We start from the raw sequence: 141,625 nt of genomic DNA on the forward strand, positions 1-141,625 counted from the left end.
GCAGCGGAAACGAGTCCGACTAGGAACCATGAGGTTTCAGGTTCGATGCCTGGCCTCACTCAGTGGGTTAAGGATCCGGCGTTGTTGCTGTGAGCTGTGGTGTAGGTCGCAGACGTGGCTTGGATCTGGCGTGGTTGTGGCTGTGGTGTAGGCCAGCAGCTGCAGGTCTGATTAGACCCCTAGCCTCCGATGGAACCTCCATATGCCTCGGGTGCAGCCTTAAAAAGACAAAAAGACAAAAAGACAAAAAAAAAAAAAAAAAAAAAAAAAAGAACTGATGGAGAAATAACAATGAATTATAAAAAATTCATGTAGTCCTCCTTTCTTGTACAAAATTAAATCTAAATCTCCCCTAAAATGATTTTTTAGCTTTTTGTTCTGAAATAATTTCAGACTTGCAACATGGCACAGAAATAGTACAAAGAATTCCGTTATGTCCTTCAAGGTGTTATGACTGTTTCAGAGCTGGGTGCTGTGTAAACTGTTTATGCTGTGGCCTCCTGGCAGGACCCATGGACCCAAAGAACAAGAGACAGACACTCTGTGGTCAGGTGACCACACAATGCCTGTCGAGGACAGGGGATCTGGGCAGTGGTGATTGCATCTCAGCTTTCATGAAGAGGTGGAATGCCAGAGTAGAAAACAATAACTAAATTTGTAACTTTGGAGCAGAAATCGGATGGGGCCCAGGGCCAGAGAAGGGCCTAGTGTCTAAGAGAGGGCAGTGCACATGCACGGGGGCTGCCCACCTTCACCCGGCTCTGGTGGGAGAGGCCGCGTCCAGAGTGTGGATTGGAAAGCGGGCACAGAGGCGGGGGTGGCTTCTTCCCTCAGGATGTTTGGGAAAACAACCGCTCCTTTCCACTCTCTTCAGGCAGAGTGAAACACCAATAAAAAGTTTTTAATTGAGATTTCAGAAAACAACATGTGGACAAGGCAAATAAATACTAAGTTAAACCAAAAAGCACAAAATACATACAAGAAACGTAAGTGGGCGTGTTTAAGTGACAGAGATTTCCAACGCCAATGCTGACAGATTCACACCCAGAGTATCTCCACATTTGTTTAATAGACTTAAATAGGAAACTAATTTTCTTTCTTTAAGCGTGATCTTCAGTGAAATCTTTCTTCAAACCAGCTTATGGCTTCTGAAGCAATTCAATAAGCCCTAAGTTGACCTACTTCAAAAATTGGATTCCACTTTGATTAGTGCTTTTACTGACATGACATTCAAGGCTTCTTGGCTGATGGCACGTTCTTGTTTCCTTGGTGCTTCTGAACCACAGTGAAAATGAGTTCCACGGTCAGCAGGCCGCCACCCAGCTCCACTGTGGCATTTGGGCTGCAGCTTGGGTCACGGGAGTGAATCGTGGAACCCCTGACTGCCCTCCGACCTTCCCCAGCTTGCCACAGTGACAGCATGCTGCTGCTGCTGCTGTGATTCGACCCACACACGCCACAGCAGAGTCAGTCGGCCTGCTTGCCTCCTCCGTCCCAGTCTAGAAGTACTGAGCCAGCCAACCTGCTTATGCCAGGCCTCAATCCACCTGGCCTAGGCCCCTTTGTGGCATGGCTGGCTGGCACTGACCCAGCTCTGCATACTGGGGAAGGTCAGATTCTCAGAGCTGAAGGCTGATTGATTGAAGTGCAGCCCTCACAGCACCATGCCTCCCTGTGTCCTGCTCCTGCACAGGAGTCTCACTTGTGCCTTGGGGCTTCTTTACGGGCCCAGAGACTGGGGGAGCAGCTCTGGCCAGCTCATGCTTCCAGGGGAGAACACCGCGGACCCCACCCACTGCTCTCCCTGGATCAAGGCTGGGCAGCAGCAAGACCAAAGATGCCAGATTTGAGCTCATCAGCTGAGGCTTTTTAAAATACTGTGATTTCAACATCTGCCTCCTGGCCAAAGCCGCCTTCTCTTTGTTCTGAGCAGAGTTTGTCCATCTTCTCAAAAGCTAAGCGTCCTTTTTCACCTGAAATATTAAGGTCGTCTGTCACTGAATTGTCCCCCCACCTTGCTCTTTTCTACTCTGGTGACCCAAGGTGGCCCTAGTACTTCTAGATGCCTAGGTGGGAAGGCAGGGTGGAGACCATTTGGGTCCAAGACAGAGTCTGCTGACCTTTAATCCTGCCTTGCATCTGGCTTTCATTCCCAAGGATTGGAAACTGAAGTTGAAGAGGTTCATAAAGCACCTCTCGGCACTTCAACCATAAAGGAGACCTCTGGGTCGCTAACAGCGCCCGTCCAGTGTGCTATTATTGCATCTTTTGAGAGCTGGCTGTGGCCTCTCTAGCACAACTTTTCCAAGGGCCCTGGGAACCCCACTACTCAGCGGAATGTTGGATGCTGTACTTTACCAAATGACAGTGTGGTTTCCCGGGCTGCCGCTCGCACAGCCTCCAGGTTGGACTGGCACAGGCTGGCGATCTGGTCAATGCTTTCGATGCCCTATATGAGAGTGAGGGAAAGAGAGTCCATTAGAGAACATTTTAAATAACAAGTCCCCACTACTATAAACCACACAGACCAGCCCTAGCATGGTCTCCGGGGCCTCAGCACCCCGACAGCTTCCAGCTTTCTCACATGGCCTCGGGTTCATCGAAGTGCCTCTGGCAGCATCTCATCTTGGCTGACACGTGCCTGCAAGCTAGGTCATTCGCAGAACTTTATGGACACCTTTGAAAGGCCCCCATCTTGAAAATGAGAAGACCTGCTTTCCTCTGGACCATTCTCCCTCCTGTGCTTCTCCCAACCCTACCCTCCAGGTCAGGCCAGCAGAGGAGTGACAAGGGTTCAGGCACAGTTGACCCCACCTGCTCTGCTCCAGGGCCAAGGACCAGAGTGCACTTTAGCTCCCTCTAGTGGCACCCTTACGCTCTCACTGGTTATTCAATTATAACCAGATGGTCCTGACAGAATTTCATGTCAGTTCATTCCAGAATGAGTAAGTGAATTTAGTTTGTATCAGACCCTTTTTCATCAAGCAAAATGGCCATGATTTTTTTATTGTTTAATGATTGTTATTTTTTTTCCATTTAGCTGGTTTACAGTGTTCTGTCATCAATTTTCTACTGTACAGCAAGGTGACCCAGTCACACATACACATGTGCATTCCTCTTTCTCACATTATCACGCTCCATCATAAGGGTCTAGATATAGTTCCCAGTGCTGTACGGCAGGACATGATTTTTTTTTTAAATGAGAGTTTCACATGCAGGTGAGGTTGCGGTAAAACGGGCATCCCTCACTTCCGCTTTGGGGAGGGTAAGTGGGTATGTTGTGTCAAGAGTCTTAAAATAGGAGTTCCCATCATGGCGCAGTGGTTAAGGAATCCGACTAGGAACCATGAGGTTGCGGGTTCGGTCCCTGCCCTTGCTCAGTGGGTTAAGGATCTGGCGTTGCCGTGAGCTGTGGTGTAGGTTGCAGACGCGGCTCGGATCCTGCGTTGCTGTGGCTCTGGCGCAGGCCGGGAGCTACAGCTCCGATTCAACCCCTAGCCTGGGAACCTCCATATGCCGCAGGAAGAGGCTCAAAGAAATAGCAAAAAAAAAAAAAAAAGAGAGAGTCTTAAAATATTATGAATATTCAGAGTTCCCATCGTGGCTCAGCGGAAGCGAATCCAACTAGTATCCATGAGGATGCCGGTTGGATCCCTGACCTCACTCAGTGGGTCCGGGATCTGGCATTGCCGTGACCTGTGGTGTAGGTGGCAGATGCTGCTCAGATCCCTCGTTGCTGTGGCTATGGCACAGGCCAACAGCTGTAGCTGATTCGACCCCTTGCCTGGGAATTTCCGTGTGCCACACGTGCGGCCCTAAAAAGCAAACAAACAAAAAAATACTCTGAATATTTAATATATTCTCTGGCCTTGAGATAACGCTAAGTCTAACCTAAGGAAGTAACTCAGAACCCCCCCCATATAATTTTTAAAAGCTTTATGCTCAAGTATTAGGATGATGGGTAACTTTTACGTTTCTATATTTTATCCTTTTTTTCCTGCAATGGACTTATTGTGCAGCATAAAAGTGAGTCCCTGGGGCCACCTGCTTGTTCACATGGAGCCAGGGCAAATGTTCACTACTGCTGAGGGGTCTCTGCCTTTGGAGCTTTTGCTGGTGGAGCTGATGGCCATTCCTCTACAGCCAGCTCTTTACAGTGCTTTTGCACTGGCAATAATTTTCTTTTTTGTTCCCAGTGGAAACATTTTGAAAAGAACTAACTTCAACCACAAGCAGGTTTCTCTCCATCTCCCCCGAGGACAAGTTAAACTCACCCTGAGATGTTTCAGCGCCATGCATGCCGCTTGCTGGAGTTTTGCGTCATTCTCGGTCAGGGCATTGGTGTAGAAGAGCAAAGCCTAGGAAATAAGGCTGCTGTGAGTTGGGGGTCGGGGGAGCTGATGAGAGCAGAGCCCACGGTGCCCACAGCACCCCCTCCGAATGCGAGTGTATACGGTGTTGAGTTGTAGGCTGCAGTGTTGTTTACCTAAAAATGCCCCCCCTGGGCTGAGGGTAATCAAATAAGAAAGTGCTTTTTCTCTCATAAGGTTTACAAAATGCATTTTGAAACTGCCATCTAGATAAAATGCAAAATCAGGGAAACCTCCTGTGCAGCGGGGACAGAAGAAGGACTGAACACAGAGGGAGCCTCGGTGAGGCTGCTGCCTTGGCCAGCAGGAAAAGCATCTCTTCCCTTCATCCTGCTTTTCCAGTCACAGCTCTGACTGGCGCCATCAGTCACACGACCCTGGCTTTGCCCACTTGTTGTAAGGGCTAATAGGAAGAATGGGAGGGTGGCTAGTGGGGTTGTGCCTGGCACTTGAGTGAGCCCTAGACTATATGGTAAGGCCCTGGGGTTGCCCTTCTCCCACTCTGGGCACTGGTACCCTAAATCTAGGATAGTCGCAGGTCCAGGAACCTGAAAGGCCAAGAAGTCCAATCTCTTGGTTTTCAAGGGAACCAGCCACACACGTTAATTGAAAGTAAACATGGATGACGGTCCGAATTCTAAGACATTCTCCATGCAGGTGACATCTCAGAGACTGAAAAGAGAAGTTGCTCTAGAAACACTGAGATGGATGAGGTGGTAAGCGTGTGCCATGTGGTTCTGTGGGTTCCTCAGGAGATGGCCTGACCAGCCCCAGCTCCCTCCATCCTCAGAGCTGGTACTGCTGGAGGGCCGCATCCCTGTCTGGAGCGTCTCTAAATCAAACTGCCTGGCAGGGAATGCAGCTGCCGGTCACTATTTTTCCAAGAGAAAGCTTCCCTCCCTCCCTCCCCCCCCCCACCTCACACGCCATACCTTCTCCCGAAAGCTCTTGTTCCTGGCTGCGCTGGCCAGGCGAGTGCTGGCCGCCCTGGACACCCGTGGGGTGCCATCCAGCTGGAGCAGCGCCCAGGCTCTCAACGTCTGAGGCAGGGGCTGGAGCTGGCCCAGCCGCTTGCCCTGCAGCTTCCTGACCGTCTTGGCCTGGCCCACGCCCTGCAGCTCCTCAGCAAGTGTTACTGGAAGAGACAGAAGAAGGTGGCTCGGGGTCCCCTCTGATTGTGGCTGGGCTGGACAGCTCCGGGCCCTGCGTTAGCCATGGAGAAGCAAAAACCAGGACAGGCCCCAGTGGGGGCTGGTGTCAGAGTGGCTTCCTGGAATCTCCAGGAAGGCTTTCTAGCAAGGGGTCAAATACGCTCTGAAAATGAGCAAAACCCCAGTTCATAGTCAGGGACTCTGGCCAGCCCGGCAGCACCCTCGTGTCCTGTTGTGGTCTCTGCTCTGTGCTTTGTAAAGCCTCCTGCTCTTGGAGCTCATTTCTATGTGGGCTGAATGTGGAGTCTAATGAAATTGGTCATCAAAAGAACAGCTGGAGGGGAATCTCTGTGATTCGGAAAAGCTGGCTTCCCAGAGCCGAGACAGGCTCCAGGACGGACCCTTCCTTTGTTGGTACATGCTGCTTTGAGGCCACCTGCGCCCCCATGCCAGCTCCTACCTTCCTTGGTGAGCTGGGCGAAGTGCTTCTCCAGGTCAGAGACACTCTGCCTCCGCAGGTAGCTGTGAAACTGGAACCAGGTGACAGTCTGTTCTTCGGGGATCCCGGCTCCAGGCAGCAGCCCGCCGCAGCTGACCACCTGCTCCAGGAGCCTGCGGCACACTGGGAAACACGGGGAAGGCATGAGGGGAGACCGAGCCCTCACCCTGTGATGCCGCTCAGCCGGCCAGCCCAGTTGATTTAAAGGCTCTCTGATGGCACGTGGGTGGGTGACCCTCCCCATCCCCAAGGAGGAGCCCGGCCCGCGGTGGGCGTCCTCAGTGTATCCACTGCCCCACTGGCCTTGGAATCTGAATTCCGGAGCTAGGGTCTGGGAATATGCAGGTGGTTAGACCCTCCTGAGGTCCAGAGCCCCGCCTGGAGTGTGACTTATCACTTCAGTTGTCAACAGAGAAAAAGGCTCTAGGTCTGCATTGTGGGGAAGAGCCCAGCGAGATTCAGGACACCTCCGTCAGGCAGCGTCCTGCCCACCTTCTCATAAAGCTTCCTTCCCAGCCCCTCTGAGGTTCTGGGGAAGCTGTGGACTCTGTCCCCTGAAAGATGCACCAGCGCACTAATGTCTGCAGCTTCCGGGTTTCACAGAGCCTCCCTCCTCCCCCCAGGAAGGGGAGACGCCTTGCTGTCAAGCTGAGAAACTCCTCCACTTGATGCTGTGAGGGTATTCGCAGAGGTGGAGATGGGGCTAAAACGAGGCTGCTGCGACAGTGCTGAAGGGCCCAGAGGCTCCACGCAGCGTTTGCTACCTATTTCCAGTTGTCCCGGGTATTTCCCTCGGACTCTGTGCAGGAACATCTTCTTGAGCTGGTCCAGCAGCGCTGCACCAGGGCAGGACAGGACCGCACCGGGCTCCGTGCAGCCCCTCCACAGCCTCAGGCAGCCCTTCCTCCGCGTGGCCTGCGGGATGACTGAAAGCCCAGGCTCAGACACCTGTCCAGCAGTGAAGAAGAGCAGGCACCGAGGAGGCCCAGAAAGTTCCTTCCACTAGGTAGAGGCCGGGAAGGCAAGGGACGGCCTGGCCTAACGCAGAGTCCCTTTTCCACATGCCGATGTGACACGCAGAGAACAAGCAGCTTTGGCTGTGAGCACCTTGTCTGGGTTACAACCTGCAGGCCTTGAGACAACCCTGGGGCTGCTGCTGTCACCAGCCTGTCCTCATGGACAAGGGGACGTCTTACGGGGAGCAGAGGCAGAACTGAGGTCACAGCCACTGTTCGAGTGCAAGCTGTGTGCCTTAAATGTGTCCTGGGAATTCCTTCATTGATACCCAGTGGCCTCCCCGTTATACAGGTGGGGAAGCTGAGGCTCAGAGAGGCGAATCATTTGCCCAGAGTCACACAGCTGACTAAGGCTAGCTGGTCTCCCGTCCCACCCACCCCCAGAGTGTGTCCGGTCCCAGCCCAGTCATTGCCCCCACTCTCACCCCGTGGCCATTTAACCCGGCATGGCGGGAAGGCCGAGGAGGCCCCATGGGCTTTCATCCTCATCACTTCAAGCCATTCACGTGGGCAGCCCGTGGGTGGAGGGCAGGGACTTACTCTCTTCAATGGATGTCGCCTTGCTGACCTTCTCAGCATCAAGCACAGAAAGCGTCTCCAGAACCTGCTTTTGCTGTGCAGCTTCTTCCAGAAGGCACTCCTGGACCATCCTCGACAAGTTAGGAGAGTCCAGTTTCTGGGAAGCAGCCCACGATGCTCCAGGTTAGCACAGAACATGCCCTCTGAGGTCAGCCACTGTGCCCGTGGCTGACCCTGCCCCATGCCCATCTTTTCCATTCCAATGGTAGCTCCCCGATGGTCATCTGGGGATTCCTCCTTTGCCAAGGTGGCTGAGATGATAGAGTGCAGGCTAGCGCTACAGGAGTGCCTTTGCCACTGAAGGAGCCAGCCTGCCAGAAAATGAAGCTAACCAACACAGGAAAGCAGAGCTGAGAGAGGGAGAGACCCAATCATGGTGAGCTCTGAAACCCTGGATCCATCTGGGCCTGAAGCCCACTTTTGGGCCTTTCACTTCTGTGAGCCAAAAAATTTCCTTTTGGTTGAGCCAGTTTAGATTGAAGTTCTGGCACCTGCGATTGAAAGAGCTGCACCCACCACCCTCAGTTTAAGGCTTGGGCTGTATAAGGACTACATGATTATTCACCTGACCTTGAACCTTCCACCCCACCCTCCCCAATTCCTCACCCACCTGCAGCAGTGCTTTGCAGATTTGGAGGTGAACCGTGAGCAATATGTCTAGCTCTGGGGCGCCGGCTGTGAGTTCCCTGGTGGACACTTTCAGTGACGGTGGTGGAGGTGGGGTCCCGTCCTTTCTGAATTGAATTGAAAAGAACTGAGTGACCGTTCAGTTAGCGGTTCGGCTCCCTCCAAGGGTAGAGGAGTCCCTTCTCACTGGAGAGCTCTGCAGGGAGGCCAGCTCTAGGTCTCAGGGAGTTAAACGTAGGAGAAACAACTGGCAACAGGTCAAAACAGGTGCTGAGATGGCATTCTGCCCACCTCACCCTGCCCGCTTCCAGGGTGTGTGATTTGCAGAGGAAGCCTGAGGTTCACACTAATTCCTGGCTCTGTGACTCTGCCAAGTCTGCTTCCCCTGGCCTCAGTTTACCCATCTGTAAAGTGGGGACAGGAATCTCAAGCTCAGGGCAGTGAGGGGTGAGTGAGACACAGGGTACCCAGCACGGTGCCCGCCTGAGCCCTCAGTGGAAAGGCCACACCCTCCCCATGGACTTTTGAGAGGAAGAGGGAAGTGTAGCCTGTTTATGTGCTTCCGTGCAGCTGAGATCTGGATGCTGGTGGGCAGGTGGGGGCTGCTTCACCCAGAAGGAAGGTGATCATGCAGGTTGGGGGCGGGGGTTGTGCAGAGGGAACAGGCGCTCCACACGGGTCAGAGGTTCTATTGCTTGTGCCAGTGGTATTATTATTGGGAAAAAAAAAAAAAAAGCCCATTGCTCAGAGCAGAAGGCTCAGGTTCAGGTCACAGTATCCTCTTCCGCTCAGTGGTCCCTGAGGACCTGTTCTGTGCCAGGCAGGGTCTGGGCCATGGGAGACACTGGCTCTGGGGCTGGTCAGCAGATCGGTGCTAGGCAGGGTGCACTCACCGGGGGCCCTGGGAGCCCCCAAACAGGGCCAGCTCATGCGGGGCCATGTGAGCGTTGAGGAAGGAGAAGCTCTGCAGGATGCACTCCATCAGGCTCTCTGCAGAGGCATGCTCTAGGCGGGCTCCGTGGGGCTGTGGATGGAAGGACGGACAAGCAGCCAGACCTCAGGGCAGCCTGGCCACCCACCCAGCACAGCAACGCTGGCGGTGTCCCAGTCACTGTCCCTAGTGGGTCTGCCCTCCCCCAAGTCAGGAATGGGCCGGGGGGTGTGTCCCCAGGGTCCTTCCCAAATGGCCTGTGACAAGGTCTGACGCTACAGCTGGAAGGAGATGGATCTGAAAAACCTCAGGGCTCACAAATGCCCACAGGGACAGGGCAAATGACAGGAGGAGGCTCGCGCCCGGGGTTGCCAGATCATTCAGCATTATACACAAAACTGGAAATCTAGATTTTTTTTGTCGGGCGCTGCCCAGTTTTTAACTATCAACAACTAATTCCAAATTATTTTTAAAATATGTCCTCGGTTGAGCCAAGTAACTCCTCAGGAGGCTCCAAGGCTGCAGGGCGAGCCTCTGGATTCCAGGTGCTCTTCTCCCAGGGAGACGTGGAAGGAGAGGAGTCTGGAGGCAGCCCCCATGGAGGGCGCGGTGGGGGTTCAAATCATCGGAGCCTCCTGGGGGCAGGTCCCACGGTGGTGGGACCCCGAGGCTGATGCCCATCCCCAGGGGCCTTGTCTCACACAAAGTGCACCCAAGGCACAGCCTGAGCAGATGCTGCCCTCTGAGCCAGAACTGGGCTCCTGAAAGTTGACCCAAAGAGAAAACCTTGAGCAGCAAGAGAACAAGGCTAGTTGCAGAATTTCCTTGCCTGATAGGAAAAAAAAAGTGCGTGCACACACACACACACACACACACATGTATACACACAGAGTGGGTTCTTGTTATTCACAGGAGTTGTGATGTTCAAAGTCACCATGACCACTGGATTTGAGTCCCATGGGAAATGATAAGGCCGTGAGCCTCTGGTCACACATTTTCATCAACCCGTCAATATGTGGCCTTGTTTTACGTGTGTCTATTTAAAGCCATCTTATTTAATATAGACACTGCATTGTTGATGTGTCAACACCGAACTCAAGGTCAACGGCATTTTAACTCACGTCTAAACAAGGCTTATCTAACACACGTGTTTTCTCTACAAGGCTCATCAGGAACACTGGCCAGCACCTGAGCCCAGCACTTGGGGGCTGTTTCAAACAGCCTCATCATCAAAATAAGTACCAAAATGTGGAAAACATAGCACTAAATAGATGAAGAAAAGGACACCTGGTAAAATATGAGCTGAGACAAGAAAGAAGAAAGAAGAGGCCTTCATTCAGCTTCAACTGGGAACGTGCACATCAGGTGACACCAGTTTTTTGCCCCCCTACAGAAGCCCCCGAATGACCATGCAAGCATCAGCAGCAGGTTTCAGCGAGTAGGTGAATTCACAAAAGCAGGATCCGTGGCTAGTGAGAATCAACTGTGTATATATATTTATATGCACCTGTATATAATTAAATCCTCATATATACACATACATAGATATATTTATGCACATATACATGTGTATAATTTCTCTTGAAAAAGTCGAACTATTAAGACCATAGCCTATAATCATTTTTATTGTTTTAATTTGGTTTGTCCCCTAAAATTTCCTCAAAGCTGTGTTAAATTACTGTCTTATTGTGGTTATTTTATGATGTTGATGTAAAGTGTGTATAATTTTTCAAAGTACAGGTTTGTTGCAGAAGCTGCATGCGTGCCAACTCAGACAGTTCTACATAAAAAGGCTGCTAGGAATTACAGAAAAGGTGACGTTACTTCATAAATTTTTTTCCTGAAATTTTCTGGCAGGTCTTTTTTAAGACCATAGCAGCGGTAAACAGCAAACATGTTTTTAAAGTTACTGGAGGAGTTCCCGTCGCGGCGCAGTGGTTAACAAATCCAACTAGGAACCATGAGGTTGCAAGTTCGGTCCCTGGCCTTGCTCAATGGGTTAAGGATCCGGAGTTGCCGTGAGCTGTGGTGTAGGTTGCAGATGCGGCTCGGATCCCACGTTGCTGTGGCTGTAGTGTAGGCGGGCAGCTTGAGCTCAACCCCAAGCCAGAAAACTTCCATATGCCACACCTGCGGCCCTAAAAAGCCAAAAACAAAACAAAACAAAAACTCTATGCTGAACTGTAATGTTGTGGGGGGAAGGGGGAAGTTAGTGATTAAACAGCCAAATCTAATTTTTGAAGCCAACAGTTAGACTATTTCGGTGCCAGTGTGTATCCTACACAATAGATAGTGGTTTCATAAGCTTATTACTGTACAAGAGGGTGCTGGTATCTTATTTTATGTACATCTAAATTTATGTAAACCAGGCATGTCCGCTGTAGCTCAGCGGAATTGGCGGCATCTTGGAAGCTCCGGGATGCTGGTTAAATCCCTGGCCTGGCACCGTGGGGTTAAGGAGCTAACGTTGCCACAGCTGTGGCTTAGGTCGAAACTGCAGCTCGGATCTGATCCCTGGCCCGGGAACTCCATATGCTGTGGGGAGGGCAAAAAAAAAAAAAAAAAAAAAAAAAAGTAAATTTATGTAAACTAAAAAAATAGAATAATCTGCCTAGGCCAGCTCCTCTGAATATCCAAGAACAGCCCCTGGCGTGGGCCCTGTCAAAGTTTCAGTGTCAGGTGTGTGGCCGTGAGGGGCCTTCACAGTACCAGCTCTGACCCTGAGACTGCCCCAAATTGAGGATTCTAATGCTGAGCCACAGCCCCACCGGCCAGGGTCAGAAGAGGGGAGATGTGGCTGGGTTGTGGCCCAGCATGGTGCAAGTTATGCCCTCTGAGCCCGGACTTCCTCTTTATAATCCTCCTCCCAGCCTGGTGACGGGCACTGTTATACCCATTTGGCAGATAAGCAAACTGAGGCCACAGGGGTGAGGCCAGGATGCTGGCCTAGGCTGGCTGCCCCTCAGGGCCCACTCCCAGTTGTTACATTATCGCAAAGCAGGGCTTCTGCCCAGCAAAGAGTGCCCATACCTTCAGCCGGTCCCTGAAGCTGAGGACCTGGTACTCCAGCTCCCGGAGCTGGGGTGGGGCAGGGTCCGTGGACCTCAGTAAATCCAGGACCTCCTGCAGGGGCCTCTCAAGGGGCACCCTGAGCCCGTCCACTCCATCCTGGGTGTCTCCTTCAACATGGCCTTCCTGACTCCCCGGAACCCTGTGGTTGTCGAAGGGGGAGCCCCGTGGCAGGTCGGGACTTTCTACTCCCAAATTTCTCCAGCCAGGCTGCTCCACAAATGAGCCTCCCACCAGGTGGAACATCTCTGGCAGGAGACCCAAGGGTGGGGGGTCCTCCTGGGCCTCTTCCTCAATGGAGGTGTTCGGGCCGACGGCCAAGGGCAGAAAGCCCACGTCTGAGGTGGACGCCGATGTGCTGGTCTCAGTGTCTCGGGGGTCCTCGGAGCTGAAGGAGTCCATCTCAGGCAGCTCCTGACTCCGACTCCGCACGCCAGGGCCCTGAAGGTCACTGTCGGTTAGGCAGCTGAGGATGGAGGTGGCCCTCGGCCTGTCCAGCAGCAAGGCCTGCTGTGCTGGCTGCTGCAGGACAGACTGGAGAGGGGGATACAGGACTGGCCTCACCGGCTGCACCAGGAACCACAGCCAGGCCCCAGGGGCTTCCCCCCACAGACCCTGGCTCCACACACCCACGTTCTCAGATGACTGAGGTCCACCACGGTGACTGCCACCCGGAAGTGCTGATAAGCACCTGGAACCTCTCTGCCCTTCTCCCTCATCACCTCTCCTTCCCAGCCCCACCCTATTCCAGGGGCCTCCAAGTCAGACCTCATAGACCCCTCACCACACCTCCCTGAGGGTGGCACTGTTCTAACCTCAGAGAAACCGGGCACTGGCGCATCCTTAGGCCACACAGGCAGGGATCAAAGTTAGAGACTCTTAATCCAGGCTTTTAATCCACAAACCCTGGGCCCCTCTGCTCTACCCTTCCCTTCCCCCATCAACCAGGCCAGTGATAATGGGGGCTGCTCCTACGGCACCGTCTGTTTTTGCCAGGTATTCTTGTAAGCGCTCCTCATTTTCTGCCTCATTTAACCCTCACCATCAGGGCGCTACTGTTATCTTCACTTCTCTGAAATTGAAGTCAAGAGAGACTGAGTGACGTGCCCAAGGTCACACAGCAGGTGAAAGGCATAGACAGAATTTGAACCCTGGGCCGTCTGGCTCTAGAATCCATGCTCTTCACCATAGATGATTTTTTTTAACCAAAGTACACTGGGATCACCATGGCCAGACAAGTTTCCTCCGACAGCACAAGCTGCCAAGCTTATACAAAGCCGCCCACCTCTGGGCCAGCTCATTGAGCCTCATGGGGACACCTGCTTTGAGAAGATACTTGAACACGTGTAGGATGCCATGTGTACCAGGTTATTCACTGCCCGGTTGTTGGTAACAGCAAAAAAACTGAAACAACTTCAGTATCTTGTTAAATAAAGGACCATTTTTGGCCAAACGTGGAATGCTGCATGGTGCAAACGAAGAAGCGCTCTGGGAACGACAGAGAACAGACTCCAGAGCATTCGGTTAAAGGCCGGAGGAGTTGCATCTGCTCCCAGAAGCACAGAGCATCTCTGGAGGAATATGGAGGGAGGTGACAACTGTAGTTGGTGCTAAGGAGGGGCTCCAGGTCCCTGGAGGTCACAGGAAAGAGGTATTTTACTATACATGATGTCAAGGTATTACCTACTGGAAACATACTTTAAAGTGTAAGACAAATTGGAGGCCAAGGCCATGGCTGGGATGGTAGAACCATCCAGAAAACCCCATCCCAGGCATCAAGGAGAACTTGCTGAGTCCAGAACCAAGTCCAGAGGCCCTGGGATGGAGGGGCTGGTATTGAGAAAGAAAAAGTACAGAAAAACACCCAGGGTAACCCCAAAACGAGGGAGGCTGAGCCCAAAGCTTGCTACATCTGAAGGTGCCAGGCTGCTCAGCCCCCATCCCAGCGTGACACGGCATCCCTGCCCTGTGAGGCTCACTCACCAGGTAGTATCTCTCCCGGAAGCTGGGGGTGCTCGGGGGTGTCCAGCTGTACAAAGAGCCCTTCCTGCTGCCCATGGAGAACTTGCCTGTGGGGCTGGGCGACACCAGGAAGCTCTCGGTATCAAACGGGCTGGAGGAGAGCAGAGGCCAGGTGTCATCTATGGCTGGAGGACATTGGAGCACAGACAGGATCCAGGGAACTTAAGAGGAGATGGAGCTCGGGGAGAGGCAGGTGCTGCCTAGGGACTCCAGGGCCCCATCCTCAGCCCTCATGGAAACATCTCAGATGCACACCGCCCTTAGTGGACCAGTGGTGGACACCCAGTTCTGCCATCTTCTGGGTAAACCACATCACCACCCTCCTCAGAGTCGTCGTCGGTCAGGGGTGCCGGTCATATCACAGGGGAGGCTGCAGACGCATGGTGAAGTAACAGCAAGTGGGGCTTCCTCCTGGCCCTCACCAAGCCTGACCTCGGAGCAGGCAGGTCTGGGTCCACCCTCCTTGCCTCGTGGAAACCTGCTGGCTTGTTTGCACATAGGCCTGGCTGACAGCATCTGGGGCCTAGCCAGTCAGGAGGGCCTGAGGCTCAGAGGCACTGCCTGGAAACACTCCTGCCTGCCCAGGATGCCTAGGTCCTTGGACTTGCCCAGCCTAGGACTGCATGGTGCTGCGCCACCCCGCCCGCTACACTCGAGAGGTGTGCTCAGACCCAGTAGATGGAGGAGGACCCTGAAACTGGGTGTCGGAATTCACCCTGCTCACTGGGGAGAGAGCAGCACCCTAGTGACCCGGGCTCAGACTCCACCCCAGGGAGAAAGGAGACACTGGCCCCAACTGGTCAGGACAAGCACCAGAGCAGAGAAGTGCATCTCAGCCCCTTTGCTCCTGCAACACCTGCCCTGGGGAATAAGGAGAAGGGAATTCCCTCGAAACACTTGGGGAAAAGAAGAAAGTTCTGCTACCAAAAAGCAAAACCTGTGGAACCCACCAGCAATCACTGAAATGTGAAGCTCAGTGGAGAGCCCAAAGTGTCACACCCCCATCCATGGGGCTTAAGTGGCCCCAGGGGGACTTAAGGTGACCACTCAGCTCTATATCTGATGGGTGGCAGGGGTCAGCAGGGAAGGAGGTAGTGGGAGCAGTCAGACAAGTCCTCCTGGGCAGAGGCCAACCTCTCCTGGGAACCCAGCCCAGGAAGCTGCTGTCAAGGGTCCTGGCCAGCCCAGGGCTCTTATAGCCACTCCTTCAAAACTGAGAAGAGAATTAAAACTCAGCACTGCAGAGAAGGGTCTGGGCCCCAGCAGGTCTGGGGACAGGACAAGGTCAGGGCTGCCCAAGGGTGGAGGCCAGGGAGCGGCTAGGCCACCAGGGGGAGCCAGTGAGGCCCCACCGCTCATCCTTGGGTGGGAGTTTGGGGTTGGCTCCCCTGCCCCCGACAGAAAGGAAGCAGCTACCCCGGCTGACTCACTTCCACAGCACCTCCAGCTGTAACTTGATGGTGCCCAGCTCTGTGATGTCCACCACGATGACCTGCGGCCGGGTGGTGAAGAAGTCGGTGATGTCACAAGTCACTGCGCCAACCGCCAGCGAGCTCAGGCCCCGAAGCTCTGTCACCTGAGAAGGTGAGGACTTGTGGGTGGTATCAGGATGGAGCCCCTGGCGCCCAGGCCCCGCCGCCCGTAGGCACCACCCACCTTGATCTCAAAGTTCTCATGCAAGGTGGGGATGAAGGCCTTCTCCTCCTCGTCCCAGGTCTGGCTGTCGTCAGACTCGATCCGCCCCCTCAGCTTCCAGCGCTGGCGGCCCAGGCGCAGGAGCACCTGTGAGCCAGGCCCAAGAAGGGAGGAGTGAGCCGCTCCAATGGAGATCTCACCTGCCTAGGGGCCTCCCCGCCAGCCGGCTGGGGGTGGGGACAGAGACCCAGCTGGGACGCTGGTTCCCAGCAGCTCTCAGCCCCCAAAGGCCCAGGGGGAGTCGTCGGGGGAATGATCCCAGAGGGTGGCCATACCTCATACTGGTCTCCGGGACAGAGGCGAGCGTAGCCCACCAAGCCTGAAACACAGAGACAGGCTAATGTCTTCTCCACCCTCCTCTGTCTTGCCCCGTGGGTCACAGAGCCTCACATGGGAGCCCCCCACCACGTGTGGGTATCAGCTTCAGGGAGGGCTAAGGCATCGTGATGACAGTGACCAGGCCTGGGCCCTCACTTTCAACTCAGGGAACAGGACTTGCCCAAGGTCACAAGTCACAGGAGTGGAAACCAAGGCTGGACCTGGAGCCCAGGGATGCTGACCAACCCCTCACCCTCAGCACAGACCCAAGGCCCACAAGAGGACCTGATGCGCCACCCGAACTGGCCTCGGCCCGCCCACTTTCAGCCCTGTTCCGTACCTTTCATCCTGACGTGGAACTCGCCCAGGTGAACCTCCAGGGCCCCCTCAATGAGCCACATGTCCTGCAAAGCCCCACACAAGGTGGCTCACGGCCGGCCCGCGGGCTTGGCCACCAGGGCCGCACTGACTCTGCCAGAGGCCCCAGGGCAGAGAGAGACGCTCCCCTGGGGCCCAGGGAGCCCCCAAGAGAGGGCCCGACCCTCGAAGCGCCCGCCCACCGCCGCCCACCTCGGTGCACTCCTGCAGGCTGCGGCCCAGCTCTTGCAGGCTCTCTCGGGAGGCGCGGCTCGGCGGGCACCTGGAGAAGGCCCGCTGCATGTTGGACGCGCCATCGCGCAGGCGGCACTGGATGCAGTAGCCTTCGTAGAGCTCGTCCACCTGCGGGGCACAAGGCCGGGGGGCGGGGCCCCGACCTGCCTGTCACTCCGCCCTGAGCCGCTGACCCCACCCCAGCCCCTGCACTACTGTAGGGGCAGCGCCGGGCGCTTGCTGGGGAGAATGGGAGCCCGCGGGGGCAGCGGCCGCGTCGGTCTCATCCGCTCTGCCTCCTCAGCACCTGGCGGCGGCTGGCACGCAGCTTGTGCACAAGAAAAACTAACTGGACGGGTGAGTGCAACGCTTCCCCTCTCCCTGCCGTTGTGAAACTGGGGTGGTGGGTTTGTGATATTCTCTCCACCCACTGGGCTCCTGGGGTTGTAGAATGAGGTCACGGAAAAGTCTGCGGGATATTAAACGTAAGGGACTTGCTGTGTGACCTTGGACCAATCCTTGGCCCTCTCTGAGCCTCTGTTCTCCCATCTGTACAATCAGGTGATTGGACTCAGCGTTCCCAGCCTCCTTATCCCCACCTCAGGGCACAGCCCCTGCAGTCTCGGCTCTTCCTGGGCTTTCTCCAGCCACCTGGCACCCGTTAACCCAGCACAGGCTCAACAAGCTGAGCGACTGAGCCAGCCCCACCCTGGGACACCCCCGGGGGCCAGGCTGACCTTGCTGATGTGAAACTCCATCTTCCGAATATGCCTTTCCACAGAGCGTGTTTGCTTCTCCCAGAAAAAGTGAAGATGTTTTAAAAGTAGCCTGGACCACCCCCCGAGCACCCCTGCCCCTCTCATCCCCCAGCCCCTGCCATCCTCCGCCAGGTCCTGACACAGAGCTGGGCTCGAAGCCCATCACCATCCCCGAGGAAGGCTCATCACTGAGCCTCAGTTTCCCCATTTGTAAAGCAGGAAGGAAACCCAAGGAGTCCTCCCGGAGGATGGCTGGGAGGATGGAAAGCGGGCAAAGACGCGGTTCTCATCCAGCCAGGCCCAGCCACGGCCCACCTTGCTTACCACATGCAGAAGTTTCCCTCACCTTGTCCAGGTCGTAGTAGAAAGCCTGGGGGGTAGGGGGAGAGCAGGCGTCAGGGCTCCAGCTCCTCCAAGACCCAGGAGGCTACATCCCAGGGGCACCTGAGCTCAGAGGACAAAAAGCCAGTTGCCACTCCATCCTCTGAGGCCCACAGTCAGCAAGCTGTGGTCCAGGCCGAGGAGAAAAGGCGACTGGACACATGGGCTTTGGCTGAGGCAGCTCTAGGCCTGACTCTGCTTCCCAGCTGTGTGTCCCAGGCAAGTTACTCAACCTCTCTGAGCCTCCATTTCCTTACGTACCCCATAGCGTTGTTGTGAAGAGTTAAGGACAGTATAGACACTCGACAAGAGGAGGACCATGGTGGTTTGATTAAAGGGTGACTTCAGCCAAGACCAGAGGAACCGAGAGTAGGGAGAGGCGGTGGCGACACCCAGGAGTTCAGCCTAAGGAAACTGCAAAGCCAGACTGCTCCACAGTGAGGCCGATGAAAAGAATATATTGTCGGGCTGGGAGACTCTCTATAAAGGGCTAGACAGTAAGTTTTTCAGGCTTTGCAGGCCAGGTGGTTTCTGCCATTGGAGCATGAAAGCAGCCACAGACAATATGTGATTGATGGGTGTGGCTATGTTCAGAATAACTTTTATTTCCAACAGGCCCTGCTTTGCCCGTGTGGGTTAGAGTCAGTCTATCTGAGCAAGGGCAAGGGGGTGAAGGAGGGTCGGACTTTGAACCGGGGCCAAGGTTGCTCAGCTGGGAAGGGCCGGGGAGGGGTCTCACCAGCCTGGAATTCCTGCGGGTGTCCTTGTGGCGTCCTGACAGGTAGTCTAGCTCAGCCTGCTGGATGCACAGATACTCCCTGTGAGCAGGACAAGGAAAAGGGGTTTGAAAGGGAACAGAGAGGAAAAGAAATGATGAGCAGTGTTCCGGGGCAGAGGCAGCCACAGCCCTGGCAGCGGAGCGGTAGTGCTTCTCAGCAGGCTTGGGGGCCAGAGGGCAGAGCAGCCCACCACCCGGGGGCCTGGGCCCGGCTCGCTCAGCCTCCAGATCCCACACACCGAGGTCTGTGTGCCCAACGTGGGGCAAAACGGGGACTCTTAGGTAATTCCCCAAAGAGCCCTGCAAAGAGCATCTACTGTTAGTACAGCTTTTTTGGGTTGGGCAAACTGACCGTCAAGCACGGGGTCACACGGCACAGGGTCACATGGCAGGGAAGAGGCCAAACCCAGGTCTGAAACAGGCAGCGGCCTCCAGAGGCCAAGATCGTCATCCCCGGCCACAGGGAGGTCAGTACGAGCACGCCTCCCCCGCGGACAAAGACAGGCTGTCCTGCTATCTGGAGGCCTGGGACCAGATGGAGGCCCAGAGAGCACAGGAAAAGCCGTGGGCCCAAGGGGACTTTTCATGTTGTGATTTCCAACCCAAGGGACTCAGACACAAAACTCCAGGTCTAAACTTGAGAGGGAGGCTGGGGGCCACATCCTGCACCATCATAGATTTGCTGATTCACCCCAGGAAGGCGACTTGCCCTCTCTGGGCCCACTTCTACCACCTTCTGGCAGTCACAGCGCCCTCAGGGGTTGGGCTCCGCAGGACGAAGGGGATGCCATTGACTCCAGACAAGTCCCAAGCGTTCAGTCCTCACAGAATCACCAGAAGCTGTCTGGATGAGGAGCACGTGGAGACAGGCCTCCAGCCCCTGGGCACCTCCCACCCCGGCCCCTCTCAGCACCAGTGCTGGGGGCACTGTGAGAGGAGGGCAAGGGATATCCCCTGTGTGGGAGCCAGGCCCCAGCATGGTGGGGAGGTGATGTTTACCCAGAGCCTAGGGCACAGCGAGGCAGACGGCCATGGCCCTGCAGCCCCACACCCTACTCCCTGGCTGTGGGATCCTGGACAAGCCGCTTCTCATCTTTGGGACTCAGTTTCCTTGCCTGGAGAGGGTGGCTGAGAGTCTCCCATGGCCTTCCTTAGGGCCATGATGCCGGTGGAGCACCAAACAGCTTGGAACTGCTGCTCTTGTTATTATGATGATTAATTAGTGAGGCGGAGGGCAGGGCAGGGATCCCAGGAAGAGAGACAGCATTCGGTTCAGCACAGGCACACGACAGACTGGAGTTGGGCATGGGGGCCGCAGCCTCCGACTCTCCACTGCCCAGGAGCTATCTAGTAGGAGCCAGGGCACAGGCACGTGAAGAAGATGGTCTAGGGAGTGAACAGTGAAGTTCTAGAAAGATCAAAGGTCCATAGGGAGCCACAGGAGGACTTCAGCAGAGGAGGGAGTAGCAGGATGGAGAAGGGGGTGGGGGCAGTGCTGTGACAGTGGCAGGAGGCTGCCGCAAACAGACCAGGAAAGAGAGGAAGGGGCCTGAGTTAGTGGTCAGGGGAGCAGGAGAGAGGGTGGAGTGAGAAACGCTGAAGGGGAACTACTGATAGGTTTGGGGGGGTTCCACCCAAGCTCCCACCTCAGGGCCTTTGCCTGTGCTGTTCCCTCTGCCTGAGGTGCTTGTCCCCCAGCATGATGGCTCCTCCTCTGACCATTCAGGCCTCCAAAACCATCAGGACCTCCTCAGTGGGCCGCCCTGTGTGACAGGCTCTCTACATGCTGTCCCCAGGGCTTGCAGAAGCTACAGTATTGATCATGTTACTTCTTTATCTCCCCCCTGCTCCCCCTGCTGCCCCGCACAGTGAGCCCCATAAGACCAGGCTCCTCCTGCCACATTCACTGCATCCCTAGTGCCCAAGGACAGGGCTGAGCATGTGGCTGCATCCAGGACATGCTGGTTGACTAAACAAATTACCAGGAGCTCCCTCTGTGGCCTCCTATAGGCAAGAGCCACCCGCATTCCCCAGGAAGAGGCAAGAGGAACAAGCAGGCAAGGCCAAAGGATGCACTTGTTAAAGGCAACAAATAGCCGTCCTTACTTGAGGCCTCTCTTCAGTGCTTCGAAGATCTTCTTCACTTGCTGTGGCTTGGGGTCCAAGCAGACAGACCCCTTTCCCAGCGTGCCATACATCTTGGAGGATTTCGCAGGCATTCGAGGCCTCACTGAGTTCCTGTGGGTGGACTTTCTGTGAGAAAGGATGACAGGGTCAGAGTAGGGGTCTGGACAAAGCACTTCTCAGGGACAGGCACTTTGGGAACAGTGGCCACAGTTCCAAGCACTCAGGAGACCTGGCTGAGTCCCACCCCACTGCCACCAAGCTGCGTGGTCTTGGGAAAGTTGCCAAGTCTCCCTGGGCCACAGTTTCCTCATCGGTAAAATGAGGGCTTAGATTTGAGGATTAAAAGAATAATAACACTAACCTGATGTAAGACCTTAATTTACAGGGAAAAATACAATCAAGCGGCCCGAATGCCAAGGCTGTCTGTGCTCTTCAACAAGCTCTGTCTGTGCAGGCAAAGCAACATGGGATGCCAAATCATAGTCCTGTGGGTACTCGTGGGTCGGGTACCTGTTGCCTTTGCCTGTCCAGCATCCATTTCCCTCCTTCTGTTAATAGCACCTCAGTGTTCCTCTGGGTCATCTCCCCAACCCTGTTCCTTATACATTTGGTTTGGAGGAAGGTGGCCTGACAAATCACACACACACACGGAGAAACACATGCACATGCAGATGCATACACACATGCATTCATGGGCCTTCTGAGGCAAACCTATGTCCCAGACCTGGATTAGTCAACATATTCCTCTCCCTCCTCCACCTTCTCCCCCGCGCACCTCCTCTTCCCCAGACGTGCTGAGGAGCCAGCTTCAGCCATGTGCACGGGGGTTCCCCATGGGGATGGCTGAGCAGCAAGAGAGAAGGAAGAAGCCCTGCACAGTCTAAGGAGCAGAGCACCCATGAGCGCTACACTGTAATGAGAAAGAGGGAGGAATAACCGGTCTTATTTAAGCCCCTATTTTTTTCTTTTCTTTTCTTTTTTTTTTTGTCAAAGCAACTTCACTTCGGAGTTCCCATCATGGTGTAGCGGAAACGAATCTGACTAGGAACCATGGGGTTGCAGGTTCGATCCCTGGCCTCAATCAGTGGGTTAAGGATCCAGCATTGCCGTGAGCTGTGGTTTAGGTCTCAGACGCAGCTTGGATCCCGCGTTGCTATGGCTGTGGTGTAGGCTGGCAGCTGTAGCCCCGATTTGACCCCTAGCCTGGGAACTTCCATATGCTGCAAATGAGGCTCTGAAAAGCAAAAGCAAAAAAAAAAAAAAAAAAAAAGCAGCTTCAATCCTATACTCATACACTACCAAGCATCAGCTTTCTCATCTGTAAAATGGGGAAACAAAAGAACCTAAGTCAGAGGGTGGCGCTAAGAATTCTATTAGATACCAGGTCAAGCATTTGGCACAATGGGGGCACTTTGTAGGTGCTTAATAAATACCTGTTATTGTTAAAATAATCATATCCTGTTGGTATCTTTCCCTGTACCATAGCCTGGAAAAGAGTAAGTGCTGGGTAAATACCGAGCTAAACTGAAAGAAGGAAATACAGCGCGTCAAGGGAGATCATGGGATCCGAGATGCTAGACTGGACCTTGAAGGAAGAGCAGGACAAAAGGTATCTCAAAGAAGGGTTCCAGGCCAGGGGATGCAGAGTGAGCAAGGATGGGGAGGACAAGCTGGGAGAGTCCTGTGCCATGGGGGTGGGTGGATGGCATGGGCAAGGCTTGACCAAAGCAGAGTGGGAAGACAATGGAGAGGCTGTTTGGGGACCCTGGGGTGGGTAGGGGGAGGAGAGGGCAGGTCCCAGTGGAATTCCAGCTTCAAAGACCTTGACAATGACCAAGATCGCCACAGAGCAGAGAAATGAAACTGCAGCCACAGCTATTGGGCTCCTGGATTCACCAACACCATCCAGCCGGAGGGCCCTGGGGAGCTTAACGATAATAAGCAGCAGTAGAAGCCATGTGCAGCCTCTACTGCTGCCTGGCGCATGCTAAGAGCTTTATATAAACAGCGACTTTCACAGCCATCCTAAGAGGCAGTAGTATTTTTAGCCACGTTGCAAGATAGGGAAACTGAGGCTCAGATAAGTCACTTGCCCCAGATCATGTAGGCAGCAGAGCTGGGACCCCAACTCTTATCTCAGCAGGTCCTCGGCCTGGAGTCTCAACCACTGGCTGGGAGCAGGGCACAGGATCCCCTCACAGTCCCCAGAACCATCTGGAGGACTTGTTAGACTCAGACTGCTGACCCCGTCTCTGGACCTCCTCCCGACCAAAGTTTCAGGTTCAACAGGTCTGTGTGGGGCCTGAGAACCTGCATTTTTTCTCTTTCTTTCTCTCTCTCTTTTTTTTTTTAGGGCCGCACCTGCGGCATATGGAAGTTTACAGGCTAGGGGTTGAATTGGAGAGGAGCTGCAGCTGCCAGCCTACACCATAGCCACAGCAACATGGGATCCTTAACCCAGTGAGTGAGGCCAGGGATCGAACCTGCATCCTCATAGATACTGGCTGAGTTTGTTACCACTGAGCCATGACAGGAACTCCCTGCATTTTTAACGTGTTCCCAGGCACTGCCGATGCTGGTCCCTCAGCCACAGGAGGGGGACCACTTTCTCAGGGGAATCACCATTTCTCCTTCCCTCCGGAGACGTCCTCCTGCTAGAAACCCAGCTCTGAGTCTCCCTGGGTGCCCTGTGGGGTTTAAAATCAAGGACACAGGCTCATTATTCAGTCAAGCACTCAGAGTGGGGCTTCCTCCGAGTGAGGTGCTGTGATGGGGGCCAAGTGGCCAGAGTTCTACCCTCAAGGGCTCACAGGCCATGGGGATGGCAGAGGGGATTGTGATCTGGGAGCCAGGCAGCAGGCAAGCGGGACACAGTTCTAGCTCCTTTGCCAGGCCTGGGAGAAGGGCCACTGGGCCACCGCCAAGCACTGGTCCCCAAGAGGCCTGGCAGGCAGCTGGGCTGTATCTCCAGCCCAGCCAGACACCGCCCATTCCACACATGGTTACAGAGACCTGCGATTGACTCAGCAGTGCTATCCTGTCCACCCCTGCTGGCGGGGACCAAGCCCCAAGCCCCATGGTTCCCCAGCATGGATACAGCTCCACACTACACACCAACATGCCAGAAATACAGATCCTGGGCCTTGCCCAGGCACAGTGAGAACTGGTGCTCAGGATGCTGCAGCAAGGAAGGATCTGGAACCCTGTCCTGGACCCTCAGGGGCCTCTCCACGCTGGAAACTCCTATCATCTCATGAGACACAAGTCCTTGTCAGTGGCCCATGTTCAAGTTCTAGCCCCAGAGGTCAAGGTGCTTAATCTACAGGAGCCTCAATGTTCTCATCTGTAAAAGGGGGATAATAAGAGTGTCTGCCCCATGGAGCTGTCGTAAGATAGTCATTCACACAGCAAATATTGACTGAGCTCTTTTTTTTTTTTTTTTTTTTTGTCTTTTTGCTATTTCTTGGGCCGATCGCGCGGCGTATGGAGATTCCAAGGCTAGGGGTCTAATCGGAGCCGAAGCCACCAGCCTACACCAGAGCCACAGCAACGCGGGATCCAAGCCGTGTCTGCAACCTGCACCACAGCTCATGGCAACGCCGGATCGTCAACCCACTGAGCAAGGGCAGGGACCGAACCTGCAACCTCATGGTTCCTAGTCAGATTCGTTAACCACTGCGCCACGACGGGAACTCCTTGACTGAGCTCTTATTATGCACCAGCCACCATTCCAGGAGCCGGGTTAGAACAGTGACTAAAACATACAAACCCCCTGGCCCCATGACCTGCCCTGCCAGCCAGCGGAGACCATGGGAAGTGGCAGCAAGTGCAGACTCTGGAGCCGGACGCTGAGGACTCTATCCAGCTCCCCTACTGACAAGCTGTGTGACCTGGGTGAGTTATTGAACCTCTCTGTGCCTCAGTTTTCTCATCTGAAAAATGGGGATCAGAAAATGTAACACAAGTTAATTAATGTAAAGAGATTTGAGCAGTGTCCAGCAAAGAGTAAGTGCTATATATGTGTTGAAGTTAGTAAGGTTATTTTATTTTATCTATTTTTTGTCTTTTTAGAGCTGCACCCACGGCATATGGAGTTTTCCAGGCTGGGGGTCAAATCGGAGCTTCGCCACAGCCACAGCAACAGCAACGCAGGATCCAAGCCACATCTGTGACCTACACCACAGCTCACAGCAATGCTGGGTCCTTAACCCACTGAGCAAGGCCAGGGATCGAACCTGCATCCTCATGGATACTATTCAGGTTGTTAACCCCTGAGCCACAACGGGAACTCCAATAGGTAATTTTTAAAAGTATGTATCACTTATAAAATATTGTATCGAAACTATACCTCAATTTTAAAAATTATATATCAGAAAGTGCCTAGTGCCAAGGAAGAAAACCAAAGCAGGATAAGGAATTTAAATAGAGTGAACAGGGAAGGCTCCCCACACAGGGGATGTTGGAGAACAGGTAACACGCAGAGCACTGGACACAAACCCGCCACCTCAGTGGTGCTCACCCCTTCACCTGCTGGCGCTGTTATTCATCTATTACATGTCAAGTGACAATTTGCAAAGCCCAAGAAGGGGCTGTGCTCCCTCCTCCCCCACCCTCCCCGAGGCCACATCACCCACCTGTTGGAACACACCCTCCACAAAGTTGCCATCTCCAGGCCAGCAGGGACAGGCAAGGCTGCAGCCTCGAGAGAAGCGGGTTTCAGACAGGCCAGGGTCCCCAGCAGGTGGGCAAGCAGCTTGGAGGTGGGGCTGCAGGGGCCCCGCTCACCTGCCAGCTCCCAGGGGCCTTTAGTCCCTGGCAGGTGCGCACCCTCGGCTGGGCCCCCCCTCCGTCTACATGGAGAGTTCCTTGCTTGCTGCTGGAGCCAGCCCTGAAAACACAGACTCCTGGGGAAGCTCTGAGCCCAGGGCTCTTGTCTGAGGTTCAACAAGGCAGGTGTGGCAGCCACTTGGAGGGCTGGCCCTGCCAGGGATGGTGTTGCCTGTGCAGCCTCCAGATGGCGAAATCAGGTTGCATGCCTGGCCCCTTGTCACCACTGCCAGGGCAGGGAGCAGCCTGCGGGGGCGGATGTTACGCCAGCCATGAGAGGACTCGGTGAATATTAAATATCCCCTGGCATGCCAGACGAGCTTCCAGATGGGCACGTGCAGCCCAGTGGCCCCAGCCCCAGAAGGCCAGGCCTTCTACCTGGTGTCATTGGGAAATGCTGTCAGAGGTGCCGGTGCGTGGCTGCTGCAGGTGCAGAATCTGGAGGCAGGCAGGGCTGGGGCTGGTGCTGGGCATGGGGCACTAAACAATAGGATGACCTGGACACGTTTCAGGTGAGGACTCAAAGCTCAGGTAAGCTCACCTTTCCTCCTGTGTCTGGTGGTACTAGATGCACAGGAATGTGGACAGACATGCACACGGCACTTGCAAAGGTCAGGCTCTGCCCAGGGTGCTTCCCACACACTAGCCTGTTTACACACACACCTCTGAGGGCCACCCCACCCCCGCCCCACACCCCTCTTTCTCTAGCTTCCTCTCCTTGAAAATCAAGGGCTGCTGCCTAGTTTTCACACCTGCCCCCTCGCAGCGGTCCCAGTGGAGGAATTCCCAAGGTAGTGAGGACATCAAAGCTCCTGGCTCAGGAGGGTCCCCGCCTGACAGCCTGGGGGAAGGGAGACCTGGCTGAGGAAGGGCCCAAAGGAGCTAAGAGCAGTCCTGGGGGAAGGGAGACCTGGCTGAGGAATGGCTCGAAGGAGCTAAGAGCAGTCGTGCCTGTCAGTCAGGGCAGAATGGGACAGTGTCAGGGCCTGGCCCTCTTCTTTCTCCTCCCATCATATTATATATGGCCTTATGTTATAACATATTATTATAAAGGGCCTTATCATAGCAGTCATTCACACCTTAGTATAAAATTTACTCACCAGGTTGCTTCCCCAAGTGAATTCTTTGATTATGCAATAAAAAAACCCTGTCCAGAGTCAAAGGGGTTTCCGGTGCCTGGGCAGACATGAGGGTTGGGGACATCTAAGCAGAGCCCCGCTCTCCCCCCAACTCTCCTATCTAAGGTTATTTTGCCTGACCTGCCCCACCCGCCAACCCCGAGTGCCTTGGCAATGTGGCCGTGTGTTGGCCTGGTTAGATTACCCAGGAAAGAAGGCCAAAAAATGAGGCCTGAAACCCAATCTAGACTGTCCAGCTCCAGATCCCAGGGTCTAGCCCTCTGGGAGTTGGACGGAGACGGAAGTTAAAAATAGATGTGCATCTCTGCTGTCATGGGCAGTTTCTTCCTCGCCGCTGGGCAGGGGGACAGCAGAGAGCAAGGCCAGGTGGTCCCACCCAGGAACCTCAGAGCCTGCTCAGGGGGTTGGGCCCAGGAGGAGGGGCTCCAGCAGGGGTTCAGGGCATTTAGGGCCCTTGGGGGCCTCTTTCTCAGACTGGGATACAGGCTCTATGGGACCTGGCTCTTACCCTTGCTGATGACCAGTGAGCCCTAGAGTCACAGGTCAGAGCCCTCTGCTTTCTCTCCAGAGTGCCCACCCCAGGCAGCCAGGAGTGGGCAGCAAGAGGTGGGCCCACCTCAGCGCACTCTTTGGACGGAACTCCTGACGGGGGCCTGAAGGTGCATTTCCTACAGAGGAGGGCAGTCCAGAGACCCCAGAAGCCTGGCAGAGGGAGAGCTGCAGGCAGGACAGTCTACAGAATTCCTGAGGCCCAGGGCAAAAGAAAACGCCAGACCCTTTGGTCACAAGGTATTAAGAATTTTGGGGGAGTTCCCAACATGACTCAGGGGTAATGAACCTGACTAGTCTCCATGAGGATGCGGGTTCCATCCCTGGCCTCACTTAGTGGGTTAAGGATCTGGCGTTGCCATGAGCTGCGGTGTAGGTCACAGACTCAGCTTGGATCTCTCATTGCTGTGGCTGTGGTGTAGGCTGGCAGCTGTAGCTCCTATTCAACACCTAGCCTGGGAACCCCCATTCGGCACAGGTGAGGCCCTAAAAAGCAAACAAAAAAAAGGATTTCTGGATGGCGTCTGCAGAGTGATGAACCTGAGAGCAGGGCCCTGTGTGAGGTGTGCTCACACAGCCAGTCATGGCTGCCAGACCACAGGCACAGAGTGCCCCCAGGGCCTTGGTGTGAGTGAGAGAAAGGTGCCCTTCCCATCCTGGAGGCCCAGCCTGGGAGGGTCACAGGGACCGGATGTCCCCTTGGCAGGGGGACCCGCACAGCCGTCCTTAGTGGCCCTGATTAGAGACCCCATGGGGTGGGGACCCCGATGAAGCCCCAGAAGAGGCAGCTCAGAGGTGGCTCAGTTGAGAAACATCGTCGTTTCCCTGGCCAGTTTATACTTAGCCCTCTCAGCAGCGCTTATGAGGCACCTCCTGTGTGCCTGCCTCACAGCGGCACCCACGCTTTCTCTTTTTGGAGGCTTCGAGTCAGGGGCGCTGGGTACCAGCTCCTTCTGGGGCTTTGGCCAGATTTCTCCCCTCCCTTCCTCAGTTTCCTCTGCTCCAGCCCCTCAGCAGCTCCTCGCACTGTGAATGTCCCCACCGTGGCCGAAGAGTCCCCATAGAGTCCCTCTTCCTCTCTCACCACTGTCCCACAAGCTGGCCGCACACCCACTTTCTGTTCCTCAAAGCTCATGCCCATCTCAGGGCCTTGGCACTGCTGTCCCCTCCACCTGAACGGCTTCTCCACCCCCCGCCCCCGGCTTCTCATGATTCGCCTTTGCTTCATTGTGCTCCTGCCTCACTGCCCTCCTCCAAGGCCCTGCTCTCCTCCCACCCCCACCCCCAGCTTTAGTTCCCTCACAGCACCTGCCACCTGTGCATCCATCTTACCAGTGGCTTATTGTTTTCCTGCCCAGGAAGGAGGAACAGGGCCTGACCAGAGTCGGTACTCCATAAATAGTCCTGGAATGAATTCAGGATTCCTCGGGGTGCTTCCGGAAACCAGGACACCACCCCTCCCAGCACACTTCGGAGCTGAGGAGCTGAGCCACCGGGAGACCAGGTGAGTGAGCTGGGAGCGCCTGACCTCAGGGGCCCAGCCTCATGGGTGAGGGTGGGAGGAGGGGAGGGCCTATCTGGGGCTCAGCTGGTGCCTGGTCCTCCCCAGGACGGAGCACTGAAGCCAAGGCCTGAAGAAGGTTAAGCAGGAACGGCCAGCGTGCAGGAGTGGGAAGAGCGCCAAGCGGAGGGCACAGCCTGTGCAAAGGCCTGGAGGGCACAGAGGCCAACACAGCCAAAACACAGGGTTGAAAGTGAGGCCGGCCGGCGGACCATGGCCGCGAGGGGCTGGGATGGGAACCTCTGCAGGGTTTCAGGCAGGGAGTGCCATGCTGTTTGGTCACTGACTGGCTCACCGATCACCCAGGTTGTGCCCTGCTCTGGCTGGGGTCCTGCTGTCCACACAGCTGCTCAGAGTGGCAGACGTTTGGGGCCCTCAGGATGCTTGGAGCCAGGGAGCCAGCAGGCCTGGGCCCACAGGGCTGTGGCCCAGGAGCAAGAAGCGCACCTTCCGCCTGGGGGCTGCCTGCCGCTGGAAGAGGCCCACGCCTGAAGGGGCGTGTTGACCAGGCCTGTCTGCAGAGGCTGCTCCTGCTCCTTTGAAAACGTCCTGCAGGCAGCTGCTGTGCCTCTGGGTGCTGGCAGCCGGCCGTGGGTCACCCCCCTGTACCCTCAGGACAAGCCCCTGAGGGACGGCCGTTTGCGATCCCCTTTTCGCAGATGAGGAAACAAGACTCCGAGGTGAACTCACTTGCCCCAGGTCACAGGTGGTGCTATTTCCCAATCTCTCAAACAGGAAGAACATTCCATCCCAACCCCGCCTCTAGGAGACTAAGTTCTAATGCCGAACCAGTCTTGCTGTGCGACCTTGGGTGAGCAGCTCTACCTCTCCGAGCCTCAGTGTTCTGATCTGCCAAGTGGGCCTAATAAGCTCAGGCAGATCAACTTCCAGGATCAGCTGCCAGGAACGTGTCAATGATACCTGTTTGGATCTCAAGCAAATGACAGGTTTCTCCCAACACCACAGTGTTACTCACACATACACAAAGGCGCACACACACACACACACACGTGCACTCTGCAGGCCTGGCATGGGAGTGAGCCTAAGGGTCCCTGGCAGTGGAAGAGGATGTCCCCATCCCCCACCCCTCATCCCTGGCCCCTGAACCTCACAGTCGGGGCAGAACTTACGTGATCCTCCGGCTCTGGGCACTGCTGAAGCCCGCGAAGGAGGCGCTCCGGCCCATGACCCCCACGGCCCCCGCATCCCCGGAGGACAGGAACCGCACCCTCACCGACATGGCTGTCACCTGCAGGGAGAGGACAGGACAGTCAGCCTCTCATTGGCACCCAGTGAGTGCTGACCTCAAGCCGGCCACCCTCCACTGTGGCCCCCAAAGTCCTGACAACCACCCCAGTGGCAGGGCGGCTGGCACTGTGTCCAGCTCACAGATGAGAAAACTGACACTCAAGGAGGTTAGAGAGCCTAACCCAGTAGTGATAACCAAGCCCAGGTGTGTATACTCTGCACCTGGGTCCTTAATGCCTGAGCACGTGCCAGGGAGGGGGGGACCAGCAACTCCTGAACTGGCTCTTCTCACCTCCCCTCAGCTACTCCTCAATAACCCTGGCCCCCCTCCACAAACCCTGACTGAGTACCTACTATGCGCCAGGGACTGAGCAAAGCAAGGCAAAGCCCCTGGCCTCCAGGGCTCCCGGCCAGCAAAGTCCATGATGAAATAATGGGAGTACCTGACACAGGCATGGGGAAAGCAACCAAGAGCTGAGAAGGAAAGTGTAAGGAAGGAAGGAAGAAGGGGAAGGGGGAAGGAGGGAAAGGTATCTGAAGCAGGGGGAACAGCATGAGCAAAGGCCTGGAGGTGCAGAGGACAGAGTATAACCCAGAAATGGAAACAAGTTCAGTAGGTTGGGGTGTGACTCTAGGTGAGGTTGGGAAAGCCAACAGAGTGCAAGCTGGGGGGGCCTGGGTCGCCCCAGGGAGGACCTTGGCTTGCACTTGGGTGAGGGGAACGGGGAGCCCTGGGAGGTTTTGAGCAGGAGGTGATGAAGTCCACTTCACAGGAGGCCAGGCTGCTGGCATCACAGGCTTCCAGAAGCTCCCGATCTATTACCCCATCTCTGACCCAGGCTGCAAGGAGGCCGGCCTAGATCCCTGGTGGTCCTTTCTTTTTTCCAAACCATCTCAAGATTGGAAAAATGCCACCACATCCCTTGGGAATATTGCCCAGTGTCTTCCAACACAATCGGAAAGTTCTCCCCCATATCTAACCTAAATCTCCACTGCTACAGTTTCCTACCTCGCTCCCCAGACATGATGGTGTCAGTGCCAGGATTCCAGGGACCCCATTGCCCTGGGAAAGCTTTGCTCCTCCAGCTCTCCCACGTTCCTGCTCGGTGAGGCCCCTGCCTCCCACATCCCCTGCACCTGGCGGCAGAGTCCAGGCTCCATCCTTTTGCCCACACTGGGGCCTCTGCCTGGAATAACATTCTCTTTGAGACCACATCTGTCCAGCGTCCAGTCCTGCATTTTGCTTGTGGCTGGCACCTGCCATGGGCTCCAGAGCCCTCGTACGGACGGACCCCCCCCCGCCCCCGCCGAGCAGGTCTGTGCAGCCCCCACAGCTTTCTTTTCTGACACATCCTGCCCCCATGGGTCCCATGGGTGCTGTGCGTAGGTGAGCATCAAAAACAGAAAAGCCAGACCTGGGCTCAAACCCCAGCTATAGCTATGCCACCCACTGGCTCTGGGCCTCCGTGAGGACATCTGTAAAATGGAAATTCACAAAAGAACCAAGGAGACAATGCGCTGCCAGCACGTCATGTCAGATGGACACTGGAAAGCACTGTTGTCCCTGTGCCATGGCCGACCAAGACCCCAGCCTGGAGACCCGGCTGCTGGGGCAGGTGAGCGGAGGAGCAGCTCCTAGCCTGCCTGGGGTGGGTGGGGGTGGCTAGCGAGAGTTTACTGAGCACCCGCTGTGTGCTGAGCCCCCGTGCCAGGGACTGTCCCATGTTAGAGTCGGTGAACAGCGGCCAGTGTGTGACTTGGCACCATTTATGAGAGCTCGTGATTAGGCCAGCCGAGAGCCCAATGCCTCATGTAAGTTCCCTTCTTAGATCTACACAACCCCTCAGGCCTAGGAGCTACTGCGAACCTAATTCCATAGATGAGGAAACTGAGGCTCAGAGAGGGAACAAGACAAGCCCAGGGACCCAGCTCGGAAGCGGCAGAGCCAGGCTGAGAGCTCCGTGCCAGCCCTTCTCAGGCGCGTGGTCAGGCAGCCGGCGCTCCAGGGGTTTGCGGCAGCCCCACGGAGAGCACCCCCTCTGCCCTCACAGTCCCTACCTGGGCTCTGCTGCTGCCAGCCTGGACCAGCTCGCCAGAGTCGATGGTTAAATTTTCAGGAATGTTGGTAGCTTGAAATCGACCACGATAGGATTATGAACGTCGTGGAAATTGGCAAGTGCTACAAATTAGATTTGTTATTTTTTTTTTTCCTGCTGGTTGTTGAACTTTTATCAGCACGCCACTGCCCCCACCACTATCAGCACATGCTCTGGGTGGCACTGGAACCTTCTCAAACTGCCTAACACGCCCCTCCCGCCACCAGGCTGGGCAAGGGGAGGAGGAGGGAGCAGGCAGGGAGATGCCCAAGGTCAGCGGTTGGGACGAGGGCTCTGGAGCCAGCCCCGGGTGTCGGGGACCGGAAGCCCTCCCTCCACCTCGCCACCGCCCTCCCTCCCACGCCTTCTGGGTCATTCCTCCGGCCTCCCCCAGGTCCTCCACTTCAGGATTAGAGAGAAAGACAATTGCTAACTAGTTCCGCCCCATGCAGTTCGCTACAACAAACCCACCGTCCTCCCGTCCAGCATTAGGCAGGAGGGCCGAGGAGAACGAAGGTTGGATACAATAAGCCAGCACCTGGCTGTGGACTGACTGCTCACAACAGGTCTGTGAGGTTCAGTGACCCCGCTTCTCATGAGGAAAGAGGCTTGAAGAGGTGAAGAGCCTGGCTCAGGGACCTGCTTCTTCAATGTAAGGTCTAGCTGCCACATGAGATTGGCCTCCTGGCTAAACCTTCCTTTTCCGGCCCAGGTGTCACCTCCCCCAGGAAGCCTTCCCGGACCTCCCCCAGTCCCAGTTCCCTCTAGTTACAGTGGACTGTGAATGGTGACTTGTCTGCCCCTGCTGCTAGACAGACAGTTCCCTGGAGGCAGGGCCAGGGCTGTCCTCTGGGGCTTGAAAGAGTCACGGCACATCGTTATGGGGCCACAGGATGAGGATTAAAAGACTGGGGCTGCTTCCCCACTTCAGCAGGCTGTATAGGGTAAGAATGAGAACTCCCACTCTGTGCTCGACTCCAAGGCAGCGGTGGACAAAAGTCTTCTGTAAAGGGCCAGATAGTAAATTTTTTTGGCTTTGCAGGCTATATAATCTTTGTCACAACTACTCAACTCTACCATTTTGACCGAAAGCAGCCACAGAAAATATGCAGATGAATGAGCCTGGTGAAGTCCCAATAGAACATTATTGTAAAAAGCAGCAGGTATTGAGGGATGACCCCTGGGGAGTCAGCACTCTGCCTGCTACCTGCTCTAAAGGCTTCAAATCTCATTTAATTCTCCCAACTCTATAAGGAGGCAAACATTATTATTATCCTTCCCATTTTGCAGATAAAGAAACTGAGGTGCAGAGAGGAGGAGAGATGACTCATCCAAGGTCACACAGGTAGGAACCGCGAGAGCTGGGATTTGAACCTGGGCATGATGGGCTCCAAAGCCTGGCTACTTCATGCTAGGCTGCACCTGCTTCCCCAGCAGCCCTCCTCTCCCAGGGGGAAGGAAGGGAGCCCCAGAATGCAAGCCGGTTCCTGAAGGGACCTGCCAAGCTAGAAATGGGGTGGCAGAGAAAAATCGAGCCCATCCCCTGCAAGCTTCAGGGTGTGGGAGCCCAGGTCTCTGTGCGCCCCTTTGGATGAGCATCAATCCCAGCAGCGCCCCCTCCTGGCTGATCCCTGGTGGGACCCATCCTTTGTAGCTGACCCCTGTGATCTCACCCAGCTGGCTGCAAAACAACCCCCCTCCAGTGGACTGGGGATGAGACGGCCAGGCTGAGACCCCTGGAACCCTGGGAGCCTTCAGAAGGCTCTCGACAAGCCCCAGTGAATGTTTGCCTCCTTCGACCAAGAGTGACAGCCTAAATGTTTAATTGTGGATACAACAGAGCACTCGGAACCACTCAGAACAGAGGCTGGGCATCTTGGAGACCCCATTCTTCCCCCAGACCGCCCCACGCCGAGGACATTACCCTTTAGCTGCTGGACTGTGGGCAGGCCGGGTGATCCTGGGCAGCCGGTACTCTGCACGGCATTAGCGACAGGCCGGGGACCTCGCTGGGCCCCTGGGCAGAGGAGAGAGGCACAGAAGTCATGCAGGTACCAAATCTTCGGTGGCAGACAGGACTGTCTCTCCCCTGTGGGTCCCTCGCTGCCTCTCTCTGGCCTGGCACCTGGGCAGCCCCTGAGGCTTGGCTCCAGCGGGTGAGCACAGGGAGGCAGGCCAGCTGAAGGGGCGCCTCACCCGTCAGCTGCTCCCCAGACACTGAAGGGACATCCTGGACCTCGTCCCTCAAGGTGCGGCCGGAGGAGCCCGAGCCGCACCACTAAATCTGTCCTGCTCACTGCTGCCCAAAGCTGCCCGCCAGCCACGGAAAACCTGCAATTTCACCTCATTTGGAGGTGATGTTTCTAAATTTAACGGCGTGCGCTCTCAGGGCTGGGCAGCTTTTATGCCTGAGTCCCTCACTTAGGGCTCTTTTATATCCACTCAAATGCCAGCCAGGGATTAGTTTGCTTATAGGAGTTTCCAAAATAGCCCTTTGGTTTAGCATGAAAGGAAATGGCCAAATAGCCCAGGATGAGGATGTGAGTTTACACGGAAGAGGGCTGGGCGTCCCGAGGAGGCTGCTGCGGGAACCAGACTGTCTGCAGCAGAGTCCAAGTCCCTCATTTTACCGAGGGCCAGACCCGCCCGGAGCGGCCTGCCCAGGTCACCCAGAGCTGAATGGAAGAGCCAGAAGGATCCAACCACCCCAGCTCCCTGCTCCTCAGGTGGAGTCCCCCTCCAGGCCTTTGCCCTGGCTGTGCCCTTGACCTGCATGCCCTACCCCTGGGTCTTCCATGGTAGTCAGGCCTGGACTCCAAGGTCACCTCCTCAGAGAGGCCCTCCCTGCCTGCCCTGGCTACGGTGGCCTCACCACTCACCCTGTTTCAAATCCTTCAGAGAACGTCTCACCGCCCCAGACTGTCTTATCAGTTTGCTTGGTGATCGTGTGTCCCTCACAAGTCTCAGCTCCATGGGGTGGGGACTTCTGTCCTGTTCACAGCTGTGTGCCCACAGCCCCACCAAGCTGGGGGCCCCAGCAAGTGTTGGTTGAAAAAATGAGTGATTGAAGAACTGTGTCTGGAGTTCCCTCACATGATTTGCTCACACAACACACATCTATTGAGTGGCTACTGAATACAAGCACGGGCCATGCAGCCGTGAACTAGTCTGGTGGGGAACAATTAGGACGCGAGGTGACGAGACTGTGCTGCTGTAGGGAACTAGCTGAGGCACAGGGAGCAGGCAAGGACCCCACACCCAGCCCAAGGGAAGAGACCTCTGGAGGAAGAGCTATCATATGTTGAAATCTGGAGGAGGAATTGGCTAGGCAGAGAGCGAGGGTGGGATGGAAGAGTGTGCCAGGTATTAGGAACAGCATATGCAATGGCTCAGAGGCAAGAGAGGATCAATTAGAGGAACAGCAAAAAGTTCAGTCGGTCTAGCTGGAGCATCAGGTTACAAAAGAGGATCCTTGAAAGGTGAGTTGGGGACCAGGCCCTACGGGGGTGTTTAAATCGCATCCAAGGAGTAGACAGGGCAGGCCTCCAGTCCTCTGGATGTTGACAATGGCACCCCTTTGAGTTCATTCTCTCTTTCAATAAACCCCACTGCCCTTTCGCCCAAGAATGCTGTGTCCCAGTAAACAATGAATGAGTGCCTACTGCATGCAGGGCCCCCACCTTTTATGGGGAAAGCCACACAGGCTGTGTGGCCTCTGCCAGCTTGAGCTGGGTTTTGCCCTCTGCACACCGTCCGTGCTCCACCCCTCCCCTGCTTCCCCCCAAAAAAGGCCCAGCTATTTGAAGGCACCCAGAGAGGGAAAATCCTGCAGCTGGTCTGCCCAGGACAAAGGCCACACGGGCTCCCATGCCTGCCAGCTTGGGCCCCTGTCTCTGTTGTCCCCTGGGCTGTGCTGGGTGACTCTCCAGAGCCAAGATGTTTGGGGCCAGGAATGAAAGATCCAGAGAATCAGGAGAAAGTGATTCCACTGCATGTGATCTTGAACAAGATCCCTCCCCTCTGAGCCGCTGTCTTCTGTCTATAAATGGGTGGATCGGGCTAGAGCTCAGGTTCCCGACGTGCAGCCCACCCTGGGCCCAGGGAGGAATGCACAGTGGACCCCATGCCTCACTCGCTTGGCGTGTCCTTCTTACTTTAGTCCCCTTTCCATCTGGCTCTCTGACACTTGTCACCCTTCCTGTTTAGCAGGGTACAGAGCTGGCCCCAGGCACAGAGCCGGAGACAGACAGAGGAGGGAGCCTGAAGGTAGTCGGGGTTTTGTTAGATTTCACTTAAGGTAACCTTCCATTTAGAGTAAACTGTCTTCTGTATAATTTAAAGTGTGTGGTTTTTTAAAAATAATAGTGTGTTTAAATGAGAGTGACGGATTTGAAGGACACTTAGATTCCATAGAGCACATAGGAACCCACCTTCCTGGCAGCCCCCATTCCTGGGTCCTGCCACCAGCTCTCATGGACCACCATTGGAAGTGGCTCTGGCTTCTGCTGTAGGAGAAGAACAAGCAACTCCTTGGGGACCCCCAGCTGTCTCTCCAGAGTTCACTGTCCCACAACTGCAGGTTAAGTGGAAACTTCCTGATGGCCAGATGGTGTAAGACCAGGCACGGGAGTCAGGATCCGGGATCCAGGAGGGTCCTCGGCCACAGTTTATCATGCAGTCCCCAGCCCCCTGTGTCCTTCCTGCCCAGGCAGGCCTGAGGGGAGCTCCTGTCCTTCTCCAACTCAGGCTCTTTAAGGACCAGTCAGAGAAAGGGACAGACAGGCCATCTCACTGGACCTCACAGCATACGTGTGCCCATCTCGCAGATGGGAACGCTGGGGTGCGGCCACAAATGGCCAGTGCAAGGGGCAGGTTAGATAACCCATACAGAGGAAATTATGTGGCCATTAGGAATGTGGTTTTGAGGAATAGCGACGCGGGAAAATGTTTAAAATAAGATGTGAGTAAACCAGAGCGAGATGTAAACTCTATACAGCCTGGTCTGCTTTATTTTTGAAACAATACCTTACAAATGTACTGCAAAGGACATGTGTTCCCTCGTAATTAGGAAAAAATGTTAACTTGAAGAAAATCAGGGATTGACCAGACTGTCCTCAGTTGCACAGTCAGCAAGCCGCCCAGCTGACCTTGTGTTCTCCAGGGGAGAGAACGCTGCTTTTCAGGATGAACCTGGGATCAAAGGAGAAAATTTCCTCTTAAAAGAATTTTTTTTTAAGGACCACAGATATCGTCTGCACTCCCAGCTCACTCCACTGGAGTTTTATGAAGTAGAGATGACTCATGATTTTCTGTGAAACATCCAGAGGGTGTTTTAATTTAAACGGCCCCTGATCACCACCCACGCACTCCCATTGCCGGGTCGGCCAAGGGTCACCTGGAAGAGGCCGCGGTTCCATTCACAGGGGAAGGAGCCTCCTGAGGCCAAGGCCATGGGGATGGGAGTTGGGGGTGTCCAGGGCAGGGGAGGAAGGTGGCTGGGCTGCCCGGAGATGGGCGGTGATGAAGCTGTGCCCCTGGGAAGCACAAGAGGACCAGCTGAATCCCCTCTTAAAAGCCATCCCGGAGTTCCTGTTGTGGCGCAGTGGAAATGAATCCGACCAGGCACCATGAGGTTGCGGGTTTGCTCCCTGGCCTCGCTCAGTGGTACAGGTCTAAATGTGGCTCAGATCCCATGTGGTTGTGGCTGTGGTGTAGGCCTGCAGCTGTAGCTCCTAACCTAGGAATCTCCATGTGCCACGAGTGCGGCCCTGGAAAAAAAAAAAGAAAAAAAAAAAAAAAAGCCATCCCCATCCTGGTCTGCCTAGGACCAGGGATAACAGTGGGGCTGAGCACAGGGACTGGACACCACCCCTCTGAGCCGGTGCTGTTACCACCCCCATTTCACAGACTGGGAAACTGAGGCTGGTAGCACTGAAGAGGCCTGAACTAGCAAGTGGCAGCAAGAGGTCTTCAGTCATTCACCTTGGCATGCCTGCAGATGGGCAGCATGGCACAGGTGTGTGAACTCCTAACCCACATCGGAGGCGTGAGGAGGGTCGTGGGGAGGGTGTTATTTGGAGTCCTCACTCCGGAAGCTGTTAGGGAAGGGTCTCTACCTCAGCACATTCTTTGTGGGGTCGGGGTGGGGGGTCCTATGTATTTAGCAGTACCCCTCCCCGCCATGCCAGGAGCTCTCTGCCCTCCAGTTGTCACAACCAAGACTGTCTGCAGACACTGAACTGTCCCTGGGGCGGGGGAGGGGCCGGGGTGGGGAGAAGAATCGAAACCGCGGGAACCTCTGGGTTAAAGGCAGCCTGGCGGATGGCATTAGAGGGCTACATCAGGCGTGCCAAGGAATGGCTAGGGCCACCTTCTCCCTCAGGATCGGGGGCCCAGTGCACAGGCCCCACGAAAATGTGGGGATTACTTTTAAAATCAGAAGACTAAAAAATGAACTTTTACATCAAAGAATATTTTATTATATAATATAAAATTATATTATCTCTATATTAACAGAATGTCTTTTATTATATATGTCCATCTTTATGCCAACACAGTCGCAATATACTGTACTATCTAATTTTTTTTTTTTTTGAGGGATTGTCCCAGAAGGCCCAGGTGCTTGTGGGGACGGGACCCTGCCCTTGGCCCTTTCCTAAGGCTGCCTCCAGTCTGTCTGCCTCCAGAACCATCCTCCCACTTCCAGCTCCCTCCCAACCCCAAACCTTTATTATGCAAATCAGAATCCTCCTTCCCACCTATCTCAGTTTCATCTCCCCTCTCCACTCTGAATTCCACCAGGCCTGGCCCAGTAAGGTGGAAGAGCTAAGAAAGCCAGGCCAGACTTTGCACTTGGTCCAAATTAATCCATCTGACCCTCAGCGAAATATGGTTCTGTAAGTTCCCCTTCTGACTTTGGGGGGCCTGGGATCTAGGCACAAGTAAGGTCGTTTCCAGTTTGGGCTTTTGACCTATAGGCTTTAATTCCCAGACTTTTAAGGCTCTCTTAAGTGGAGTCTTGTAGGTTGTGCTTCTCTACATAGGTTTATTATCCTAAAAGTCTTCTCTTTGGGGGTTTGCAGGTCTGTATTTCTTTGTTTGGTTATCTGGCTTGGCTGCATCGACTTCAAGGTATGATTTGTAATTCCTGGACAGTGGTCTTTCCTTGGTTTCCTCCCAGTCCCTCACTTACCTTTTACCTTGTATAACTTAATGGGCTGTGTGCGGCGTGCATGTGTAAAAAGCATCTAACAGAACCTTCAAATATTTATGCGGCCGGATCTGTCAACATTCCTTCTATGTTTTCGAGTTTAGAACCTGCTTTCCCCACCTCTGCAATGCAGTTTCCAATCTGTTGACCACTGAAGTCTCGTTCCCTGGGTAGGAGTCTTGTCCTCCCGCCAGGCTGAGGCTGAAGCGCCCTCAATAACATCTCTAGCCTCCATCTCTCTCCTCTGCGGCCTTGGTCAGCAGATCTCACTGTGCGCCCTGCTTCTCAGACACACCCTGAATCTGTTGCCTGTTTCCATCCCCACCCCAGTGCCAGGACCAAGCCCTGATCACCTCTCTTTACTGCCTCCCGGCCCCTGCTCGCCCTCTGCCCCCACCTGAAAACCAGAGTGAGATTTGTGTGTGTGTGTCTTTTTAGGGTCGCCCTTGTGGCATATGGAAGTTCGCAGGCTAGGGGTTGAATCGGAGCTGTAGCCTCCAGGCTACACCACAGACCACAGCCACTGCAACGCGGGATCCGAGCCGCGTCTGCAACCTACACCACAGCTCATGACAACGCCGGATCCTTAACCCAATGAGCGAGGCCAGGGATCCAGCCTGCAATCCTCATGGATCCTAGTCAGATTGGTTTCTGCTGAGCCACGATGGGAACTCCCCAGAGTGAGATTTTTAAAAAGTCCATCTGTTTCCTACAGCCCACCCCAGGCTCAGGGATTCTGGGAAGATTTGGGACTAAAATCTCTCTCTCTCTCTCTCTCTCTCTCTCTCACACACACACACACACACACACACACACACACCACACACCACACACCCGCCCCAGCACACACAGAAGGCCCTGAAGGAGGGGGTGCCTAGGGATGGCCGTGAGCTCCCTGCTCACTGCAGGAAGGCCGGAGCCCCTTCCCACCTCTCTGACGTTAATTACGACCGGGTCTGGTCCTGGTAAAGGCAGGATGGCCAGAGGGATTACAAACCCTTTACACAGTCCACCCTGTTGCAGCCTGAGAGGCAGTCCCTCACCCCACTGGCAGCGCAAGCACCTAGACCCTCAGTGAGGATCCTCAGCCCAGCGGTGCCGAGTCAACCTCTCGGAATGCCAGCCGCCCACCCCCATCAGGCCCTGGGGCTCCCGCACAGGCACATGGGCTGGTGGAGCAGGGCTGTTTGCTAATAGAGGCTGTTAACAGCACGAGAGATGGTCAAGGGTTCAACAAGAGATGAGCCATCTGGTTGGCCCGAGGTAAACAATTTACGAGAGAAAAGTCAAGCCAGCTTGCTGTTCTGGTTTTTCTTTCAACAGTGCAGATGTGCAGCTTCCTTTGCCCCTTGGTGCTGACAATGATCCCAGGCATCCTGGCCTCTGCTACTCCGGTGCCTCCCTGGGGAAGGAAATCAGGTTTTTTTTCACAGTTTTTCTTGCTCCATTTTCAGGACTGAGTGCCTTTATACCAGCTGGTTAACCCACGTTGTAAGCAGAGTATGTTTCCTCCCAAAGGAGCAGACTTTCCAGCACCCAAGGCCTTCAACGCTGAGAATCTTCATCCTTAAGTTTGTTTGCTGTGGAAGAAGACCCCTACTGGTCTCCCCAGGTATTGCAGCCCTCCTCTACCAGCCACTGCAAATGCCCACCAGAAAGTGAGAGAGGGTCTCCATTCGTGTTCATGACGTTCAGGGTGAAGCCAGTGGATTCCCAAGTATGCGGAATATGCATGTGGCTTAACAGCCTGAAATAAACAGATTGTGCTGAAATTCTAATCCTGGAGTTTCCAAAAGTGTTGCAAAACATTCCAGGCAGACACTGGAGTTAGTGTACTACAAGCTGTTTATCAATTAATTCCTTCTTTGCCAAACATCCTTACCCGGGTCTACTGGGAGATGATTTCGGGGGAAATGCATCTCCAGTTGTGTAATGAAATCACCAGGGAAAGAGGGCTCACTTTGCAGAGGCTCATGTTACAGAAAATGTGGCCGGAACAGGTAGTTCCCATACAGACAAGGCTAGTACGAAGTCTTGAGCTCATGTAATAAAGAAAAGTGACATCTGGGGAGTAGGCTTTAGGGACTCTGCAGTAACCACACATTCTCAGGGAGGGTGATGCGTCTAAGGCTTGGGGTCAAAAAACTCAAGTCCAGCCTTTGCCTCCTGCTAACTATGTGACTTGGACAAATCATAAACTCTTGGAGTTCCCGTCGTGGCGCAGTGGTTAACGAATCTGACTAGGAACCATGAGGTTGCGGGTTCGGTCCCTGCCCTTGCTCAGTGGGTTAACGATCCGGCGTTGCCGTGAGCTGTGGTGTAGGTTGCAGACGCGGCTCGGATCCTGCGTTGCTGTGGCTCTGGCGTAGGCCGGTGGCTACAGCTCCGATTCAACCCCTAGCCTGGGAACCTCCATATGCCGCGGGAGCGGCCCAAGAAATAGCAACAACAACAACAACAACAACAAAAGACAAAAAGACAAAAGACAAAAAAATAAATAAATAAATAAACTCTAAGCCTCACTTTCCTTGTCTATAAAATAGGAACCATTGCAATTACCTTCTAGTCGCCTTACATTACAGTTTCAAGGATATCATTAAAAGGAAAAATCCAGTCATCATTTATGGCTTTGCCTACTGCTTTGTGCTGCTAATATTAGAGGCCAAAGGGGGTATCTTCATTTTCTGTGGCCTCTGTCACAAAGTACGGTAAACTGGGTGTTTTAACACAACAGAAGTGTATTGTCCCTCAGTTCTGGAGGCGAGAAGTCCAAAGTCAAGGTCTCAGTAAGGCCATGTTCCCTCTAATGCCTTCAGAGAGAGTCCTTCCTCACCTCTTCCGGCTCCTGGTGGTGGCCTTTAATCCCTGGCGTTCCTTGACTTTTAGCCACACCACTCGGTCTCTGCCTCAAGGATGCCACGGCCGTCGCCCGTGTGTCTCTGTCTTCACAAGGCATTCCCCACTGGTCATGAGGACCCCATCATAGGACCAAGGCCCACCCCAGTGCATTCATCTGAACTTGATTACACCTGCAAAAACTTTATTTCCAAATAAGGTCACGTTCACAAGTTCAAGGGGGCAAGACTCTTGACGTATCTTTTGTTGGGGGGCGGACACCATTCAACCCCTAACAGGTCAAAAACGCTTCGTTTAGCCAGGTAGTTTCATGAGGTTTGGGATGCGCTAAGGTGGGCTCCAAGCATTGGTGGGGCAGGGGAAGAGATCCGGACTGTCTCGGGGAAGAAAGCCCAGAACTGGGCATGTTGATGATTGACAGCCGGAGGGGGAGGGCAGCGCAGAACGCACGGCATTTTTCAGGCAGTGGAATCGTAGGATGGGGATTCCAGACCTGACTTCCCGGAGTGCTACCCCTGGGTTCGCGTTACCCCCACTTCTGTGGACTGTCTCTCTTCCCCTTCTTCTAGCTCACTGCTGTTGGTCTGCGGGCACTGGCCCGGAGCCCACCATCCCCTCACTGGGAGCCACGCCGGGCTAAGCAGACACAGCCTCCCTGGGACAGGAAACCGGAGCAGGAGGACAGGAGGCAGAAGATGCTGGATGGCGTTCATTCTGACTTCAGCGAGGCCCTGACGGCAATGTCTGCCGTGAGTACGTCTCGGGGTCCCGAGCCCCTGGTCCAGGCCACTTCCAGTCCTGCTTTTCTGGATCCATTCAGTGAGCCTCCCCACCTCCAGTGCACATGCACGCACACACACACACACACACAGCCTTCCAGGAGACCCCTCGGCTTAAATCAGCCAGATTCTTTCACACTGGCTCACAACAGATGTCTCCAAAGTCCGCTCTTCTAGCAGCCTTGTGTCAGCAAAACTTTAGGAAAAATGAGAGAATTGGAGCAGCATCCAGCATGGGATAAAAGGAAAAAAGACAACAATTTTAGGAGAAGAATGGAAAATTTTTAAAAAGTTAACATGTCAGCACAAAGGTATTTGAAGAAATGTCAAGACCCTTGAGAATCCCTGGGGACGTGCAGGGGCCAGGACTTCTCACTGGGGTCTCGAGCCCTGTGTAAATATTAGGGGAGGGGTACCCTACAGGAAGCCTGGCAGATGTCGGCACCCAGGGCCTAGGTCCTCCCCGGGTGTCCACGTGAGTCCCATGCCTGACACATGGATACGAGGGGCGGCGGTGGCCACTCCCTGACACATTGCCCTCTGGACAGCGTGGTACCCTCGCTTTCGGCCAGAGCATCACGGCCTTGGCCAGGCGCCCTCCCCTGCTGCGGGCTTCTTCCTGCACACATGCTGTTTTGATTCCACGCCCCCTCAGTCTCCACTCATTTTCCTGCCTAATGAGGTGAGCTTCACCCAGCCCAGTGGCAGTTCCTGTAAATGCTGGCGTTTCGATGACCCAACGTGGTGAGCTTACAGGGAAGTGCTCCCTGAGGGCTGGGCTGGCTGGAAACAGAGGCTTGGCCCCTTGCAAGGACGGTAATGAGGTCTGAAGGTTCTGATGGCACGCAGGGGTGCTGTGGGCGCCAAAAGCCCTGGGCTGGCAGGGGTCAGAAGATCTGGGCTCCAGCCCCAGACATGCTAACTAGGCGTTCGTCTCTCCTGGGTAAAATGGGGATAATGCCTCTACCGCTGTTAGGCTCCAACTGGATGACAGATGTAGAATCAGTCTGAAAACCACAGAGCTCTAAGCAAGTACAAGGACATACCAATAGTACCGTCACTGCAGCAGTCATTATCATTGTTATTTGCACCTAGAATCTTCTGTGGTTGGCAGAATATTAGGAGGCCCCCAGGGACTTTCGATCTTGACAATAATCCTCTGCCCTTTGTGGTGGGTGGGCAGGACCTGTGACTATTCGGAGCTGCAATTCCTGTGATTATGTCGCCTTCCAAGGCAGAAGGGAGATTATGCTGGGCAGGCCTGAGCCAATCAGGTGAGCCCTTAAACAGGACCCGCTCTTCCAGGCCAAATCGGTGTGAAGCATGAGAGGGATGCGGTGCGAGAGAGCCTCCATCGCTGGCTTTGAAGATGGGCGGCCACGTCACAGGGAATATGCCAGGCCTCTGGAAGCGGAGAGTGGCCTTGGCGGACAGCTGCGAAGGAAGTGGGGACTTCAGTCCTGTAATCACATGGAACTGCATGACGCCACCCACAACGGTCTTGGAAGTGGGTTTGTCCCCAGATCCTCCAAACATGAACTCAGTCCAACCAATATCTTGGAAACCAGCCTCTGTCCTCCAGAGCCGGGCGCTGCTAAACGGGACTGTCTTGAGCTGCTGGGTTTCTGGTGGTTTGTTCTGTAGCAATAGGAAACCAATCCAGGGGTTCCCATTGTGGCTCAGTGGGTTAAGAACCCGACATAGTGTCTGTGAGGATGTGGGTTCCATCCTGCCCTTGCACAGAAGGTTAAGGATCTGGCGTGGCTGTGGCTGTGGTCTAGGCCGGCAGCTGCAGCTCCGATTTGAACCCTAGCCCCGGAACCTCCATGTGCCACAGGTGGAGCAGAAAAAAGGAAAAGAAAACGGATCTTCCCCGAGAAGGAAGATTTAAAGCGGAAGAGGCTCCTTCCCCAGCTCCACTCCCAGGGCAGCCCGGCTGGAAGCGAGTCCTGACTCTCCCGCTGGCTGGCGGGGGGAGGGCGGGGATGCTGCGAGGCCTCCTTCGCCACGCAGAAGCCCAGCTGCCTCATCTGTGAGATGGGGATGGAGATGAAACGTGCATAAAGCATCAGAGCATGCTCAACATCGCTGATTATAAGAGAAATGCAAATCAAAACTACCATGAGATACCACCTCACACCAGTCAGAATGGCCATCATTAATAAATCCACAAATAACAAGTGCTGGAGGGGCTGTGGAGAAAAGGGAACCCTCCTGCACTGTTGGTGGGAATGTAAACTGGTACAGCCACTATGGAGAACAGTTTGGAGATACCTTAGAAATCTATACATAGAACTTCCATATGACCCTGCAATCCCACTCTTGGGCAGCTATCCGGACAAAACTCTACTTAAAAGAGACACGTGCACCCGCATGTTCATTGCAGCACTATTCACAATAGCCAGGACATGGAAACAATCCAAATGTCCATCGACAGAGGATTGGATTCGGAAGATGTGGTATATATACACAATGGAATACTACTCAGCCATAAAAAAGGATGACATCATGCCATTTGCAGCAACATGGATGGAACTAGAGAATCTCATACTGAGTGAAATGAGCCAGAAAGACAAAGACAAATACCATATGATATCACTTATAACTGGAATCTAATATCCAGCACAAATGAACATCTCCTCAGAAAAGAAATCATGGACTTGGAGAAGAGACTTGTGGTTGCCTGATGGGAGGGGGAGGGAGTGGGAGGGATCGGGAGCTTGGGATTATCAGACACAACCTAGAATAGATTTACAAGGAGATCCCGCTGAATAGCATTGAGAACTATGTCTAGATACTCATGGTGCAACAGAAGAAATGGTGGGGGAAAAACTGTAATTGTAATGTATACATGTAAGGATAACCTGACCCCCTTGCTGTACAGTGGGAAAATAAAAAAATAAAAAAAAAAAAAAACAGCACAGTTTGCAAACCAAAAAAAATTAAAAAATAAAAAAAAATAAAGCATCAGAGCAGAGGACGTCACACAACACGTAGTAAATGCTCAGGAAACATGAACGTCGCGCGTGTTAACAATTAGAAATCAGCTGACGACTAACACTGGTCAGCCTGGGGTCAGCACAGCCCTGCCCCCACACCAAGGGCATAGGAGCACAGGAATGAGCCCCAACCGTGCCCTGGAGTCAGCACCTGAAAGCCACAATTTTAGAAATAGTGGGTGGTACATGACTAACCCTTTCAGTGGAGCAAAGGCCAGGCCTCGTGCCCTGAGCCCCTCGGAGTCTGGGGCAGGCCTGGGGGTGTTTCCCTTTTCAAGACCCTTTTGCTCTGGCTTCTCTAAAGAGGAATTCTGCTGCCTTACCCTGTCCCCTCGGCGGGGAAGGTGAGGGTTGGTTTTGTTTTTTGTTGATTTGGTTTTGTTTTTTTGGCCATGCCCATGGCATGTGGAAGTTCCTAGGCCCGGGATCAAACCCTTGCCATAGCAGCAACCTGAGCCACTGCAGGGACAACATTGGATCCTTAACCCCCATGCCACAAGGGAACTCCTACCCTGTCCCCTCTGCTCAATGAAGCATGAGGCCAAGGCCTGTCCTTGCAAGGAAGAGGCTGACCTAGGATCCAGGAAGAGAGGTGGGTCCAGTCTCCCAGCTCTGTTTCTGGCGTGTGCCCTTGCCAGCCCCACCACGCCCCCATTAAATTCCTCCAGGCTCCAGACCCCTGGGGCTCCTCTGACTGCTCTTCTCATTCTCTCCCATCCTCGGAGCAGCCAAGGAGCCCTGACCACCCCGGCATCCCCAGCCTTCGTGGGTCCTCCTGCCTCTGTTCCCGCTGACCCCACTTTCAGCCACAGTTGACCCCAGTGGAGGCTGGAGCTTGGGCTGTAGAGACCGTGAGTTTCCAATTAAGCACAACTCAAGGAGTTCCCTGATGGCCTAGTGGTTAAGGCTTTGGCATTGTCACTGCATGGCACAGGTTTGATCCCTGCCCCGGGAACTTCCACATGCCACAAGCATGGCCAAAAAAAAACCCAAAACTGGGGGTTGACTGCTGGGGATGCCAGTCAAATCCATAGTAAGATGCCACCTGACACCCACTAGGATGGTCATAATCAGAGACGAACAGTAACAGGCCTTGGCGAGGATGTGGAGAAACTGGACCCCACAGACCGTGTTAGTGGGCATGCGAGGCAGTGCAGCCGCTTAGGAAGAAAGCTTGGCAGTTCCCCTAAAAGGTTAAACACAGAGTTACCATATGGCTCGGCAGTTCCACTCCCTATTTCACTCCCAAGGGGATGAAAACACATGTCCGCATAAAGCCTGTTCACACATGTTCATGGCAGCATTTTTCATGAGAGCCAAGAAGTGAAAACCACCCAAATGTTCATGAGCTGGTGAAGGATAAATAGAACGTGGTGCATTCACACAGTGGGTGCTTTTCAGCCTCACAAAGGAATGAAGTACTGATACGGTTCAACGTAGATGAGTCTAGAAAACGTTATGCTGAGTGAAAGAGGCGACACACAAAAGGCCACATGTTCTGTGATTCTGTTGATATGAAATGTCCAGAACAGGCAAATCCATAGAGACAGAAACTAGACTGGTGGTTACCAGGGCAGAGGAGACTGGCCATGACTACTCATGGGCACGGGGTTTCTTTGGAGGGCAATGAAAATGTGCCAGAATTAGATGGTGGCAATGTTTGCACAACTTGGTGAAAAGTCTAAAAACCACTGAATGGTATGTGAATTATATCTGAAGTTTTAAAAGTCCTGACGGGGAGTTCCCGTCGTGGCGCAGTGGTTAACGAATCCAACTAGGAACCATGAGGTTGCGGGTTCGGTCCCTGGCCTTGCTCAGTGGGTTAACGATCTGGCGTTGCCGTGAGCTGTGGTGCAGGTTGCAGACGTGGCTCGGATCCCATGTTGCTGTGGCCCTGGCGTAGGCCAGCAGCTACAGCTCCGATTCGCCCCCTAGCCTGGGAACCTCCATGTGCCGAGGGAGTGGCCCAAAGAAATAGCAAAAGACCAAAAAAAAAAGTCCTGACGGCTGCTTACTAGCTGCAGGACCTTGCATAGGTGACCTGGCCTGAGCCTTCCATTCGCCATCTGTAGACCAGGACTAACCACAGTGCTGCTACCTCCTGAGTCTGCTGGGATCACAGTTTAAAGGCAGGAAAGCTCTGCTCAGTGGACGGAGCTCATGTTAGGATGAATCCCGGGACTAGTGTCAAGCTGGGGTGGTCTCCCAAGGGGCTGCCTCTGCAAGCACTTCTGATCCCTCGTACCCATGCTGCCTGGCTCACTTTCCCCGGCTTTCCACCCCCGCTCCCCGGGCCTCTGTGTTCCCTCTGCCTGGAGTGCCCTGCACGTCCTCCCTCGGCAGGTCCAGACCTGCCCCTGCCTTCAAGGGTGCCCCCAGCAGCTCCCCCTCCGACCCGCTTCCCCTGACCCCTCAGGGCCTCAGGGAACACTGTTCCCTTCCAGAGGCCCTTAAAGGGAGGCGCCCATTGCAGGCTGAGTCACACCAAGAGCTTTCACCTCCTGAGCCAGGTTCTGGGCCGTGCGAGGAGAGGGGTCGAGTCTGATTTTAGTGTGTCCCCAATTTCATTCATTTAGTGCCGTTACCATTTTCCCCGTATTTGAGCACCACCTCTAGTATAAATTCTTTAATAGCATTTTAAATTGGCTCAAAAAAATGCATATTTTATTGACCCTTTTTTTTTTTTTTTTTTTTGGCTGTGCCACAGCATGTGGAGTTCCTGGGCCAGGGATCAGATCTGAGTCACAGCTGCGATCTACGCCACAGCCTCGGCAACACTGGATCCTTTAATCCACTGTGCTAGACCAGGGATCGAACCTGCATCCTAGTGCTGAAGAGAAACCACCGATCCCATTATACCACAGCTGAAACTCCAACACATGTATGTTTTAGAAGGGTGTTTCTCATAACTGTAATTGAAGGGCCTAGTGCCATTTGCCACGGATACTAATATAAACAGTAACTATAAAATATTCACATTAAACACAAAGCCAAGTTGAAGGGCCAGTAGGCATACTTGCCTGCTAAGCCTCTGACCTGTCAAGGAGGTGATCCGTGGGTCTTAGTGAGGCATCAAAGACATATTAACAACAAATAGGGAGCTCCTGCTGTGGCACAATGGGCTAAGAATCCAAATGCAGTGGCTCAGGCCCCTCTCTGAGGCCAGGGTTCGACCCGCAGCCTGGTGCAGTGGGTTAAATATCCGGCATTGGTGCAGCTGCAGCATAGGTCCAGCTGTGGCTGGGATTCAGTCCCTGGCCTGGGAACTTCCATATGCCTTGGAAAAAAAAATACATGTTGACGACAAATAGAGTCAATTGGCATAATCAGGACGGAAAGACACTTGAAAGAGACTTCACAGGAGACCTGTGAGTGAGTCACTGTTATTTAAGGTCTGTGCCTCCTGTGTCATCTCCCCCCAGGTCCCACAAGTTGTGACTTCACACCTCCTTTCCTGGCCCCTCATCTAGTGGGACCAGCCTGCCTCCCTCCTCCCAATCCCCTGTCCTATTTTATTTTCTCCCTGGCACTTAATAGCATCTGATCCTATGTGCTACATTTTCCTTGTCCAGCTGTCACCCGGCTAGAATGGCAGCTCTGAGAAGCAGCTTCCCACTGACAGCCCGCACGCCCCAGAAGGACCCCGCGCCTGGAGGCGATCAGCAGAGAGCTGCTGAATGAATGGGTGGACGGAGGGAGGGATGAATCTTGGATCCCCAGCAGCCCTTCGCACTCTTACCCTCGCTTGGTCTCAACTCTCACACTTAGGAAGGAGAGGTCCCAGTAAATAATTGCTGAGTGAGCAAGTATGTGAAAATGAATCACCTGACACATTTTTGCCTGGAGAGTGACGTGCTCGGTTTTTTGAGAGAACTCGGATTTCTTCATGCGTGTGTGCTTTCAAAGTCCTTGATTCTAAATTCTTCCTGCAGATTGTCTCCAGGACGAAAGGAACCGAGCCTCTGCCAAGAAAAGAGGTTGAATGCTCGGGCCTCCAGTTTAGATTAAAAAGTGACGGCTTACCAGGAAAAGAGAGTTGGGGATCCCAAGGAAGTTGTGGGTAGCTGGAGGAGTGGGGAGAGCTTCCCCCAGGGCCAAACTCCTCCCTGCCCTCCTGCCCAGCGCCCCTGGCGCACCGCCAAGGGGAGAAGCCCGCCAGACACACAGGCCCGCTGCAGTTACTAAATGATCTTAAGTACATCAAGATGGGTGCGCTGACGCCAGCCACTCCAAGAGGATCTGGAATGAATTGGGGGATTGTTAAGATCGCCGACTTAAGCCTCTTCTCACAGGAAAAATATTTATTTCACTGAGCTCTGCTTGTTGGAAAGCTGCGCCTATAACAGTCTGCATCGATCTAGCAGAGTTTTGGCTACTGCTGGGTTTTGCCTCCTCTTCTGTAGTGTGTGTGTGTGTGTGTGTGTGTCCACGATTATTAAGCAATCAGCCAGAAGACACAGAGACACAGCCAGGACACTCTGCTCTACTTTAACCAGAAAAAAAAAATGGACACAAACTGAGTTTGTGCCATGAGATACAAGACATGGAGTTTTATCGTCAGAGATGCCTGCTTGCAAAACGCAATTGCCTCCTTGCCTTCCCTCCCCTTTTCAGTATGCTCTCCCCGCTGGTTTGGAGGGGACTTACAGGCGAGCCTGAGCAGAAAAGTAACACTCACTCCTGTCCTTCCAAGGAGCGTGATTATCCTTTAGTGCAGCGTGTTCTTTCTATCCCATTTCTCTCTTTGGAGCCCAGGGGCCTGGGTTGGAATCCCAGCTCTGCCACTTGCTGGCTGTGTGACCTGACAGTCAGGTCACCACTTGGAACCTCTGTTTCCTCATCTGGAAGATAGAATAATGATAGGACCCACCTCTGGGTTGTTGGGAAGAGTAAACAAGAAAGTACATAACGAACTGAGCAGATTTTCCGACACATAGTAAATGCTCAATAAAGGGTACCTGGTTTTAGAGGATACATGCGATACCTATACCTTCTTTTTCGTGACCGAGTATAGCATATACATTTGCTCATTGCACTATTCTCATAAGCACTTGTAATGACCACAAAACTGTCCATTGCCAGGCTACACCAGCTTTATTTTCTTCTGTTCCCTATGGGTAGGAATAGAGGCTGCTTCCATCATGTTACGAAGATTGCAGTGACAAACTTCTCTAGAGTCCGGTCTTGATCTGCATTCAGCGTTCTTTAGGATGAAACCTCAGAAGTGGAATTATTGGGCCAAAAGGTATGAACCCTTTCAAGAACCTCAATCTGTCATATTTAGCCCTGTGAGTTGTTTCCAGAATGATGACCCATGGACGCGTGTGAGAAAATCCATTTCCCCCTGTCCCAGCTGCATTGAGGATTATTCCCTTTTCATAGGGTTAGGGTTAGGGTTAGGGTTAGGGTTGTTGCTAATTTGACAGGCAAAAATATCATTTCGTTCTTTAATTTGCATTTGAAAAGTCTCGCTCACTGTTTTTCTAATACTGATGTATCAGCTATGATATGTTGAATGCTTACTGTATGCCAAGCATTGTTGACCTCCCCCTTTTTAAAAAAGGGATGAAGAGCTCCCCTCGTGGCTGTCCCTAACACAGCTTTATCACCACAAAGAGGCGGAGGTAGGGGCTCGAATGGATATCTGTAGACCAGCGCTCATAGCAGCATTGCTTACAACCGCCCAAATGAGGGAGCAGCCCAGGTATCCGCTGACAGAGGAATGAATGGCGAAACGAAAGGGGGTCTATTTATACAATAGAAAATACTTCGGCTTTAGAAAGGAAAGAAGTTCTGATGCATGCTACTAAATGGCTAAACCGTTTTTTGTTTTTTTTCTTTTAGGGCTGCACCCACCGCACAGGGAAGTTCCCAGGCTAGGGGTCAAACAGCCACAGCAACGCCAGATCCAAGCCACATCTGTGACCTACAACAGAGCTCGCAGCAACGCTGGATGTTTGACGTAGGTGGCCAGGGATCGAACCAGCTTCCTCATGGATACTAGTCAGGTTTGTTTCCACTGAGCCACGATGGGAACTCCAAAATGGGTGAATCTTAAAGACATTATGCCGAGTGGAATAATCTAGTCACAAAAGGACAAGCATTGTATGATTCTACTTATGGGAGGTTCCTAGAGCAATCAGATTCATAGGGACAGATATCAGAATGGGGGTTACCCTGGGCTGGGGGAAAGGGAGGATGAGGAGTTATTATTAAACGGGTGCAGAGTTTCACTTGGGGGAGATGAAACAATTCGGAAGATGAATGAGGGCGAGGCTCTCACACAATAGTATGAGTGTGTGTGATCCCATGGAACCGTACACTTAAAAATGGTCAAAATGGCGTTCCTGTCATGGCGCAGTGGAAACAAATCCGACTAGGAACCATGAGGTTGCAGGTTCGATCCCCGGCCTCATTCAGTGGATTAAGGATCTGATGTTGCCATGAGCTGTGGTGTAGGTCTCAGACACGGCTCAGATCTGGCGTGGCTGTGGCTGTGGCAGAGGCCGGCAACTGTAGCTCCAATTCGACCCCTAGCTCGGGAACCTCCATATGCCTAAAAAGCAGAAAAAAAAAAAAAGTCTAAATGGTAAATTTTGTGTTACGTATATTTTACCACACCAAAAAAACCTCCTTGATCTTCATAATATCTTATGAGGTAGATGCTATTATTGAGCTCCCCCTTTTTAAAAAGATGATGAAGAGTTCCCCTCGTGGCTCAGTGGTTAACAAACCCGGCTAGTATCCATGAGGACCAGGGTTCGATCCCCGGCCTCGCTCAGTGGGCTAAGGATCTGGAGTTGCCGTGAGCTGTGGTGTAGGTCACATTCCAGGCTTGGATCCCGAGTTGCTGTGGTTGTGGCATAGGCCAGCAGCTGTAGCTCCGATTTGACGCCTAGCCTGGGAACCTCCATATGCCATGGGTGCAGCCGTAAAATACGACAAAAGACAAAAGACAAAAAAAAAAAAAAAAAAAAAATAGATGAAACCAAGTCTCAGGGAGGGTAAACACATTCCCAGAGTCACACAACTTACGCAGAGACGGGCTTTAGATTTCAGATCGTGCCCTTAAAGACTATGTCATCCTGCAAGAATTCCGTGGACACATAGTTACAGGAAAAGATTCAACAAAAGTCAAGGTGGCAGGTGGAATTAGCAAGCACCCAGTGCCAGACAGAGCTGCTGGCCCTCAGGGTTCAGAGTTTAGTTCTAAATTTAGCCTCTGACCTTCTTGTGGGTTCTAAATTTGGCCAAACAAGTTCTTCCAGCCTGATCGATGACGTGGGTGCATTGTTTTGAAGATCAAACCTTTTTCCTGGTTATGAAAGTAATAAAGTAATGCAGAATTTGTTTGGAGAAGCAGCCCAGCTGCCTGTCAACAGCCATCTGAGAATAATCCTGGGCTTACTGACGGTGGACACACGTAGTTACTGACTGATTTCTTAGGAACAGGGATTAAAACCATTTCCTGAACCAAGTCTGAGTTTCTCCTCCTGAGTGAACCAGAAACAGAGCCTCAAGAAATAGCTAGGACTAACCAGACTCAACCTTAAAATTGTCCTAAAATTACTAATTAGAGCAAAAAAGGACTCTTAAGATAGTCTTCAGTCCAGGGGGGAATTGCAGAGTTCTGGGGACTCCTGAGACTCAGTCTCTGGGAAGGCATCCGGGTGGCTTGACTGGTCCATGACCACTTATCAGATGTCCTGCCTCCACTGGGTTGGAGCAAGCATGTGACCTTTGTGGTCTGGCCACTAATGACTGAACAAACATTGGACCCTGGACCCAGGGGAGACCATCAACTCTGCTGGCCAGAAACATACAACTGCTGGTGCTTGGCCTGAAAGGATGAGCTTGGACATCCGATTCCCTCTCTCAGGAATACACATGAAGAAACACAGAACATCTCAGCTGGTGCAAATACTTGAGCTGAAGGGTCATGGATATTTGGAGCTTGAATGACCATGCACACAGATGTATATGGAAGAGGGATAGGTGGCAATCTGGATCCCCAGGATAGTGTTGAGCAGCTGGATCAAACTTGACCTGAAATCCACCCTACCACTGGACTTTTCCATTACATGGATCAACAACTCTTCAAATTCGTTTTATTAGGTTTTCTGGGGTTTGGTGTTTGTCTGTTTTGTTTAACCAAAAGGAATGTCTCTAGAACCTTCTAAGACATCCACTTTTTACTTGGAATTGTTAGAGTAGATTTATGATCCATAGAACCCAAGCACACCACACCACAGCAGGCAGAAGCCCTTTGGGATAGTTAGGATTCAAAGCCATGTCCCTGTATGTCCCAAGTGACAAGTTCTTTTCTGGTCTGAAGCACTCGGAAGGAGGGGTGAGGAGGTCAGGTCTTGGCTGCAGAACGCGCTGTCCTCATAACAACCCCCTCTCAGCCTCAGAACTGCTCTTATCAGGATCTCTCTGGAGATCCTGGACAAAGGGTGAAGCCAGGAACTCCTGAGGCTGAAGGGCAGGTCGGGGCCTGGGAGAGAAGGGGTAGAAATATGTCTTCCGTTTCCCTTGGGCCCCGCAGCACAGCTGTTGTCCACAGTGAGTTTAGCCAACACTAGGGACAAATAGCATTCACTCAGCAGGCTCGGGGCACTCCTGGGGGAAAACCAGTTCTCACCCAGGCAGAGAGGCTTAGCAGTGAGTGACAGTTCTGGGATGGGAACCTGCATCTAATGGGCTCCAGGTGCGGTGCCTCTTCCAAAACACCGAGCGAAGCTCCGCCAACTGCAGGCCTTTTGCTCTGGCCACATCTGCCCTCACACTTCCCTTCCAGATGGTTCTGCAGAGGCTCCAAGGAGCTGATGGCTGATGAGGAAAAGGATTAGCCGCAAACTTGACTCTCCCTCCAGCCTCTGCCAGACCCACCAGAGGCGTGGGTGTGTCCAGCCTACCTGGGAACATCTGCTGTTGTCATCGGTCGGGGCCGACTTGATTAGGGCCAGACCCCCTGAGGATGCCGAAAGCCAAAACATATTAAAAGTAAATTTCCAAAGGAAATAAAGAAGCAATAACAATTGGCCACATCTGTGAAACTGGGTGCTCGTTAAGTGCCAGGTCCCAGGACCAGGGTGAGCCCAGGTGGTAGACGTCATAGGTGCTGCCGTCATCACTGCAATCCCACCCCCCTCCCAGGAGGTGGGGAGGGAATCTGTTGTAGGCAGCGAAGCACAGCACCCTTAGGTGTTTCTCTGTCCATGGGTGGGAGGACAGCACCCTCCTGTCAGATGCTCCATCACTGCCCTGCCACCCTTTGGTTCCTACCAGTTCTCGTGGGCCCCCCGGGGAGTCAGTGTACTGGGACCCGGATTACGGATTCAAGTCCTGGGCCCACTGCTCATGGCCGTGGGACTTGGGGTGAGTCAGTTCTCCTTCCTGAGCCTCAGTTGTCTCACCTGCACAATATGGGGGGGAGCTGCACCTCTCTGTGGGCCGTAAGTTTAACTAAGGGGGTCACCAGGGGTATTCTCTTGTTATTGGTGATGTTTTCCCAAGTGCATGCTCTGTGCTTTCTGGGAACAACCGCAGGCTCCTCTGAGCCCACCAGCACCTTGCACACCGCCGCCGGGGGCAACAGACTTAATGGCCTCCCCAGGGCACACGTACTCTGTCCTGTTCCTCTTCACAGCGTCAGCCAGCCCACAGGGCGCAGCCAGGTCAGAACCTGGGCCAGGCAGGCCTGACTTGGAGCCAAGATCGGCCCTCACTGGAGGTGACTGTGGGCAGCCTGGCTCCCTCCCGCCAAGCCCCTGGTTCAGCGTCTATTCGGAAGGAAAAATTCCTCGTGAATGTGAGTTAAAGTAGCGCATGCAAAGCTCTTGGCTTTGTGAGAGGCAGGTGGCGTGCTCGATGTCAACCCCCTGAAATTGCTCAGTTCCGACCCCGCACATCACAGTCGGGCCCCCCACCCCCAGTACCTACAGCCAAAGAAGTGGCTGGTTGTTTGGCACGCTTTCTTCCTCCATTTGGACAAGGCTGAGCTGGGAGAATAAGAGCTGTGTCAGGACTTACTCTGCATTTTTCTCCTTCCCTCTGGGACAGCCCTGACCCCCGGCCCCAGGAGGAAACCACTTCAGCATCACCGCCCATTGAGAATGTGTGTCTAGTGGGACATATCACCGGGCTTTATCGTATTTAAGGTAGGGCACCAAAAAGCCCATGTGGGTGGGCAAATGCTTTCACTGGTGGGCACCCCGGCCATCGTCCTGTCCACCAGCCCCCCAAGTGCACTGAGCTCCAGGCGCTCTTCTCAGCAAGAGCGGGTGAGTGGCCGAGCTTTCTGGCTTTCCTCTGACCTCAAGTCTATTTCTTTTCCATGGGCAGCAGCTGTCTGGAGTGGAAATCTCCATGGAGGGAGAGACTCTCTCCTGTCAATGCTGAAATCAGGCAGAATCCCACAGGAAAAGAGGCTGGTCGGGAGTCGGGGGGGGCGGGGAGTCAAGTCCCCGGGTTTCTGCATGACGCTGAGCACATCCCTCTGATCTCAGGGTTTCCATTTCCTTAGCTTAGAACAGAAATTGCAAATGGTTTAGGCTCTTGTTCTGGCACCAACTGCTGAGTGTGTGTTGCTTCTGATGCAGTATTCAAGTGGAGTCTGCCCCTCACTAGGAAAGGGTGCTGTGATCCATTAGCAATGCCTGCCGTGCATTGAAGGATGGGCATGAATGGTATTTTGGTGTTACACGTATTTACCACCGAAACTCAAATACTCTGTAACGTTCCTCAGAACTTGGAATGGATCAGATTCTTAAGATCTAACTGAATCACGCAGAACTTAAGATCTCTCTGTTGATGACTTTCCTTCACTCAAAGTTTCTCAAAGTGGTGAATGATTCTTTACCCTTTCTCAGTGCACACCCCTGAGGCCCATTCCTACCACCATATCCTTACAGCCACCATGTCGGGTTCAGCCAAGGAAATCTCTTCCAGGCCAGGTCACTGCAAATCAGCCATAAGATCCCCCACCCCTACCCACCCTGCTGGATCCAGCCATACCTGAAGCTACCCCTCATCCTAGACTTTTCATTTTCATTGATGTGCGCCAATATATTCTCTTTCTTGCTTGAGACGGTATGAATTGGGGTTTTGTTGCATGTAACTCCAAGTGTCTTAATATATAGATTCTTTTTCCCAGGCAGGCCCCAGAATGGGGACCAAAAAAGTGTTTGGCAAATGTAATAGGGGGAACATCTGATAATGACAGCTGGGGGTCTATTTTGTTTTTTCTCTTTGATCCAGTCAAGACAAGAGGCCTTGAGTGCAGATAGGACACACCAATTTCTTAAGATGTAGGTGCCTGGAAGCCCCCTCCTGTGAGGTCTATGTGATAAGAGGGCCTCTACTTTGCATGAGGAGAGTCAAAAAGGAGGCACATTATCTGGAATATCCTTATTCCCTCCAAAGTTTTCATGAATGCTGTCTCCTTAGCTTTCTGGGGCGCTGAGTCTAGCTTGGTTGAATTTTGTTTAAAAACATCAGCATCAATCATACATACCCTTGGGAAGGAACGTTAACCATCAACCAAGAAAGTTAACATCCCTCCACCCCCGTCTCCTCCAGTTAAATGGACTGGAACCCACCCTGTCCCCAGAGGAAACTGCCTGCCTTGACCTAGAACATTTAAAAACTGGGTTTCTACTTTAAGTTCTTAACATGTTGTAACCTCAGTTCAGCCCCCTGGCCCAGCTCCTTCACAGCAAAGGGAAGGCATGGACCATGCACAGAATTAATAGCTCTCAGGGTTTCTGGAGTCTGGTTCTTGAAGTTTTTTCTGGGGCAAATCCTCTCCCTGCCTCATCCAGGAACCCAAATGGCACAGCAGTGGTGGGAGGATGGCTAAGGCTTTGGAGTCACCAGACCTGGGGGCCTGCCACGTTCTTGCTGTGTCACTGTGGATGAGTTGCTTAACCTCTCTGAGTCTCAGTCGTCCTTTCTATAAAATGGGGGTATTAATACTACTCACTGCCTAGGGCTATCTCTGAGTAACGCTTGCACAATGGTGGGCGCAGTAAGTGGTAGTCTTAGATCGGCTTAGATGGGGGCAAGGAGGAAGGAGGGTGCAGGAGAGGAAGAGGGAGAGGGGAGGCGTTGGGGATGGAGGGCCTCAGAACCATTTCCCCGCGTGCAGTCCTGCCCTGCTCTCCCCGGCCGCCCTAGTTTGAGACATGCCTTGTTCAGCATCCCGGGTCACCCCCTGGAAAAGTGTCTGCTCCATCCTTTCAGAGATGACAGAATGATCTCTTCCCAGATGGGGAAACGAGGCCAGGCCTCTGCCAGGGTTGCAGAGTGTGTTGACGGAGCTGTGCTCTGACGGTGGCCTGACCTCCTGGATTCTGACTTTGTCGCAGCAGCCTGAATGGGCTCAGACAGTCGTTACACACCCTGTTGCTCCATTTCCCCTTCAGCACGTTGACCACAACCCTGACTAACTGTGTGATCATTTCTGTAACAAGTCGGAGGTGGAAAAATATTACTGCATCTTTCGGCCTTTGTGGGAAAACAGCCGGTCCCCTCCTGGTTCTCAGTCTTCCATCTGCCCTGGGAAGATCTGGATTTGTACAAAGTAACAAAGAGCTGGGCAGTAGCAGCATTCAGTTTCTCATCATCAAAATAGATTGTGCCAGAAGACAGTAGACCTAAAAGCCTCCACTGGCAGAAAACTTTTTTTTTCCTGTTGTCCCTTAGCTCCCAGTGAGCATAGCAAAGGCATGGAAATTTTCCACACTGCTAAGAAAGTAGAGACGCTCCCCTTCACCGTGACCCTGGGCTTGCCAGCTCTGGCTGAAGGAACAAACATGGGGAAGCAAGACCCACCCACCCCCCACCCCCCGCACCCCCCTTCCACTTCAGCCCAGAGGAGGCAGGAGACGGAGGAGGTGGTGGCGAAGAGCACGGATTCAGGGGCACCTGGGTTCACACCCCAGCTCTGCCACTTACTAGCTCTGTGGCCATGAGCAAGTCACGTCACTTCTCTGGGCCTCAGTCTCCTTGTCTGTGAAATAGGACTAGTTCTTCCCCACGGAGTTGCTGTAAGCGTCAAGGGAGCTCACGTGTGAGGTGCCTACAGCAGGCTCCGGTGTGTGACGGGCAGCCTGCGTGTCTGCTGCTTCTACTTACTGATGTTTTCATACAAGTAAGGTGGGCTCCAGAAGCTGGGGCTTGCGCTGATCCTCTGGAGGCTCAAGGAGTCAGCTGCATTGAGATCAGCGCCCATCGGTTAGGGGCAGGAACCCGACGGTGCAACAGCTTGAAGGGAGGGAAGCCCCTCGTTCCACTTTTCCCAGCCTCGGGGGCAGGGGAGTGGCCTGGCCGGAGCTCAACATGTCCCCGCTCAGGTGAGGGCACACCTTGGGCAAGGGACAGAGTGACTGCAGGACAGCCTGGGCAGGGGGCCAGATGCAGTGGTAATGGGAGGGCTGAGCCAAGGTAAAGACCAGCCAGGCAGCCAGGGCTCCGGGCCCAAAGCGTGAGTTCTCCCAGCTGCCAGCTTCAGCCACAGATGCCAGAAAGGCAAGCAGTGATCCAGGCCACAGACGTGGCTGGAGATGCCACCTCCTCCCTGACACATGGACTCGGATGCTTCTTGGAGCGGGAGGGGCTGGGGGCGAGCAGGAGGGAATCTGAGACTGAGCATCCCCTAAAGGCCTGGAGTACTGGGTCAGATGAAAGTGACCGGATTAGACGAAATCCAGCGTTTTTCCTTATTGCCCTAGGACTGGGGTTTGCGAGAAATCTCAGATTGTTTACAGGAGACAAAGGACATTTTTCTCCACACGTGCATGGGATGCTGTAAGGAAACATTCGCACGCTCAACGTGGGTCCCCACTAGACAGGGCGCCCTGTCTAGTGGGTGCTCAGGAAATGTCCAGTGAACACGTGAATGGGGGAGCCCGTCCCAACTTGTAGTGTTGGCCGGGCACCAGGTCTGGGAAGAAAACTCTTCTCAGCCTCCTTGGGGCAGGTGGCACATGGGGAGGGGAAGGCTTTGGAGCCCTATCTAATGGGGTTCAAACCCAGCTGGGCCCTGGTGGTGGGCAGCTTCTGAAGTGGCCCCCAGCGACCCACCCCTCCTGGCATTCACCCTCTCAAGTATACGTTGGCCCAGGGACTCGCTTCTAATGAATGGAAGGTGGCAAAAGTGATGGGTGGGTGTCATCTCCCAGATGAGGTTGTAAAAGGCAGTGACCTAACTCACACACACACACACACACACACACACACACACACACACACACGCACCCCTTCTTGGCTTCTCACTTTTGACAAAGCAAGCCGCGGTGCTGGAGAGGCCCCCGTGGCCAGGAACCAAGGGCCGAAAGCCAACAGCCACAGAGCAACCGCACCCTCTCCCACCACCGAGAGGATCTGGGGACGACTCTGCCCCAGTTGGTCCTTGAGGTGCCTGAGCCCCCGACCCCTTGACTGTAGCCTGTGAGAGACCCAGAAGCAGAGGACACAGTCAAGCCAGACCTGGACCCCCAACCCACGGAAACTGGGAGATCATAAACACGTGTTGTTTTAAGCCGCTGAGTTTTGGAGTCCTGTGTTGTGCAGCAGTCAGTAGACAGCTAATACAGCCCCTTGTGAGCTCTGTGCCTGGGAACCAGTTACTGAAACTATGTCTCCCCTCATCTAAAAATGGGTGTAATAGTAATAATAGCACCTCCCCACCTTACAGGTTCACTGCGAAGACTGAATAAATGAAGGAAGGAAGGAAGGAAGGAAGGAAGGAATGGGACCCCAGCTAGGGCAGTGGAAAGACCACAGCATCGGGGGATGAAGCCATCAAGAGCACTCGCTGAGCAGCTGTTGACAAGGTCTGTGTCGGCTGCCCCCGGGAAGGTCCCTCACCATGGAGAGGCCTCCCCTCCATCCTCACTTGGCCGCCCCAGTGCCTCCCGAGGCTCCAAAGGACCAGTGCTCAGAGCTGCCTGCATGGGGCACATGGCATCCTTGCCTCTCGCGCCGCCACCCCCATGCTGGGTCCTGCTGTCCCTTCTGCGTGGATTATGTTCCTCGCAGGGCTGCTGCTGCCCCAAAGCTGGCTGGCCTTGGAGCCATGAAGATAAGCAAGCCCACAGCCACGGCCACAGCCTCTGATAGCTCCGGAGACTGGCCTCTGCAGGAAAGATGCGGCCAGCTGGCATGAGTGCCACGGCCCTGAGCAGTCAGACCTGGGGGTGACGGGGACAAAGGGGAAGGGCCAGGCCTTCACATGCTAACAGATGCCTGACTCCAGCCAGGAGAGCAGACTTTCAGCCTGGATGCCCCTCACAGGGCCTGGGAGCCTGGAGGACTATGAAGTCCAGTTCGCAGCCATCAAGAGTCCTCCCACCCCTGAACCGGAGCTGGCTCAGACTTGACCTCCTTCCCACCCACCCCAGGCCCACCATCCCCCACCTCATCCAGGGTCGGAGCCACCTGGGCAGAAGGGCCACAGGGCCATTGTCTGTTGTCCTGTGGCCCCTGAGTTGGGAATGCAAATCAGACCCTTGATGTCCACAGGCAGCTGGCTGTCAGCCCGCAGGCAACTCTCCTGTGCAGGCAGTGGTTTGGGGGCTTCCCCACCCCTCCTCCTGGGGCCTCCCCCTCCAGCTGATCCCACCGCTTCCTGGATGCTGGACACAGGGTGGCCCATGCTGGGTGACAACCACCATCAGCACTGATCACCCAGTTACTCTGAGGGGCAGGTCCTAGCGGGGGGCTCCTGCTCAGGGCACAGGGGGCAAGTTAGGGGCCTGGCCCTAGAACCACGGCCAGAAGGTGGGGGCTGCTTCTCTCCAGTCCTGTCCTTGGCTCTTCTCTGTTTGCGGCCAGCCCCCCACCGTTATTGCAGTCTGACAACAACGGTTAGCATTAATGGGAACTCACGCTGTGCCCTTAGTTCAGGGACACCTCTGGAAGCCCACAAGGTGGGTTCTGGTATAATCCCCGCTTCACAGCAGGGCCGTCTAAGGGGCTGGTGGGTGGGGAGGCAGGATGGGAACCAGGCGGTCTGGCTGTGGGCCAGAGCTCTCTGCCATGTGTCTGGCCCCTACACACTCGCCAGCCTTACCGGTTGTCCCCACAAAGTGCTGCAGGCTGGCTTTGTTTTTCAGGGACCCCTGATCTCCCCATAGGTGTCCAACTCACTGACTCTCCCCTGCTGACAGAGCAGCTATTTCCTGGGCCCAGGGCCCCAGTTGCTAGAAATTACAAATTTTCTTTCCTGACTCCTCACTGCACGCGCCTTCCATTAGCCAGAGCAAGTCCTCGCCATGGCCATGGCCCAGGTTTGACAAAAACAGGAACCGCCAAACATCGTCGGACTGCACGCACATGTGTCCCCATCGGGCCCCATCCTGGCCCTGCCAGGCCCCGCTCTCCCTCGCCATCGAGGAAACAGCCTTACACTGCTGCGGGGCCCGTGCTGGCGCCCACCGCTCCCCAGAAGTCAGGGCTTGTCGACCCGGAAGAGTGAATCCCCTTGCGAGCATCTATTAGCCTTGTCTTGATGACGAATAGATCCCACCTTAATGGACCATTTTTCAATTTGTAGCCCCCCGTGAAGACTCCTAAAGTGTTCCCAGATGTCGCGGATGATGTGTGTCTCTGACACGCACGACAGAGGGCCGGGGGCACACCGGCTTCCTCCCCACAGGAGCCCTGGGCCAGAGTCCCGGGCAGAGCAGCTTCACATTTGCCTCAATAAAGACAAGGTAGCTTTCCGCCCCCACTTTTCTGGCCTCTCTCGGGGAGATGTGTCTGCAGGGAGGTGTGCCCGGGGGTGAGCCGCTTAGATGGCCGGGACTCTGGGACACAAAATTCGGAGACCCCAAGCTCTTGGGTGGGATTGGAGGGTCTTGAAACCTTGCCAGCTTTAGAGTCAGAAAGAAAAGCGTCTGAAGCCCACCTTTGCTGTTTACCAGCTGTGTGACCTGGGTCCAGTTGGCTCACCTCTCTGGGTCTCAGAAATAATCAGAGAAACTCTTCACAAGGCTGCGGAGAGGGCCAGATGGGGGAGGGAATAAACGAAGCTCAGAGAAGCGCCTGGCATGTGGCATGCGCTGCTTCGGTAGGTGATGAAAGGAGAATTAATAATGGCACATATTTATTAGGGCTTGTCGTGAATCGAACAGTGTCCCCACCCCAAATTCATGTCTACCTGGAGACTTAGAATGTGACCTTATCTGGATAAAGTCTTTGGAGATGTGATTAGTTAAGAGGAGGCTGTACTGGATGAGGGTGGCATCCAGGGACTGCCAGGCGAGGGCGATGAATATCTGCCCCTTTATTTTTTTCTCTCCTGCAGGGCAGGTCCCACAGCAGACTGGGCAGGGACCAGGGGGCCCTGTGGCCCATCAGACCCCTTCGGACAATTCCGAAGATCATTCCTGGACTCAGCCGACCTGGATTTCCTACAATCGCTGCTGCCGAGCACTTGGGTGCAGAGGCAAGGAGCAAAACCACACTTAGAACACAGCCCAGCAGCAAAGCTCCCTCCCCGGGTCAGGAGTGTTTGACCACCAGGAAATAAGAACAGTTCATCTAAGTTTCTTCACCCTTTGTCCCAAGATGCAAAAATGTCAGAAATGTGCACGGCTCTGGCCGCGGAGGGACACTGTCTTGACCCCTCATCCATTTCCTGCCTGGGGGCTGAGGGTCGGTGAAGACCACTGCCCTGAGGGTCAGGAGCAGTGGGTGGGCCCCTGCTGGGCTGGGCGCTGGCTGCACAGCTCAGGGTGAGGCCCTCCCCTCTCTGGGCCCAGTTTTCTTGTCTATAAAATGGGGGCAGTGGAGTTCCCATTGAGGCTCAGTGGGAATGAGCCCGATTAGTATCCAGGAGGATGTGGGTTCGATCCCTGGCCTCCCTCAGTGGGTTAAGGATCGAGCAGTGCCATGAGCTGTGGTGTAGGTCGCAGACATGGCTTGGATCTGGTGTGGCTGTGGTGGAGGCTGGTAGCTGTAGCTCTAATTCGACCCCTGGCCTAGGAACCTCCACATGCCTCAGGTGTGGCCCTAAAAAGCAAAAATATTAATAATAATAATAAGGGTGGGGGGTGGTAATGCCTCTTCCAGCATCTGGCGGAGTTAAATGCTGGCAGATGGCACAACCGCAACTGAAGTCATCCTGGGTTGTTTTCCTCTATCCTAAGGGGTCAACAACATGAGAATGGGCCCCCCCAGCAATGCCTCCCTCAGCCTGCTTTATAACAAGCCGGCTTGGCCCTGCTTGTCAATCCATTTGACTCTCTAAATACCAACATGACCCTGATTCTTGGAGGATATTTACACGTTTTGGGGTTTGTTTGTTGTTGTTGTTGTTGTTGTTTTGTTTTGTTTTTTTTTGTTTTTTTTTACTGCAGCGCCCATGGCATATAGAAGTTCCCAGGCTAGGGGTCAAATCAGAGCTGAAGCTGCTGGCCTACACCACAGCCACAGCGACGTCAGATCCAAGCTCCATCTGCAACCTACGCCAGAGCTTGCAGCAAAGCCAGATCCTTCACCCACTGAGCGAGGCCAGGGATGGAACCCACATCCTCATGGACACTATGTTGGGTTTTCTTTTGTTTTATTTTCTTTTTGGCTTTTTTGGGCTTCACTTCAGCATAAGGAGGTTCCCAGGCTAGGGGCTGAATCAGAGCTGGAACTGCCAGCCTACACCACAGCCACAGCAACAAGGGATCAGAGCCGTGTCTGCAACCTACACCACAGCTCACAGCAACACCAGATCCTTAACCCACTGAGCAAGGCCAGGGGTTAAACCCACATCCTCATGGATACTAGTCAGGTTTGTAACCCCTGAGTCACAACAGGAATTCCGAGGATATTTATGGTGTTAACACTGAAGATAACCCATATCAGCAATAGCCAGCATTTGCTGAGCATTGGCAAGTCCAAAGCATTGTGTGCTCTGCCTCATTTAATTTCCAAAACAAACCTGCCAGATAGTGTCACCAGAACCCCCACTTTTTAGGAGGTCTTCTGTGGCTCAATGGGTTAAGGTCCTGGCATTGTCAGTATAGTGGCTCGGGTTGCTGCTGAGGCACAGGTTCAATCCCTGGCTCAGGGAACTTCCACATGCCATGGCACAGTCAAAAAAAAAAAAAAAAAAAAAAAGGAAACCTCATTTTTTCAAAAGAAAACTCATCCCAGGATGACTTGCCCAGGTCCACACAGTAGGTTGACCCTTTTTATACCTGATTCCAGATCAGACGCTGCTGCCTGCAAGTACCCACGGCCCAGTGGGAGAGGTGAGCCTGGACCCTCCCACAGATGTGACATTCCTAACCCGAGCTTGTTTCTCGTGCCTGACACAGGGTCAAACATGCCATAAACGTTATGTCACTGAGACCTCCCGGGACCTTCCTGAGTTGTCACCACTATCATCACTGTCCTGCTCACACAGATGAGGACAGAGAGGCCCAGGGGCTTCCATCGTGGGAGGGCCAACAGGACCTTAATCCAGCCTTCCCGACTCATATTAAGGTTTGGACCCCCCAAAAGGGAGCCAGATACCATGGTGCTGAATCCATGCAGAGAGAGTCCAGAGAGTTGGAACAGAGATCCCAGGGGGCTTCCTGGAGGAAGAGGATTGCAGAAGGTGGGCAGAACCTGTGTGGCACAGATTTCTTTTCTCCAGACCACCTCGGGCATTTGCCAGGCCCCGGGGCCAGGTGCCGCCACTCCCCAGAGGGACAAGAAGAAATCTGTCCACCAGCCTCAGGAGGCCCTGCCCTGCAGGCCGGCCCGAGTGCCAGGCCCTGGCTGGCCCTTCGCCCACACACCCCTCCTCATTCTGCGGGGCTGGGGAGGAAAGTCCAGAGCCAAAGTTCACAGACCGTAGGGAGGGGTGGACACACAGAGCTCAGGTTATTCAGTGCAACAGGTTGTGCAGCCACAAAAGACTGGAACTGCTCTCACATCCATCAACAGGGGACTGAGTTAAGATACTTTTCTTCTTTTCTTGTTAGGGCCACACCTGCAGCATCATGGAGGTTCCCAGGCTACGGGTCGAATCAGAGCTACAGCTGCCAGCTTATGCCACAGTCACAGCAACGCAGGATCCAAGCCACGTCTGTGACCTACACCACAACTCACAGCAACACCAGATCCTTAACCCACTGAGCAGGGCCAGGGATTGAGACTATGTCCCCATGGATGATAGTGGGTTCATTACTGAGAGGCCACAACGGGAGCTCCAAGACACTTTTCACAACCAGCTGCGACTCAAGTGTCAGTGGAGGAAGCGTGAGGGGGTCCTGAGTAAATAATAAAAGCTGACGTTTAGGAAGAACTTTGCATGTGGTCAGAGCCTCTTCCCAGTGTGTGTACCCATTTGGTCCTTAGAGCAATCTCGGGAGGAGGGACCATGGCCGTCGCTTTGAAACGAGGAGACTGAGGCACCAGGCTCAAGTCCCTTGTCCACGGCTCGTGGCTACGAACAGCAGAGCTGGGATGTGGCGTGGAACCAGCCTGCCACACGGTCTCCCGGCCTCTCTGCCTTGCCAATAGCCCCACCTCCAGGAGCACCCTGGACCCCAGGAGGGAAGAGCCATGCAGACACCCCTCAGCACTTCCTGCCCTGCACCCCCCAGGCCAGGGGGAGCAGGTGCAATGAGAAGAGGCCTGACTGAGCCCCCTTGTCTGAAGCGGATTGTGATAACTCAGATGCTGTGGGAGCCAGCTTCCCCTAGAGTCAATTACAGCCAGTGGGGCCCGCCGATGTTTTGATAGTCTTTTCTGGAGTCATGACAAGGAAAATGAAAGGACCCACGGGACCTCTTTCGTCACTAACAGCCGGGTATCACGGTTGGGGGTGGAGGAAGGAAAGAAAAATCACCTTTTCCCCCTCTCTGAGCTCTTCAGCAGAACTCAAGCCTGGGCGGCCAACATGTTGGTGTTGAGAAAACATCTGTTCTCAAGCAGAACTAATTGGCAACAGAAATGGAACTCCCCCCCCCGACCCCCCAAAAAAGCATAGACCTGCTTTATCCCTGGGTATTCTGGACGCGTTGTGTGCCACAGCCCAAGCACAGCCATCAGCCTCACACAGCCAAGGTTATCACCCGTTACCACCCATCCCGGCTGACCTTTCTTGCAGTAAGCTAGTTGTCAAGGTCAGTGGCCAAAGCAGCCCAGCCTGGAGGGACACTTGCATGGCTGTTGCCCGGCACCCCCTCCCTGCTCCCAGGAACAGCAGTTGGCTTGGGGCACCTCACTCCGTGATTTGCCGTCGCTGGTTTGGATGGAACTGACGCCTCCTCAGCTCCAAAGAGGAGCCCTGGCAGTTGCTTAAGCCAATGAGCATATCGCAGGGAGGTCTCGGGAATGGGCCTCCAACTCAACTAGAAACAATAAGGCATGAGAAGGAACATTCCACGAGACTTCTGGAAAAGAGGGCTCTTGCCATTTTAGAGGTGCAGAGAGGTAAAGTAATTTGCTCAGTCACACAGCATACTCGTTGGGGGTCCAGGATTTGAACCCAAGTCTGTAGGAATGAAGAGTTTGTGACACCTAACTGCTAGGCTCTGCCAAGAGACGGCATAAACTCTAGAAGAAGCCAGACAAGCTGGATCCTAACCCAGTTCTGGCATTTACTGCATGATTTCAGGCAAATTACTTAACCTCTCTGTTCTTTAGTTTTCAGATCTTCAAAGTAGGGCTTAAAGAGCACCTCTACTTGCAGGCTCTGAAGGGCGAATGAGTTAGTAACAACACATGTAAAGCGTGTGGAATAGTGCCTGTCACGGGGTGCGGCTTTGCCCCATCCCGTCACGCTATTTCTCACACGCGGGGAGAATCAGACTAAATAAAGGCAGGTGGGGGCGGGGAGGAAGGAGAGGTCGATGCTGTCGGGGCAAGGTCTCTATCCCCTACCCCGATTTTCCTTCCTGAGGCGCAGTGGTCAGGCTCGGTTCCCCTCCAGGAGCAGCTGTACCACAAAGAACTCACAGCCAGCTCACGGCTTTGTGTATTCTCAGACCTGGCGAGACAGAGCCAGTGGCAGCCAGGCCTGTCCGTGTCGGGGTGGTCAAGATACGGGGAAGTGCCACTCATTCAAGTGACAAAAGGTAAGACCTCTAACTAATGCCACATGGTGGAGGGCGGATGTGAATTGGTACAGAGGCATCAGAAAATAATCTATGACTTCATATTCCCTACAACCTAGCAATTCCTGTTGCACACCTGAGATGCACACCAGCACGAATGTAGTAGGACAGGTGTAAGAACACTCAGAGGAGAACTGTTTGTAACAGCCAACAGACATGTGGGTAAAAGCCCAAATGCCCGTGGACGCGGCAAACCATGGACTAGTATAGAGCCGGGAAATGCTGCATCTACAGCAAGCTCTCTGCTGCCATATGGATGGGTTATAGTGCTAAAATGCTTTAAGAAAGTTTAAGTCCACAAGACACGTATAGTCAACTTAAAGTCACATTTGGAGCTTAAAGTTCAAAAATAAGCGACAGTAAATAATATATATTAATATATTTGTTGGCATCAATATGTGAGTGGCAGTACTTTTTTTAAAACGAGGGAAATCAGAATGATGAAAAAGTTTTGGAGATGGAGGGTGGTGATGGTTGCAGAACACTGTGAATGTACGAAATGCCACTGAATTGTATACCTAAAAATGGAAAAGATGGGAAATTTTATTTTACGTACCAAGGGAAAGATTAACAAAATTCATGATAGACAGTGGGAAGGAGGATGGTCGCATGGTTATAAACAGCTGTCTAAGTTCTGGGTTATGGATTGGGTGGTGGGTACACAGGTGTTTTTATATTTTATAAAGAGCTACAGTGAGCTGCTTAGATGAAAGGGTAAACCGGGCCATCCAGGTGCCTCTTTCACCTGGGTTGTGATTAATTCACTTCTGCCAGAGGTCCATTTTTGAAGACTTGAGGAAAGCTCTTTGGACCTGGATTTGGGGACCAGGGATCTAATGCCCCCAACCCTCCGGCAAGTGAGAAAAGACCTTGAACCTTCCCGCTGCTGTCACCCAGGCAGTAGCCTCTTTGGCGTCTGGTGGCTGGAGGCCTCCCGTGGTCTGGAGGGACCACTTAAGCCCACCTACTCCCGCCTCCACCTGCAGGGTCCTCCCCTCCCCCACCACTCACTGCCCCGCGCAGAGCGTAGAGAGCCACACTGCGCATGCTCCTCAGGGGAGGGCTGCCTGCAGCGCGACGCGACGCGGGCGGGCGGGTGGTGGGGATTCCATTCAAGGGACACCTCGGTAGCAGCCACCTGGCCACGACAGCGTCCGCGTCCCAGACTCTGCCCGACTCCGGGCTCGTCCGAACTCGGGTAAGGAAGAGCGGGTTGTTTACGGGGTCCTCCAAGCCCACCTGCGACGAACAAGAGGGGTGAGCACGGGGACCACGGCAAGGACCTGGGACCCGGCCTGGGAGGGTGCGACAGGCCCCTCTGAGGGTGAGGACTCCTCAGACTTGCATTGTTAGGCAGAGGCGTGGCTGCTTGGTGAGTTAGCACAGGCTATTAAAATGTGGTATTTGTACATGAAATGTGGCTCAGCTAGAGGTTCCTGGCGACCCTCTCTCAGCCTGACTCCTTCGTCACCCTTGGCAACATAGCCAAGCAAACATTTCCACACGTCTTGAGTGCCTACTGTGAGATACAGCGCGGAACAAAACAGGCCAAAAAAAAAGTCTCGCCCTGAGGAAACTCACCTTTTAGCAGAGGATATTTAAAAAATAATTATAAGAGCTCCCATCGTGGCTCAGCCGTAATGAACCCAACTAGTATCCATGAGGACGTGGGTTCAATCCCTGGCCTCCCTCAGTGTTGCCATGAGCTGCGGGGTAGGTCGCATACGTGGCTGGGATCCTGAGTGGCTGTGGCTGTGGCTGTGATGTAGGCCAGCAGCTACAGCTCCAGTTCAACCTCTAGCCTGGGAACTTCCACATGCCACGGGTGGGGCCCTAAAAAGACAAAATAATAATAATAATGTATTGTATGGTAGGTGATGATGAGTGGTATGGCGTGAGCCACCTGGAGATCTGCAGCATGGTGTCCCGGACAGAGGGGACAGCAAGGGCACAGGTCCTGAGGCGGTACGGCGCCTGGCACACCTGGGAACAGCTCGTGCAGTGATGGGGAGGGCAGGGGAGAGGAGGTCCAGATGCCGCGAGGCTTTCCACCTGCGATGAGGAATCTGCCTTTTAACTGGGGGGAGGGGAGCCAGACTGCAGGGCGGAGGCTGTTCTGAGCAGAGGAGAATCCGATTACCTTTCACAGGACCCCGCCGGCTGCAGGTATAGAACAGACCATCAGAGAGCCAAGAGCCGACGCAGAGATATTAGTGAGGAGGCAACCACGGACATCCAGAGAGACCTGATGGCCATTGGGCCTGGGTGGGGGCCGTGGAGGGGACAGCTTCCAGAAAGTGGTTGAGGGGAGAGCCAACAGAATGTCTTTCTTACTGAGAAGTGGAAGCAGCTGGGCTCTATGCATGTGTTTTTCGGTCAGGAAAGCTGGAGACCTGGTTAGAAAGTAGAGATGTGGTTGTCAAACCCACATCTCCTGGGACTTCTGCTATGCAGCCTTGGAAAGACTGGTTTCGGCCTTCATGTGCTAAGATGGAAAGACACCCCGGGGGTGTTATCAAGTGAAAAAAGATACAGAATAAAATGTAAGAATGACCTCATTGGGAGTTCCTGTCATGGCTCAGTGGTTAACGAACCTGACTAGGATCCATGAGGATGTGGGTTCCATCCCTGGCCTCACTCAGTGGGTTAAGGATCTGGCGTTGCCATGAGCTGTGGTGTAGGTTGCAGATGCTGCTCGGATCTGGCCTTGTTGTAGCTCTAGTGCAGGCTGGCAGCTGTAGCTCTGATTCTACGCCTAGCCTAGGAACTTCCATATGCTGCGGGTGTGGCCCTAAAAAGCAAAAAAAAAAAAAAAAAAAAAAGAAGAATGACCTCACTTTTGAAAATTAAAATTAGGTTTATGACTGAATGAATGCTGTGGAAGAATAGAGAGTGGTTACCTGAAATGGGACTCACTGAGATTTAAACTCAGGTTTGCCCTTCCTACCACACAAAATAAAAAAGAATAATAATAATAATAATAATAATAACCCACCATGTTTTAGTTCTTTTTCAAATTGCTGTGGGCAGCGCTCACTTCCTGCCATCCCAGCCTCCCTTCTCTTAGGCGGCCAGTGTCCCCACCTGGGCCTCCTCCTTGGCCGGGCCTGGAAGAAGGAGCAACTGGGGAATGAGAAATATTTTCCTCTCGTGCTTGCCGGCCTGGGAGACTGGAAAGGGCCCACCTGGCTCCTAGGCTTTCTAAAAATAGAAAGCTGTCTGAACTATCCTATAGGTTTGGCTTAGCTCTTCCTCCCCCATGTTCCAAGACACTGTTTCAATTAGAGAGTCATGAATTGTGCAGGAAAATCAAGCATGGCAGGAACGAGCCCTGAAACAGGGTGTAATTTACAGGGAGCTGCCTGTGAGGGAACCCGGAAAAGGCCTGAGAAGGCGAAGATGGCAAATGCAGGGCCCAGGGCCTCTGTGCTGCCCGAGCTGGGGCCCTGGATGCAGCCGGCCAGATAACGAGTACCTTCTGCCCCACCCAATCTCTGCATCCATTCTGGTGCTAAGGGCCTGAGGGAGGAGCTGAGCTGTTGGTTGGTTTGAGGCCACAGGAGGAAACAGGGATTGTGCCCAAGGGCCCATGCCTGGAGTTTGAGTCCCCTTGGGGGAGAGCTGAGGATGGTCCAGGACGAGATTTCTGAGATGCTGGGTAGAGGCGTATCTGCTGTGTGGCCAGAGGTGTGTTGGGAAAGGGTTTAACAACCAGCTCTCCTGGAGAATGTATGTGTGCGTGCGCACGCATGCACATGTGTGTATATACATATATGTGCACTTACACACATGAGCATATACACATATACACTCAGGTGTGCTATAGATGGTATTGAAGTAAAGGATTGCAGCACACCACTTACAAATAAACATAAAATGCACCATACCTCCCCCTTTTGTAAATTTCTTCTGCTTAATTGATTCACATGGAATGTTTTTGTTGATTTGTGTCCCCGACTCTTGTATCTGTATTCAACCTATGGTGATAATGCTGGGTGACTGTAGCTCTTTCTGGAACATTGGCTTGGCCGATATCTGCCTTTCCCTTAAGGAGGAAGACAGAAGTGATACAACAAAAAGTAGGTCGGACCCTTCCTGGTTTGTCAACGAAGCGAGCAACTTCCTTGACTTTTGGTGCTATTCCCACTGTGACAAGTAGAGAGATAACACTCTTTTATGTTTCATCTGCGTCAACTTTTTCTCCCTCCCTTTCTCTCTCTAGATCACTTTGTTACTCTAGACAATCAACAAAACTATAAATCAAGCCCTGAGTTGTACTTCTGCCAGTTCCCATAGTGTAATTACTCCCACCGTGGCCAACCTCAGGCTACCAACTTGAAGTCGCTAAAAATGGAATTGGGAAGAGTTATGTCGAAGCACACAGTCAGGGGCTGTGTCCACCGGACAGATACAGCAGCAATGAAAAGTCCGAGAGCCCAGATCAGAGTCACACATAGTTTTAAAAAATGGAAAGTGATGACTTCTGAGTACTTACAGCTTTGCTTTAATATAATTTATGTAATTATAAGTTTATGAAGTTTAATTTTTTAGGCTTTATTGAAGTATAGTTATATATAATGTTGTGACAATTTCTGCTGTATGACAAAGTGACTCAGTTATATATATATACACACATCCATTCTCTTTTAGATTATGAAGTTTACTTTTTAATAATGGGTCTGTTGAGCAATGAATTCACCAAATTCCTGAAAAATCTGGCCATCTGCTTTCATGAGCCGGTCCAAAGCTGGCTCTAGCACACGTGGTGTAGGGACTACATGGCAGAGTGTCACGGGCTAGGCAGGAAGCCCTTCCCTCCACCTCTGCCCAGAACCCAGAGCAGCTCAGGCACTACAGGGTGGGGGTTTGGCCCCACCAGGTGGGTGTCAGTGACAGTGAAGCTTCTCCAGGTGGCCTTGGGGGCAGAGGTGAGAGACCAGTTTTCCAGCCCCTGTGACACATCTCCCAGAGAGAACTGGGGGTGCCGAATGTCCAGCAATGAGTAGGTGAGGGCTCTGTAACCAGCAGACATCTGGGTTAAATCACTGTGCAAAAAAATAAGCTGCAGGACCGAGCTGGGCTTGCAGCAATTCATTAGGTTTTTCCAAAGCTCGTGGGGCCAAAGGACTTTCTCACTGACAGTAGTCACTTCTTCAAGCCTCTCTTAATCCCAGGCTCCTCTGCGCCTTCCCTGATGCATCGAGAATTCACGAGATCTTCCTTCTCTTCCTTAAGCTTTCATCTCACCCACACTTAGAACTTAAGTGCTCTCCAACCAGAGTCACAGTGTTTAGAGTTGTTGCAAAGAGATTTTAGAGATTTCCTGAAACAATCCCCTCGTTTTATAGATGAAAGAAGTGGAGTGACTTGCTCAAGGTTACAAAGAGGAAAAAAGCAAGGGCAGAACAGGGTAGGTGCCCACCTGTCCCGGCATGCCCGGGACTGAGGGGTCTCCTGGGACAGGCTGGTCACCCTAGAGTGAGGACCACCACTCAGATCTCGACTCGAGCCCAAGGCAGAGGACCTGGTCCAGCCCCAGAAAGTGAAGGAGGCCTGAGTGAGTACAGAGCTGCTGCCGGACGGAATTTTCCAAGGGAAGAGAAAAGAGGAGGCACATCTGGGTGCTGGGATTTCCCGCGCTCCCCAGATGCCGGGCACCCGAGGGATTTCCCACCTGCCACACCCTGCGTGGACTTCCCAGCCCTTGAAGTTATGTGCATCTTCTTTGTCGGTGCCAGGGAGACACTAGGGGACTTTATCTGCATCTTATCTCTTGGCTGCTGTCACCACAGCTTGCAGGGATGTATATGCAGATAGCCTACGATCTTATTAATATGTGATTCTCCCCAGGGGAGGCATGTGCAAAGCACTGTATGTATTTCACAATTCTGTTTGGTCCAGAGGAGTAGTGGGGGCCCAGAATGATTCGAAACAGATTTTTTGAAAAGGCAAAATAAATTGGAACGAAACCTAGTAGAGGCATGTGCCACTCTCCCCACCCCCAGCTCTCTCCACCCCTGCCGGATATTAACCCTCTTCTCTCACAACCGGGAGCCCGAACAGCAGGGCGGCAAACACAGCAAGTGGCACCAGGCCCTCCAGATTCAAGCCAGGGCCCTGCGCGCCCCCGGGGCTGACACATGCTCCAAACAGCTGAAGGCGGCGCAGGCTGTTGCTTCATCGTCTGACCCCTCTACCCACCTCCTGCTCATAACACTCCCTGCACCCTCTCCTCCTTCACTTCTGCTGCCTGGGACAATCACAGATTCAGGGCACACAGAATAGGAGCCCCGTGTACTCCTGGAGGCGGAGAGTTTAGTGAAAGGAAAATCAGACTGGGATCTGATTCTCATCTCTGCCCCCAACCAGCTGCGTGACCTTGGGAAAGTCTCTGTTTCTCTGAGTCTCCAATTGCTCAGCGTATGAGGAGCATAAATACAATCCGCACCCCTCATGGGGATTCACCCAGCTCAAGCTTCAGCAATGCCTGAGCACACGGCAGACCCACAAAACAGCTGTCCTAGTAAGAGCCTCTTAAAAATCACCTCCCTCAACCACCTATTTTCTGGATGGATGGGAGGCCCAGAGAAGGAAAGAACTTGCCCAAGGCCACACAGCGAGATACTGCGATTTCATGATTTCTCCTCAGCCTCGGCGCCACCAGCTCCAGGCGGATGTGCAGACGTGCTGCCCTCCGCACACCTCCCCTCCCTCTAGAGTCGGGTCCACACGCAGCCGCACACGGGGCAGTGGCTCCGCACTCACCCTCCAGCGAGTCTGGACATTCAGGACCGTGTCACGCCGTCCTCCTTTCTCCGTGGCTGAAGCAAGCGTCGGCCCCCATCCGCTGCAGGGCTCAGGAGCCGAGCCTGTCCGGGCTGTCCGCTCGGAAGGTGGCCTCCGAGGACCCCCTGCCCCCGAGTCTTCCTTGCGGTGCCGAGGGGACGGGGCCGCTGGGCTCCGATAGCGCCGCGGGGCTCTTATCGGCCGGTGTCAGGGTTCCGGGAAGCCCGCCTGGGTACTCTCCCCAAGCCGGCCCGTTCCCCCCGGATGCTGCCTGCTGCTCTGGCCGCGGCCGATTGCCCGTCAGTGTCACTCTGCGCTCTGCCAGGGAGAATTCCATGCCGGCCCCCCGCAGGCGGGGCCCCCACCCCTCCACGTCCCACCCCCCACTCCCATCTTGGCAAGGGGACCGAGGAAAGGCAGCTAATTTCAAGTCCGCACAGCGTTTGTGGTCGTGTCCTGAACTCTCCACGATTAATCACGGAGCATCTGATTTCTGCTTTGCCTCAGAGGGGGGTGTGGGGACGCCTGGAAGTTTCTGTTTACTCCGTTCTGCACCGGGCTTCGTGCTAATCACAAACAGACAGGACGCAGCCTCTCTCTCCCCGCGAGGCCCTCTCCTCGCTCCTCTTACCGTGCCACTTGCGGTCCCCTCCTCACGCTGCCTCCTTTCCCTCCCGCTTCCCTCCGTCCCATCTGACCCCCACCCCCGCCTCTGTCAGGACCTGATCCTCCATACACCCCTTCCTCTGGTCCTGTTCCCCGCAAGCCCCAGCATCCCCTCTGGACCTCCGGCTTCTGCGAGGATGCAAATTAGCTTGGCTTTCTTCCTTTACGTTTTTACAGTTAATGTCAGCCTCTTTTACTGCCCTTTTTTTTTTTTAAACAACCTAATGATTGCAGGGTTTGCCCCCCACCCCATTACCCATGTGTGTAGAAATCCTGTAACTTCATGGTGTCTCTGAGTCAGTCAGGGGCAGGGTCTAGATGCATGGCTCTGTTTGTCACCTCCGCACGTCTGGACTTCTGGATTCTGCTCAGGGATGGACCCAGGAACAAAGCTCCCATTCACACCCACCCTGGAGAGGTCCCCGCGGCGGTGCCTCCCAGCCTGTAACACCTAGAGATGAATTTCTTCCTGCCGCCCCTTGGCTCCCTGCCACCCTGCAGCCACTGCACACAAAAAACCAGGAGTAAACAGCCCCAAAGAAGAGAAACTGACACCCCTGCCCGCAACCCCCCCACACACACTTACACTTAGAAGGGTAATTTGGCAAGATCTTTGAAAACCAGAAATGAGCATAGGCTGCCACCCATAACATCACTGATGCACATCCTAAGGAGGCAGACACCTTTGGAAAAAAATATGATTTGTCATGGGAAATATTGGAAATAGATATTCATCAAATAATGGTTGGTTAAATAGACTGTGAAAGAATCACACTGTCCCAGGCAGGGATTGAAAGGGTGAGCTGCCTCTGTATGTAACAAGGAAGATGGTTTCTGAGTGCAAAAGGGGGGAGAATGATACATTCCGCATAATCCTGATTGTGACACACACACAAAATGAAATGCTATGGAAACACATATCAAGCCAGGAAAATAGTCTGGAAGGATATAAACCACACTGAGTCATTACCTCTGGGAAAGGGGGGGAGGCAAAGTTTTAGGGTGATGCTCTTACCTGTCACAGCTTCATGTTGAAAAGTGAAAATGAATTCATCTCTTACCTATGTCCCAACCAGCATCCCTCCCTAGGGACGCTGCACCACGTACTCAGAGAAAATTTCATCCACACATTTGCCCCCTTGGACTAACTCGAAGAGTTCTACAACCTGTCAGCTGAGAACTGAAGAGCAGCCCTGAGGCGTGAACCCAGAAATTCCACAGACACTCCAGGTTGATCACGTCGAGTCAGGTGTTGGGACCCAGATCCGACAGTGACTTTTCACTAAGAGAAATTTCCTAAGAGCCGGGGAGCTGGCCGAGATCCTCTGTCGTGGGTTTAGATCTCGTGGAACTGAGGCCAGCAGATCTCTATTGGAAAGCAAAGTATTGGACAACGATGACTTGGCTTCAGGAAACAGTGTCACTGACTCTGACTTGTCAAAGGTGGAACCCGTTTTGAAGCATTTAAAGGAATGAACGTCAGACAGTATGTCACCGAGACGGCTGCTGCCAAAGCAGTTTCTGTTTAGCCACCTCCCCCCTCCCCCTCACTGACCATGGCATGACCATGTCTCAGAGACAAGGCAGGCAAGCGGGCCTGGGGCTCCAGACAAGGTGCTTCTCACGTACCATGATGTGATGGAATTCTCCAGAAGAGAACTCTCTGTTCTTCATTGTCAAATGCCTGCGGGCTCTGGCAATTCAGCTGGGAAGTTACTGCAGGGAAGACAAATGACACTGTCCATGGCCCCAAGCCAGTGGGGGCACCAGCCCCTCAGCCCCGACCTCGAGGGCAGAGGAGGCCCCAGGTTTGCACAGTGACAACCTCATACGTGGGATTTCCAGCCATCCGAGGTGTGGCAGGGAGACCAGGCCATTCCCCAAGTGGGGCTCCCAGGGAGGAGACGGCAGCGGCCAAGACGACTTCGGAGGACACACTAAACAGGCCTGACCTTCCCGGGGGAACATCGTCTTATTCCTGTAGCAATTGTCTTGCCATCCTACTTGGCCTGGGAGAGAGTCTCAGCTTTGTGCTAATCCATCTTTAACACCTTTGCCATCTACGAAGCTCCCTTTTTGACAGAAAGCAGGCTGCAGGCTTAGATCAGCCCGCAGCCTACAGCATCCAGCTAGAATCTTGTTTGGCAAGTGAGTCATGGCTTTCCATTGTCTTCCACTTAGCTATTTTTAAATTTTTTTAAGTTTAAAAGGGAGTCCATCAGATAAGGGAAAAACTAACAAAATTCCAATAAAACACAGAATTTAGTTAATAATGATGTATCAATATTTGTTCATTAGTTATGACCAAAGTACTATGCAGTGTAAAATGTCGGCAAGGGGACAATTAGGAATTGGGTGCAGGGTATGGAGGGTTCTCTGCACTGCTTTTGCAACTTTTCTGTAAATGTCATCCTATTCTGGGGAGCTCCTGTCATGGCTTAGCAGAAACAAATCTGACTAGCATCCATGAGGACTTGGGTTCGATCCCTGGCCTTGCTCAGTGGGTTAAGGATCTGGCATTGCTGTGGCTGTGGCGTAGGCTGGCAGCTCCAGCTCTGATTTGACCCCTAGCCTGGGAACTTCCATATACCATGGGTGGGGCCCTAAAAAGACCAAAAAAAAAAAAAATCATACTAGTCTAAGATTGAAAGGTGAGTGGTCATCATTTTGTAATGTGTAGGAATATTGAACCGCTGTGTTGTGCACCAGGAACTCGTATTGCAGGTCAGCGACACTTCACCCAAACAAACGCATAGAAAAGGAGGTCAAATTTGTGGTCCCCGGGCAGGCGTTTGGGGGAGAGGGGAACTGGATGAAGATGGTCAAAAGGTACAAACTTCCAGTTGGAAGATAAATAAATACTAGGGACGCCAGGTACCACACAATTCATATAATCAACGCTATGGCGCGTTATATGCACACGTTGTTAGGAGAGTGAATTCTAAGCGTTCTCATCATAAGGAAAAAAATGTTTTCATTATAAGGAAAAAAATTTTTTTCCTTTTCCTTTATTTTGTATCCCTGTGGAGTGATGGAGGCTCACTGGCGTTATTGCAGTAATTATTTCATGATATGTGTAAGTTAAGTCATCATGCTGCCCACCTCACACAGTGCTGCAGGGTCCGTTCTACCTCAGCGAAACTGAAAGAAAACTAGATAAATAAAATGGAAAGTTTATTTAAATACGTTTAATGGACCCAGAAAAAAAATAAGTCCATGAGGTTTTTTTATTCTTTTGCTTTTTAATTGACATATAGCTGTTTTACAATATTATATCAGTTCCAGGTATACAGCATAATTTTTTTTTTTTGTCTTTTTAGGGCCACATCCATGGCATATGGAAGTTCCCAGGCTGGGGGTCGAGTCAGAGGTACAGCTGCCGGCCACAGCCACAGCCACAGCCACAGCCACATTAGATCTGAACCACATCTGAACCACGTTGGAGGACCTATACCATAGCTCATGCCAACACCATATCCTTAACCCACTGAATGATTAAGCTCAAGTTGGTTTGTTACCGCTGAGCCACAATGGGAACTCCTGATTTAGTATTTTTATGGCTTATCCTCCATTTAAAGTTATTACAAGGAGTTCCCATTGTGGCACAGTGGAAATGAACCCAACTAGTATCCATGAGGATGAGGGCTCGATCCCTGGCCTCGCTCAGTGGGTTAAGGATCTGGCATTGCCTAGAGCTGTGACGTAGGTCACAGGTGTGGCTTGGATCTGGCATGGCTGTGGCTGTGGTGTAGGCCAGCAGCTGCAGCTCTGATTTGACCCGTAACCTGGGAACTTCATCTACCGCAGGTGTGGCCCTAAAAAGGAAAATAAAGATGCTGCTATGGATGCTGTATCTTTTTGAACTAGTGTTTTCGTTTTCTTCAGATACATACCCAGCAGTGGGATTGCTGGATCGTATGGTATTTCTATTTTTAAGTTTTTTTTGTTTTGTTTTGTTTTTTGTCTTTTTGCCACTTCTTAGACTGCTTCTGTGGCATATGGAGGTCCCCAGACTAGGGGTCTAATCAGAGCTGTAGCTGCCAGCCTACGCCAGAACCACAGCAACGCAGGATCCGAGCTGAGTCTGTGACCTACACCACAGCTCACGGCAACGCCGGATCCTTAACCCACTGAGCAAGGCCAGGGATCGAACCCGCAACCTCATGGTTCCTAGTCGGATTCGTTAACCACTGCGCCACGACGGGAACTCCCTATTTTTAGGTTTTTGAGGGACTTCCATTCTGTTTTCCATAGGCTTCACCAGTTTACATTCTGTCCAACAATGTACAGGGGTTCCCTTTTCTCCTCATCCTCACCAACACTTGTTATTTGTGGTTGCATTTTTTTTAATGTATGTATGGAGGGTAACAGAGAGATGGCAAATATGGAAAAATGTTGACAATCGGTGAGTCTGGGTGAGGGGATATGGGGCGCTTGGAGCTACTCTTTCAGCTTTGCTGCAGGTTTGAAATTTGTCGAAACAAAAAATTAGAGATGGAGTTCCCTGGTGGCTCCATGGTTAAAGATCTGGTGTTCTCACTGCTGTGGCACAGGTTTGATCCCCAGCCTGGGAGCTTCCACATGCTGCAGGCATGGCCAAAAAAAAAAAAAAAAAACTAGGCAAGAGAGTAAATTCATGTAAACAAAAATATTTACTGCATCAGAGCCCAGGTGGCAAATGAATGGGGCCAGAGTCATCAGGGTGGTTGAGTTGCTGGCATTTGGGGGTCACAAGGCCAAAAGGAGGCCTGGCAGAGAGAGGTGTGATGGACCCTCTCAAGTCCCTGAGTGATCACGCTTACTCCCCATTGCCCCAGCATCTTCGCTGCAGCCCCCACAGGCACGCAGCTTCCCGGAGCACAGACGTCCTAACACTTTGAAACGATGTCCACATCTCCCCGCCTCGCAGCATCCTCGAGATGTCTGCAAGGCTGATGTTATCATCCCACGTGCCAGGCTGGGGAATTCGGGGACAGAGATGACGAAGGAGGAAATGTCCTAGTGGGACACGGGCGCAGAAACAGAAACCTGCAGTGCCAAGTGCTACTTTCAGCCCAGGTAGGAAGTGCCAGAGGGCGGGGCAGTGAGGACGTGCCTTTGAGGCTGCAGGGGCTGCCCCAGGGACGTGTGTCACCAGGGAAGGATGAGCAGACAGACAGGTTACGTGATCCTCCTAGAGAAGCTCTGCCCTCCAGCCCTGGGGGAGGCCGTGCCTGCGGCCTTCGGGCCCTGCCTCACCTGGGACGCCCCTCCTGCTTTACCCCCCCACCCCATCTCAGTCCTTCTGAAGTGCCTGGCTCCCTCCCGTGGTTCCCCCAGCAGAACTCGCTCCACTTGGCTGTCTCCCACCGCCCTCCTGGATTCCCACTTTCCCCTGCTGAGTGCCTTAACCCTTAACCTGCGGGAACCCACGCAGGAGCCACATTCTCCTGTGCTTTCTCCCAACCCCCCACTCTGAGTGTGGAGCCCTTCCCCCGGGCGTCCTCACTACCCGCTCACCGCAGAACAGCATAAGCACACAGGCCGCTTCCAGTCCTGGCTCCTCTCCTTCCCAGTATGACCTGGGGCAAGTCACTTGACCGCTCTATTTCCTCATCTGTAAAATGGGGTAACTATCGAGTTTCCTGGTGGCTCAGCAGGTTAAGGATCTGGCATGGTCACTGCTGTGGCTCGGGGCACTGCAGTGGCGTGGATTCGATCCCTGGCCCAGGAACTTCCGCATGCCATGGGTGTGGCAAAAATAAATAAATAAATAAAATGGATGGGCTGAGAGTTTGGGGCTAATAGATGCAAACTGTCACATTTACAATGCGTAAGCAATGAGGTCCTGCATACAGCACAGGGAACTCTACCCAATCTCCTGTAATAGAAGATGATAGACGATAACATGGGGAAAAGAGTGTACATATATATGTGTATGTATGACTGGGTCACTTTGCTGTACAGCAGAAATGGACAGAACACTAAGTCAACTATAACAGAAGATTTTTTAACAAATAAATAAAACAGGAATGGCTGTAGTGCCGCACTGGGTTGTTGTGAGGATTAGAAGAAATACTACCTTGTTGCTCAGTCTGTGGACCAGCAGACAGGGCTTTGCCTGGGAGCTTGTTAGGACAGAATCCTGGGCCCCTCCCCCAACCTTCTGAACCAGATTCTGACTTTTGACTGGATCCTGAACTGATCCGTGTACACGTTAAAGGTGAGAAGTATTGACGCATTGTCTGTAAAGTGCACAGACCCCGCCTGGCACACAGCTGGCTCCGACGAAATAGATGTGATTTTCATCATTGTCTTCATCACCAGCCCCCGAGCTTGCCTGTTGTCTCATCCTTCTCCACGGGAGAGGAAAGCCCACAACTGCCCTGTGCACCACTGCCTACTCAGTGCCCAGGGCAGAGCAGGTGCTCGATAAATGATGCTGAATTCAGTCATTGTCTAATTTTCATGGAAAAGCCTGACTGGACCCCAGCAGCCTCACTCCTGGCTGAGCTCTTTCGAACTCGTCACTTCTCCAAACCCCCAGCCTCCTTCAGCCACAAGGGACAAAGTCTGGGATGGCGAAGGGGTCTCCGATTCCGGAGGGCATGGGGGTGAGCTTGACCAGAGACAGCTCATCCCTCTTGGTAAAATCCATCATTTTCCTGCAGAGAGTGGCGACAGGTCTCTCCTCTTTGATCGACCCTTCAGCACTGAAGAGACCCTGCAATGTCCGGGTTCTTCCTGGAGATAAAGATCCCAACCCGGCACTGCCGGGCATCTCCCCCACCCTCAGCTTGCCCCAGAGTCCAGTCCCTGGCACCTCCGCTCGGCTGTGACAGACGACTGATCCATTGGATGGAGGCTGGCTCTGCTGAGCTGGGGAAACCTTTGGAATGACAGGTTCCCCCTCTGACCTCAGCCATAAACCTTGGTTCAGCAGAGGGACAAATCTGTCCTGAAAGCTGGGAACCTAATCCGTCGGGGGGATTAGCAGAGACCGAGCCCTGACCTGAAGGAGAATCCCAGTCGCCCTCTGCACTCCCCGAGGGACCCTCCAGAGTCAACTCTTTCCAGAACCAACCCCAGTTAAGTCAATAGTGCCCCGCACCTGAGTGCCCACAGGGCCTCTCGAGGACCTGACCTTCTCCACTCGGCGACTGTCATTTCCTTACAGGCATAACCTAGAAAGCCATCTTCGCATTCCCAGAATGACTTCCCCAGCTGAGGAATTCGGCGTTCAGGGTTGCGGCTTTCTTCTGTGCTTTTATGAGAGCCCCCGCTCAAGGCATCTTCTACAATTTGGTAAGAAGGCTTCCCCCCCCCACCACCACCACCCACCCCAATGCGTGTCTTTTGTAGCCACAAATTTCTAGTAAACTCTTCAAAAATGCGCAGCCCAAATTGAACCCTGATGCTAGGGGCACTAATGGGGCGCCTTCTTCAAAGCAATTCTTTACAGCCCAGCAGTTTACATGTTGCTGGAAACAATGGACTTAGCGCACAATTTATTTGGATTGGCTGGTTTCATGCTGGTTGGAATCTGCTTTGGGGGGAAAACAAACCCTGCATGTGTTTAGATTTATAATTTATACTGAAAGCACAAATTCCTCATGATAGGGCTACGGTAAGATGCAGTTATGAGCAAAAGTAACCACACGTGGAAGCGTTGCTCTTTCATGGATGTGCTGAGAGAGCTCACAAATTGCTTTTTAGTGAAGCCACCGTCTCCTCTCCCCACCTCCACCTAACCCTCTCCCCCCAAAGAAACATCTACAACATCTACAACAGAAGCTGGCCATCTGCCTGACCTGCGTGCAAATGCCCTGATCCGACGCCTTGCCAGCTGTCGGGGGGTGGTGACGGCTGTGTGCCCCGCTCTGGGTGACTTGAACCGGCTGCCTCCCTCTGTCCTCACAACCACCATCCCCAGCATCATGACCCCTGCGTCAGGAGGAGGAGACTGAGGCGCAGGGAGGGAGGTCACACACACAAAGCCCCCCAGCAAGTAACCGACAGAGCCGGCATTCTGACCCCCGGGAGGCCTGCTCAAGAATCGATGCTCCCGGGAGTTCCCGTTGTGGTGTAGAGGAAATGAATCCGACTAGGAACCATGAGGTTTCGGGTTCAGTCCCTGGTCTCACTCAGTGGGCTTAAGGACGTGGCGTTGCCATGAGCTGTGGCGTAGGTCGCAGATGTGGCTCAGATCCTGTGTTGCTCTGGCCGTGGTGTAGGCTGGCAGCTGTAGCTCTGATTCGACCCTTAGCCTGGAAATCCCCATATGCCACGGGTGCGGCCCTGAAAAAGCATGAAACAAAAAAAAAAAGAAAGAAAGAAAGAAAGAAAAGAATCAACACTTCGAACCCTGAGGTCCTTCTGTAGTAAAAGCCGCAGAACAACTAGCCAGAATGCTCCGTTAATTCGACTTTTTTTTATTGCAGTTGAGTTGGAAGAGAAACAAGGCAAATGGCAGGAAAATCAAATGAGATCATGACTTCACCAGAGCAAAACCGAGATCCCTCGCCCCCAGTGAAAGCAAACAAAAGCTGGAAGAGAACGAGTTCGACCTGATCTCCTCCGCCTTCTCCACCCCCATCTCCAGGCCCAGACCCGGAGACGCCGGGGTTCAGAGGGGAGACTCAGAGTCCCAGAGCGCCCTCCACCCCGAGAAAGACCCAGAGCTGCCCTTGGGATTCCAGGACAAGGAACCAGAGGAGTGTCCTCTAAGGAGGCTGCTGGGCGGGATCACGATAAGCGTCCAGGGACCGTGCCCTCCAGCTCCGCTGCTCCACCCATGGCCATCTGGGACTTGCTGGGACCAACAAATTGAGGCAGACGTGGTGGCCCTCCAGCTTCGGAACCATCGTTCACCCTGCATCTGTCTTTGCTTTCACGTTCTTGGAATCTCAAGACCTCAGAGGGTGAAGAGGGGGCCAGCCTCCTAGAAGATGGACGGGAGCCATGGCACCTGAGCCGGAGCCAGACTGCTGCTGGCCACGCGAGGGCAGCCATCTGGACCCTCCAGCCCTCGTCGAGTGGTCAGGTGACCACGGTCACACGCATGAGCCCAGGAGAGGCCAGCAGAACCACCCAGTGTGCCAGTAAGACACGACCAGCTGGCCCTTTCCTGGAGCCATCAAGGCTTGGGTGGTTTGTTACACAGCAGCTAGAGCTCCAATCATTGTTAACACAGTGAAAGCGGAGGCTCGGCCTTGAAACCACAGCCGTAAAGAGGATTCCAGCATGACACAGGGATGACAGCACTTTCTGGAGGCTTTGCCCGAACACCCCTACTGCGTCCTTAGCACATTCATTAGGATTCCGGGAGCCCAACCCTGCTTTGGCTTTTCGCTTGCACGTTAAATATTTGACCACCATTTCCCACCTGAAAGAAAGAGCTACCTTTAGCACTGGGGACACAGATACATTTGGCACAATAATGTCTTCTAAGAACTCTCAGGACAACAAAGGAGGTAGACAAGAACCTTATTGTATTCGCTCAGCAAATATCTGTGTCCCAGGCACTATGCAGAGGGCTGGGAATACAATGATAGGAAAGCCACAAATCCAGACTCACAGGATCGGAGCCTGGCCCTGAAGGGGACGCTGCTGAAAAGAAAATGCATTAACGGATAATGGCAAACAGTGCTAAATGCTGTGAAGCAGCAGCTCAGATGGCTCTGGAAGAGAATTAGTCTGGTGAGAGGAGGCCAGAAAGGTTTTACTGGAGGAAGAGCATTTCGCACAAAGACTCGAAAGAGCAGATGAAGTGCCTGGCCAAAGCGGAGGGGAAGAAGGTTCCAGGCCCGAGGGAATATGGCGGTGGCCCTCACCAGGAGCAGTTAGGTTAACCTAGAACCCAACTCTATTGTACCTTTAGACACAGAGTGGCTTTTGCCTGGTTTTACCATACATTGAATTTTCCTGGAATGCAAGGACCATGCCAGTTGAGAGAAGGCTGAGGTGGATTTGCTTGGGGATTCACACTGGTCACCCTCCTGGAGGGAGAGCACTGGCAGCAACTCCACTCCACGTGCTGGCGGCACATGAGCGGTCAACACCCCACACCTAGACCTGCCCGCACGTGGAGCGGTCCCTCTCACCTGTTTCTTCCTGTTCTGCTCAAGCACCTGCCTCCTTCATTGGGACTTGCAGCATTATAATATATATGGTTTTATTATACATTCCACTTATTCTTCCTTATTTGAGAGTTTCAGAATGACATGTGTATGTTTTCAATCCAATGAGTAGGTAGGTTATATTATTTATGAGGTTCATTTTGGGGTAGACAAAGCAGCCCTGGATCTGATGAGGTTAAAACCACAGGTTAAGACCTGCCTTTCGCTGTGGGACAGGGAGTTGGGCTGGTGTAAGAACTACCAGGAGGAAGGGGGTTGGAGCCCAGAGACCTGGGAGCAGGGTGGGACCAGATGAGGCTGGCAGAGGACTGGGGACATCACAACCCTCGACTCTGCCGGAGGGGATGCGAAAAGGTACCATCTGGTGGTACCTCCGAGGTGCAACATGGAACATCACCCGAAACAGCCAGTCCGTTCCTAGGCATAGACCCAAGAGAAGTGGAAACATGTCCTGAACACAGATGTTCACAGCAGCACTATTCGTATGAGCCCAAAAGAAGAAACAACTAAAATGCCCATCAACTAGTGAATGCATGAACCAAAGAGTAGGTTCTTCATATAATGGAATATTATTCAGCCACAGAAAGGAATGAACTACTGATACATACTGTGATATGGACGAACCGTGAAAACGCTCTGCTGAGTGAAAGAAGCCAGACGCAAAAGGCCACAGAGTATGCAGTTCAGTTTACATGAAATGTCCAGAAGAGGCAAATCCACAGAAGCAGAAAGAAGATTTGGGGTTGCCAGAGGCTGGGGCTGAGGAGGTGATGGAAAGTGACTGACAGCGGGTCTGGAGTTTCCTTGGCGGGCGATGGAAATATTTTGGACTTAAAGAGTGGTGAGAATGGTGCGACTTTGTTAATATTGTAAGTAAAACAACATCAACAGTGATAAAGACTGGATGGTATGCCTTAAAGGGGTGACTTTTAATGGCATTTGAGTTAGATCTCAAATAAAACCAACAGAGGACGCTGAAGAGATAGACAGGGTCACCGCATTGGAGGCATCACGGCCCTAGTCGAAGAGTTTGATTCTCAACCTCGGACTGGTGGGAGCCACTGACGGTTTTAGGCATCACGGTGACAATATAGTTTTGCAGTTGAGAAAGATCTCTGTGTAGAGTGGACTAGAGATGGGCCGCTTCGAAGGCCACAAAAAGCCAGGTATCTGGAGCCACACCTGGCTTCAGGCTTGAGCAGGTGAGGAGGCGGGCCCACCCTCGGGGACGCTGCGAGACCACCATGTGGACAGCCGTCTTCTAGAACAGCTGTCACGGGGGGACAACCATGCTTGAGGAGACAAGAGCTGGGAGAAATTGCTTTAGACGGGGCGGGGGGGAGCCTGTGGGAAGACATTGTAGGAGAGGCGGCCTTGGAGCAGAACTTTTGGTGCAGGGCAGGCAAAGATTCTAAGGGCCTGCTGGGAAGAAGGGATCACAGAAGCAGAAGCGCGGAGGCCAGGAGGGCCCAGGTTAAATGGGCTTCTGTTTAGCCGGGTCAGAAGGGAAGCAAAGGCGTTCTCTCGTGGCCCAGCAGGGTTAAGGACCCAGCGTTGTGACTGCAGCAGCCTGGGTGGCTGCTGTGGCAGTGGGTTTCATCCCTTTGATCCCTGGCCCGGGAACTTCCATATGCCATGGGTGGGGCCAAGAAGGAGGGGGGCAAACGTTATGGTAATGTATTAGGGTTCTCCAGAGAAACAAAACCAATAGGAACTATATAGATACATGTATATACAAGAGAAGATTTATTATAGGAATTGGTTTATGTGACTCTGGAGACCAGGAGGTCCCAGATCTGTCCTCTGTAAGCCAGAGAACCAGGGAAGCTGGTGGCGTAATGCAGCCTGAGGACAGGGGACCTGATGGCGTGTGTCCCGATCCAAGTCTGAAGGCCAGAGACCTGAGAGCACCAGTCACCAAGGACAAGACGAGGGGGCTGTTCCAGCTCAGACCAGGACAGACGTGCTCCTCCTTGGCCTTATCGCTCTGTTCAGGCCTCTCCGATCAGAGCCGCCCATGAGCATCAGCGAGGGTCTCCTCTGTCCTTCCTCAGACTCCCGATTCACACGCTCATCTCTCCCAGAAACAGCCCTCAGAGACGCACCCTGCAATGCGGTTTCACCAGCCATCCGGGCAACCCGTCGTGCATTAAGCTTACCACCACCCTGACGCCCGCACGCAGCTCCTTCAACCGCATTTCCTCGCCTCGTGGAGACATCAGCCGGGTCTTAACGCCCCCTGACACGGAACCACCGTCCCGCCTCCACCAGAAAACGCCCTGATCTGACCCCTCCCGTTTCTCACAGCCTCCCCGCGAGGCTTTAGCGCTTCTCCACGGGAGACCGAGGTTCACAGGGATCTCACGGACTTGACCCAGAAGTCCCACAGCCACACAAGGGCTGGCTGGCTTCTCATCTCAGGTCTATTTGAACACAACCACTGCACAAGGTGGGTTCAGGCCAACTCGTAGCGTGAGGACTTTATTTCACAGTCAGTAAAGTCGTTCCTTCTCTTCCTGCACCATAAAACTCCTAAAACTCATTCTTGCCTGCATGTCTGTTTTGTATTACACATTCCAATCCCTCGAATCTTTCAATAACAAGTTTCCTTAAGGGAGAGATTGTGCTCATTGTTTGGAAAATGGAAGCCCCTGTAGCGTAGGCCCAAGGACACCTAACACCTGGGCAGAGGGTGGGCGGGCACAGGTATTTCAGTGCCAGAGAAGCCATAATCCGTGAACGCCACATCAGTGGGGCGATGACAGCTGCCTGATACTAAATAGGAGACGTGTGTTCTTTCTGCCACTTAAACTCCCCGGTTTCTCTCTGAGCAACAAGGTACAAAGGCAAATACAGATTTGCTGAATTTTTGTTTCGCTCTGTTTGGATTCCCGTTGTTGAGATAGAATCATTTCTTTTACGTAATACATGTTTTAAGAGTACACTTGAATCTTTACCTCACGGTCTTAACAGCCATGGAAAAAGTCTTGAGATATTTTTAAAGGGGAAAGAGGTGGGGGCAGGAGGGAGGTACAGGGAAATAAGACACACTTACTGGAACTTAAGAACAAATGCAGGAGGTCCTGCTGTGGCTCAGCGTTAATGAACCCAACAAGTATCCGTGAGGACTTGGGTTCAATCCCTGGCTCCACTCAGTGGGCTGAGGATCTGGCGTTGCATGAGCTGTGGTGTAGGTGACAGATGAGGCTCAGATCCTAAGTTGCTCTGGTCGTGGCATAGGTCCGCAGCTTACAGCTCTGACTGGACCCATAACCTGAAAATTTCCATTAGCTGCGGTTGTGGCTTCCACCCCCCACAAAAAACAAACAAACCTAGTTGGAGACAGAAAGGGGAAAAGGAACTGGGGCAAATGCCCAGCACAGCCACCAGCTTGCTTTTCACCTGAGTGTTTACATAACCTCGGACAACCAGAGGGAGTGTGTCTGAGGGGCAGGAGTGGCCCTAGGACTTCTGGAATGTTTCTGGTTTGGCACAGAAAATAGACTGTAGAGGGGCGAGGGCTGAAGCAGAGAAACCAGACCGGGGGCTACTGCAATAGTCCACGTTCCCGTTGTGGCTCAGCAGTGGCCAACCCAGCTACTGTCCGTGAGGACGCAGGTTCAATCCCTGACCTCGCTCAGTGGATTAAGGATCTGGCGTCACCATGAACTGTGGTGTAGGTCACAGACGAGCCGAGGATCCCATGTTGCTGTGGCTGTGGTGTAGCCGGCAGCTGTAGCTCTGATTCAACCCCTAGCCGGGGAGCTTCCATATGCTGCAGGCACGGCCCTAAAAAGCAAATAATAATAATAATAATCCAGGCAAGAGATGATAGTGACTTGGGCCAGGATAGACAGTATGGAGGTGGTGAGAAGCAGATGGATTCTGGATGTATTCTGGAGATGGGGCCAGTAGGACTGGACATGGAGTGTGAGAGAAGCAGAGGCGCCGAGGACAGTGGCGGTGGTAACCCTCTAGAAGACTCAAGGTCAAGGATGGAGTCGCCATCTGCTGAGCTGGAAGAAGCTTCTTGATGGAAAGGGGGTGGTGGGGGTGGGGGGGATCAAGAGTTCCGTTCGGCCCGTGTTGGTTTGAGATGCTCAGTAGGTAGAAGGAACAGAGGAGCCAGGTAAGCAGATATCCACAGAGGGCGTCCAGGGGCGAGTTAGGGCAGGAGACACCAGCGAAGGCCGTGAGCACACAGGCGGTGTTTAAAGCGATGGCAGTGAGCGGGACCACCTAGGGGAGGAGGCAAAGAAGAAAGAGGTCCAGGGACAGCAGAGATGAATGCAAATCAAAACGTCCACTCTACAGACGTGGAACCTGACCCTTGCTTGGTTTAGTCTCCAGTCTCTGGACCCCCTTCGGCGATGGAGAGCGGAAGACAGTGGGACGAGAACAGGATTTGGATTTGAAAGCCCTGGCCTCTGTCCCTCACTGTGGGACCTGCGCTCAGCATTTCACCTCGCCCAACCACCTCTGAAACGGGGTGGGGACACGACTTGTCCCAGCCACAGCAGAGGTAATTGTAGGGATCAAAGGAGACCATGAGGAGAATGTCACAAACTATAAAGGGCAGGAAATCTGGGTCATCGTTCAGTTCTTCCTAAAGGGACCAAGTCCAAAAATTCACATTTCATCCTGGGTGCAACCAATCATTCACTCAACAACCATTTCCTGACAGCCTCCTATGTGCCAGGAACTGGCCGTCCAGCAGTAAAAGACATGGTCCCTGACTTCATGAAGATTCGTCTAGTAAAAGGACCATAGTCCCACCAGCCACCTGTTGTGGAATCCTTGCATTTTGTGTTTTTAAAAGTTTATTTTTTTATTTTTGTATTTGTTTCTAAGAGGTAAGGAGAGCTTATTTTAAGATTTTTATTTGTAAGCATGGCCTCACTAACCAAGAAAGTACAGATGTGTCTAGAATCATTGCTATTTTTTTTTTTTTTTTGGTCTTTTTGCCATTTCTTGGGCCACTCCCGTGGCATATGGAGGTTCCCAGGCTAGGGGTTGAATCGGAGCTGTAGCCGCCAGCCTACGCCAGAGCCACAGCAACGCAGGATCCGAGCCGCGTTTGCAACCTACACCACAGCTCACGGCAACGCCAGATTGTTAACCCAATGAGTGAGGCCAGGGATCGAACCCGCAACCTCATGGTTCCTAGTCGGATTCGTTAACCACTGCGCCACGACGGGAACTCCTATATTTTTCTTTTTAATGTTGATTTTTCAGTAACATGGGCTCTCCATAAATTTGTCAGATTACAACCCAGTGTTCTGCGAGGGTATGAGTGAAGCAGTAGAGTAAGAATTAAAGCAATTTAATGTCATGTGACTGCATGGCGCTCAAGAAGTGCCGCTGAAACCAAGCAAGTGGCCGAGCCACACTCATGCTCATTTTTTCTGGACTCACTGGGCAAGCAGAAGTCCTACACTGCCAGGTGTTTTCAGGGGGAATTTTAAAATAATTCCTCATCTTTCTAAAGTAGAAATTAGAAACCTTTGCCATTTTTGACACTTCAAGGACCCTCTTAACACACCCCAGTGGGGTTAGAACCACTGTATGGAAACAGTTAAGACACCTAGGAGGAGTTCCTATTGTGGCTCAGCAGGTGATCAACCCAACTAGTAACCAAGAGGATGTGGGTTCGATCCCTGGCCCCACTCAGTGGGTTAAGGAGCTTGCGTTGCCGTGAGCTGTGGCATAGGTTACAAATGCGGCTCAGATCCTGCATTGCTCTGGCTGTGGTGTAGGCTGGTAGCTGCAGCTCCAATTCAACCCCTAGCCTGGGAACTTCCTTATGCTGCAGGTGCAGCCCTAAAAAGAAAAAGGGAGAGAAAAAAAAAAGAAGACGACAGCTAGGGCTTTTGATCCCAACATCACCCCGTCCAGGCTGTGTGACCTTAAGCGAGTCTCTACACTCTGCTGGCTCCCGGCTTCCAGGTCCGTAATCAGGGGACAATAACAGTTCCTGTCTCCTGAGAATTCAATGACACCGTGCCTCATAAAGGCCTTACCTTCGCAGTCAGCCCTCGGTAGATGGCAGCCGTTATCACGGGAACCAAAGGGGAGGGGGGGGGGCTAAGCTGACAGAGGGGAGGGCTGGTCACCCAGCCGCCGGGCGCTGGGGAGCCGGATCACATGGCTCTGGCTGTAGCACTCAAGCTGGGGCTCCCTAGTCCTGCCTGGACGTGGAGTCCAGTTCCGGCAGGAGGTGACCAAGGTCTGCCCCCGGGGTGCTGCTGGGGGCAATGCGGAAGGACCAGCGTGTTTGGCACGCTGAATCAGGCAGCCACGGGGATACACGGAGTGAGGGAGAGAGAGCGTCCAAAATAAAGTTACGGCCCTAGATGGCCCAAGAGATAGTGATGCCGTAAAGGGAGACAGATGATGCGGAAGACAGAGAAGCGAAGACAGATGATGATATTTAGGAAAGTTCAGAGAGGGATGCGATTGAAGGGAGTGTCTGTGGAATTTGGGGATGTGGCCACTTCTTGTCCTTAAAAAACCTCTGCAGGGCAGCTCACCAGCGATAAGTAAAAATGATTCTGACCTTAATTAAATTTAAACGCTGGGAATTTATTAGCACGCGGGAGCGGCTAACGCTCCGCTCGAGTCGAGAAGACTCCGGCTTCCAACTCAGACAGCGCCCTCTGTCGGATGCCTCGACCTATTATCCTGATCTTTTCCAACGCGCAGCAGGACAAGGATGGGAGGAGGAAACCAGAGTTTTCTGGGAGCCTCCCAAGCCTTTCCCGCACGTTATTCTCATTTTGCCTTGACGATGACTCTGGGAGGGTTACTCCTCCCGATGGGGGAAACTGAGTCACAGTTGAGCGGCTCAACACCACGCCCCAAATCACAAAGTCAGAGCAGAGCTAAGCTTGGAGGCCAAGTTCTATACCTTGCTCACTATATTTATTTGATTCAAACAGGAATCAGATGTTCTTCCCAGAGGGGGAGGAAGGCACCCACATCACAGTTCCTTTCTTTTTCTTTTTCTTTTCTTTTTCTTGTGTGTGTGTGTGTGTGTGTGTGTGTGTGTGTGTGTGTGTGGCCACACCCGAGGCATGCGGAAGTTCCTGGGCCAGGGATCAAAACCCGAGCCACGAAGTAACAATGCTGAATCCTTAACCACTGGGCCACCAGGGAACTCCCATAGTCCCTTTCTTAAGGGACTTAGGACAATCTGAAGGACCAAGGTTTAAATTTGACAAGAATATAATTATTCAAAACATCAATTTCTGGTGCTACACAGGGGGGCCCCCTCCCAATCAAGGTAAATGGCTCAGGCTGTTAGAGGTTGATTTAAAAAAAGGAAAAAATCCTGGAACCTCACTGAAAAGAGAGTCAGGAGGCTGCGTTCTTGGCGCTGTCTTGAAGTCACCGGTGACCTTGATCAGACTCTTCCCACTTTCAGCCTCTCATGGGCCAAAGGAGGGGTGTGGTCGACACATCTTCCAACTCTCAAATCTGACGACCACGAGTGCCATCTTTCAGGAGGACAATCTTGGCAGCACCTTCATAATTTGAAATGTGCACGCCCACTGCTAGTTTGGCTGGAATCGCTCCTAGAGAAATAACACACATGAGTGCATAGGACATATGCACAGGATGTTCACGGCAGCACTCTGAGTAAGGATGACCGAAACGTCCACAAGATGACCTAAGCGATCACAAGACTGCCTCAGTAAGTCATGGCACGCCTATGGCTTGGAAAGCGACACAGCCAGGAAAAAAAGAATGAGGAGGGTAGAGAAGCAGTAAGTGGGCGTATCACCATGATACGTTGTGGAGTGAAACAAGCAGGATTTGTTAAGAAAAAAAAAAATTTAGAGATCGGAGCTCTCCTGTGGCACATCAGATTAAGGATCCAGTGTTGTCACGGCAGCAGCCTTGGTCACTGCTGTGATAGGGGTTCAATCCCTGAGGCAGGGAACTTCCACATGCTTCAGGCATGACCAACAAAATTGTAGACAGGTAGGTAGAGAGATAAATAGATGAATCTCTGTATGGTCTGGCCCATTGCTATATTTGTGCATGTATAATAAAAGACTTATATATCAACTATAACAAAAAAATCTTAAAATTAAAAAAAGGAAAAAAAGACTTAGAAGGAAGAGTGAAAGGGAGACTTTTTTCCCCTAAAAAAAATGCTTGATTTTTATCATAAAAATTATTTTAAACTATTTTAATTTGTAGAATACTACATAGGTAAGTCTCCATGGATTTCATCTAAGCAGTGGAGTTCTTGAACCTGGTGATGAAAGATTTGCACAGGCGTTCCCGTCATGGCTCAGTGGTTAATGAATCCAACTAGGAACCATGAGGTTGCGGGTTCAATCCCTGACCTTGCTCAGTGGGTTAAGGATCTGGTGTTGCCGTGAGTTGTGGTGTAGTTTGCAGACGTGGCTCAGATCCCGAGTTGCTGTGGCTCTGGTGTAGGCCAGCAGCTACAGCTCCAATTCGACCCCTAGCCTGGGAACCTCCATATGCCTTGGGTGCGGCCCTAGAAAAGACAGAAAGACAAAAAAAAAAAAAAAAAAAAAAAGAAAAGAAAGAAAGATTTGCACCATATTGCTAATATTTGGGCACATCTATTGCTTTATGCTTCAGGTTCGCCCAAAAATCTGGAGGCATAGACTATTTGACAGGTGGGGACGTTGAGCTGGAGACCCTGATTTTCAAGGTTCTTTCTAGTATATATATGATCAAATCCTTTGGGTTCCTACAGAACGGCTTATCTTCCTATCTTTGGGGATTTTGGACCCATGAAGACATTTGTCACACTGTGTCGTGATTATATCCTCAAGCACAGTTCTCCTGAATATGTGGTCTGTTGAATCTTACGCTAAAAAACTGGGGTTTGCATTTCGGTGTTTTCAAATCTCATTTTTTCTGGTAGTTCCTTTTTAGTATGTTTTACAAAAGTGTCCATTGTGACAACTGGGACATTTTTTAAAAACAGGTCCTTCAGGAGTTCCTGCTATGGCACAATGGGTTAAGAATCTGACTGCGGCAACTTGGGTCACTGCAGAGGTGCAGGTTCAATCCCTAGCCTGGTACAGGGGGTTAAAGGATCCAGCATTAGCTGCAGTGTAGGTCAAAGCTACAGCTTGGATTCAGTCCTTGGCCTGGGAACTTTCATATGCCGTTGGTGCGGACATTAAAAAATTTAAAAACCCAATTGAACAAAAAAACAGGTCCTTCAGCACCCCTGTTTGCAAAGTCCTGGGTCCCTGGAGAGAGGACAGTTGTCTAAACTGTTGCGGGGGAGTTCCCATTGTGGTGCAGTGGAAACGAATCCGACTAGGAACCATGAGGTTGCGGGTTTGATCCCTGGCCTCATTCATTGGGTTAAGGATCCAGTGTTGCCATGATCTGTGGTGTATGAAGTTCGAAGACGTGGCTTGGATCTGGCGTTGCTATGGCTCTGGCATAGGCTGGCAGCTGTAGCTCCCATTAGGCCCCTAGCCTGGGAACCTCCATATGCCACGGGGGTGGCCCTCAAAAGGCAAAAAAAAAACCAAAAAAAAAAAAACCAAATAAACAACTGTGGCAGGTTTGCTGAATGAATGAGCAAATCAGCAAATGGTGGACTGCAGGAAGAAGCCATAGGAAGCAAAATGACTGGGGATGGATGTTTCCCATTCAGGACCATGCAAAGGGTGAGAGCTTAGGACTTTGAGCTCATGGCCAGACACCACTGAGCACTCATCTCCCGATCTTAAAAATGGAGCTGGGAGACCTTCTGCCCAGGTCAGGGAACCGACCCACCCCCAAGGTCCATATACAAATCAAAACCTAACAACTGTGTGCAGAACACCTAAGGCCTGAAACTTTTGTCTCTGAACATAAGCAAAAATGCCCCAATCCAGAAAGCTGCCTTTTAAATGGATTTTTAAATCCATTTAAAAATTGCCCACTGGCACTTTCCTGCAACAAATAGATCTTCTTTATACTTCAAGAGACTTGGAACTAGAAAAATGACAAATGCTCAATCTTTCTCTTTCTTTTTTTGTAAGTTTCCCTGTACAGGTGTATAGCGGAAAGCAGTCAGAATAGACCTGGGGGCGGGGGGTGGCTGGTTAAAGAAAAAGAAAGAAGAGACCTGGTCCTAACCCCTTCTCTCCGTATGGATCTTCCAGGCAAACCACTCACCCTCCCCTCTCCATCTCAGTCTCCACATCTGCAAATGGAATAATAGTAGCAGCACCTGGAGTTCCCGTTGTGGCTCAGCAGGTAAAGAACTTGACATACCATGAGGATGCAGGTTTGACCCCTGGCCTCTACACAGGCCTCAGCTGCAGCTCCAATCCAGCCCCCAGCCCTGGAACTTCCTCATGCCACAGGTACAGCCCTAAAAAGGAAACGGGGAAAGAAATAGTCACAGTACCTGAGTCAATGTGAGGATTAAATATCAGAACATGTGTAGCACACTTCGCTCAGGCCTGACACGGTGTGAGCCTTCAGACATTAGCATGGGGCTCTTTGTAATCACAGACCAACGTGCGAACCCAAAAGGGTCCTGAGCAATAACAGGTATTATGGATTCGACACCTGCCATGTGCTGGAAACAGTGTTACGTGACATATTTGTAATCAGGTGGAATTCTAATTTTTTTTTTTTTTTTTTTTTTTGGTCTTTTTGCCATTTCTAGGGCCGCTCCCGCTGCTAGGGGTCTAATCAGAGCTGCAGCCACCAGCCTACGCCAGAGCCACAGCAACGCGGGATCCGAGCCGCATCTGCAACCTACACCACAGCTCACGGCAATGCCGGATCCTTAACCCACTGAACGAGGCCAGGGATCGAACCCGCGACCTCATGGTTCCTAGTTGGATTTGTTAACCACTGATCCACGATGGGAACTCCTCAGGTGGAAGTCTTACTACAACCCTCTGAGGTAGCTACTCAGGATCTCCATTTAGAACCACAGCTCAGTGGGCGAGGACCCCGTCCCAGCTCACCCAGCTCAGACACTGAACCAGCTGTGCTCCCCAGCTGTGTTCACAAGCAGCCTATTCTCACATTCTTGGCTTCCTTGTTCCTGTTTGCCCCTGTGTTTCCCAAGAGCCCAGGATTGTGGGCATCCACTTTGGCTGGCCTTGTTGTTGCTCTCCAGCCTCTTTCATCATTGGTATAATTTTACGTAAACTTGGCATTCCTGTAAAAATTTTTTAAATGTGTTTTCAGTTCTTAAATGTCTCCTAAGGGAGAAAAAGTTTCTACAAATTATTCTGTTCTCTTCTCCTTAACACTGAACTTCGTAAGGCTAAGTCACTAGATCTCCATTAACAAGCTGGACTGTTGGGTGGTTTATTTTCATTCTGGAAACTCCTCTCCATAGTGAGCCACTCTCCCTCCCCCTGAAAAAAGTCCCATGAGGAATTCTGATCAGATGCTAGGCTGTGGGGCAGAGCCCCTGGAGGCTATCATGTTTCTAGAAGGCTCCTAGAAGGTAGCAAGTCTTGCAACCTGACTCTTAACTGACTTTTCACCTGCAGGATTGTCTCGGGGAAGGGGAAAAGGGCAGGGGCGGGCTTTCTACCTCCAAACAAAATGATGTATTTCATCAAGGAAAAAGATTTTTAAACCCATCACTGAAATTCTCTTGACCTGGGAGTTCCCTTCCTGGCTCAGCAGTTAATGAACCCTACTAGGATCCATGAGAATGTGGGTTCAATCCCTGGCCTCGCTCGGTGGGTTAAGGATCTGGCGTTGCCCTGAGCTGTGGTGCAGGTCGAAGACGTGGCTCAGATCCCCTGTTGCTGTGACTGTGGCGTAGCCCAGAGATTACAGCTCCGATTTAGACCCCTGGCCCGGGAACCGCCATATGCTGCAGGTGCGGCCCTAAAAATACAAAAAAAGAAAAAGAAAAAAAAAGAAAAGAAATTCTCTTGACCTTATAAAAGACAACCTGGAAGGCTCTGGAATCCAAAAATTTGGATTTAAGTATCAGCTCTGCCACGTATCTGTGTGACCCCGGGCGAGTAATTTAACTTTTCTGTTCCTCAGTTTCCTCATCTACAAAATAAAGGTGCTAACCAGAGTTCCCAGTGGTCGGTGTCATCGTGGAGGCTCAGTGGAACCAATCTGGCTAGGCCACCCCTCGGAGCCCCCGGGGGGTGGGGGGTGGGGGGCCCGACCGTGTCGACACCTTGATTTTGGGCTTCTAGTCTCCCAGACTGGAAGAAAACAAATTTCCAGGTTTTGCTTTTGTTTTGGGGTTTTTTGGTCTTTCTGGGGCCACACCTACAGCATATGGAAGTTCCCAGGCTAGGGGTTGAATCAGAGCTGCAGCTGCTGGTCTACACCACAGCCACAGCAACTCGGGATGAGAGCCATGTCTGCAACCTACACCACAGCTCATGGCAATGCCGGATCCTTAACCCACTGAATGAGGGCAGGGGTCGAACCCGCATCCTCATAGGTCCTAGTCAGATTCATTTCAACTCCAAATTTCCATTGTTCTTAAGCCACCCAGTTTGTGGTTCTTTGTTACAACAGCCCTAGAACACTAGGAACAAGCCTCTTGCACAACCTTGGGGTCCAGACCATCAGGTCTTGTTTGTTTGTTTTGGGTTTTCTGGCCACACCCACCACATGTGAAAGTTCCTGGGCCAGGGATGGAACCCAAGCCACGGCAGCAACCTGAGCGGCTGCAGTGATCACACCAGATCCTTCACCCGCTGTGCCACAAGGGAACTCAGACCTTCAAGTCTTGTGTCCTGACAAATGCAAGGGCCTCTTCATCCATCTTCCTGCCCGGAAACTCGCCTCCCTCAAATCCATCTTAAAACGCCAGTTCCTGGCTCCCAGATCAGAAAGCTGTCACGACCCCCGAGGGCCTGCATCAGCACTTCCCAAACTTACTTGAGGGGAAGAATCTCTATGGCTAAAATTACAGGTTTCCTGGGCCCTGATTCCAGGCCTCCAGAAATGAGATCACAGAAGGGATCTTGGAATCTGCATTTTTAATAACCACCCAAGACAATGTGTATCCTCAGGCATGTTTGGGAGACTCTGGCCTGCAAGATAAAATGCAGGAGAGACCAAAGATCTCTGAACAAAGATGTTCAAAGACACCATAGAATGGGGGCAACCTCCCTGTTCAAAGACCTCTCCCAAGGTCTTCCGGGCTCTTGGAAGTCACCCCAGAGCTCTGCCTGCCTCCCTCCTTCAGCTGGACCAGCCTCTACTCGGGATGATTCAGGACCGCGGGCACCACATGCTGTGTGCTTGCCTTTTTCCTCCTTTGCATTCCCCCTCCCCCCACCAGATCTAGATACAGATGTCACAGAACTTAAAATTACCTTTTTTTTTTTCCTGTCTTTTTAGGGCCACACCTGTGGCATGTGGAAGTCCCCAGGCCCGAGGTCGAATCGGAGCTGTAGCCACCGGCCTACACCACAGCCACAGCCACAGGGGATCTGAGCCACCTCTGCGACCTATACCACAGCTCACGACAATGCTAGACCCTTAACCCACTGAGCGAGGCCAGGGATTGAACCTGCATCCTCATGGATCCTAGTCGGGCTTGTTAACCAATGAGCCACGACAAGAACTCCTAAAATTACTTCTACTGATTCAGAGATGGCTTTTCAGTGAACCTGGAATAAAGTCCAAGGTCATCATGGCCTGTGAGACTCTGCACAGCTGCCTTGCCCCCTTTCACTCTTGGTCTTGTTCAGAGCCATTCTTTTCCTTCACTCCCCAAGCTCCAGGCAGAGCGTTCAATTTTTTTTTTTTTTTTTTCTTTTTAGGGCCATACCTGCAGCTTATGGAGGTTCCCAGGCTAGGGGTCGATTTGAAGCTACAGCTGCTGGCCTCCATCATAGCCACAGCCATGCAGGATCCGAGCCATGTCTGCAACCCACACCACAGCTCACGGCAACGCCAGATCCTTAACCCACTGAGCGAGGCCAGGGATCAGACCCGCAACTTCATGGCTACTAGTTGGATTCGTCGTTTCTGCTGAGCCAGGACAGGAACTCCCCATGGCTTCCTCTTTTTCTTTTTCTTTTCTTTTTTTTTTTTTTTTTTTTTTTTCTTTTTAGGGCCAAACCCACTGCATATGGAGGTTCCCAGGTTAGGGGTCGAATCGGAGCTGTAGCCGCCAGCCTACACCACAGCCACAGCAATGCAGGATCCAAGCCATGTCTGTGACCTACACCACAGCTCACAGCAACGCCGGATCCTTAACCCACTGAGCGAGGCCAGGGATCGAACCCGCAACCTCATGGTTCCTAGTCAGATTCGTTTCTGCTGCGCCAGGACAGGAACTCCCCATGGCTTCCTCTTAATTCCTTAAACACACCACGCTTTTCCCTGCCTGGATCTTTGACACATACTCTTTCCTCTTGCGATAGCCAGCAGCTTATCATTCTAAATGTCACCTTCTCAGAGCTCCCCCCACAACCCAGCTAAGAGCAGAAAACACACACATACACACACACACACTCACTCCACTTATCCTCAGTCACTGCACTCTTTTTGATCAAGTGCCAATATTTAAAAATCAGAAAGTTTCACATAAAAATGCCCAGCCTCTCTTAAAGAAGCAGAAGATCCAAGTTCCTGCTGTGGCTCAGAGGCTTAAGAACCCAACTAGTATCCATGAGGAAGCAGGTTCAATCCCTGGCCTTGCTCAGTGGAGTAAAAGGATCTGGCATTGCTAAGAGCTGTGGCATAGGTTGCAGATGCAGCTTGGATCCTGAGTTGCTGTGGCTGCTGTGGCTGTGGCAAGGTGGGCAGCTGCAGCTCTGATTCAACCCCTAGCCTGGGAACTTTCTATATTCCATATGCTGCAGGTGCAGCCACTTAAAAAAAAAAAAAAAAGAATTAGAAAACCTGCCACTAGGAAGCCCACCTTCCTACATGGGCCACACGGGCAGGGCAGGCGGTAAGCCCTTGGCTGGGCAGGCGGTGAGGCTTGACTTGGCGGGAGCTCGCCCCACTGCGGGCGCTGCCCAGCCTTTGCACTCCTCAAAGTCACCAGCCCGCACCACAAAGCAACCCTGTTTGTGCCCCCCACCCCAAACTGGAGTCACTGGCTTATCATCTGTCTCCCTTGTGTAAAAGAGACGGTCTTATTCGCTGGTGCAGCCCCAGCATCTAGCCCATGCCTGGCACATAGTTGGGCCTCAAAACACATGTGCTGAAGGAATAAATGAAGGATGGACGGCCTGCCTCCTCTTTAAATCCCACAGGCCGCCCCACTCGTTTGGCCATTTAATCAGACCGGTCCCTGCAAGACTCATTAATTCACTGCCCCCAGTGCCTGCCTCCTCCGGAGATCTTATTAACACACAGATCTGTTTCTCTCATTGCCCAGTGGCCCGGCACCAGCTGGAGAAAGCATAAACCCCCCACTGCGGCCTCTGCGGCCCATCTCATCTGCTTCCCAGCTACTGCTCCAGCCCGGGCGGCCGCAGAGGGCCCCCACCCAGCACACACCCACGCCCCACGCAATGGCTCGGGGAACACGCGGTGTTCTTTCCCCGCCCCCACACCTCTGCTGCGAGAAGCTCCCTCTCCCTGGAATGCCTCCTCCCCCGCTCCCCCCGCCCCCATGACCAGCAAACTCCCACTCCTTCTTCTGCCCGGGTCTAACCCAAGTCACTTCACCCGTGAAACACTCCAGACCCCCTCCGCCACCCCCACCCCGGGGGCCGATTTAGTCATTCTCTCGGCTCCCACCCCCCTCCTTCCCTTGCACTGAGTAATGGCTCGAAATAGCAGCTGGTGTCTTCGGAGTCCTTGCTGTGTGCCAGGCACCGAGCGAGCTTTATCTCCTTTCATTATCACACCCAGGCTGAGCCCCTGCCTGGAACGCTTCCCTCGGCCGCGCCGCCCCCCAACCCCCCCCCCCACACCAGCCAGAGAAGCGGAGGGTCACCGTCTCACCTCCAGCATCCCTAAGAGGCCGCCCTGCCACCCAGTCTGACATTTTTTGTTTCCTTCCACCCCTCCCCCGACCCCCAAGCTCCCCAGGCCTCCCCATCCCCCTTCTCTGTTTTATTTTTCTCCGTAGCTCTCATCACTAACACGCTGAACACTGTCCTTAACTCACTTGGGTATTGTTTCTCTCCCCCCCCAGAAGGGCAGGGATTGTGACATACCTAACCTCTACCGCATCCTTAAACATCTAGAATAGTTCTTGGCACACAGGGGACACTCAGTAAATATTTACTAATTCAGAGTAGGTAGATGTTGTCACTATCTCCATTATACTCCTGAGGAAAAGGGAGATGAAGATGTTTGGCCAGAGTGCCACGGCGGGTGGGCGCTGGAGGCAGATGTGCGCTCTAGGCTGGTCACCTCCGGCGCCCCCGCCCCCACCCCAAACCTCCGTGCCGTCTCTCCGTGGGTCTGACTCCTCCGCCAGACGCGAGCTCCTTGGAGGCGAGAACTCAATCGCGTCCACGGTATAGTCGTCTTGCCCATCCTCTGTCGGTGGTCAGGGATCATTGCTGACCCAGTGTGTATGTGAACTGTGAAGTTCTAAATGGTAGGAATCATATCTTTATTCTTTTTTATTTTTATTTTTTTTTTATTTTTGTCTTTTTGCCTTTTCTGGGGCCGCACCCGCGGCATACGGAGGTTCCCAGGCTAGGGGGTCTCATCGGAGCTGTAGCCACCAGCCTACACTAGTGCCACAGCAACACCAGATCCAAGCCGTGTCTGTGACCTACACCACAGCTCAGGGCAACGCCGGATCCTTAACCCACTGAGCAAGGCCAGGGATTGAACCTGCAACCTCAAGGGTCCTAGTCAGATTCGTTAACCACTGTGCCACCATGGGAATTCCTATTCTTTTTTAAATTGTTCTTTATCGCCATGTCAAGAACCATACTGTATACACAGCTGAGCCTTAATAAATGCTTATTACATTAATGAATTCTATTATGGCGGTAAGTAATAAAACTAATTAGGCAGCAATAATGACAATAAAAGGTAACGTTTAAGGAGTCCTTAATCTGTGCTGGGTCCTTAAGCACTTTGTTCAGGAAAGAAGACAATTCATGCTCTTATTATTCTCATTTTACGAATGAGGGAAACAAGACTCAGACAGCGTAAGAATGTACCCAAGGTCACACAGCTAGGAAATGGTAGAGACAGGATTGGAATGTGGGCTTCTGGGAGTCAGGTTCTTTTTTTTTTTTTTTGGCTTTTGTCCTTTTTAGGGCCACACCCAGGGCATATGGAGGTTCCCAGATTAGGGGTCAAATCAGAGCTGTAGCCGCTGGTCTACACCAGAACTGCAGCAACGCCAGATCCAAGCCACATCAGCAACCTACACCACAGCCCACAGCAACGCCAGATCCTTAATCCACTGAGAGAGGCCAGGGATTGAACCTGCAACCTCATGGTTCCTAGTCAGATTTGTTAACCACTGCGCCACGACGGGAACTCCAAGGAGTCAGGTTCTTAACGACAACTCCAGGCTGCCTCTCGGCCTTTCTAAGAGATGGCCACTAAAAGGTCACCCTGCATGAAAACAAGAGAAATGGTTTATTACCCATTGCTGGCTCATTTCAAAGATTTTCTTGGAATTCCCGTTGTGGCGCAGCAGAAACAAATCCGACTAGAAACCATGAGGTTGCGGGTTCCATCCCTGGCCTCCCTCAATGGGTTAACGATCTGGCGTTGCCACAATCTGTGGTGTAGTTTGCGGATGCAGCTCAGATCCAGAGTTGCTGTGGCTGTGGTGTAGGCCGGCAGTGGTAGCTCTGATTGGACCCCTAGCCTGGGAACCTCCATGTGCCACTGGTGCGGCCCTAAAAGAAAAAAAAAAAGAATTTCTTGAAATTCTACCAAAAGCTTTGGTTGGCAATATTATATGCTAAATAGTAACCCCTCATGTTCTCACTGAACCTGATGATTTTCAGAGCAGTTTCGAGTGTAGTTTCTTCTCGGAGGAGGGAATCTGAGTCTCTGGGTAGTTGGACAAACAGGGTCAAGGTCACCTTGTCTGCAAGGAGCCAAGCAAGGGCTCACATGAACACCTATCGCTAAGAAAAATTAAGATCTTAGTGACTCCAAATATCAAACTCTTTCATGCTGCTTAAAAGTAAATAAGACGATTTACAGGAAAGCACTTAGGAGAGTTCGCAGCACCAGCTAGGACCCTCCTGGATGCTAGTTGTCGTGTTCATCACCACCTCCCAAGAAGTGGAATGTTTTAGCTGTTGACTCCTGCCTGCCTGTTGACCCCGATGCAAAGATCCCCCCTTTTCATTCTAGTTCATCCCTGGTAATGTTGAAACCACGATCAATCTCCCATCCCTGGGGGACCATAAAATGTTAAGAGCTGGAAGGGATTGTGAAGATGATCTCATCCAGGCGCCTGCATTTACAGATGAAGAAATCGAGTCCCAGGGGGAAAAGGTCAGAAGGCAAAGTCCTCAAGGGCAGGGCTCTTGCACAGCGCCAGGCATATGCTGCCTCCCATGAAGATGGGTTTTGACCCAAACTGGCATTGAGTCTCTTACAGGCTAAGGGAGATAATTCATTAGCTTCCCGAGCTGCGAGTGTTATAAGCCATTAACCAGAAAACAGATCACGTGACTTGATTCCCCCTCTGCCTTAGCAGGGCTTAAAATGCTTTGGTGAGTAGCCTGAGATTCATAAACGTGCACTCCACCTCCCTCTCCAGGAATGATTAACCAACTCCATCAAAAATGGCACCTGAGCAACCAAGGGGAAAAAGAGCTGGCGAGAGAAATTTCTTGAAAAAAAAAACCTCACCACCGTTATAGGTGACCTCTTGCCACCTCTCTCTCTTTTTTTTTTTTTTTTTTTTTCCCTAAGAGGAGGAAGGAAAAGAAAAAAAGCATTGTTATGCAAGATGGAAATCAATACAACGAGGTGTGGAAAATTACCACCTCTTTCCACTTCACAGGGTAAATTCCGAACAAACAACAGTTGTCTATGAAGACAAAGTATTGGAAAGAGGGATAAAGCAGAACTGGAACCCTCACTAGCTTCTTTAAGAGGGCGGAGATGGGCTGGAGAGATCTGACAGTCCGTGGGTGTGGTCATCGTTCCCATCTAATGATTTTGTGAACCTGTAATTTACAGAGTCCCTGTCATCCACCCACCGCGCTTATCTCCCCCACTCCCTGAGTATTAATTCTCTCGGGCCTGGGACCAGCTTGTCATTCCCCGAGTAGGTCTTGATCAGCTTTAGCTTGAGGATTTGGGGGTGGGGAGGGAGGATGGAGAGAAATGAGATTAAGGTTCCACCTTCAAAGAAACCGAAACATAAACCCTGCACCGTTTCCACTGTTTCTCTGGGCTTCTTGCGTCTCAAGAAAGGCTGAATTTCAGGCCCGGCGAACAAACTGGTGCCGGGAACCTCGCTCTCGGAATGAAAGGGCCCCCCTCCTCCCCATCGCCTTTATCGAGTTCAAACTATTTCCCACATTCCTGCCTTACACAGCCCAGGCGCACTTGTGATGCAGGCCTCAGAGCAAATTCCGCTTAGGAGATCCAGAAAGCTCTGGCCTGAACCTCCCTTCCAGAAAGGAAAGTCCAAGAGCGATGCCACACCCGGGGGAGGGCACAGAGGATGTGACGACACCTCCAGGAATGCAGGGCCCACGCAGGTGTGTTGGCACCCACGAACTTCCTCTGTAAAAGGGCTTGATAAATCAGTGCTGATAACACACCCAACCAGCGCTCACTCAGGACTGGGGCCCAGGCTGGGGCCCTGGCGAGTGGGGACAGGAGAGTAATAGCCAACAATAGAGATCCCTAAAGGTAGGGACCTGTGTGCTCCCAGGGGTCCCTGAGAACTCTTCAGGGGGTTCTCAAAGCCAGAACTGTTTTCACAATACTAAGAAGTCACTTGCTCTTCTCACCCTCCTGTTGCATAGGTAAACAGTGGAATTTTCCAGAAGGGATAGGACATGGATGATATCTGGATGAGTACTAGAGTGTGTGCTTGTTGTAGTCTCGTGTTTTAAATATTTCTCAGTTTTAATTTTAATGCAAGGAATTCTGAAAGATATATCACACAAAACCAAATACCTAGAGGTCCTCCATAATTTATAAGAGTTTCAAGGGGTCTGGGGGAGTTCCCAATGTGGCTTTGCGAAAATGAATCTGACTAGTATCCATGAAGACCCAGGTTTGAGCCCTGGCCTTACTCAGTGGGTTAAGGATCCAGCATTGCCATGAGCTGTGGTGTAGATCGCAGACAAGGCTCGGATCCCGCGTTACTGTGGCTACGGTGTAGGCCGGCAGCTCTGATTCAACCCCTAGCCTAGAACTTCCATATGCTGTGGGCAGCCCTAAAATACAAAAAAAAAGAAAGAGTATGAAGGCGCCTGGAGACCAAAGCCATCTTGATGCCCCATCACAGCACCACGCTTCATCTCCAGTTTAGCTTGTCACATAGTAGGTGCTTTTGAACAAGGGGCACAGAGGCAGCTTTATTATTGTTCCGGTTGGGGTGGTGTCCTTTCCCACCCAAAATAGCCAGAAAAACCTTAACTTCCTCCTGGAACATTTGGTGAACTGAACCCCTGGGGGAACGGTGGGCTTCTTCCCTCTGAACCAAGGCGGGGCAAAGTTCATAGAGAGAAACCACCCTCCTTGGAGGCAGCCTCCTGCAGAGACGTATCCGAGGACCTGCCAAGTCAGGCAGGCGCTACTGCTCCAGAGGGAGCAAAGCAGATGTGATCCCTGCCTTCTCCGAGCGCTCATTCTGGGGCAGAGGCAGGTTACTCGCAAAACACTCAGGAAACTGGAACCTGACACAAGTGCTGGGAAGGAGGGGTGCAAAGTGTTAAGAGGGATTTGAGGCAGTAGATAGAGGAGGAAGGCCCTGGGGACTCGGGTGGAATCAAGCACCCTAACCAGCTCTTCCTGGCCGGCTCAGGTTAGAAATCCCAACCGCAAGCCCAGGTCCAGCTGATGGAGGGTTCCAATGATTTTGATGAGCAGCAGTGCTGCTGGGAGCCCCTCTGCAGGTGGGTGGGGGCCTTGGGGGTCTCCTCACCGCCCTAGCAGGGCCAGTGCTGAACAGGGTTCCTGTGAGGAGAAAGCCAGTTCTGGGGCATTTAGAGAGACGGATTCAGTCATTTATTATCTGCCGGGTGGGGAGACAACGAACACAATCCAGTCATTGGTGCACAAAGCGAATAGCCCAGAAACGGCCAGAGGGAGAGGGAAACTTCAGAGATTAAAAAAAAAAATAAAAAGGAAAGCCCTGGAAGGCTGATCTAGAAGTACTCTCTGCCGGACCTTCGAGAAGCCATCCATGGCCTCAGCCCTCCGTTCTAGTGCCCACTCAACCCCTTGGGATCTGACGGACTGAAGAGTCTTTACTAACAAAACTAAGTCAGGAGAGCCCCTGAGATTCTTGCCCAGTAACTGCTGCAGAGGCGAGAAACTTGAATTTTGCAATCAGAGTTGCAGCCAGAAGCCTAAACGACGTATATGGGTGCTGGAGGGGCATTGTTGCAGGCTGCAGCATCCCAAAGTGGAAGGGAAGGGACAGCACAAACCTATCAGCCCCACCGCGCCTCCGCAATCACCCGGGCGCGAGCTCCGGCCGGGTGCAAGGCAACGCGGCGCGCGCCTGCGCGTGCGCAAACGGCCAACCCGCCCTAGCTCGTCTCCAGGTGCGCTCACGCTTCCGGCCAGCGGTCCCGGGGCGGAAACTCCAGAGCGCGCGCATGCGCTTTCCAGCTCTCCTGCTTGGTCGAGAGAGGAGGCCCAAGGCTTCAGGTGATCCCGCCCCTCCCTCGCAACGCGGGACCAATTGTACGGCGGTAGGCGGGATTTTCGAGAAGGCGGCCCGCCCATGCGCTTCGCGAGGCGTGTATCAATTGGTTGGCGCTGAGGGCGCAGGTGCGCGCTTCCCATTGGGTGTGGGCGGAGCGCGAGCGGCCAAGGCGTCTACGGAGGCTGCAGGTGAGCGCGCGCACGAGCCGCGGCTTTTGCCCGGCTCGAGTGCGCGCGCGCGCGGGCTCGCGGGGGAGGTGGCCGGGAGCGAGGCTGCGGCGCCTGTCTCCTCTGCTCCGCCTCCTCCTCCTTCTCAGCGTCTCCGCCGCCGCGGAGGCCGGGAGGGAGGGAGTCGCGTCCCCGCCTGCAGCGCCGCCAGTCCGACCCTTGGTTCCGCCGCGTGAGGATCCAGTCGAGCGGAGCTCTGCGCAGAAACCCGAGCTGCGGCCGCCCCTCTGCAGGTGCCTGTGAGGAGGCGCCCGGGCCGCAGCCGCGTCGCGATTCCACCCGCCGCGCACTAGCTCCCTGCGCTTCCAGGGGCGGCCCCGCTGGAGGAGGCCGCTGAGGGGCCCGGCCTCAGGATGAACCGCAGCCACCGGCACGGAGCGGGCAGCGGCTGCCTAGGGACCATGGAGGTGAAGAGCAAGGTGCGCGGGGCCCGGGCTGGGCGGAGCGGCCAGCTAGATGGGGACTGGGGCCGGGGCCTTGTGGGGATGAAGGGGACCGACTGGGGCCTGGGGGAGGCCAGGGGCTGGCCAGGGCCGGCCTTAGGAGCTGCCCGGGGGCTTGAGAGCGTAGGGGACGCAGTGGTGGGTTTTGTAGGTAGAAGAAAGTGGGTAATGAACTTGCTGAGAAGGGGGCGAGGGTGGGGGCATCGTGTCTGCCCCTGCTCCAGGTAGGAAAAAGACCAGTCTCCTTCCATAAAAATCGTTCCTGTTCTAGGATGGGAGCAAGGGCCGAGGTCTACCCGAGGGTGGGAGACGTTTGAGCGGAGCGTGGTACGAAACATTTGGAGGAATTCTATCTCCTGGCCTATGAGTAAAGGGTATTTAGAACACCCATGGTCACAAAATGTTACCTCTTCCTGTGGTTCAAGGGTGCATCGAGTAGTGGTGAGAGAGCCCAGGGAACTTAAGAGCCCTTCTAAAGTTAGCTTTGCCTCCTGCTAGGGATTTTTCTAGCTCTAACTTTGGCATGCATTTAATCTATAAAATTAACACAATCTCTACTTTCGTTAGCCCTTTACAGTTTGAATCTGGGTGCTCTTTTCATTCCATCATGCTACCTTTTCACGTCAAGTGTTTTCACTCTCGACCAACGGTATGTCAGTCTGCTGATAATTACCTCGGTAGCCACGGAATTCCTAAACTGCAAGGCTCCCTGAGCAGGATAGCGTATGAGATTAGTAAGGGAATGCTTTCCAAGGGGAGTTTTGAGCTGGAATTTGAAGATGATCCCCCGCCCCACCCCCAAACATGAATCGAAGAGCCAAAAGGGACTTAGATAATCTAGTCTGATTCTCCAGGAACATGAGGAGCTCAGAAAGGTTATGACTTCGACAAGCTCTGCTTTTTATGACAAAATCTTAAAGCCTTTTTAAGGATAAGGTGTAGGCTTCAGAGACTGCAAAAGAGAACAGGGGCCGGGCAACATGTGGCGTTGGGAAGATCAAAACACATGAAGGAAGAGGAGAAAAGTAAAACCGTATCAACTTAAAAAATAATGAAATATCATTGAATGTAAGATTACAGGAGGAGAATGCAAAATCAAGGGGTGATTTTCAGTGCAGTAGAGTAAGGAGGGCTCCCTGGAGCCTGTGGATAGAATGGTTTCTATTATCCAGAGTTGATAAGTAAAGTTCTGTAAATTGCTGTAACTGAGATCATTGCGCTAAGAATATCTACACTTTTTTTTTTTTTTTTTTTTGGTCTTTTTGCTATTTCTTTGGGCCGCTCCCGCGGCATATGGAGGTTCCCAGGCTAGGGGGTCTAATCGGAGCTGTAGCCACTGGCCTACGCCAGAGCCGTAGCAACGTCGTGTCGGATCCCAGCCGCGTCTGCAACCTACACCACAGCTCATGGCAACGCCAGATCCTTAACCCACTGAGCAAGGCCAGGGACCGAACCCGCAACCTCATGGTTCCTAGTCGGATTCGTTAACCACTGCTCCGGGACGGGAACTCCTACACTTATTATTAACATTATTTTAAAATGTAATTTTCAACCTAACTCGTGTATCAGAATAGGCACTAGTTTCAGAAACTGTTCTGCTTAATAAGAGTATAAATGTAATTATGGCAGTTTAAGGAATACACTTTCCAGTGTCCCCCATGGAACTGCCATAGCAAATTGAAGTAACATGCTTGAACTAAGTTAAGAATAACTCAAAATATATAGAACTTTCCCTCTAGTGTAGTGGTGGTAGTGGTTCCGTGCCCAGAGCTTGAACCTTTTCATGGCATTTCTGTTTTAAATCTAGTTTGGGTTTGTAGGAGTTGAGGTTAAGAAAAGAAAAACACTTATGATATTGCATAATCTTGAAATTCAGTTTGCGGTCCTAATCGTGGTAGCAAGTCTTTAATTTTTTATCATTGGAAAAAAATGAGTAAGGCTTCTAGGTGCACTGATAAATACAGTCAAGTAGTAATTTATCTCTGGGACTCGGAAACCTTGAGGTCTTGGGGACTGGAATTTCAGGCTTACTGCCCTTCTCTTCTGTCAACTGATCTGTGATTTTTTTCCCATACTATGTATTTTACTTGTCATTCTAGTGAATCATGTCTCTTAAATAGAATTAAGGCATTCTGAGAACCTGCATCTCATGAAGTGAGGTCCCACTCGAGTTCCAGCTCTTGATAAATAGGCACAGTGCTGTTTCTAGTGTGTCCTGACACCTTGTGTTTTAAATATGCATTTATTTTTAATGGATTAAATAAAACACCTGGCATCTTTGCCCTTTAAAAAATATTTGGACAGATGTGTGAAACAATACTTCCTTTTTCACTACCTTAGTGATATCACAACTTTTTACAAAGTTGTTCTCCAGGAGCTTGTAACCACAACTAGGTGATGTCCAGATCACCTTTCAGGATCTTTTTCTTCTGCACAGAAAACAGTATCAACTTTATTATCTTTGCTCATGGAAAGGGAAAATAGCACAAGTAATGGATAATACAAATATAACTATAGTTAAGTTGCGATGCCAGTTACCATGTGACTTTGGTAACTGATGTATCATCCTGTTTCTCCAGAGTTGGAAAAGCTCTTAATCAATAAGCAAGGTGGTGTCCTTTAATAACCTTGGGTTATTAAAGACTTGGAATAGTCTTTGGTCTGTACATTTCCTAGTTATTATTTGTGGGCAAACAGAATCTTAAAATTGTTTGCATTTCTAGAACATACCAAAAGATGCCGGGAGACGGATGTCCACACACATTCTAGGTGGCTAGGACAAGCTACACAGGGCTAAAAAATGTAAATGGTTCACATAGTGAATTATTGTTGATTGGGTCTTTATTTTAGTATTTTCTAAATGTAGTAAAAACTTCTCTTAGTCCTTTTGTTTTGCTGCAAGAAGCATAACAATTTCTCTCGTTTTTTTTTTTTCTGCTAACATTGCAGAAGGGCACATTTATTGTGAAGCCATACAATTTTCCATTGTTTTTATCATAATGTTTAAGCGAGAGAAAAAAATGTTGAGCAAAGAATTTTTATCCAAAAGCTTCAGCAAAAACACTGAAGCCCTAAAATGTTCAGTTAATAGAACTTACTCCCATTCACCAGAGGAAGTAATAAACCCTGGGGTGAATCAGAAAGCACTAGGATATTGTGATACCAGAATGAAGAAAATGGAGGAGAAACTATGACTTTGGATAACATCATAAGACAAACTGATAACAAGGGTGTTCCCAAGTTGTTACTTACTTTGAAACGTGAAGGTGTGACTAAACTTTTTGAGAGCTTTAAGTATGAGTCACCTTATTTTCTTGACAAATGTTAGTGTTTATGTTTCAGGAATGTGTTTTGGAAACTTTTAATTTATTAGAAGTAAGAGGCGGTTTTAGTAAGTTTTATTTTAATTTAAAACTAGTGGGTAGTGTTGGGGTAAGCAAAGCAGATGAACTTCATAGATGTAGCAACAGCACTGAATCCAGAGATCCCATGGGGTCCTTGGGAGATGAATTGACACATTGTAACCTGAGCAAATTATTCTGCTAGAGACTGCTCCATGCAGAAGGCTGTCTTAGTGTACATTAGTGTTTCTTGCCAATAATAGATATTAAGAGGAAAAACAAGTTCAGTGGTCAAACACATTTGGCAAACATTTGTTTAAAATTTTTTTTGTTTTGGGAGTTCCCGCTGTGACATTGTGGCTTAAGGATCCAGCATTATATGCAGCAGTGCTGATTCAATCCCCAGCCTGGTGTTGCCACAGCTGTGGCATATGTGGCAGTTGTGGTTGAGATGTCATCTCTGGCTGGGAAACTTCTGTGTGCCTCAAGTGTGGCTGAAAAGGGGGGAAAAGTTTTTGTTGTTTTTTGTTTTAATCAACCACAGGACTTCACAGAGTTTTTGATAGCTGATCTCCACAGTGATTCCTGAGAGCATGATTTTAGTTATGTAGCATTTCCCAAACGTGTGTGACCGCGACACTTTTTGAGGAAGGCTGATTAACCTTTCTTTGGTTTTCATGTTCAAGGCAATGCCAGGCTACTCCCCTAGGAAGTCACAGATCCTGTGTATTATGGACTGGAGGAAGCCAGTCCTTCATGCTGAATAAGGACCACTTAGTTTGGCATTTGGAGAGCAGAGGTGTCATTGTAGAGTAGGGAAGCAGACCTGAGAATGGGAATTGCGAAGGTAAGCATTGGGCCTGAAGGAAGTGTCATCCTCCCTGTTTGTGTGATCCCTTCAAACCGCTCGTCTAATTATTCTCTTGATGCACTAATTGGTGAGCTCCGGTGCAGGCCCGAGCCTTGCTTTCTCTAGGGCCCAGGACTGTGCCAAGCACATAAACACCTCTTGCGTTAATTGGATACTTGTAGGACATATATTTAATATACAAATAAAGCTGCTTTTTTTGAACATTAGCATGGGGAATATCCTTTTTATCTCTAGGCCTATTTCTGATATAATAGTCCTCCATTTGTGTCATACCTTAATGCCAAGACGCTCAAAGTCCTTTTTGTACATGTGGCTGTTAATTCTTGCCACTTCCTGTGACATTGTTATTCCTTTTATAGGGAGGAAACTTAGGTGCTTTTTGCCAACAGTCAAAATAAAGACTTGGGCACATCTTTGTTACCCCACGATCTGAGTGACGAGGAACTGCTGTCAGGATCTGGGCTGCAGACAGGGAGGGTTTGTTTGAGCTGAGTCACTCTGCAGGACAGTCCCCAGTGAGACCCGGGTACCCTGGGGATTCAGATGAGCCTGCGTCTCTTGAAGGGAATGCCCTTCGGAGATGCAGCCATGAGAAGGCACATTCCTGTGCCTGCCTTATGTTGGTTTCCCTCCAGATAACGAGGTTTCCGACAGATGTGTCATTGGAACTGTCTTCTTTATTAAGGGAGATATTTGCCTGTGGATTTTTCTATGATGCATTTTAAGGTTGGTCCTGTTAACTTTTTTTAATTAATATGTTTATTGTATTTATAGTTTGGAGCTGAATTTCGTCGGTTTTCCCTGGAAAGATCAAAACCTGGCAAGTTTGAGGAGTTTTATGGATTACTGCAGCACGTTCATAAGATTCCCAACGTTGATGTTTTAGTAGGCTATGCAGACATCCATGGAGATTTGCTGCCCATAAATAATGATGATAATTACCACAAAGCTGTTTCAACGGCCAACCCACTGCTTAGGATTTTTATACAAAAAAAGGGTAAGTACCACTGTTTAGAAAAATTGTTTTAGAAATAGAAGTTGTTGGTTTTCCTCATTGATAAGGGTACTCAGAGTTTACGACAAACTTAAATGAGTAGACCTTCTGTATGACTCTTCTCTTACCGCGTTAGCTAACAAGTGGGCTGAGACAGCTGAGCTGTTACTGGTGTGATTAACATCTTTAGACGTCACTAAGTGTACTTTTAAAAGTTTGTGGTTTTAAGTACTTTATAACCTCTTCGATTTTTTTAAAAAATGGAAATTAGGAGTTTATTGAATCTTCACTTTATTGAATGGAATTTTATCCATTCAGAAAGACCTGATTGAGGACTTCCCGTTGTGGCACAGCGGAAACGAATCCAACTAGGAACCATGAGCTTGCGGGTTCGATCCCTGGCCTCGCTCAGTGGGTTAAGGATCTGGTGTTGCTGTGAGCTGTGGTGTAGGTCAAAGATGCAGCTCGGATCCTTCCTTGTTGTGGCGTAGGCTGCCAGCTGTAGCTCTGATTCGGTCCCTGGCCTGGGAAACTCCATATGCCGGGGGTGTGGCCCTAAAATGCAAAAAAAAAAAAAAAAAAAAAGAAAGAAAGAAAGATGTGGTTGAGCGTATGATTTTGAGTCAGAGAAATTTTCTTTTTTGATGGCAACTAATTTTGAAATACTGTATTTACTGTTTAGTAGGTACCGGAGGGAAAGTCGTGTATCCCTCTGGGCCTTAATGTCTTTATAGAATGAACATACTATCTCATAGGATTACTGGAAGTTTAAATGAGCTGTAGACAGTGTCCTGGCATGGCATAGGCCTTGGTAAATGTTCTCTTTCTTTTTACAATATTTTTCACAGAAGTAACAGTTAATTATCTGGAAAATTAGAGAGCAAGTCATTATTTTGGAGGAATGTAAAGATTGGTGTTAGTGTGCAAAAGAACATGTGAAACAATGTATTTTGAGTCCTAAAACTTCCTTTTTTTGAACTTTATGAACTCCTCTGTGTTTGTGTGTCTGTCTGCACACGTGTGTAAATAAATGGTGTGTGCTGTTTACTTCTTTGTCTTTGGTAAATGAAGGTTGGGAAGACGGTTGGAGAGCGGCAAGCCCAGTATTGGTGGGATAATTAAAGTCTCACTGTGTTTGTAAACCAACCCTAAAAGCAGTGTGGGAGAATGGGTAGGGATTACCCTTGAAGGTGAAGAAGATAAGCATTGGACCACTCCCAGGGCTTAGAAATTCCACTGATTGTCATCTTTGCTTTTCTGGATTTGGAGGAACTGAATTCCACCAACAAAATATACCTTCAAGGGGTAGGGTGACTTTTATCAGTATCACTGCACTGTTTACAAAATACCTGCAAACACACAAATTCATTTTCCCAAAGACCCCTGAGATGGATTTCCTAGAAGTGTAATGGGCGTAGTTCAGTTAGGGTGTTACTTCAGGAAGGTTCATTTGGCCATTCGGGATGAGCAGCAGTCTTAGAGGAGAGAGCAAAGAGCAGGCCGCTGAGAGACCCGGGAAGCTGCCCCGGCAGGAGGCCAGGTGAGGAAGATAAAGGGAAGGTTTTGAGTCACTGTGCTTTGCGGGCGATGGAGAGTTGAGACCAACAGGAAAGAGCTTTCTGGTTTGAGCCCGACCGATTGCAGGGACGGTGCCATAAAACAGGCACAATTTGGAAGAGAGACTGAGTTGGAAAGAAAGTTTGTTTGGTTTTCGGACAAAAAAAGCGTATCTGGCTGGTAGGAAATCAGAGATGGTGGACTGCAGCTTAGGGTGGAAATCCAAAGGCTAATCAGAGAGTAGAAAGTCTGCACAGCAGTGATAGTTGAAATTTTTGATGGAGACCAGGGACAGTTCTTAGAAAGCTCTGTGTAGAATGTTGGAGAAGGAAGAGCAGCAGTAGAGAAGGACGGAACATTTGAGTAGAACTTGTCCTTTTAAGCAGAATAATTTAAATCATTATTATTGAAGCGTAGGCCTTTCTTTTTAGCAGTTGTAATTTTCATTACAAAGTCAGTTGCTGTTTGAAATGGATATTACATGTAGAATGGCTGTTTTTAAACTATTGCCGTCTGACAAATTTGTTGGATTATCCCCTTTGTTAGAAAGATTGCAGGTGCTGGATTATACCAGCACATGTTTTCCTTACAGGAACTGTAACACTTCCGTGATCATAGGATTAATCCTAACATCTCTTAAGGCCGCGCATCTCCTGTTCTTTACACTGTAGACATAAATGTCCAATACAATTAATAACCCTCAGAATTTGATTTAGAAATAGATGGTCCATTCAACAGAAAATTTTTGTTTTTAGAAATACAAATTTAAGGAGATCCTGCTGTGGTGCCACAGAATTGGCGGCATCTCAGCAGCATGAGGACACAGGTTCAATCCTCGGCCTGGCACAGTGGGTTACAGGATCTGGTGTTGCCACAGCCGCAGCCAGATCTGGTTCTTGACCCAGGAACTCCATATGCCCTCGGGCTGCCAAAAAAGAAATATATATTGAATACAAATATGGCTTAAGCACAAAATGGAAGTCAGTTGATTCATTCCTGCTTAAAACCCTCCATTGGCTTCCACTGCATTAAGAATGAAATCCTTGGAGTTCCCATCGTGGCACAGTGGTTAACGAATCCGACTAGGAACCATGAGGTTGCGGGTTCAATCCCTGCCCTTGATCAGTGGGTCGGGGATCTGGGGTTGCTGTGAGCTGTGTGGGTCGCAGACGTGGCTCGGATCCCGCGTCTTGGCTCTGGTGTAGGCTGGCAGCTACAGCTCCGATTCGACCCCTAGCCTGGGAGCCTCCATGTACCGCAGGAGCGGCCCTAGAAAAAGCAAAAAGACCAAAAAAGAAGAATGAAATCCTTCCTCCGCTGCCTCCCCTCCTTCATTCTCCCACTCTCATATTTCAGCAACTGCATTGGTTTCCTTTCTGTCCCTCAGATTCAGTGGGCCTGTTACTGTCTCTGTGCTTCTGCACTTACTGTTCCTCCGTAAAGAAGGCTTTTCCTGCAGCTCATTCCATGCCTACCTCCTCATCCCTCGATCTCAGCTCAGATAACTTTCTCAGTGGGGCCTCTTCTGACCCCCCGCTCCCGCTCGGACCCCTCACCCTCCCAGCTCTACCAGATTATCATCTGAGACCTGGAATGACCTTATGGAAGTAGAGTCAGCGTGTTTCTTGTCTGTCCCACAGAGTTACATAATGCCCTGAGTTCTTGGTGTTACTTCTTCTCATTTAAACAAAGCTCAACAGATGCTTAAATAGAAAGCTGATTTTATGTAAACTTTAATGAACATTAAATTCAGGAAATGAATATAAAACATGACATTATGTATAGTTACATCTTACTGCTTAATTATAACACATTTTCTGTTTTCTCGGCCTGTTGCCTCCAATTTAGGATTCAGCAGAGCAGCAATTGAAGTTAATATAGCACGAGGTGATTTTTTTAAAAGACAAATTTGGAAAACATTAACAATTTTAAAACCCTGTTGACCCTTTAAAATCTGGTACACTCTACCAAATAAAGTTCTTTTCAAGTGACAGCTCACGATTGAAGGCATGAACGTGGCAGTAGTGTTGTTGCGTATCTTGAAAAGTTTTATGTTTTACAATAATTGACTGTTAGAGGAAAAACCTCAGACTCTTATTTCCAGGGTTGTTATCGTGGAAACAAAAACAAAACATAAAACCTGCTATCTTAAAAGTTATTTTCAGAGAGGATTCCCAGTTCCTCTGCCAGCTCCTGTCCCCTGTTGGTGTTTAGTCTCCTCATTTATTTGAAGGAAGAGGAGAAGGTACAAACTGGAATTTTCCTTCTTTTGTTGTTCAGGTTATTATTTTGTGACAATTTTAGAAGATATTTAAAGGCTGCATCTTTAAAGAAAAAGAAAAAAAAAAAAAAAACAAACAAACCTCAAGTCATTTGTGCAGGGTGGAATATAGTCAGGGAAATGTGTATTTTTTAAAAGCTTCCCAGCCCGACAGGATTATCAGCCAAGTCTGAGCCCCATCGATATGCATGGACTCTTGGCAGATCTGATCAGAATGTCTATGCCACGACTTCTCGCTATGTCACTGTCCATTTTTGTATGCTATCAGACAAATATATGTGTCTTGGGTTTATTCAAAGGAGTATATTGGAAACACCAGAAAGGCCTTGCTTTAAATCTTATCTCCCTTAGGATAGGGCCTTGTGGCCCAGACACCTATAACTGGGCAGCTACTTAAATCATCTCTTAGAACTCTACTGTGCAGTGGATGTTATTTGGGAGATGTATTTTGAGGCTGTATTTTAGTGAGTCAGGGTTCAGGGTTTAATTTAGTAAGGGACATACACATTTAAATAGTTTGTTTTTTTTTAAGTTTAACAAAAGGTATGGCCCCAGAAAATTTTTAAAAATTAAATAAAAAGAAATTGTGGAGTTCCCATGGTGGCGCAGTGGTTAATGAATCCAGCTGGGAACCATGAAGTTCAATCCCTGGCCTTTCTCAGTGGGTTAAGGATCCGGTGTTGCTGTGAGCTGTGGTGTAGGTTGCAGACACGGCTCAGATCCTGAGTTGCTGTGGCTCTAGCGTAGGCCAGTGGCTACAGCTCTGATTAGACCACTAGCCTGGGAACCTCCATGTGCCGAGGGAGCAGCCCTAGCAAAGACAAAAAAAAAAAAGAAGAAGAAATTGTGAGAGTTCCCTATTGGCTCAGTGGGTTAAGGACCCAGGCGCTGTCACTGCTATGGTTTGGGTTGTTGCTCTGGTGTGGATTTGATCCTTGGCACAGGAACCTCTGCATGCTGCAGGCGTGGCCAAAAGAAGAAAAAAACAGGAAATTTTGGAGTAACATCTCAAAATATGGTGTCAGTTGCTTGTGACAGAAACCTTTGTGTCACCTTTGACACATACCTTTGACACAAGCGTATTACACCTGTGTTCCAGTTATCTTTGAAACCTAATTCCTTCTCTGCTGCCTCTGCTCCAGGCCAGGTACCATCCTAAATTACTGCAGCAGCTTCCCCTTCCCCCTCGGGTCCCTTTAGTTTACAGCCAGAGTGAGCTTTATAGAAAAACCAAATCTTTGGTTTTCTTCCCTTTGCCCTGAGGCTGAAGTCCACAACCCTCCCCACTTCCCTGGAGGCCCTGTTCGTCTCAGGGCCCTGGCTGTCCTGGCATGGCTCACACGCCTCCTCTCTCCACTCCCACCCTGTGGTCGCTTCCCCTTCCCTCCAGGGTCTGTATCTGCAGCTCCTGGAAGTTCTCCCTTCTGCCTGATTGGCTACTGGTTTCTTTTCCAGTTTCAGCATAAGCCTCACTTCCCTGAGGAAGCCTTGCCTTAGCCTGCAGACCCAGCTGGGTTCCACTGACATACTCCCTCAGCCCAGGATACTTCACAGCTCTTGGCACCTGTGTAATAACTTAATTGTTTCAAATTCATTGTTAATTGACACCTCTTTTAGTCTGTAAGCAGCATGAAAGCAAGAACCTTAGCTGTTTTAGATCTCAGCGCCTGGCCGCATAGTATGGGTGCTTCTTAAATATCTGGCAATTGGTTTTTCTTACATTAGGAAGTGAAGGGATCTGCAGAACTTGAATATTGTTTTAAGTGATGTTGAATCCTTTTAAAATTGCCATTTCTAGGAGTTCCCATCGTGGCGCAGCAGAAACGAATCCGACTAGGAACCATGAGGTTTGCAGGTTCCATCCCTGGCCTTGCTTCAGTGGGTTAAGGATCTGGCGTTGCCATGAGCTGTGGTATAGGTCGAGATGCGGCTCGGATCCCGAGTTGCTGTGGCTGTGGTGTAGGCCGGCAGCTGTGACTCCAATTCAACTCCTAGCCTGGGAACCTCCATATGCCATGGGGGAAGCCCTAGAAAGGACAGAAAGACAAAAAATAAATAAAATTGCCATTTCTATCTCATTTAACCATTTTGGATGAGAACAAGGGTTGGCAAACTCAGGCTTGCTGCCTGTTTGTTGTTGTTTTGCTTTTTAGGGCTGCACCCACGGCACATGGAGGTTCCCAGGCTAGGGATCGAATCGGAGCCGTAGCCACCAGCCTACGGCACAGCCACTGCCAAAGCCAGACCCGACCATCGTCTGTGACTACACCACAGCTCACAGCAATGCCGGATCCTTAACCCACTGAGTGAGGTCAGGGATTGAACCCACAACCTCGTGGTTACTAGTTGGATTCGTTTCCACTGCTGCACCATGACAGGAACTCCGTTTTGTAAATAAAGTTTTCGTGGAACACAGCATGCTCGCTCCTTTCTGTACTGCCTATGGCTGCTTTGGCAACAGAGACCGTATGACCTGCAATACCTAAATTACTTGCTTTACAGATTGTTACAGGAGAGGGTTGTCTACCCCTCAGTTAGAACAATTTCAAAAACTATTTCATTCCTCCCTGCCTTCCTGTTGAACTTGAAATGGGTCATAGTCTTGAACTTTCTTGATGCCTCTCCCGTGAACTGGTACTGTTTTGTTACTGTGCAGGGATGCTGATGGGACTTATATAAAGCTTTGTTTTATTTGTTTTCAGGTTTGCTTTTTACTCACTGTAGGCTTTTCTCTTCTGTATCTGAGCTGAGGAATGAGATAACCAGAGGTTTTGGAATTAAGGTTTAAAGAGTAGGAGGCTCAGAAGGAGGGCCTGCAGGGCTCCCTCCTCGGTGAGTAAATAGGAAGTGAGACATCCACTCTGGCCGTCAGGAGCATTCCAGGTAGAGATCCTCGCCTGCGTCGGCTGGCTCAGATGGTCAGGCGTGGACACGGGAAGTCTCGCTCTACAAGCCCGTGTCACATGCTGGTGCATAAGCCTGGGTTTACACCGCGGAAGGCTGCCGTGAGCCGGGCTACCAGCTTCGCGTCTCATTCTGCGCCTCGTACTTGGACAGACACGCTCGGGTGAGATGTCAGCCCCATCCCCTGTAGATACTCACCTTTACACTTTAAGCCGACACCCTGCACCCTGGCTTTCTGCCAAAATATTTCTTTTCCCAGTGGCTGGAAACTGATTAGCTAGATGGGGGAACAAAGGTGCCTTTGTACTGGGGCATATTGCTTTTGAGAACTTAGTAGAGAGCATTCAAACAGGGTTTGGATGCGATGCCAAATTATGCAGATTTGGGGGGCTTTTTGGTCAGGTTTCCCAGGAATAGGTATGTAGGCAACTTAGTTTTGTTCTCCGTTTGTATGAGATGGTCTGGAATGTCCCTTAGAAAAAGTGTGTGGGCTTTCTTCATTAATTGTAAAACGAAAATATATAATTTTGAATAAACACATTCAGTAGAAGGCTGTTGTTGATAGATCTTTGGCAACATTTTGCCCAAAAGGTTCCTTTGTCAGTGGATTTCTTTCCCAAGCCAAATTAGAAAGTTCCTGTCTTTGTAAGAATACAGTAAACATGTTTTCTTCATAAATGAATAAAAATTATCCACGAGTGGGGGGGTATCCCAAAAAATAAATAAATTATTACTGGTCTTGTACATTTATCTGAAACCAGCTTTTGAAGAGTGTTCCAGCAGCATGAGAAAGGAATCCTCAAGTTCTCTGTCCTCTGACACGCAGCGGACACCCCCTAACATTCGCCACGGGCGTTGACGGCCCAAGGTCTTGGCCTAGTAAGAACACCTGGGTCCAGACTTTCGTCTCTAACTTATTTCGTACCCTTAGTTTCCTGATCTATAAAGTAAAGGTAGTAATACTTATCCCCAGAGGGGGCCCTGAGCATCCGGGGACAAGAGGATGTCGCGGGAAGCCCTGCAGCCTCGGTCCAGCGATGTTACCGCTGTCTGTCCGCCCGCAGCGGTGGCCGAGACTCGAATTTAAACAAGTTCTTGAGGGGCGGGGGGCATTTCGTCTCTTTTATTCTTATTAAATATTTTTTATCCTGGGAGGTTCTGACTTCTTAGTTTATCACCACTTCAGTTATTTTTGAACCGTGATTTCACATTTTGTGCCTCCTGTTGATTCCGTCTCCTCTCATTCTCTGATGAGAGATGCTGTTTTAGACTGGCTGCCTCCAGCAGAGCGATTTAAGAAGACCTGGTTTTAGGTGCCCTGCTTTTGCCTTGTTTACATCAAGATTATAAATTGCTGGCTTGGAGAATGAATTCAACCCCCAGGCATTATTTTGCTCAAACAGGTTTTTGTTGTTACTTAATTAGGTGTCAGCATTTAAAAGTGGGAAGAATTTTTTACCGGAAAAAAAAAAAAAGCCTGAGACTCTCTGACCAATTGAAATGGCCACACAGATTCCTATAGTCCACGAAGCAAAGCTGCCTGGAGCAAGGAGCGGCTGTGCCTTTAGCTAAAACAGGGGCTCTGCTCTGCTGGGAGTCCTCAGCCCTCACTGTTGTCTTTGACCCGCCACTGAAACAAAATATCATTGCATTTTAATGTTTTTCACATAGTGAAGAAAAAAGTTAAAAATCGTAACACCTCAGCCTCTTTCAAGATTGGAAAAACGAAAGATTAAGAACTCCTCCAGAGGAGTTCCCGTCGTGGCGCAGTGGTTAACGAATCCGACTAGGAACCATGAGGTCGCGGGTTCGATCCCTGCCCTTGCTCAGTGGGTTAACGATCCGGCGTTGCCGTGAGCTGTGGTGTAGGTTGCAGACGCGGCTCGGATCCTGCGTTGCTGTGGCTCTGGCGTAGGCCGGTGGCTACAGCTCCAATTCAACCCCTAGCCTGGGAACCTCCATATGCCGCGGGAGCGGCCCAAGAAATAGCAACAACAACAAAAGACAAAAAGACAAAAGACAAAAAAAAAAAAAAAAAGAACTCCTCCAGAAAACTGAGGGAAAGTGTATCTGCAGAAGACCAAAATCTCTGTGTTTGATATGCATTCATTTCATGGCATTATCATTTCATGAGTATTATCTGCTTTGTTTAATTATAAGCAGACTTCAGATATATTGTGGGTTCGGCTCCAGATCACCTCAATAAAGCGAATATCATGATAAAGCAAGTTACATGAATTTTTGCACAGATTATAATGCAAATGTGTGCATTTTGTCTTAAAAATGCATTATTATTTAAAAAAATCTTTTTTTGCTAAAAATGTTATCCATCACCTGAGCCTTCAGCAAGTTCTAATCTTTTTGCAATAGTGAGATCAAAGGTCACTGATCAAAGAGCATCATAACAGGTATAATAATTTTAAAAGTTTGAAATTTTGCTAGAATTAACAAAATGTAACCCAGAGACATGAAGTTGAGCAAATGCTATTGGAAAAATGGTGCCAGTAGACTTGTTCAGTGCAGGGTTGACACAAACCTTCAATTTGTAAAAGCCACAATTATCGGAGAAGCACAATAAAAAGAGGTCTGCCTGTACGCTGTCTGCCCAGCCTCTATTATAGGTATTTAAGCTTCAGAAGTGCCCAGTTTCATGTCCTTGAGTTGAATGTGATAAACGTGCAAATCATAGGTTTTTAAACAAACATAGGGAAAATACTGTATAAATGATTTGTTTTAGGTGGTGTTTCAAAATGTGAGGCTCCTCAGCATGTCATTTGCCATATTCCATGGTGCTGAAACTGTTGAGCTTTATCAAACTTCAACTTTTGGTAAAGATTTTTATAATGATACTTGAGAGGGCCACCTAGTGTTTTTTTTCTGGTATAGCATATCTTACTACTGCACTCCTTTTTTTTTTTTTTTTTTTTTTTTTTTAATGGCTGCACCTACAGCTACAGCACATAGACGGTCCCAGGCCAGGGATTGAATCCCAGCCGTAGCTGCAGCAATGCCAGGTCCTTTAACCCACTGTACTGGGCCAGGGATTGAACCCATGCCTCTGCAGTGACTAGAGCCTCTGCAGTCTGATTCTTAACCCACTGTGCCACAGCAGGAACTCCTACTGCACTGCATTTTGATCTGATTAGAATAAGCTAATATTTAAGTTTGTTTATGTACCAAATATGTTTTTGAGTTAGCCTTTCTGTACAGATTCCACTGAAGATAAATGAGTGTTTTAACAGCATTTTTGTAATTATTCTATTTTATTTTTAAACAGAAGAAGCGGACTACAGTGCCTTTGGTACAGACACACTAATAAAGAAGAAGAATGTTTTAACCAATGTGTTGCGTCCTGACAACCATAGAAAAAAGCCACATATAGTCATTAGTATGCCCCAGGACTTCCGACCTGTGTCTTCTATTATCGATGTGGATATTCTTCCAGAAACGCATCGTAGGGTCCGCCTTTACAAATACGGCACTGAGAAACCTCTAGGATTCTACATCCGGGATGGCTCCAGTGTCAGGGTGACACCGCATGGCTTAGAGAAGGTCCCAGGGATCTTTATATCCAGACTTGTCCCAGGAGGTCTGGCTCAAAGCACAGGACTATTAGCTGTTAACGATGAGGTTTTAGAAGTTAATGGCATCGAAGTTTCAGGGAAGAGTCTTGATCAAGTCACAGACATGATGATCGCAAACAGCCGCAACCTCATCATCACAGTGAGACCCGCGAACCAGAGGAATAACGTCATTAGGAACAGTCGAACTTCTGGCAGCTCCGGCCAGTCTACGGATAACAGCCTCCTTGGCTATCCTCAGCAGGTCGAGCCGAGCTTTGAGCCCGAGGATGAAGACAGCGATGACGATGACATCATCATTGAAGACAGCGGAGTGCCGCAGCAGATCCCGAAGGCTGTTCGTAACACCGAGAGCCTGGAGTCCTTAACGCAAATAGAACTCAGTTTTGAATCTGGACAGAACGGTTTTATTCCTTCTAACGAAGTCAGCTTAGCACCCGTAGCAAGTGGCACAAATACAGAATTTGAAACGCGTGCTCCAGATCAAAAACTGTTAGAAGAAGATGGAACAATCATAACACTATGAAACCATTGTTTGAGTGTTTTCTGAATGAAGATGCCGTGGAGACTTGTAAATTTGGCTAGTCTAACATATATACCTCTGAACCAGTGATCTGGGATAGGCATGAAAAAAAATAATAGTGCAAGCTTCACATGTTATTAAAATAGTAGTTTGATAATTAATATAAACCAGTGGGTCAGAGGTGAATTTAAGTCTAAAGGGGGCCTTTGCTAATGAAATGACGTGCTTTTGCTGTCTTGTCTACAGAGCACTGGATGTTAGAGCACATTCCCAGAACCGAGCGCGGGGACGAGGCCATTTCTGTTGGAAGTGGTTACATATTTAACTTGCTGTGCAGAGCCTGGATAATTTTCCCCTTAACTGTATGTTTTAAAATTCTAATGTGAAGAAGTCTATCTTTGGTACTTTGGGGACCTCAGCTCCTATGTTCCCCGTGTTTTATCTTGATTTTTTTTTTTTAGTGTTGTTCCTCTGTTGCTAATTTTAGCAAGTAATATTTTCCACTGCTTTTTTCCCTAATTTCTAAGAAATCAAACCAATGGACTGATTTTAGGAGTCGCTTCCCTCATGGAAGCTATGTTCCTGAAGTAAGAAACGCCAACAGATGTTCAGACCCGCCTTTGTCCCTCCCGTAGCTCTTGTCTGTATCATCTCATTCCATTCGGGTGTAGGTGTAGGTTACAGCGTCAGAGGCAGTTCCATCCACTCTGGTGATACGGGAGGCTCTCTCCCTGCACTTCTTGTTCTCATTCCGAATCTCGTTGGAAACCATTCCTTTTGTTGTTTGTGTGTTTCGTTGGTCTGCTTGTATACTCTTAATGTACTCGAATAGTGTCAATATTTTCGTTTAAAAAATGCACCCAAATTAAGAGATTTTACACACAGGACAACCTTGTGCACTTTTTATATGAAAAATTTGGGTTTTCCTTAATGGGATTTCTAGGAACACTGCCTACACTTTATGAAAAGTATGTAGTATTCACCTTTGACAGGTAGAGTATATCTCCATTAATTTTGTGAGGCTATTTATTCCTTTCCAGTGCATCCACTTAGAACAAGGTAAGAGTAAGGCTGCTAACTTTCATTCCTTGCCTGGTTTCATTGTCTGAGGGCCACAGGCACTACAGTTTGCTTGTATATAGAGACGAAGAATAGTGTGAACCACGTGAGTTCCTGTGGCTTATGGATATTTCTTGCAGAGTTATTTATTGATTAATTTTATGGTAGGGCTAGAATGGATACCTTATAACAATTGTGTGCTATTAAAACAATGAAGAATCAAATGACTCCGTTTTGAAGGATATTTTCTCAACATAGTAAAAATATATGAAGAAGTAAGATCTTGATTAAATGAAGATCACTTGACTCAGAATACTTCAATGTATTTTGTTCACATTACCACTAAATATATTATCACTAAACTATTAACTGCACGACATTATGTAATACAGTGTACTTTTTGTTGAATTCATTGAAATTCTTCCACTTATATAACCACTTTTTTTTTTTTTTTTAATGGCATTCCAGGTTTAACATTCTGTGAGTTTTACGAATTTGACTCTCGTATGACATGTTATTATGTAGAAGGTTAAATCTCATTTATAAGCGGTGCAGGGGTTCAACATTTTAAGTAAAAAATACTTTTCACATACTACCTCTATCTCTTTCTCGCTCTTTTTTTTTTTTTTCTTTTTTTTTTTTTTAAGAATTTTAACATCAGTACTTTTCTCTTAGGGGAAGAAATATTTCAGGGCTTGACTTTTTGTACAACTTTTAACTGTAAAATACAGATTGTCTTCTATGTATTCATGAAAATGGAAATCAAAGCTGCTAGTGCTTTTTATTTTAATTATCTCGCTAAGAGTATACGTCAACAGTCTTTTCAACTGGATCGCTCATTTAAATTATTGGTGAAATAATTGATTACTTAGCCATATTGTAAAACCAATCAGTCTTGGTTATACAATAAAATGTCGGTTCGTTGGTAGTCTGAATTAATTTCAAGTGTACCTTATTAACAAAATATCAGTGGATTCAGCATAAAATTTTATTACTAAATGTCAGGCTAACTGTGAATTTTGTTCTGTCTCTTAAGTAAATTTATGATAATGTCCTCATGAGCTATCAACAAAATATATGTACTTTTGTGAACTATGGATTTTCTAATTAAATTTTACATGCGACATGATTTTTACATGAATGATACTTTGTTTAAACTATCAAATGTCAGTATTTTACTACAATTTTATTATAAAATGTACATTATCACTAAATGAACTTTGATTTTAAAAATCAAATTAGCTTTAGTTGTATATTATTTTTTACAAATAAAGATAGACTTGTATAAAGGCTACTTTCTTGCTTGCAAATGTATGAAAAGTCACCTGACAAATATTTACCAAGCGCCCATTCTAGGAAATGGGTAGGGAGAAACTGCTAAGTTATAACAAGGTCCTGACTTTCTGAACTTAATTTTTAAAAGACGAGCACCAAATTGTATGCACATTTACTGCAACTACCTATGAGCATATGGTTATGGACTGGAAGATAGTATTTAAAATAAAGTGAAATTCTGGGCGTTCCCTTTGTGGCACAGCGGAAAATAATCCAACTAGGAACCATGAGGTTGTGGGTTCGATCCCTGGCCTCGCTTGGTTAAGGATCTGGTGTTGCTGTGAGCTGTGGCATAGGTCGGCAGCTATAGCTCCAATTGGACCCCCTAGCCTGGGAACCTCCATATGCCATGGGTGCGGTGCTAAAAATAAATAAAATAGAGTGAAATTCTGATAACGCATGATACCCACCCAGAATTATCACTTACATTAAGTTTATTTGAAACAAAACAAAAGTTGTTTGTAAAGTGACAGTTAATCTTCCAAAACTCAGATTCACTTAATTGTCCTTTTATTACCATCCTATGTATAGGTACTGCCTGTATGGATTGGGTTCAACTTAGATGGAACAATGTAAAAACAGGCCTGAGGTGAAACATGCCCTCTTCCTGAGCCATGTCTAATCCCAAATTAGTCACCTTGTCACTGACTCTGTGGAGCTCTGCATTAATTCCTCTGCCAGCCCATGTGCCGGATGACAACTCAGCCCAGTGTAAAAACAGACTGAGAGGCCACCGAGTTAAAGCTGAGCATCGTGTACACAGAGCCCTCGCGTCCCCACTGGTGCAGGTTGTGTTGCATTCAGTGCCTGACGCCCATCTTGGCTTCGGGATCCATGAAATAATGGTGTGGAACTAAAATAGCCCTTTCATCCCCAAACGTGACCCCCGTGTTGTGTGCATCCTGAATCCCTGCTGCTTCCAAGTGTCCAGTCTGTGTAAAGAACGACATTTCATTCTGAGGAAAGAGACGTCATAGAAAGTAGAAAGGAAAGCCAGCCCCCTGTTCTGGGGGCCTGTGTGTGCCTTAAGGTGCTCGAATTCATGGTTAGCTGTAACGAGTTATTGTTTACTCTGATTTTCCCGTCTTTTAGAGTGATGAAAGGTTTAATTGTGGGTGGCGAAGCTTTAAGAGTTGTGTCAGTGACTTTGGCAGCTAAGCTTCCAACAGACTAGAGAGCACCTTAGAAGATGTGGCAAGTCTGGACGTTATTTATGACAGCGCGTCACTTGGTGGTGGCTGATTACCCGTAAAGCCAGCACAAATCAGTTGTGCCTCTCGCTATGTTACACGCTACTGAAGTGCCGCATCTGAGTGGGTGTCTGGTGAGCTATTACAAAGTAAACAGAAAGGCAATTAAAGCTAGATTTGATAATACTTTAACAGCCCTTAGTGTGTAGTAGTCTATCAAGTTCTTCCCTAAAAATAAGATTTAGATGGATAATATTTTAAAAGCCAATGTGTTTATCCAGTTACTTTGTAACATTGACTGTGTATCAATTAATATGAAATGAAGGTTTGTATTTTATTTACAAGCTCTATTTGGTGTTTCCCTATGTTAAAAGCTCTCTCTTGGATAGTTCTCCGTGCAGTAGAAAATATTTTTTTTCTAGTTCACTTGAGTTCCCATCATTGTTCAGCCGAAATGAATCCGACTAGTATCCATGAGGATGCGGGCTCAATCCCTGACCTTGCTCAGTGAGTTAAGGATCCGGTGTTACTGTGAGCTGTGGTGTAGGTCGCAGATGTGTCTTGGATCCTGCGTTGCTGTGGCTGTGGTGTAGGCCAGCAGCTGCAGTTCCAATTTGACCCTGAGCCTGGAAACTTCCATATGCTGTGGGTATGGCCCTAAAAAGCAGAAAATGAGTGTGTGTGTGTGTGTGTGTGTGTAATTAAAATCCCCAGAGAGAGAAAGCAAAGTCATTTACAGCATTAGATAAAGATAAAAAATCTTTTTGGAGTTCTCTTGTGGCACAGCAGGTTAAGGATCCAGTGTTGTCGCTGCTATGGCCCAGGTTTATTCCTTGACCCAGGAACATTCATATCCTGTGGGCACAGCTCCCCCACCCCCCAAAAAAACCAAAATTTTTTTTCAAACATATAAAAAATACAAATTCATTCTTATTTTTTAAAAAATGCTAAAAGTCCTTTTTTGGCTACTAAGCATACTTACGCATATTGTACTTTGTTGTAAAAAGAAAGTGACTGAGACTAAGACTGAATATAATTCAAATCTGGACACATGTGAGAGTCAATGGCTTTGTTATTAAGTTAATTATGCCAGGGCAGCAGGCACAAACTAGGCATTTCAGGTAAATTGTAACATGAGTCACTATATTAAAGACACTATAGTATAATGGATTTCAAACACTTTAAAAACTGCAACTCAGAGTTCCTGCTGTGGCTCAGCGGTCATGAACCCCACGAGTATCCATGAGCATGTGGGTTCGATCCCTTTCCTTGCTCAGTGGGTTAAGGATCCAGCATTGCAGTGAGCTGTGGTGTAGGTTGCAGACATGGCTCCGATGGTTGTGGTGTAGGCCAGCAGCTGCAGTTCCGATTTGACCCCTAGCCTGGGAACTTCCATGTGCCCAAAGTGCAGCCCTGAAAAGAAAAGCAAAAAACCAAGAAACCCTGCAACCCACAGGAAGAAATGCATTGAACCTTGTGCTCCAGCATACAGATGTGTGTGTGTGTATAATACACACCTATGTATAATTGAAAGTTTCACAAGGTGAAACTATTACATGAGAAATGCTCTGTTTTCTACTCAGTTTTTAAAATATTTATTGAGCCATCCCCAAACAATTTCAGGATGCCCTACTTGAAAGACATTTGTGGAGTTCCCATCGTGGCGTAGCGGAAACAAATCCCACCAGGAACCGTGAGGTTTCAGATGTGATCCCTGAGTCAATGAGTTAAGGATCTGGTGTTGCCGTGGCATAGGTCGCAGACACGGCTCGGATCCGGCGTTGCTGTGGCTGTGCTGTAGGCCGGCAGCTGTAGCTCTGATTAGACCTCTAGCCTGGGAACCTCCATATGCTGCAGGTGTGGCCCTAAAAAGCAAAAAAAAAAAAAAGACATTTGTGAAGCACTTTGCTTTCCATTTGAGAAATTTGCCATGGAGAATAGTAGTATTTTTTTTCTTCCTAAGGAGGAAAAAAAGCATTGCCTTGCGTACTTGCTTTCCTATTTTGAAATGATGACAAACCTGGAAAAGAGCTGCGTGGAAAATACAGTTTATATCCTTCACCCAGATTATACCCACATTTGCTTTATTCTATTTTTTCCTGAAACGAGAATTGGTTGCAGAGATCACAGTCCTTTAAGCCCCTGATGATAAGCACATATTTTCCTAAGAACAAGGACATTCTTTCATACATTCCTTTATTACAACCACGGTTCAGTTATCAAATTCAAAAAACTTAACATCGGCTCAATAGTATTTATTACGCAAAAGCCATACCAGAAACTGACCAGGGCGCCCACGGTGTCTGTGACAGGAAAATCCTCCCTCCACCCAGAACCGTGCATCGCATTCAGGGGTCACATCTCTTACGTCCTTTCATCTGGAACAGTTCCTCAGCTTTTCTTTGTCCTGCGTGATAATGACATTTTTAAAAAGTAAAGACAAATTGTTTTGCAGACCAGCCCTCAACTTGGGTTTGTCTGTCTCCTCAATTTCCTCATAATTAGATTCAAGTTACACATTTTTGGCAAGAATACTACGGATATGATGTGATAGCCTCATTGTACCATGTCCGGAGGCGCATCATCTCGTTTCAATATTGTTGATGTTAGAAGCCTTCTCAGTGCAGGCGGGGGAGACTCTTCTTGGATTCTTACATATGTTGTCTATTCTTCTAATTATCCGTATGCTGATAAACATGAAAGGGAACTCTTTTCAACTTCCATTTATTCCGCCTTGTTTTCTAATTGAAGAAACAATACAAAGTGGTGGAATGGCATGAATATTCCCGACTGCCATTTGCCTCAGTACATTTGTGGACCTACTGATTATCTTTTTGGCACCTACCCGAGGGAATGGAAACCACCCCAGGGGAACTTAAATCCTGTGTGTCGACATGTTCTTGAGAGCGCTAACTGGAGGCTTCTAGCTCTGGATTCTTTGCATGATGAATAAACCCAGTTCCAATTGGTTAACTTAAAAGAGATTCACGGGCTCACGTAGCAGTCAGGGCTAGTGCTTCAGCACAGATGTTATCGAACATTTGCTGCTGGTGGAACTTGCTGCAGTGAGGGGAATGCTCAGTGTTTGCCCAGTCCAGTGGGAGTCACTAGGCCACACGTGGGTACTGCTCATTTGAGATGGGACTAGTGCCACTGAGCAACTGAATGTTTATCTTTAGGTAGTTTTAATTAATTAATTTAAATAGCCTCACAGAGCTCATGGCTGCTTTACTTTACAGCACAGCCTAGAATCTCCATTTCTTTTCTATCTTTCTTTCTTTCTTTTCTTTTTTTTCTTTTTTTTTTTTTTTTTTTTTTTTTTTTTTTTTTTTTTTGTCTTTTGTCTATTTAGGGCCACACCTGCAGCATATGGAGATTCCCAGGCTAGGGGTCCAATCGAAGCTGCAGCTGCTGCCCTACACCACTGCCACAGCAACGCCAGATTGTTAACCCACTGAACGAGGCCGGGGATCAAACCCAAAACCTCATGGTTCCTAGTCGGATTTGTTTCTGCTGCACCATGATGGGAACTCCAGAATCTCCATTTCTTAATTTGCTTTCCTGTTTGCTTTTTTCTCAGGCAAATTACCCCTTTATCCATAACCCTTTGTGGTGACAAAAAATGGTCTCCAGCAATTCTGGTGTACCTTCTGTCATATTAAAAACACACCTGGGAGTTCCCATCATGGCACGGCAGAAACGATCCCACTAGGAACCATGAGGTTGCGGTTCGATCCCTGGCCTCACTCAGTGGGTTAAGGATCCGGCGGTGCCATGAGCTGTGGTGTAGGTCGCAGAGGCAGCTCGGCTACTATGTTGATGTGGCTGTGGCGCAGGCTGGCAGCTACAGTTCTGCTTCGACTCCTAACCTGGGAACCTCCATATGCTGCAGGTGCAGCCCTAAAAAAAGCAAAGCAAAACAAAACAAACAAAAAAAAAACCCTCCTGGAAGGGAGCCTCCTCTCCCCACCAGTCAAAACCAAAGCCTCAGAGCCGACTCTTGGCCCTGTCCGAGTCCTGGCCCATGTCTAGGCTGGGTTGGTGAGGAATGGTTCCTCCCAGAAGAATCAGGGAATCAGGGTGCCATCACCTTGTGAAAGAGGGACCCCACAAAGGGAAGTAAACACAGCGGCATTACATGCAGCTTTGTTCCTGAGTATTTGGGTTTACATCTTTCATAAAGGAGAGTTCAAAGCATAAATATTGTGAAGAAGTTGTAAATGGGAGCAGGAGTCCTTGTCAAAGGAAAATAGTAAAGGCAGAAATGAAATTTGAGGCCTCGTGGCAGTGTCCTAAGTTTGCAGGAAAAGCGTCCATCTATAATAATGACAGCATTTGGATTTGTGTTTTCAGGTATTTTGTTTATTTTGATTATATTTAACATAACTAAATCTAATACAAATCTAATACATAAAGAGTACACAAACCCAACAGAAACTTAAAATTGAAATTGTAGAGGGTTCAAGTGTTATTACTTTTGAAATTCAGAAATGAGAGAATCACGGTCTTAGAGCAATGGGTACATGTAATGTGGGGGGGCTGGCGTGGGCAGAGCGGGGGCAGGGAGGCCAGAGTCTCCCTTTGCACACAAACACGTGCGCGCACTCGCACACACACACACACACACACTCCACTGTGTTGTTGCCACTTGGATATGTGTGGGTCCAGTGTTGCCAATCCTCTGAGCTTTTAAGAAGCTATCAGAAATCCAGAATTTCACATAAAACATCCTGATTTTATTTTATTTTTTTGTCTTTTGTCTTTTTAGGGCCGCACCCGCGGCTTATGGAGGTTCCCAGGCTAGGGGTCTAGTCGGAGCTAGGCATCAGAGCAGCATCTGTGACCTACACCACAGCTCACAGCAACAATGCTGGATCCTTAACCCACTGATTGAGGCCAGGGATCAAACCTGCAACCTCATGGTTACTAGTCTGGTTCGTTAACCACTGAGCCACTACAGGAACTCCAAAACATCCTGATTTTTAAAACAACTTGAGACAGACGGGAGAGATCCGCCAGCCCCAGCAAGCCTGCAGGCCTTCACCTCTGTCTCAGGAGCTCAGATCCATAGACTGCACCGATGACTCTCATTCCTTTGAAGGTCACCGAGGTCATTGTGAGGACTGAACAAAGTCATGTGTACAAAGAGTTGAGGACAGTGCCAAAGGATTAATAAGCGTCATTGAGTGTCACCTGTTCTATTCATTGCTGAGGGAGATGGCTGAGGCCCAGAGGGATTCAGTGACTGGCCCAAGACAGTCTTCCAGCTGTGTGACTCCATGGTTTGGTCCCCAGACAGCAGATTCAGCATCACTTGGATGCAAGTTAGAGATGCTCAGGCCCATCTCACTTTGCTGAAGAGTCTCTCTGCTGGTGGGGCCAGCATTTTACACTCTTCCAGGTGATTCCTAAACACACTACAGTTTGAAAAGTTCTGAAATCTATCTGTATCTGGTCCTTCATTCTTAGCAGAATTGCTTTGATGAGCATGGCTTGTAAGTTCTAAAATTCTTAAAGGGGTATGGAGGAGTTCCCTGGTGGCTCGGTGGGTTAAGGACCTGGTGTTGTCACTGCTGTGGCTTGGGTCACAGAACAATAAAGTCATCTTGTGTATATTGAACTGTTGACTCACTTGGCAAAACTAAGCTTCAGTCTCCAGCCCCCTGTGCAAGGGATCCCACTTCCTTAAACTAGTAAACCTGACTTCCCAGAATTATAGAAGTTTTTTGGTTTTGTTTTGTTTTGGTTTTTGGTTTTTAGGGCCACACCCTTGGCATATGGAGGTTCCCAGGCTAGGGGTCAAATCAGAGCTACAGCTGCCGGTCTACACCACAGCCACAGCGACACCAGATCCTTAACCCACTGATCAAGGCCAGGGATTGAACCTGCCACCTCATGGTTCCTAGTTGGATTCAATTCCACTGCGTCACAATGGGAACTCCCAGAATTACGGTTTTGACCGAATACAGTAACTCCCCACACTGATCATTAGACGTGGGCAGAAAATAAGCCTCTGAAAACTCCAGGCCGGATTTTTGTGCTGGGTTGTCTGCCAAAAGAAAAGATGAAAAAGGCTAGAATTTGACTAAGAGCACAACCCACGGATTGTAGCCATACAGCATTCCTTTCCTTCCAGTCTCCCAGCAATGCCTGAAACAATGAGGAAATAGCATTCGCAACGTTGTTCCACTGAGACCTGGAGCAGGTTCCCCACGAATGAAACAGGGCCCTGTTCTTATAGAACATAAGCGTTCTGTTCCCGGGCTTTCGGTCCAGCCGGCACGTGCTAGCATTAGCCGTAATCTATGGTCAGGCAGTCGGGAGTCAGCTGCAAATCAGGTTTTCCCCCAACATCCCCAGAGGCCTTCAGCTGCTGTCTCAGGTATGTACCCAGGGTGACTCAGGCAAAAATCTGTATGCTTAGTGACTCAGAGACTAAATCATTAACTTGGTAAATACCTGCCGAGCATGGGTAAAGGGAGCTTGAAGGAGAGAGCTCTAGAATATGGGCCTTCCCACAATGCTGTGATGATGACGGCATGGGAACAGCCATCCTGGTCAGTGTTGTTTCTCGTGGATCGATGACTAACCCCAGAATCATCTGGAATTCGAAAGACTCTCCAATCAGTCACTCTCAGGAGCAACAATCCACAGCCCGGAACTTACCAAGAATGTAGATTTCATTTGTTTGAAAATCTGGCTGGTAAAGCAGAAAAATGTGGAAAAGGATTCTTGGCTTGAAAACATGCATACAGCTTTTTAAAATTGGGTATGTGCATTCACACACACACACACACACACACACACACGTGGTCTGCCAGAGTGGGAAGCTAACATAATGCATGCTTCTGGCACACACATACACAAAATGCCAAGCAGCACTTGAAAAATGGTTCCAAACAAATCTCGCCCCAAAACGGCCATTGTAAAAAAACGTTCAATCCCCTGGAAGGCAATCTATGCAATAAAACCTTTGCAATTCAATTGCAACCCATGAGGATTTTTCTAGTGAGCTGGCCTGAGTTTCCTCCCTCCACCCTGGGGGGCCCTGGCTGGTGTTCACAGGGCCCATGCCCAGTGGGGCTGGCATGTGCCTCCAACAGCCAAGCGGACAGGGGAGAGAGAGGAAACGGACAGTTAAGGGAGAGAGGGCCAGGAGAGGAGGCAGAGTGGCTGGGAAACTGGCCAAACGGCAAGGGACTGAATGGGCTACATCAGCTCCCGACAACGCCTCCAATGTCCTCGCTGTCTTTGCCCGCTCGCTGCATGGATACCAGGGGAACACAAAACCCCTAGGCCTGGACGTCGCCAAGAACTCATAAACATTCATTTTTAAAGCAGCTTGTTAAGCAGAGCGAAAGGTACATGATCCTGAGAGGTGGCAAACCAGATCAAGACGGTGAAGTCACCTTGACATCCTTCAACCAAGTCACGAAGTTCAAGTTCCGCTCTCAATTCAATCGCTTATTTTAATCACGGTTAGCGTTTTTTCCTCTTGAGCAAGGTTTGTGCTTCCATGTCCATGGCTTCTAGGATGGAGGAAAAATGACAAGACTAATCACACTTACGATCCAGGTATTTTCTTTGTCTTTCCTGTTTTAGCCGCGCAAAGACAAATAATAGTTAAGGATGGATAAAATATTTAACAGCGGCCATGCATAATTTATTCCTGAGTTGATGCTCATTTCCAGCCCACGAGTTTGCTCTCAATTACGACTTCTGAGAACCGCCATGTCTCCTTGGCAGACTGACTCTGCATATTTTCTCTTTTCTTCCTAAGGCTAGTTGTTTTTACATTTTGTTGTTGAAGTACCCACTCCTAGATGTTTTTTTCCTCCAAAGCAAAAGTCAAAATTGGAGGCAAGTTGTTTTTTTGTTTTTTTTTAAATATACATTTCTAGGCCTTACAGTTTACTCAGAGCTTCAGAGACATACCTGGGAGAGAGAACTTCTATTTGTATATATAACTGTTGTTTTAGGAAAACTAGACTGGCTAAGGAAGCTGTGTGTCCACCGAAGCAATATATGATCTCAGGAGAAATTTTTAAGAAAAAATAGTATATAGAAGCAAAAAGACCCCTCTTTCTCAGTCACGATCCGGAGTTAACCACTCAAGTTTTCCAGTACATATGCACTTCAGTATATATTACCTAGTACGTATTTAAACAGAAGCAGGGTCATACATACCTATAAATTATTCCGCAGTTTGCTTTCTTCAGAGGACAGCGTATTGTGACTGTCTTTGTTCTGTCCATACAGCTCCGCATCACTTACAATGGCTTGGGTGTATTTCATTATACAGATGAACCATCATTTTGTCAAACCAGTTCCCTATCTTTAGCTGTTTCCCCTTTTTTCCACAATTATGAACAGTGCTGGGGTGAAGGGCTTTGTAAATACATCCTTTTGTTCTTTGTTTGATTAGTTCCTTAGGATGAATTCCTAAAAGAGGAATCATTAGGTCAACACAGATGCATTTTGGGGGAGAGAAGGAGGCGCTGGTTTGTGAATATATCCAGTTGCCTTCTGTAAGTTTGTTCCTAATTTACATCCTTACCAGGGGTATGGGTAAGTTGTTTTCCCCTCCAAAGCATGGGATTTTTTTTATGCTCTTGCTTCTTAGGAGGAAAAATAGCATCTTGTTATTTTATTTTGCGTATCTTTGATTATTAGGTTGAAGGACTGTTCTTAAATTATTTGCTTTTCTTCTTTTATTAGCTTCTCTATTAGGGTCTTTTGCATAACATTTAAAACATGGAGGCTTCAGTCTTCTTAACCTACAGATGTGTTTTATAGATTAAGAAAGGCAACCTCTTGGCCATCATTTTTTCCTAATTAGTCATTTGCTTCTTACTATGTTTTGTTTTGTTTTTTTCTTTTTAGGGCCACACCCTCGGCGTATGGAGATTCCCAGGCTAGGGGCTGAATTGGAGCTATAGCCGCCAGCCTACACCACAGCAATGCCAGATCCAAGTCTCATCTGCGACCCACACCACAGCTCACAGCAACACCAGATCCTTAACCCACTGAGCAAGGCCAGGGATGGAACCCACATCCTCATGGATACTAGTTGGGTTTGTTAACCACTGAGCCATGACGGGAACTCCGCTTCTTACTGTGTTTATCATTGGCTTTTTATTTATTCTGTAGGAATTTCTTATTTTCTATGGTAAAATCCTTTGTTCTTTTCTCTAGTTGTTTCTCTCCAAATTATATAAATGTTTATCCAGATTTTCTTAAGTACTATATACTTTTGTGGGGTTTTTTTACATTTAAATATTTACTCCATCTGAAGAGACTTGTGGCTGCCTGATGGGAGGGGGAGGGAGTGGCAGGGATCGGGAGCTTGGGCTTATCAGACACAACTTAGAATAGATTTACAAGGAGATCCTGCTGAATAGCATTGAGAACTTTGTCTAGATACTCATGTTGCAACAGAAGAAAAGGTGGGGGAAAAATGTAATTGTAATGTATACATGTAAGGACAACCTGACCCCTTGCTGTACAGTGGGAAAATAAAAAAAATTATAAAAAATAAATAAATAAATAAATAAATAAATATTTACTCCATCTGATAATTATTTGGCCGTCAGGCAAAAGTAAGAGATCTGAGAGTTTTTAAATGCTCTATTAATTGTTCTAACATATGTATCGAGTAGGCTATACTTTCTCATTGAATTGAAATTCCAGGAGCTCCCTGATGGCCAGGTTAAAGATCTGGCTTTGTCACTGTTGTGCTTGGGTCACAGCTGTGGCACAGGTTTGATCCCTGGCCTAGGAACTTCCACATGCTGTGGGCACGGCCAAAAGAAAAAAGAAATTCCACCTTTATCATTTGCTTGTTTCTTAGATAATCCTGGGTTTGTTTTGGCCAAATCATTCTGATTTCTATTTGTCTGTTTTGGAACCATTTCATACTGTTTGGGATATTGAAACTTTGAAATACATTTTGGTATCTATAGAGCAAATCCTCTCCTTTCCTATTCTTTATTTTTTACCAAATTAGTTATTCAAATGGTAAATAAATAAGTGGTGATAAATAAATTAGTTATTCATGTGGCTCAACCAACCAAAAAAGTTGTTAAAAGTACATCGTGAAAACACTTCTTTTTTTTGTCCCCATTTCACCCAACTGTCATTCACTTCCCTTGGGTAACAATATTATGATTCATTTTAAGAGATTTTCTTTTTTGAGTCACACCTGTAGCAAAGGGAAGTTTCCCAGCTTCCTAGGGGTCTAGCTGGAGCTGCAGCTGATGGCCTGTGCCATAGCCACAGTCACAGCCTCAGCAACACTGGATCCAAGCCGCAAATGCAACCCACACCACATTTTGAAGCAACACTGGATCCTTAATCCACTGAGCAAGGCCAGGGATAGAACCTGTGTCCTCATAGATACTATGTCAGTTTCTTAGCCCACTTCGCCACAAGGGGAACCCCATTTTAAAAGATTTTCTAACATTGGACTAGTCTTCCTGGAATAAGCCTCATTTGGCTATGATACATTATTGTTTTTTAATGTGTTTCTGGATTCTATTTTCTAATATAATATTTTTGTATAAATAGTCACAAGAGAAATTTTCAGTTTTCTTTTTTTGTATAATTTTTATCAGACTTTGGCATCAGTGTTATGCTAACTCGTGAAGATAATTTGGAAGGTTTTCCTTTTTTTTTTTTTGTCTTTTTGCCATTTCTTGGGCTGCTCCCGCAGCATATGGAGGTTCCCAGGCTAGGGGTTGAATCGGAGCTGTAGCCACTGGCCTACGCCAGAGCCACAGCAACGCGGGATCTGAGCCATGTCTGCGACCTACACCACAGCTCACGGCAACACCGGATCCTTAACCCACTGAGAAAGGCCAGGGATCGAACCCAAAACCTCATGGTTCCTAGTCGGATTCGTTAACCCCTGAGCCACTATGGGAACTCCTGGAAGGTTTTCTTTTTATACGGATCTCATAGAGTTTAAATAATGGTGGATTTTTTATTCTTTAAAGATTTTATAATGTTCCCTTGTGAAACCAATTGTACCAGGTGCTTTTTGGGGCATAGATCTTTGACAACTTTCTCTGCTTCTCCTGGGGAAATAAGCCTGTTTAGATTTTCTGCCTTTTTCCAAATTATATTCTTTTAGGAAATTATCCATTGTATCCAGGTTCATAAATTTCAAGTTTAAGCAAAACATTTTTAGAGTTCCCCTCTTTACATTCTTCTGCATTTTTTTTTTTTTTTTTTGTCTTTTGTCTTTTTGTTGTTGTTGTTGTTGTCGTTGTTGTTGCTATTTCTTGGGCCGCTCCCGCGGCATATGGAGGTTCCCAGGCCAGGGGTTGAATCGGAGCTGTAGCCACCGGCTCACGCCAGAGCCACAGCAACGCGGGATCCGAGCCGCGTCTGCGACCTACACCACAGCTCACGGCAACGCCGGATCTTTAACCCACTGAGCAAGGCCAGGGATCGAACCCGCAACCTCATGGTTCCTAGTCGGATTCGTTAACCACTGTGCCACGACGGGAACTCCACATTCTTCTGCATTTTAGCATATCTCTGTCCCCATGATCTGCCATGGAATGAAGGGCAGAATTGTTATAAATTTGTGATTTCAGTTACTTTTATTCAAAACTTTGCTGGCCAATTTTGACGCCTTAGTTCACTAAGTCTAAGATGCATCTCGATCTCAAAAAATGTTAACGTGTGAAAGAAGTGCGTGTTTTCGAGTCAATAAAAGATTGTATATCTATGCTGGTGGATGAATGGCGGGATCTTTTTGCTAAATTTTATTTATTTATTTATTTATTTATTTTTATTACTCAATGAATTTATCACATCTGTAGTTGTATAATGATCATCACAATCCAATTTCACAGGATTTCCATCCCACACCCCCAGCACATCCCCCCACCCCCCAAACTACTACCCTCACCTACCCTCCGGAGACCATAAGTTTTTCAAAGTCTGTGAGTCAGCATCTGTTCTGCGAAGAAGTTCAGTCTGCCCTTTTCTCAGATTCCACGTGTCAGTGAAAGCACTGGATGTTGGTGCCTCGTTGTACGGCTGACTTCACTTAGCATGATAGTTTCTAGGTCCATCCATGTTGCAAAAAATGCTGGCATTTCGTTCTTTTTAATGGCTGAGTAATATTCCATTGTGTATATGAACCACATCTTCTTGATCCACTCCTCTGTCGATGGACATTTAGGTTGTTTCCATGTCTTGGCTATTGTAAATAGTGCTGCAATGAACATTGGAGTACATGTGTCTTTGCAAGTCGTGGTTTTCTCTGGGTAGATACCCAGGAGTGGGATTGCTGGATCAAGTGGTAGTTCTATTTTTAGTTTTCTGAGGAATCTCCATACTGCTTTCCACAGTGGTGGCACCAATTTACAATCCCACCCACAGTGTACTAGGGTTCCTTTTTCTCCACACCCTCTCCAGCACTTATTGTTTGTAGACTTTTGGATGATGGCCCTTCTGGCTGGTGTAAGGTGGGACGTCAGAGTGGTTTTGATTTGCATTTCTCTAATAATGAGTGATGTTGAACATCTTTTCATGTGTTTCTTGGCCATCTGTATGTCTTCTTTGGAGAACTGTCTGTTTAGATCTTCTGCCCATTTTTTGATGGGGTTGTTTTTTTTTTTTTTTTTGGTATGGAGCTGCAGAAGGTGTTTATAAATTTTGGAGATTAACCCCTTGTTAGTTGATTCATTTGCAAAGATTTTCTCCCATTCTGTGGGTTGTCTTTTTGTTTCATTTAGGGTTTCTTTTGCTGTGCAGAAACTTTTAAGTTTGATTAGGTCCCATTTGTTTATTTTTGTTTTTACTGTCATTACTCTAAGAGGTGGGTCTGAGAAGATGTTGCTGTGGTTTATGTGAGAGAGTGTTTGGCCTGTGTTTTCCTCTAAGAGTTTTATAGTGTCTGGTCTTATATCTAGGTCTTTAATCCATTTGGAGTTTATTTTTGTGTATGGTGTTAGGGAGTGTTCTGATTTCATTCTTTTCCATGTGGCTGTCCAGTTTTCCCAGCACCACTTATTGAACAAGCTGTCTTTTCTGTCTTTTTGCTAAATTTTAAAAGGACTACCCCACTGCAGATCCCGATAGGGATTTTATCAAATTTATGGATTATTTTGGGGGAGAAAATGTTTATGATGTAGATTCTTCTCTTCACTGCATGTAATGTCTCACCACTTTTTTTGTTTTTTAGTTTTTGGGTTTTTTTTGTCTTTTGAGGGCCACACTTGCGGCATATGGAGGTTCCTAGGCTAGGGGTCCAATTGGAGCTATAGCTGCTGGCCTACACCACAGCCACAGCAATGCAGGATTCAAGCCGCATCTGTGATCTACACCCCATATCATGGCAATGCCAGATCCTTAACCCACTGAGCAAGGCCAGGGATCAAACCCGCAACCTCATGGTTCCTAGTCGGATTTGTTTCCGCTCCGCCACAGCGGGAACTCCAATGTTTCAGCACTTACTATTATTATTACTATTGTTTTTTAGGGCTGCACCCATGGCACATGGAAGTTTCCAGGCTAGGGGCGGAATCGAAGCTGCAGCCACAGCATCGCAGGATCTGATCCACATCTTCTCTCTACACCACACCTCATAGCAATGCTGGATCCTTAACCTACTGAGCAAAGTCAAGGATTGAACCCACATTCTCATGGATACTAGTTGGGTTTGTTATTGCTGAGCCACAGCGGGAACTCCTTCCTCACTATTTT

The 141,625-nt window shown here is 50.4% G+C and overlaps 2 protein-coding genes and 3 long non-coding RNA genes across 14 annotated transcripts; 4 read left to right on the forward strand and 1 right to left on the reverse strand.

The window, feature by feature from the left end:
• Window positions 870–76,785, reverse strand: RIPOR3 (RIPOR family member 3). Of its 4 annotated transcripts, XM_013985456.2 has the most exons (23): window positions 75,057–75,132; window positions 34,257–34,349; window positions 30,119–30,237; window positions 20,892–21,038; window positions 18,747–18,825; window positions 17,973–17,996; window positions 17,606–17,659; window positions 16,848–16,997; window positions 16,618–16,681; window positions 16,235–16,278; window positions 15,921–16,046; window positions 15,695–15,840; window positions 14,226–14,355; window positions 12,204–12,776; window positions 9,136–9,266; window positions 8,226–8,349; window positions 7,577–7,712; window positions 6,785–6,946; window positions 5,982–6,143; window positions 5,303–5,505; window positions 4,275–4,358; window positions 2,359–2,449; window positions 870–1,973 (listed from the first exon to the last, which is right to left on the reverse strand). In XM_013985456.2, the coding sequence occupies exons 3-23, from the start codon at window positions 30,226–30,228 to the stop codon at window positions 1,870–1,872; spliced, it is 2,844 nt and encodes a 947-aa protein (XP_013840910.1). In that variant the 5' UTR covers window positions 30,229–30,237; window positions 34,257–34,349; window positions 75,057–75,132; the 3' UTR covers window positions 870–1,869. The 4 variants fall into 4 exon arrangements, with proteins under 4 accessions (XP_013840910.1, XP_005673062.1, XP_020933521.1 ...); XM_005673005.3 differs by lacking the exon at window positions 34,257–34,349 and having other exon boundaries at window positions 75,057–76,785; XM_021077862.1 differs by lacking the exons at window positions 34,257–34,349; window positions 75,057–75,132 and having other exon boundaries at window positions 12,204–12,683.
• On the forward strand, window positions 28,766–52,090 carry LOC102165584. 6 transcript variants are annotated; one of them, XR_002340011.1, is made up of 7 exons: window positions 28,778–28,931; window positions 33,623–33,677; window positions 38,240–38,348; window positions 39,415–39,463; window positions 40,997–41,154; window positions 42,968–43,147; window positions 51,298–52,090. It is a non-coding gene; the product is annotated as an uncharacterized LOC102165584 (long non-coding RNA). The 6 variants fall into 6 exon arrangements; XR_002340012.1 differs by lacking the exon at window positions 51,298–52,090 and adding an exon at window positions 40,866–40,961 and having other exon boundaries at window positions 41,061–41,154; window positions 42,968–45,357; XR_001302202.2 differs by lacking the exon at window positions 51,298–52,090 and having other exon boundaries at window positions 28,779–28,931; window positions 42,968–45,357.
• On the forward strand, window positions 53,155–64,466 carry LOC110257432. Of its 2 annotated transcripts, XR_002340014.1 has the most exons (3): window positions 53,155–56,339; window positions 60,878–61,016; window positions 62,738–64,466. It is a non-coding gene; the product is annotated as an uncharacterized LOC110257432 (long non-coding RNA). The 2 variants fall into 2 exon arrangements; XR_002340013.1 differs by lacking the exon at window positions 53,155–56,339 and having other exon boundaries at window positions 59,055–61,016.
• On the forward strand, window positions 66,869–88,403 carry LOC106506715. The gene is made up of 3 exons (XR_001302198.2): window positions 66,869–69,489; window positions 82,900–83,027; window positions 84,164–88,403. It is a non-coding gene; the product is annotated as an uncharacterized LOC106506715 (long non-coding RNA).
• On the forward strand, window positions 108,181–124,325 carry PARD6B (par-6 family cell polarity regulator beta). The gene is made up of 3 exons (NM_001130532.1): window positions 108,181–108,246; window positions 113,257–113,479; window positions 123,496–124,325. The coding sequence occupies exons 1-3, from the start codon at window positions 108,181–108,183 to the stop codon at window positions 124,323–124,325; spliced, it is 1,119 nt and encodes a 372-aa protein (NP_001124004.1).

The sequence above is a fragment of the Sus scrofa genome, chromosome 17 (genome assembly GCF_000003025.6).
Source record: "Sus scrofa isolate TJ Tabasco breed Duroc chromosome 17, Sscrofa11.1, whole genome shotgun sequence".
Lineage (NCBI taxonomy): Eukaryota > Metazoa > Chordata > Mammalia > Artiodactyla > Suidae > Sus > Sus scrofa.

Coding starts and splice junctions, on each gene's coding strand:
- RIPOR3 (XM_005673005.3), bottom strand. CDS start 30,228: ATGTCGGTGAGGGTGCGGTTCCTGTCCTCCGGGGATGCGGGGGCCGTG. Junction 5,506..5,981: donor CGCCCAGCTCACCAAGGAAG/GTAGGAGCTGGC, acceptor TGTCTCTTCCAG/TAACACTTGCTGAGGAGCTG. Junction 4,359..5,302: donor ACAAGAGCTTTCGGGAGAAG/GTATGGCGTGTG, acceptor CTTATTTCCTAG/GCTTTGCTCTTCTACACCAA.
- PARD6B (NM_001130532.1), top strand. CDS start 108,181: ATGAACCGCAGCCACCGGCACGGAGCGGGCAGCGGCTGCCTAGGGACC. Junction 108,247..113,256: donor CCATGGAGGTGAAGAGCAAG/GTGCGCGGGGCC, acceptor TTGTATTTATAG/TTTGGAGCTGAATTTCGTCG. Junction 113,480..123,495: donor GATTTTTATACAAAAAAAGG/GTAAGTACCACT, acceptor ATTTTTAAACAG/AAGAAGCGGACTACAGTGCC.